Genomic DNA, 144179 nt, shown 5'->3' with positions numbered 1-144179 from the left:
GAGCTCCACAAACTTGAGATTGCGCGGATTTACTCTACTTTCATCTACTGGAAAAAAATGAAAAACAGTAAGTAGTGGAGCAAAATGTAGAAGGGGAGGAGAATGCTGAAGCTCGAGGCAGGCTGATAACATTGCACCTTCAGTGAAGAGAAGCCAGGGACAAATCTCAGAAAATAAAACACTCTGTGCTTGCATGTAGCAAGACCTGGACAACATTCAAACACAGGTTGCTATGTGGCAAAAAAAACCTTGCCCCACACAAGTGCCATACAATGAGTGTCTCTCCTTGATATTCAATAGCACTGCCATCAGGTTATTCAGCCTGAGGTTAACTGGATGTCCCTATCACAGCACACTCTTTGCAGGCTTATCCAACTTAAGCCCTTTGGATAAGTCATGTTAAATTTTACATTTTATAAGAATGTATTTTTGAATTCCAGGTATTCGAAATTTGCTATTTTACAGGTTTTAGAAAAATAAGTTTGCTTTCTTTGGAAATACAAGTAAATACTTTTGTACAATGCTAAAGAATTTGTAAGGCTGCATATCAATGGTTAGATCAAACTTGGCAGTACAACCCTGAAAGAATCTTTTTCTATAATCTTACCCTGGAATAATCAGCATTCATATGTTTATGAAATCACACTTTATCACAATCATATTTAAGAAAATCTGCTTTTGTATCTTATGCCAGTGACCTCACATTCTCGACCTCTCCACTAATGAGAACACCTTTATCCACTCTGTCCAGACCCCTCATCATTTTATATCCTTCCATCAAATCTCCTCTCAACCTTTTCTTCCCCAAAGAAAACAGTCCCACCCTCTCTAATCTATCCTTACAACTGCAGTCCTTCATACCAGGAACCATTCTTGTAAATTTTTTTCTGGACCATGTCCAACACCCTGACATACTTCCAATAATGCAGCAAATAGAATTGAACATGGTCCTCCATTTGAGGCCAGGTCAGTGTTTTATAAAGGTTCAGCATGATTTCCCTCTTTTGTACTCCAAATGCTCTATAAGCCCAAAAATGTGCATGCTGTATTAACTGCTTTTGTGATGTGCCCTGCCACTTTCAATGATTTTGCACATTTACCCCCAAGTCCCTCTGCTCCTGCACCCCTTTTAGAACAGTATCTTTTATTTTCTATCGCCTTTCTTCATTCTTCCTACCAAAATGTATCATCTTACCTCTTCATTAATCTTCATCTGCTACATGACTGTCCATTCCACTACCCCACTGGGTAGGCACAGTAGAAGGGCAGGCATGGTAATGTAGCAGTTAGTGTAACGCTTTACAGCGCCAGCGACCCGGGTTCAATTCCTGTCACTGTCTGGAAGGAGTTTGTACATTCTCCCCGTGACTGCGTGGGTTTCCTCCGGGTGCTCCGGTTTCCTCCCATATTCCAAAAGACGTACAGGTTAGGAAGTTGTGGGCATGCTGTGTTAGCACCAGAAGCGTGGCGACACTTGCAGGCTGCCCCCAGAACACTACGCAAAAGATGCATTTCACTGTGTGCTTCGATGTACATATGACTAATAAAGATACCTTACCTTACCTTACACTGCAATCTATCATTAAAATGAATCAAAGCCTATGTACTAAACAAGTACTTGAATTTACATAATTGTATTTCCTCATGTTCCTTATTTCACGGGGCAGTCTGTAGCTCTACCTGTTGTAGCCCTCATTTGGTTTGTGCAAGCTGTTGTATGACTGGTAGACCATGGAATAACAGTCAATGCTTCTGAGGGTTGGGATTGTTGCACAATAGCATAAGGACCTTACAGATCCCCTGAGCTGAATGCAGTTCCTGGGCTGTGCACCCTTCAGTGAAACCGCACAGTCAGAGTGACGTCTTAGAAAATGACTCAAAAAACAAGCAGGTCTTATGTAACATGCTGCCTGACCCCCTGAGAGTTTGCAGCATTTTCTATTTTAATTTCAAGTCTAATGTAAGACAATGACCAGCGAATAAAAAGGAATTTATTTTTGTTTGTCAAAGTTATCCTTGCTTGGACCTGTTCGACGGTAGGAATCAACAACTGAAGGTACAGTGCATTGCTAGTTGCAAACTATTCTTTGTCTAAAATAAAGATGAAAATAAAGAACAAATTGGTCGATTTCCAAGAAATTGGAATCTTCTGTTAAGATTCAGCTGAACCAATGGACTTGACTCTGAGGGCATCCTCCATTTGTTAAATTTCCTGAATGAAAACGTTTGTCTGCAGACAGTATACTGTACTCAAAATGCAGACACACAGCAGGCATTAAGGCAAGAGGTCTCCTTTGGAGGGAATGTGGTACAGAATAACCTCAGTATAGACCCCTAACGAGTTGCCAGTGCCCAGAACTAAATGGTCATTACAAGTCATTTGTTTGTACAGAATGTTTCACATTTAAAGGCGAAATAATGAATGCTGCATGTGAGACTTGTAGAGCCCTCTGATGTGGTACGGAGTGATTCAGCTTGCTTGCTTTTTATCACCATTTGCAACAATATATCCAGGGCCACCCAGACTGAGCAGACATGGAACTAGGGAAGGCCCAGGATAGGTTGAACCCCTCACACCCACTCACCTTGCCTTTTGTGCTCACACTATTCAGCCAAAAACCAGAGGAAGGAAATAGATGGTGATTGGAAGCACTGTACCTCGCTGTTCCTTACACCAGAGGCACTGGGAAAACTGTTGCATCCTTTCTACAAATGATGCAGAGGGCAAATGACAGGCTCAGGATTTAGAGGCAAAGAAATGAAACTTTATGCAAATCACACGAGAAAAGGTCTGGTGGGGGCTTTGCAATGTCACTATTAACTCACTTCTACCATTTCAGAAGAACCTAGGGCTCCAATTTTACATGAGCAAGGCCATTATTAGGCACAATTAATGCTGATAATCATGGAAAATAGCATGGACACCATTCATTTCTGGCCAGGCACTTTCATGGCAGTGAAATAAAGTCATAGAAATCATGGAAAATCACAGCACAGAAACAGGCCATTGGCCACTGTGTCTGTGCCAATCAACAAAGACCAAATTAATTCCACTTCCTTGCTCTTGGTTATGGCTCTTCCAAGGGCTCATCCGGGTCCCTGCCAAATACCAAGAGGGTTTCTGCCACCACAAAAAATTCACACTATGATTCCTGACCACTTGTGAAGTGAAATATAATTTTTCAACACCCCACTAATCTTTCACCAATTAACTTAAATCTATGCCCACTAGAAATTAACATCTCTGCTGAGGGATTTATGTAATCCCAGTTAACCTTGTCCAGGCTTCTAGCAATTTTGTATGTCATTATTGAATCTTCCTTCAGTCTCCTTTCTTACAAAGAAAGCAACTCCAGTCTCAACAGTCTCACCTCATAACTATAATTCTTCAGCCTTAGACACCTGTTCATAAATCTTCTGTGCATCCTCTCAAGTATTTTCACTTCCCTCCTGTAGTGTTACATAATGCATCTTTAAGCATATTATAAGATAAGATTTCTTTATTAGTCACATTTACATCGAAACACACAGTGAAATGCATCTTTTGCGTAGAGTGTTCTGGGGGCAAGAATGAACTTGAAAGATTGTGTACAGTTTTGGTCGCCCTATTATAGGAAAGACATCATTAAACTGGAAAGAGTGCAGGGAAGATTTGCGAGGATGCTGTAAGGGCTTGAGTTATAGGGAGAGGTTGGGTGGGCTAGGGCTCTATTCCTTGGAATATAGGAGATTGAGGGATGACCTTATAGAGGTGTATAAAATCATGAGGGGTATAGACAGGGTGAATGCACATAAACCTATGCCCTCCAGTTTTTAGATCCCCAGGGAAGGGTGGTGCGTATATGCAATGAACTGCCAGAGGAAGTGGTTGAGGCAGGTACAATAATAACATTTAAAAGAAATTTGGATTAGTACATGGGTAAGGAGGGGTTTAGAGGGATATGGGCCAAATGCAAGAAAATGGGACTAGCTTGGTGGGCACCATGGTCGGCATGGACGAGTTGGGCCGAAGGGCCTGTTTCCATGTTGTATTACTCTATGACTCTATCTCTCCATTCCTAAGTCTCCCTTTTTTCCTCACCTCCCTGATTTGCCCCTTAAAACCTTTAAAATATTTTTAAACAAATTATTGGCTGCCTTTCCCAACATCCTCTTCTTTGTCCTTTTTCTATAAATGATGCCTCTGTGGTGCACCTGGGAGCATTTCTCTACAGTAAAAGCACTACTTAAATGCAAGTCAGTGCTTTCATGAGTGCCTCTATAAAGGGGGCCGGGTGTCAGAATACTGCTGGCTCATAACGCACTTATGAGCTGATCAATAAGTGTCCCTATAGTTAGTTCTACACTATTGGCTGGATTTACCCACTAAGGCATTTAGGGAGCAGGTACTGACTTTTAAAGTCAACTATGTTTCCTGCTCAGCATTAAGCAATGTTGATTGATATTAGCGCCACACAAGCTGCTTACTCATGGGCCCTGGTGCTCCCTGCTGAGTGGTTCTTTTCCAAACTCCATATTCAAGACAAAAAAAGATTAAAGATCATTTTCAACAAGGGGGAGAGATAACTTCAAGTAAAAATCTTCTTTCAACAAGGAAATTCTTAACGTTACTGAATAAATAAATGCAAAGGCTTCGCTGGGATATGAATTGGATCCTTTGCTCTCCGTATGTAGAAATTACACTGGCTTGGGGATAGAGGTAGTTTTACCAAAATGTCTTGATGATTTTGAATTAGAGAGAATGGGAAATAGTGAAGAAACATACAGAAGACTATTGGAAGACGCAGGCAGGGGTTAAAGGAACAGGCAGTTAAGGTACAAATATGGTGTGATGTTTAATTTTTGGCAAATGGAAAAAAATGAAAGTATATCCAATAACCTTTCTGATATGGAAGAAGTGTATGACTGCAGATTCTTTAGATCTTTAGAAATAAGGTTTCATATGGAAAACACAATTTTTAAGGTGTAAAAATTTTACAGACGGCCAATGATAATAAAACTAAGGAGATTTGGATGAATTGCACATTAGTTCGACCACAGTTAGAGTACTGTGCGTAAGTCTGAATATCTCAATATAGTGAAGACATACACCAGAACGACAGGGGAAAGGAAAAGTAATGAGTTCATCAAAGACTATTGTGTCCCTTTACATAACACCTTCACAACAAGACAATGTGCTCATGCTCTAGAGTGTGGTTTGATCAAGAGGCAGGGAAGATATGAAAGGGTAAACATTGCATTAGCACATAAAGGAGAGATAGAATTTACCTGAAGGGGTTTGAAATGCATTATGCAAGTCAGCACCAGTCTTGGAGAGATGGAATAATTGGTTCTGGAAGATGGTGGCCCATTTTAAAGGACTAACTTTTTTTTTGCATTTGCTATAGTGATTCTCTTTGGCTGGGAATGTGCCTCAGTAATAAAGAAAAGTGCAAACCATGTTTCTTCTGTCCATTTCAGAATGCACCACTGTTTTGGACTTTTACATTTACATCTTCCACAGATCACATATTGCAACTTTATCCAATTTTACCCGTGCTTGTCCCGGTAAGTAGAAAGTGCTTCTGTAGCAGTAATGATGAGACTGCCAGCTCATTATAAAAACTCATCTGGTTCACGACTATCATCCAAGGAGGAAATTTGACATCCTTACCAGGTGTAGCCTGCTAGTGTCTCCAAACCCAGAATAATGCAGTGGACACTAATGCCTCATGAAAGGGGCTAGAATGTCACTTCATTTACTACCTCCTCAAACCCATCCAGGAAGGGACAATAAATACTGGCACCTCATGAATAACTAAAGTCCACAGTCTCATCCAATCCCTTTATTCTCAGGATTCCTCATTATTTAAAAGTCAAAAGATCTTAGCCTTGAATATACTCAATGACCGAACACCCACAGCTTCTGCAGTAGAGAAATCTAACGATTCATGTTTCTCTAAATGAAGATATTTCTCATCTCCTCCATCTTAAATGGTCAATGCTTTATTCTGAGTCTCCACCCTTACTTCTAAACCTTCCAGGAAACAGCTGCCAGCTGCCTCTACTCTGCCCAACCCTCAAATAATCCTACTTACAATGAAGAAAGATTCATTGTTTAAAAGGGGGAAAAACATGTGACTGGCCTTGATAATATAACACAGTCTGAGCAGGGAAGATTTGTCGACTTTCCGTCAGGTGAAGGGCTGTTAGCGCACCATCTGCTACACAAGAAGCTTTTCAAGGTAAAATTTTTACTTTCCTTTGTGGGACCGAAAGAATGGCAGTGCTTCTCCAAAACCAACAGGGAAGGTTTGGTGCTCCTGTTCTCCAGACTCCACATGAAGGGTCTGGTACCATCTTCCTCACAGCTGCTCTCATAGCAACAAGCACCCTGGTGCTATTCAATTCCTCACAGTCCGACAGTAACTTCCTGTCCACTGGTCAGCTAGCACTATTTAATGAGGTTTGCTGATTAAAACTATCAATTCTCCATCATTGGACTCCCACGATTTCCTATCATAAACCTCCTGCAGATTAAAATGGATCCTTTTACCTTGTGTTTGTAAGCAATGAAATAACCCATTCCCTCTGCTTCGTACAATGGAAAAGTTAAATAGCATTGTAGCCTGCTTTGCCCTGTGATCTTGCAGTTCCTTAATAGTTGCTTAATCATAAGTAGTTTAACTATTCTGTGTAGAACAGCTCTGTGGAGCCACTTAGGGGCCAGTTAATAACTCCAAGGACAGTGGAAATTCTGGTTCACTTTTTCATCTTGCTGGTGAAAGCAGGTAAAATTATTTGGGAGCTTCTACCCAATATGCGACACGTAACTGAAATTGTAATGAACTACTTTGCTCTATGCTGCATGAATCATTAATCTGGGATTTAACGTTGAGGCTGGAAGTTAACCTGCAGTATTAACAGGGCACCAATAGACCACAGCGCTGGACACCAATATCCCTTGTTTGCAAGTGTACTGCTGCAAAATTCAATAGCGTCCAAGACCTTGAACACATTCTGTCATGTGTCACAGAGTGCGCAAAGAAGAAATAGGACACGTCCAGATCCAGGGCCAGATCTGGGAGGGTTCGGATGTAGAGAGGGCTGATTGTAGGGGGCTCAATCAGGGCTAAGGAGGAGTTGAAGAGACGCCGATGGAGCAAAACTTGGGGAGGGCTGCCTGGCGCCAGGTGAAGTCTGAAGGGGGCGAGTGAGGTCTGTATGGGGGTGGAGCAGGTTAGCCAGAGAATGGGGTTAAGACTGGAAGCAAGATTCATGCCTGGCTTTGGAGATCATGGCCGGGGAAGTGGGGATTGTCACTGGGTAGTGGGAAAGGAAGAGTCTGGCATAGTGAAGAGAGTGGACCTAGAAAAGGAAGTGGGTTAAAAAACTTAAAGGGAACTTACCTGCTGCACTTTTCAGAAATAATATGACCTAATTTCCCAGGCATCACACCAAAGGAGCTTTGGACGGTGGGGGGGGGGGGGGTGGCGGTGGGTGGTGACCACATCCCAAGCATGACTGTTGCAGAATCGTGTCATTGGCACAAGGGCAAGGGAGAATTGCAACCAAAAGTGACTGGTCGAATTTCCAAAGTAGCATTTGACAAGGAAAAGGTTTCAGACAAGTTCTATTCAGAGACAAGTGCTATTTATCTGAATTTCCACGTTTTTATTCCAATCTAATCAACTTCCATTTATATACTGCCCTTAATGTGACAAAATGCCCAAAGCAATTTACGAGAATATTATCTGACAGAAAAAGATATCCAGCCACTTATAACGTGGGCAAAAGCTTGGTCTAAGATCAAAAAGACTTGAGGAGAAGGCAAGAGAGCTAATAAGATAGAGGTGACATGATAGGTGAAGGTATCACCACTAATTGTGCAGCAAGTATAAAGGCCAGGACTGGAGGACTACAAATACCTCAGAGAGTTATAGGGTTGGAGAGATTTGTAAACAAAGAGAATTGTGAAATCAAGGCAGTGCTGAAACCAATATTAATACCACTAAACTCACAAAATGATGAGATACTGTTTACAGCAAATCAACTTTGAAAGATAATTTGTTCCAAGTCATTCAGCAAGTGAAATTTTGGACTTTTTCCCCCAAATACTGTATTTACTTTGCATATAAAGAAGCTACCACTGTTTAACTAAAAATCTGTGAATAAGCCTCTTCTCGACAGCCGTGCACAAACACACAGATAGTTATTTGACAAGCAGGAAATAGGAGTGAGAGAAATAAAACTTATTTTCTGAGCTTGATATATGGCTCTTTTAATTCAGTCTTGATACATGAGGGAGTAAAAATCAGTTTTACTTTCAGAAATCATATCTTGATGTCGAATCAGTTTTGTTCAGGGAATTTACTGGAGAGCAGGGCCTCGACACTCAGTTCCAGCACAAACATGCAACTTAGATAAGTCTGATTAGTAGCTGCTTTGGCAATTAACAAAAAAGAGTGAACATTCACGAAGTCCTATTAAGGTTATGGGGTAATAGCTTGCAATATATTCATCAATTAGTTTTACCTGGAACCTTCAGCAAGAGGTTATCTGACACAGTCCAGTATTGGTCATTTCTGTAGTTAAGAAACTCAAATTATCCATGGCAAGAAAAGACTGAGTAGACTAGAATTATAAATGTTTGACCCCGAAAAAAATATGTGATATTGCTTTGAATTATTTGGTTATTAATTTATTGTTCAATTAATCCTAAAACCCACACTGAATGTTACTTTGCTGCTATTTGGAGGATCCTGTGGAGATTTGAAAAGGAATCAGTCACTGAAACAATCTAAAGCAGAGCCCTGCTTGTTATCTTGGGCACTCTATCAAATTCACTTGCATATCAGAGCAAGTGTAAATATTCTCGAGGATATGAGGAATGACAGCAGAGCTATAAGAATAGCTTGCAACACAGACGCCAAAAATATCCGGTGTAAAATCAGTAAACAGATTCAAATATGCAAGAGGCGGCCTCTATTCAAGTCTTTGCAGCACGGTTCAAGATGGTAAACTCACTGGTAACGTCAATGGTAGTTTTGCTGCTGTTACACTGTTCACTAAATGGAAGTAAAATCACTTGTGCTTTTAAAAAACAATATTTCAGAAAGAACATCCATTGTTACGGTACACTTCATTCATTTTCCTGAGCACATTTACAACTCACCTTTTGAGAAGGAACTAGCAGTGTTTTGCCGATATCTTATTTGCAACCCATTCTTTCAAATTCCTATCTGTTTAACCTCTTACACTCCGTATGCAACAATACGCTTTAACTGCCAAACAGTCTTGTCTTTTCTCGGCATTTATGCTGAATCTGGACTTAGTTATATTATCTGCGCCACCATCTACACTGCACATCTGTGATTACTAAAGAGCTGTTCAAGCTTGTTTCCTCATGCTGGAGATTTTAGAGTTAGGGAGCATAGTCACAGGATAAGAGTCTGCCTTTTGAGACTGAGATAAGGAGAAAATTCTTTCCTTGGATGGTTGTAAATCTTTGGAATTCTCTTTCCCAGTGGTCTGTGGATGGTTAGTTGTTGGGTATATTCAGGGCTATGGTGGATTGAATCAAAGGATTTGGGAATCAAGCTTCACCTACATGAGGTAATGGATTAGCCATGATCTTATCAAATGGCAGAGTAGGCTATACTTCAGTGTAGACTATGCAGCCAAGTTGAAGGGTCTCGACCTGAAACATTGTCTGTCCGTGTCCCTCCACAGATGCTACCTGACACATTGAGTACCTCTAGCATTTTGGTTGTTGCTCCAGATTCCAGCATCTGCAGTCTCCTGTGTCTCTATACTTTCTTTGATCTCATTTGCTCCAGGGAAATGATCCTGTACCCCACAGGATGGTATGTATGTCCACTCAACTTCTTGCAGGGCTTACAACCACTTCTTAAAAACAATAAAACTTCATCCTCTTCTAAAGAGCATAATCCAGATAAAAAGAGACCTCAGCAGACATAGGATATATTGCCTTATTCTGCAAAATTACTGTAATTGCAAGCGTCAACAGCAAGTGAGGTGACAACTGATCAGTCAATAACTAATGTCTTTACAGAGATCGTGTTTAATGAGGATAAAAAGCTGTTTCACCAGCTGTTTCTTCAGCCTAGGATTTAGGGAGATTGGTCCCTGGATAAATGGTTAGTCATTTAGGACTGAGAGGAAGAGAAACTTATTTTCAGAGTATTGTCGATCTTTATCTGCTGTGGAAGCCTGTGATTGCACAGTTGTTGAGTCTCTTTAACAGTGAGATCAACAAACATGAAGAGAATAAGGGAATGTGGGGATCAGGTGACAAAGTGGATAAGATACAGGGTCAGGTTTGATCACATTGAATGGAGAAGAAGACATGAGAAGCCATGTAATCTACTGCATTTATTTCATATGTTCTCATACCTAACTAGCCAACTCAGCTAAGGCTGCTCTACATTCAAGCAGGAAGAGTAGTGTATGTGAAAGAGATATCTTGGACTAGCTCAGAAGAAAGCTACATGGCAGACAATTATATCCAAAAGAAGAAAAGTACTGTGGATTCTGAGGCACCCACAACAATATAACTGCATAACATTGCAAGCCTCTACTTACAGTGAGTGGTTGGACTGAGGACAGTGAGAACAAACCTCTTCAGAACTTCCCTTCCTGTAACTTTGGTAGATGTGCAGCAGTAGTTCCACAGAAGTTACAACAGAAATGGCACATTGATTGCTTCAGCACTGTATTTGGTCTGTGAAGGGATAAGAAACAGATTTCCTGCCACTGCAGACTTGAAACATACATAACCACCAAACCAGCTTCTATGCATCTCTTGAAACTGCACCCCATAAAAACCTTCTATAGGAATCACACTTGTGCACAGCATTAGAGGGGAGATTAGTGGCAGTGAAAACCACTTCACATATAATTTTATTCTCAAATGAAATTTACATTTAACAACCTAATGATTTATATTCCCTCTATCAGATCAGATCAATGCAGCTTTATTTCTTTGGTAATTTTATTAATACTTAACATCAATAAAACAACTTGAGTAGACATGCTAATGTTTTCTGCCATTACCAACTAATCCTGCAGTTTACAGGTGATTTTTTACAATTTGGATCTTGCATATTTTACATATAAATCTGGTTCCTTTAGGCTTTTAGACATGAAATTGTTACGGTGACAAAAATTTGAGCCCCAGCAGAATACATATAAAAGAATAAAATGGCCATCTGAAAAAGACCAGTCAATGGGTCTATACAAATTGTATTTACATAGCTCCTTTAATATCATAATGCTTCACTGGAAGGATTATCAAACAAAATTAAACAGAAGCAACTTAAGGACAAAGCAGGACATCAAGTCATCAGGCAAGAGATCGCGACACTGCAGGCCTCCATCAGGTCTCTGCAGATTCTATGACCTGCTTCCATATTTATTTTGCCTCCAGCTGAGAGTTACCATCGTCTTCTGTTTTGCATCCCAAACACTAGCCATTCCAGAGGGTAATTTCACTCCCCGAGGGACTGTTTAACTTTTACTATTAAAATTAATGGGTTTGAGATTATGGGGCAGTGAAATGCAGAGTGGATAGTAATCTCCCATGGTTGGTTCCAGTAAACAAACTGCAATGCCAGGAGTACCAAAGATCCTTAATTGTTTGGAAAATGAACAAGCATGTTGTTGTTGCAATTTAACTTGAAGTAGTCATCTAGATTTGTCATCTCTATTTCATCTACTGCTTTATTCACCACCACATGATCATCTCCCATCAGGACAGGAATGTTCTCCATTCTCTCTGCAGAGTTCACCCTTCAGATGCTGCAAACTGCCTCTTACGCTTTACAGTGTCAACTCCAAATTTTCCATGTTTTTGTATTTCCTTGTGACTAAAACTACACTCAATATTCAGAGTGCTGTTATATTTATTTTATTCATTCACAGGTTGTGGGCATTTCAGGGAAGGCTAGCATTTATTGCCCAATTCAAATGATATGGACGTGTACAGGCAGAAGAGATTAGTTGTCATCAGTTCAGCAGAACATTGTGAGCTGAAGGACCTGTTCCTGTGCTATATTGTTCTATGTTCTAATGTAGTGGTGATCAACCTTGGAACTGTGTTGTACTATTTGGTACTAAGGGAGGCTTGTCAAACCATTTCAGGCTGCAGGTAAGAGGCAAACAAATAGCTGTGGGTTAACAGTCACTTAAAAACCAGACTTGGTAAGGATGACGTATTTCCTTTTCTAAAGGACCTTGATCAAAAGAGAAGAATGTAAGAAACAGTTGGCTCCTCACGCCTGCTCTGCCACTCAGTAAGATCATGGCTGACACATATTTGACCCAAACATCATTTTCCTGCTCTCTCCACACCCCTTGGCTCCTTTGCAGTTCAAATATCTGTCAGTCTCCATCCTGAATATATTCAGTGGATCCACCTCCAGAGCTCAGCCAAGTTGAAAATTCCAAAGATTCCTCAAAACTTCATAACATATCTTTGTATCGTCAGCAAATCTGGCTAGAGTACATTTGGTCCCTTCATCCAAGTCATTCAAAAAATTTATAAATACTTTATATAATTTATAACTAATAATGGAGGCCCCAGCACTGATCCCTGTGGCATCCCATTAGTCACTGATTCCCAATTTTATTATCCCGACTCTCTGTGCTCTGTTGGTTAGGTCGGGCCTGTACAAGAGGGAGAGGTTGCACCAATATCCAAGCAGGGAGGTTTGCTTGTCCTACTCGGGAAGGTTTAAACTAACATGGTGGGGGTGGAAACCAGAGCAATAGGTCAGCGATTGAGGGGAAGGTAGCGGTTCGGTTAAGTAAGTCTGAAAGCAAGTTCAGGCAGGGCCAGGTTAATGAACACAGTGGGACTGATGAGCTGAAGTGTATATATTTCAATGCAAGGAGTATTAAGGACAAGACTGATGAACAGAGTCTAGATTAGTACATGCATCTATGATGTTATGGCCATTACAGAGACTTGGTTGAGAGAAGGGAAGAACTGGCAGCTTAGCATTCTGAGGCTTGTTTCTGGTGTGATAGAGGGATATGTAAAAGAGGTGGGGGAGTTGCATTATTGATCAGGGAGAACGTTACAGCTGCACTTAGAGAGGACGTCCTGGAAGACTCATCCAGTGAGGCAGAATGGGTAAAGCTCAGGAACAAGAAATGTGCAATCATTATGATGGGGTTATGTTCCATGCCTTCCAATAGCCAATGGGAGATAGAGGGACTGATATGTCATTACATTATGGAAAGAGGTTGTAGTAGTGGGTGAATTTAATCTCCCCAATATCGACTGGGACTTCCTTAGTGCCAGAGGCTCAGGTGGGGCAGAATTTGATAGGTGCATCCAGGAGGGTTTCTTGAAACAATATGTAGATAGATGAACCAGGAAAGGAGCCATACTAGACTTTGTATCGGGAAGTGAGCCTGGCCAGGTGATCAGAGTTTCAGTGGGAGAGTGCTCATAACTCTATAAGTTTTAAGATAGTTATGGATACTTGTAAGACTGGACGTTGGAGAAAGTGCTAAATTGGGGAAAGGCTAATTACAAATGTATTAGGCAGGAGCTGAGGAGAGTAGATTGGGAGCAGCTGTTATTGGCTAAGTCCATATCTGACACGTGGAAGTCATTTAAAGGCCAGCTGGTCAGAATTCAGGACCAAAGTGTCTCTGTGAGGAAGACAAGGATGACAAAGTTCAGGAAACTTAGTCAAAAGGAGAAAGGACACATACGTAAGGTTTAGGAAACTGAAGTCAGATAGGGCCCTTGAGGAATATAAAGGAAGCAGGAAAGAACTTAAACAGGGAATCAGGAGAACTAAAAGAGGCTATACAATGTCCTTGGCATGTAGGATTAAAGAAAATCCTAAAGCATTTTGTACAGACATTAAAAACAAGAGGGTAACAAGGGAGTGGGTGAGACTGCTCAAGGACAAGGGAGGAAAAATTTTCCTGGAGCTAGAGGAAGTGAGTGAGATACTAAATGGGTACTTTGTATCGGCTTTCACCAAGGAGAAGGACATGGGAGATAATGAGATCAGGCAGGGTATGCTGATATTCTAAGGCATGTTGATATCATAAAAAGGTATTAGGTCTTTTGAAGAACACTAAGCTGGATAAGTCCCCAGGGCCTGATAGGATCTATCCCAGGTTGTTGAAAGAGGCAAGAGAGGAGATTGCTGGGGCCTTGACAGAGACCTTTGTATCCTCTTTAGCCACAGGAGAAGTCCCAGAGGCTTGGAGAATAGCCAATCTTTTCCTTATTTAATAAGGGCAATAGGGACCAAACCAGGAAACTATAGGCTGGTGAGTCTTACATCAGCAGCAGGGAAATTATTGGAGAAGACTTTTACAGATAGGATTTAGTCACATCTGGGAAAGAATGGACTTATTAGGGACAGTTAGCATGGTTTTATGCAGGGAGTTCATGTCTTACAAACTTGATTGAGTTTTTTCAGGAGGTAATGAAGATGATTGATGATTGGTAACGGATGTTGACTACATGGACTTCAGTAAAGCTTTCGACAAGATCCCTCATGGAAGGCTGGCCCAGAAGATTAAGGCACATGGGAACCACTGGGACGTAGCAGATTGGATTCAGAATTGGGTTGGCCATAGAAGGCAGAGATTGTGGTGGAGGGGTACTACTCTGACTGGAGGTTTGTGAACAGTGCTGTTTCAAAGAAATCAGTGCTGGGATCCCTGTTGTTTGTGACATATATAAATGATTTGGATGAAACTGTAAGTCGGCTTATTAGTAGGTTTGCAGATGACACAAAAAATGGTGGAGCTGTTGCTAGTGAGAAAGGTTGTACATAGATCCATTAGAAATATGGGCAGAGAAATGGCAGATGGTGTTTAATCCAGCTAAGTGTGAGGTGTTGCACTTCGGGAGGTCAAATGTAAGAGGAGAATATACGTTAAATGGCAGCACCTTTAGGAGTATTGATGCACAGAAGGATCTTAGGGTGCAAGTCCATAGCTCCCTGAAAGTGACAACACAAGTAAATAAGGTGGTAAAGAAGGCATATTTCATACTTACCTTCATCAGCTGGGGTGTTGAGTATAAAAGTTGGCAAGTCATGTTGCAGCTGTGTAAAACTTTGGTTTGGTCGCATTTTGAGTATTGTGTGCATTTCTGCTTGCCACATTACAGGAAGAATGTGGAGGCTTTGGAGAGGATGCAAAAAGAGGTTCGCTAGGATGTTGCCTGGATTAGAAAGTAACAGCTATAAGGAGAGGTTGGACAAGCTTAGATTATTTTCTCTGGAGCATCAGAGGCGGAGGGGCAACCTGATAGAAGTATATAAAATTATAACAGGCATGGATAGGGTAGATACTCAGAGTCTTTTTCTCAGGGTGGAAATGTCAAATATTAAAGGGTATAGATTGAAAGGGAGAGGGGGAAAGTTTAAAGGAGATATATGAGGCAAATTTTTTTTTACGAAGAGAGTTGTAGGTGACTGGAATGCTCTGCCAGTGGAGGTGGTGGAAGCAGACACAATAGCAAAATTTAAGAGACATTTAGACAGGCACATCAACAGGAAGGGGATCGAGGGATATAGACCATGTGCAGGCAGATGAAATTAGTTTAAACTGACATCATGGTTGACACAGACATTGCGGGCCGATGGGCATGTTCCTGTGCTATACTGTTCTATGTTCATGTTCTTACCGAATACCTTCTGGAAGTCCAAATACACTTACACCAAATACACCAATACATCATCTACTTTAGAACATAGAACAGTACTGCACAGGAACAGGCCCTTTAGCCCATGATGTTGTGCCGAACTAATTAAACTAGTAATTAAACATCTAACTAAACAAATCCCTTCTGCCTACACAATGTCCGTAATCAGTAATTTCATGGTTACTATTTGTAACACTAGCCCTTTATTCCAGACTTATTTATTTAACTAAATTTAAAATCTCTAAGCAGCTACAATGTGGCTTGAATTTATGTTACTGTATCATTCGTCTGGTTTACCAATCCAGTATATAACCCTCTGCAGCTGTTGAATAAGTGTGTGGTTCACTATTCAATTTCTTTGTTGATTGCTGCTTTCTAATAACTAGAGGTACCGAGCATACAGGTACTTGTATACCATTTAACAGATACCATAGTAACCTTTTATTTTCCTTATTGGCAAGTCTTCCACAGTAATAAACTGCCAGTGACTGCATTTACTTACAGAACTAAATCTTTTTTTTGACAGTGGCTGCTTCTTCAAATCCAATTACCCCTCCATAGTTTAACATCACTCAGATCACCCATTTCTATTTGATTCTGCCTTTGATTGGATTACAGAGAAATAACTAAACTTCTATAAACAGAACCTTTGTGACCGATTGAAGCATGAAACTACCATCCTGGTCACTGAGTCATAATTTCCATACTTGCAGCTTGGCCAACATCTGTTTTCCATTGACCACTCTGCAAAACTGTACAGACTTTCAGCTCTTTGTACGGTAGACAACGTGACGCAGAAGCAACAATATCTTTTTTTTTAAGAACTGAAAACATTCTTGTTTAAACGTATGAAGTCAGCTGCACCACTGTCATTTGTGACTTGCCATTGCGTGTATTAATTGTAGCTTGTGGGATTCATTAAGGTTTTGTAAACTGAAAATTAAATGAGTGCAGCTGCACAAATATAACAGACTCATTAGTGTATGACAAAAAAACAAAGTAATGTTGGCCAGTGTAAACCTGATCCAGGTCCCTATACCATGAGGATTGATGTTTTCTGGGGAGATATTTCGTAACGCTGTATTCTTTTATCTAAGATATTGTCACAGCAAGACTTGAAGCTGATAGCTTGGCTTGGTTTAAGGTATCTATTAAATGCATTGTTATTAATGGGTGAAAAGCATTGGGATGGATCACCCTGGACCCAGTCTGCTGCTAGTTCTGGCTACCTGTGGTCCCCACCCACCCACACTTACTTTCCCTATTCCAGAGAGCTGAGTGAGCAGGCTGTGCACATTGTATTCGGTATAATGAAGTTTCTGAGAACCTGCTGCTCCAAACACCTTGACAGCTCACTGGTTGTCAAAGGATTTTTAAAGTTTTTACACGTCTGATTGGTCAGTGCTATTAAATACCACGCACATAGATTTAAACAGTTTTAAAAATAAAAATGTCAAGATTAATTTCTTTCAATAAATAATTGAAACCATATTAAAATACTAACAATTAATCAAAAACATTGAAATAAAGTACAGTAAAAGAAAAGCATTTATCCGCATTCCAATGGATTAAAACCCAACCAATCCAATCACGGCCACTCTGAACTCAACCCAAACCATTGTTACCATTTATTCCAAAGACAATCTGACCCAAACCCAACACAGATGGTCAGGTTCCTCAGCCTCAGGTCAGGTTGTCAGGCACTAATTCCAGGTTGCTCAGAGTAATGTGGAACATTATTCAACTTGTGAAATTCCAACTCCAATCACTAGCTCGAACTAGGACTTTATATTCAACTATCTGGTCTTCCTGAAGAAAAAGATGCTTTGTTAAGATATTGTTAGTACAACATATATTGACTCATTTTATCCTATTTGGATCAACTATTTCAGGTGTGAATTAACCTTGGTGACAGAAATTAACAAAATACTATGCATTCTGGAGGTAACTTCACAATGCACACAGCCAACAATAAATTTCAAATTGTGTATCTCATTTAGAATCATTTGATAACTTGACTATATTGGAGGTTGGTAATTGGAGCATTTAAAGTAAGGTTGTACTGCCATCTGTAAGATTTGTTAGTGTTTGAGGATCTGTGACATGTTCTGTGAGAATGAACGTTGTTCATAACTATGTAAAGTAGCTAAAAGAATGAATAGAAAATTTGCTTTACACATCCTCAGTATCTCCCAAAGTGAGTTGCAGCCAAATCAATAGCCTTACAGTACAGCCACTGTTGCAATGTGGGAAAGTTTTTGGCTAATTAACACATCAGAAATGCTGCTCCTGCTCTCTGTATAGCAGCATAGTATCTGACAGATGAAGGTTTAGTTTAACATTTCATCCAAAAGATGACAAATTTGTCAGTGCAGTACTTCTCCATGACTGCAACAAGTGTCCAACTGAATTCTGTCCTTGAGTCTCTGGAGTGAGATTTAAAGCCAGAGCTTTGAGACTCAGAGGCAAAGGAGGTTACTCCTGAAGAGGCAAGGAACAATTAAAATCCATCCACCATCAGAAGAAACCATATCACAAATGCTCAATAACAACCATCGATTCAAGATTTCACCCATACAGCTTCAGATTATTAACAAACCAGTAGATTAGTTTTGCAGTAAGTGAACCTCCTGTTTGTGATCAATTGTCTTTCATTAACTACCCACACCATTTTACCTTTTCCTTTTTAATTACTTTTCATTTTTTGAGCAGTGGCAGCCTTTAAATTCCTTGGTCAAATGGTCATCTGACTGAGCTGGACAGTATATTCAACTTTTCAAGCTTCCTGCAGTTCTTACTTGGCATTTACCATTATCCGGCAGGATTTCATGAACAGTGCAATGGAGAGATGGAAAGGAAACATTGCCAAACCTGGAAAGATTTAGTTCTAAGGAAAGCTAGTTGTTTTTTCCCCCTTGGAACAGAAAGACTTGAGGTGTATAAAATTATCAACGGCCTCAATAGATCAAATGGGAAGGATCTGATTCCCTTGGCAAAAATCAAGTGGAATAGGTTTAAAGTAATTGGTTGAAGGATTAGAGAGAAGATGAGGAAACATGAGGATGGTAAGGATCTGGAATGCACCACTTGAACAGATGGTAGAGGCAGAAAAACTCATCACACTTAAAGAAGTTGGATGAAGCATGACAGGGCTATTGAAGGGCTGGTGTTGGAAGGTGGGATTAGACTGGGAAGCCATGTCTCAACTGGCACAGACACAATGGGCCAAATAGCCTCCTTCTGTACTGTAAACTTTCCATGATTCTACGAATGAAAACTCTGCCCAGTCAACCAAGACTCACTGAGGCCATTTGCCACACCCATGCTGCAGACCAAATCCAAGGAAAGATTTCCCACTGTGCATGACTCCACCGTTTACTGTCTTAACCAGCTGAGCACTGAAGAGTTGTCCTGGAGGATTCTCTGTCAATAATTATAAATGACTTTCAACCACATTATTTGGGAAAATTAAGTAATAATACTTCCTTTTTGTCTCATGTACATCAAATATATAAACCAGTTTATTTATCACTTGGTTTATACATCGTGCACAGAAGTGCTCTGGTCTATTCTTCTCAAAGAGGATATTCCAGATCACAGGCGGGCCTGGAGTGAGAGAGGAATAGAAGGAAAGAAAATCACAGGCTCGTAGGTTCTGAGGCTGAAACTGCAGATTCCAGTACGATGGCAGTGCAGGACAGAAAATACAGGGGATCCTTTTTGTTTATTTGTGAGCCTGGTCAGGAGGGTTCTTTTCCTATTTATTACATTTTTGGGACACATGCATGACTGGTGAGGCCATTGTCCATCCTTAACTACCCTTGAAGAGATGGTGCACCACCTTCATGAACCAGTCGTGAAAGACACACCAATCATGCTTAATGCTCCTCATATTTCATATTTTATATTTTCTCACAACATAGGCACCATTTGGCCCATTGACTTCATGCCAGCTCTCAGAGCAATCCCATCGATCCCATTCCCCTACTTATTTCCATAGAATCTATTCTCTCTCAGAAGCCGGTAAACCTCTCTTAACACCTGCCTACCAGAATCATAGAGTTATAGAGCACAGAAGCAGGCTCTTTGGCCCAACTCATCCATGCCGAACAAGGTGTATACCTGAGGTAGTCCGATTTGCTTGCCTTTGGCCTGTATCCCTCTAACCATTCCTATCCATGTACCGGCCCAAATGTCTGTTAAACATTGCAATTGTACCCAACTCTACCACTCCCTCAGGCAGCTCGTTACATATACCCATGACACTCTGTGTGAAAAACTTGTCCCTCAGGTCCACCTCAAATCTTGCCCCTCTCACCTCAAACCTATGCCCTCTAGTTTTAGACTCCTCTACCCGAGGAAAAAGACTGTGAGCATCCACTTTATCTATAACCCTCATGACTTTATAAACCTCTACAAGGTCACCCCTCAGCTTCCTTCACTCCAGGGAAAACAGTCCCAGCCTATCCAGTTTCTTCTCATAACTCAAGCCCTCCAGTCCTGGCAATATCCTTGTAAACCTTTTCTACACCCTCTCTAGCTTAAGCACTTCCTTTCTATGGTATGGCAACCAGAACTGCACACAATACTCCAAGTGTGGTCTCACCAATGTCCTATATAGCTGCAACATGAAGTCCCAACTCTTGTACTCAGTGCCCAGACTAATGAAGGCAAGCGTGCCAAATGGGTTCTTCACCACTTTGTCTTCCTGTGTCACCATTTTCAGAGAACTATGTACTTGTACCCTGAGGTGTCTCTGTACTACAACAGTCCCCTGAACCCTGTGTATGTCCTGTCCTGGTCTAACTTCCCAAAATCCATCACTTTGCACTTGCCTTCTGACATACCCACTTTGTCAGATGATCTCGATCCTGTTGTAACCTTCGACAACTTTCTTCACTGTCTGCTACACCACCAATTTTGATGTCATCCACAAACTTACTAATCATGCCGCCGACATCCTCATCCAAATCGTTAACATCTACTCTACGGTGAATTCACAATAGCCAATTAACATTCCAACCAGCCCACCTTCAGGACATGGGAGGGAACCAGAATGCCTGGGGGGATCTCACGCAGGCATGGGAGAACACTCAAACTCCACACAGAGGTCAGGATTGAAGCTGGGTCACAGAAACGGTAAGTCACCTCTCTGTGGACAACTGTGTCCCCCTCTTCACATATACATAGACAATGTGGCGCTGTCAGTAAGGAGTTTGTACGTTCTCCCCGTGTCTATGTCAGTTTCCTCCAGGTGCTCTGGTTTCCTCCCACATTCCAAAGACGTACAGGTTAGGAAGTTGTGGGCATGCTATGTTGGCGCCAGAAGCATGGCGACACATGCGGGCTGCCCCCCAGAACACTCTACGCAAAATTGCATTTCACTGTGTGTTTCGATGTACATGTGACTAATGAAGATATCTTACAAGTGTATTACAGGAGCACTGGTTGGTATCCCCCTCCTTGACCTATGGCATTGCGGCCGACAGTAGTAACCTCCACAGGTCCCAGAACCAACCCAGGACCTTGCTGAATTGTGTGACTCAGAGCTGTTACATCTGAGCAGAGGTGATGGATTCTCTTATGAAAACAACAGGTTATCAAATGGCCGGCAAATTACACTCAGTTTCTTTTCAAAATATTTGTTTTATGTCCTCATGTTAATATTAAATTCAGCTTCAGGTCAATTTCCGTTACTTACCGTAAAAAATTGAAAGTGGGTGGTGAAATCATCTAACACCTCCACATTTGAACACAGCCAAGAAATTCAATCACAAAGTGCTGGGTTTTTAGACTACATTTACCCAGGAGTGACCATCATTCAGCACTCCCTGAATAATCAAGTTTTAATGCTACACTGCTGGGCTAAAATGCTGGAAGGTGAATGATATATTCACCTTTGGTCCTCTGGGCCTCTCCCTGCCTATTTGGCACTTAGGTTTCCACAGTCTCACCCCAGGACCTTGTCACCTAAAGGTCTTGACCTCCAAAGTCCCACTAATGTTCTGATTTTTCCAGTACTCCAGACCATCCAATCAGCCCAGTCCCCAGACTATCCAATCTACTCTGATCCCCAGACTGTCCGATCAGCCTGGTCCCCAGCCTAATCCACTCCAGCAACCACATCATCCAATCCACTCAGGTCCTTGGACTATCCAATCAGCTCAGGCCCCTAAAACTTCCAATCCATTTGGGATCTCAGCCAATGCAATCCCTCAGTCTCCCAGGCCATCCAATCACCCTCACACAATGATTTCCCTCATGGTCACCATGGTGGCAGCAATCTCCTCCATTCACTCTTCTCTGATCGCTGCCCTTGATCTGTCCTCGTACTTACCCCTGCCTCCATCCAACCAGCCACAAACCTTCTTGAAGGTACCAACACCCCTCCATTGCAGTTCCATCTTCCTTGGCAACAACAACCCAGATCCCAATCCTTGACCTCCAGATCCTTGTCTGCTATCTTCAATGCTCCAAACTCCAGGGCTTGGCCTCAGTCCAGCCACAACATTTTCCCTTCAAGAAAAATGAAATGCTTATGCCGTATCACCTGAAGCCCGTGCCTCAGCCACCACTGAGACTTGCAGTAGCAATGTGGTGGGGTACATTCACAACCAAAGCAGTTGTTAACAGTCTGTTGCAATCTTGAGCTAGCGTACACCAGGATTTCTAGCTTTATACCCATGAGTACATTTTTGATGATATGAATGTGCCTAGTGGCTGTGCTTAACTTCCAAATATATTGAGGGTAGAAAGTGACAAATCAGATGGTACGTCAACAGTATTCAATTTGTTAGATGAGAATGCATTGAAGTTAAATAACAGGTAATAAGTCCTCTCTACATGGCCCAACAACACAGTTTAAAAATTTACATGTAGAATGGTACCTGAAGTTAAGTTGCCATTTGGTGAAAGTACTGCTAAACCTCTCTGACCCGGGATTCTCACTGAAACCTGACTTCAGCAACGTGCTGCATGACCTTTCACGAGTCACTGCACATCCTGAGACTAAACATATTGATGTCTGAATGGAGCTTCCCTGTTCTTTTAAATAACTAAGTGCTGTGCATATTTATTGAAAAGTCAGAGATAGCTTGTGCAATATAAACTTCAAAACAGCCACTATAGAGGAACAATTGCTTTAAATAATAAAAGGAACACAAAGTGTAGACGTAAGAAGTTGTCTATTACAAAGTCAGGATAAATGACCATGACCATGAAAGCTTGGATGGTATAGTGGTACAATAGGTAGTGCTTCTGCCACACAGCTCCAGCACCACAAGTTCAATCCTGACCATAAGTCTTGTGTATGTGGAGTTTACACGTTCTCTCTGTGACTACATGGGTTTCCCCAAGGAGCTCTGATTTCCTCCCATGTCCCAAAAATGTGCTGGCATGTTAATGGGTTACTGTAATTTACCCCTAGTGTAAGGAGTTGGTAGAAGAATCAGGGAGAGTTGATGGTCATGTGAAAAAGAATAGGTTAAAGGGAAATAAGTGGATTGATGGGATTTCTCTGATAGCCAGCATGGAGTGAATGGGCTGACCAGCCACCTATGTTGTAAGAAGATATGGACATAAATGAAATCTCAGCTTTATTTAAACAGGTCTTCAAGCTTAATCCCAGATTTTTGAATTGGCGACATATTAATGCCAACAGCAATTATATTTTGATCACTAGTAATGATGACCTCGACTGGTTTGGTATGAAACTTCTTTTGCTTCACATATCTCCTTCAGAGCAGAGATCTGTCTGGTTCTTCCACAGCCTGGCCTTTATGTGACTCCAGCCCCACCACACTAATGTTCTGCCCTGTAAAATGGTCAAGCAAGTCACAGTTGCCAAGGATATTTAGGAACAGGCAATAAATTCTGACATTTCCATTCAAGCCCAGATCCTGAATAAATTAAAAAGAGGTATCTTGGAAAGAATGTTCAATTTTCACCTAAAGTAGATATAAAGTTTAAGATAGCTGTAGGAATATGAACCATTTCCAAGTCCAAGCTTCATGGACCCACAACTGTTGAACCACCCAAAGGAAGTAAATAGCCCAAAACAGAGCCTGGATAATCTTGGTTTGTTGTTGTTGAGCAGAGTGGGATCTGACTGAGGAATACAAAATCATGAGTGGCATAGGCCCATAGGGTGTTATAGCAAGGACACAGCCTTTTGGCCCACTGAGTAAGTGTTGACCATCAACCACCCCATTGTTATTCTCTCCACATTCGCATCAACTCCCCTCAGATTCTACAACTCACTTATGCAACGGTGGCAATTTCTAGTGACCAATTAACCTTCCAATCCACATATCTTTAGGATGTGGGAGGAAACCAGAGCACCCAGAGGGAACCCACCCACCCAGAGGGAAAGAGGGCAAATCTGCACAAACAGCATCAGGCGTCAGGATTAAACCTGGGTCTTCAGCTGCTGTGAGGCAGCAGCTCTACAAACTGCGCCACTGGGCCACTCTGTTATTATGTTATGATTTTGTGATCTCTCATTTTTCCCTTTATTATTGTTAGTGTGCTTTCAGCGAGATATTGGTGGGGGAGGGAGGGGTTGAATTGAAAAGAAACGTGGGTTGAATAAAAAATTAGATGAATGTAGTGTCAATGGGAGGTTGATGGTCAGTGTGGACTTGATGGGCTGGCAGGCCTGTTCCATGCTGCACCTCTCTATGACTCTATAATAACAGATAATATGGAAGATCGGGGGTGAGTGGACAATAAACCTGTATTGACTTTAACAGAACTTCAAGAAAATGGGCAGCAAAGCTGTGAAATATGAGAAAAAAAATGATTCCCAAATCTGGCATGGCATGCAATCAATTTTTCACTGTATCTCTATACACATGACAATAATAAACCAATATTAAACAAATAATAAACAAACTGTAGAAGAAAGCCATTTCAGCCCATAAAATCTTTGCTGGCTCACAGTGCAACTCTCCATTAATTCCCCCCCCCCGTAATATTCTCCCATCAGTCCCCCAGATTCTACCACTTATCGACACACTGGAGGTGATTTACAGTGGTCAATCAACCTACCAACCCGCACATCTTTGGGAAGGAAACCCATACAGTCACAGAGAGAGCATGGAGTGAAATGAGGCCACTGGAGCTATGAGGCAGCAGTTCTACTCGTTGTGCCACACCAGATATTTAGCATAAAAAATATTGCTACAGACCAACTGCTTCAGCCTTTCAGGAGGTAAGAAAAAAATAGTTGAATTTATAGCCTTTCATGACATTATAATGTAATGAAGTGCTTAGCAGCCAATTAAGTAGCTGTGAAATTGAGTCACTACTGTAACATAAGAAGCATGGCAGCTAATTTGCACATAGCAAGCTCCTACAAGTAGCAATGTGACAAAAGCCAGATAATCATTACCTTAGTGACACTGATTGTGTGATAAATATTGGTCAGACCAAGATAACTCTCTCGATCTTTAAAATAGTGCCATGATAGTTTTGACAGAGCAGACTGCATCAATTTAACATCTCATCAGAAAGACACCACATCCAACAATGCAGCACTCCCTCAGCAGAATATGCGATTACAGACCTGGATTTTTGCTGTCATGTCTCTTCAGTGGGGATTGACCCAAACCTTTTGAATTGGAGAATGCACAATAAACATGTGATCTGAAGATCAAACAACTTTTAACTGCAAAGATCAAAGATCAATGTGGATGACTCACAAGAGCACAGTTATACATAAAAAATAGACTTGCTGAGATCATAGGGCTTGGGATCTGACTAAAGATATGACCGGTGGATGGGAACTGACTGTGGAGGAAGCAGAAACTGGCGTCAGCCTGAGAGTGATAGCACAGGAGTCAACTGGCTGGGAGTCTACAGTAACATCTAATTGCTGTTGCGTGCCCTGAATTAGCAAGCAGACCCTGCTACTTTGTAGTTTCATATTGACCAGTGCAGCGGTTATGCATATCAGTACATTAAAACTTCAAACTTATAAACAAGTGTTTAATATTTTACAGTTTGTATGTTACTGCTCAGTGTCGTTACTGAGTGCTGCTGCTTAATGAGGTCACAGTCCTGCAGTGAAAGTGCAGCAAGAAAAATATTCATTTATTCCTTTACCCAAACATCTGTGAAATCACAAAATAATTGTTTCCTGTTTTCTTTTATTTGAAAGAAGGGGTTATTTCTGGCACACTCCTCCTCCCAACTTCCACCAATCAATTATCCTTTACCCCACTTCAGAAGTGGTCATGAGGATTAAGTGCAGCCTCCGGTGACATCCACTCCTTCAGATTTATAATCCTTGGTGCACAGTAGCTCCTGAATGCCTCACTTTCATAATCTTTGGAAGCAAAGCCTTGACAAACAGGGCATTACCTTGTCATTTAGGTCTCTGTGTACTCATCAAGTGACACAGAGCAGGGGGCATGCAGGGAGGCCAGAGTCTGGAGGTTTGGGTCAACATACACCACAACAATTAAACCACTTGACATGTCAAACTTAATGAGAGAGCCAAGGGATACAGGTCTGTTTCACATGTACATTATGAGCAACATAAAATGCAAACAAAACATGTTTAAAAATAAAATAAGTGGATAAATTTCCAACTCCAGGAAGCGTGGCGACACTTGCCGGCTGCCCCCAGAACACTCTACGCAAAAGATGCATTTCACTGTGTGTTTCGATATACATGTGACTAATAAATAAATATCTTGTATCTTGTAGAAGTTTGGAAAGCTAGTGCGGGAAAGCTAGTACAGGGACTACATTATTTTGATTCGAACTCTTGTTCATACCACAGGATGCAGTACATTTCATGTTTAATATCCTAGCATTGCTTGTTTCAAACTCATTGTTTTTCCAAGAGTGAGGCTGTCGGTGCACTAATAAAGGGATTTGACTTGCCTTTGTCAAAAAGGCATTCAGAAATTTATAAGGGATGTGACAATTCTAGTGCTGTCAAAGAGCTGATTTCACAACCCCACACTGCCCTCAAAATCTGCTCCTTTCACAGAAGTCACTTTCTATTGCTCAAAGATGTTGCAACTTCTTGGAAGATTCAATCCTGCTACATTAAAATGTTTTAAGCAAAGCTTGTCAAGTTATAATGAAATTGGTTCCTTTTGCTGTGGAAAGTTATTAAGGAGTTTCTAAAAGCAATACGTAACAGTTGGTAATAAAAACTCAAGGAAAAGTACTCCCCTCTGAAAACAGACAGAGCTGGCAGTGAAATAACTTACACACCACCCCCAAGCTTACCCCAATCCCTCCAACTTCCAGCCAATCCATTCCCACCAAGCCCTGATGATTGCCAAAATTTTTTTTTAAAGACTTGTACTTCTTTAACATTTCATGACCACAGGGCATCCCAAAGCATTCCAAGGAGGTATGCTTTTTAGCATTTTCACTGTTGTAACGTAGGCAAGGAACAGCCAATATGTGCACAGCAAGGTCCCACAAATAGCAATCTGACAATGACCAAATAATGTGCTTTTGTGATGTTGGTTAAGGGCCCACAACTCTTTAGGAGGCATTGCCAAATATCCATAGAGGATCTATGAGGTTTTAGTTATATTGAGATAATTTAATTGAAAAATTCATAAAGTGAATTGTTTACCCAGCAAGTGTGGGCACACCTTTTACTGAGAATGGGGTTTTCATTTAAAGCAATTAGAAACCACTGGTTAGGGGATAAATATTGGTCCCAGGACACATGGAATAATTGATTGCCCTTCTTCAATATAGCATCACTGGATCTGTTATTCCTAATTGCGGGCTGCCCCCAGAACATTCTATGCAAAAGATGCATTTCTCTGTGTTTTTCGATGTACATGTGACTAATAAAGATATCTCTTAACTGAAAGGTTAGATGGGGTCTCGATGAAATATGTTGGCAGCTGCAACAGAGCAACTCTCCCGCTGTACCTCACTGAAGCATCAGGAGCGATGGAACATTTATTGAACTGCTGTTCAGAAAAAAATACTGTATCTGCAAAACATCAAAATCATAATTTCAACTATTGCAGCTGACTTGCATTTTTGCTGCTGCCATCTACAGTTTTTGCCATTCAGCATATTATTTGAAAATGTGCTGTGACATTTAACCATCAATCATTCTGTCTAGAGCTTTCCTAATTTTACTGAACAATGTGATGATGGATGGTAATTTATTGGCTGCTGAGTATTCAGATTTGTTTAACTGAGAAATTGGTTGATATTTCCTGAGAAGTTCAGAAGGTAAATACTTAAATACTTTCAAAGAGGAAAGGCAACATATGGCAGATACTGGAAATCCAAAATATAAATAAAAATGCTGCAAATGCTCATCAGATCAGGCAGCATCTGTAGAGGGAAATACAGAGTTAATGCTTTGAGCTTTTGATCTTTCATCAGGATTGGAAAATTTTACAGATGGATCAAAGGCTATGAGAGGTGGAAGGGAGGAACGAGCAAAACGGGAACATCTGTGATAGGAAGGAGCAGTTTAAATGCCAAAAGAGATGATTGTACAAGGGACACAAAGAGGCTAATAGGACATTCAAAAGAGAACTGTAATTGAAAGGAAAGATTTTCCGGGCTATGGGGAAGGAGTCAGGGAGATGGGGTTGGAAGTGGTTTGGAGGAAGTGTGAAACTAATTGGATAACTCTCTCACAATTTTAGCATAGATTAAATGGCCACTCTTTATTCTCCAAACATTTGTTACTGGTTGCAAGTGTGAAACAATCTATAAAGCAGTGAAACAACACTCAAAGCGCTGGAGGAACTCAGTGAGTCAGGCAGCATCTATGGAAGGAAATGGACAGTCAGCGTTTAGGGTCAGGATCCTTCCTCTGGACTGGCTTCCCAAAATGTCGACTGCCCATTTTCCTCCATAGATGCTGTCCAACCCGCCGAGTTCCTCCAGTGCTTTGTGCGTTGCTCCAAATTCCCAGCATCTGCAGTCTCTTGTGTCCCTATAAAGCAGTAAATGTGTACTTTACTCCACTTCTGATATTCAGTTCTTTTGATACCAAATTTTGGAAGTTAACTGTAAACCCGAACTATTACTAAATTGCACAATTACCACAAGTGGTTGAAGATTAAATTTTACTCTAGTGATTTGCAACTCTCAAATAATGAAATAAAAACAAAAAGCGAGCGCTGTTGAAGAGTCTTCAACCTGAAATGTCAATTTTGTTTTTCCTTCTTTGGATGCCACCTGAACTGCTGTTTCCAGCATTTTTTATTTTTATTTCAGATTTGTATCATCTGCAATTTTTTGATTTTCATCAACAAATAATAAAAACTGTCCAACTAGATGATTGAACAATTTCTTCACCAGAGCAGGACTAGACGGGTTTCACAGCATGCAGAGCATTCCTGTATTTTTAATATTATTTTTCAAATGTTCTATATTAAAAGCAATACAGCAGAAAGAAGCAGTGGAAAAAGGCAGATTCAGTGGCTGGAAGGAAAAAAAATCTCAAGCAACAAGTTAGAGTCTAAAAACCTCGGATCACACAGATGGATCCTAAAGGTATATCATGAGGGAGATTTAACCACTCTGGAGAGGAAACTAGGAACTATATTGATGAGGACACAAGGGTTCAGCTTTCTTGTAAAAGAACAGACTCAGAATGGGGATATGTCAAGCTGTATTTCATTCCTGTGCCCTTGCTTAATGTTGGTTTTGTTTAGTTTGGATACCGGGAGATCAGAGTATGTGAGTTGGCTCCCAACAGTTGAAATTCCATGAATGGACGTCTTATGATGGCAATATAAAATGGGTTTTCTTGTATCAATGATTTCACCACCAGGATAAGATTTAAGGCCAGAAGTTATTCCACAGATGTTGTACTCCTGAACCCTTACCTAAATAAGTAGAACCATAAAAATAATATTACATTTGTCATCTGTCACCTCGTCTTGAGCATTCGCAATAGAACCAGTGCCCATCAGTCTACACTGTTTCCCCTCCCCATTTGCATGCATTGTATAGACTCTCCTTCATGATCTTTTCTTAACAATACACATAGCTAACGGATATAATTCATCCAGTGAGTAACAGTGCTTGATACTGTCCAATTTTGGGTGCTATGATTGAGTTGAGGCGTCCAGTAAGGGTGCTCACACACATGCTCATTTGTGGAGTCCTTTGCACTATGCACAATAGTGATGAGGTTATTAGCACGAGTGAGCAGTGCATAGGCACCAGAAGGACAGTACAGTGACACAACAAATAAAGGTTTTGCCTCACAGCTCCTGCGATCTGGGTTCTATCCTGATCTCCAATGTTGTGTGATGTTTGCGTGTTTTCCTGGTGGCTGTGTGGGTTTCCTCCGGGAGTTCCAATTTTCTCCCACACACTCCAAATGCATGTTGGTTGGTGGATTAAATGGCTATTGTAAGTTACCCCAAATGTAGTTGGGCAGTAGAAGACTCAGGTGGCAGGTGTTGGTGGGTATGTGAGAGAGAATAAATTACAGGATAACAAGTGGGGGAATGGGATTGTTCTGAAAACTGGCACAGATTTGATGGACCAAATGGCCTCATACTATATAATAAGGAAACAAGAAATATGGACAATTATAAACACAGAGAACGGGCATACCTGGTTGTCAGTCAATATGTACTGTTGGTTTGATTAAATCAAAATGCTTCCTTTGTTTTCCTTTAATGTCTACCTGAACAGGGAACTACATTTCAATATTTTGTCTGAAGAATTTCTAAGGATGCAGTGTTCCATTTGTACCACACTGAAGCATTGTTGTCGCTGATATATTAAAATGAATGTCGTATTATTACCATTTCTCATCCTTAACCTCTCCACAACATAAGCTGACCATGCCATCTTCTTCCCACACCACTCCTCCAACACCTACCTTCACAGACTTTGCACAGTTCCATTTTCTCCACATGATCAATGGATCCCAGGAGTGGATTCTCTTTCCTTCTCCATTCTGGCACATCACAGTGCCCAAAGAGCTCATCCTTAACCCCTTCTTTAATCATGTACATGTTACTATTTGGTAACACCATCAATAGGCAAAGCTTTCTATATATATATATATATATATATAGATAGATAGATAGATAGATAGATAGATAGATAGATAGATAGATAGATAGATAGATAGATAGATAGATAGATAGATAGATATAGATATAAAATATATACAGTATATGTTGATGAAACACATCTCTGTCTTTCCACCACCTTCTCAATCCCTCAACACAGTTGTGCTGTTAAACCATTCACTAGGTGTCCAGACTTAGCTCAGTCAAAGCTTCCTCCAGTGCAACATGGAAAAGACAAAGGATAATTTTCAGGAAACATCGGCTCTTTGGCATAATTCCAATTCTTTCCTTGGCTGATGTTTTAGGTTCAGTTAAACTAAATGTGGTCTTGGGGTCCAATTTCACCAGAAGTTCAGCCTAACCTTGACCCATTTGAAGCCCCTCATCCTGTCCTCACTAACATGACATGAATGACATGAATCTCTAACTACTAAAGTTAGAATACTAATCCCCATTTTATATAGAACATTGAACATAGAACATTACAGCACAGTTTAAAGACTTGTCTCATTGGTTCTCTGAATCAGAATCAGAATCAGGTTTATTATCACTGACATATGTCATGAAATTTATTGTTTTGCGGCAGCAGTACAGTGCAAGACATAAAAATTACTGTTAGTTACAAAAATAAATAAATAGTGCAAAAGAGGAATATTGAGGTGTGTTCATGGCTTCATGGACTGTTCAGAAATCTGATGGCGGAGGGGAAAAAGATGTTCTTGTAACATTGAGCGTGGGTCTTCAGTCTCCTGAAACTCCTCCCTGATGGTAGTAATGTGAAGAGGGCATGTCCCGGATGGTGAGGGTCCTCAATGATGGATGCTGCCTTCTTGAGGCACCACTTCTTGAAGATATCCTTGATGCTTGGGAGCGTTGTGCCCGTGATGGAGCTGGCTGAGTCTACAACCCTCTGAAGCCTCTTTTGATCCTGCACATTGGAGCCTCCATACCAGGCAGTGATGCAACCAGTCAGAGTGCTGTCACCATACATCTGTAGAAATTTGCAAGAATCTTTGATGACATACCAAATCTCCTCAAACTCCTAACGAAGTAGAGCCACTGGTGTGCCTGCTTCATGATTGCATCAATATGTTGGGCCCAAAATGGATCCTCTGAGATGTTGACACCCAGGAACTTGAAGCTGCTCACCCTTTCCAGCACTGACCCCTCAATGAAGACTGGTGTGTGTTCTCCTGACTTCCACTTCCTTAAGTCCACAATCAATTCCTTGGTCTTGCTGACATTGAGTCCGAGGTTATTGTTGCGACACCACTCAACCAGCTGATCTATCTCACACCTCCTCATTGACATCTGAGATTCTGCCAACAACAGTGGTGTCATCGGCGAATTTATAAACGTGTTTGAGCTGCGCTTAGCCAGACAGTCATGAGTGTAGAGAGAGTAGAGCAGTGGGCTAAGCACGCATCCTTGAGGTGCGCCTGTGTTGATTGTCAGCGAGGAGGAGATGTTACTAGTGATCCGCACTGATCCGCATTGGGTGACTGTGGTCTCCCAATAAGGAAGTCAAGGATCCAGTTGCAGAAGAAGGTACAGACGCCCAAGTTTTGAAGCTTGTTGATTAGTACTGAGGGGATGATGGTGTTGAATGCCGAGCTGTAATCGGTAAACAACAGCCTGATGTTGTCTAGGAGCTCCAAAGCCGAGTGGAAAGCCAATGGAAAGCAGTAGGCAACTTTCAGCGGGTCCAGGTCCTTGCTCAGGCAGGGGTTAATTCTAGCCATCAGCAACCTCTCAAAGCACTTCATCACAGTAGATGTGAGTGCTACCGGGTGATAGTCGATGAGGCAGCTCACCCTGCTCTTCTTGGGCAACCTCCTCTAGTCTTGTACTCTCCTCCATTCCTTAATCTGACCATTTTTATCTTTCTCCACCTACTCCTTCATACCTACCCTCTCTCTCTTTCTATTAACAACCAAAATTTGACACCAGAGAGATATTAAGGTAAATGACCAAGACTAATAAGTTTTCAAGAGCTTCCTAGAGGAAAAAGAAGAGGTGGGCAGATGAAAAGGCTTAGGATAAGAATTCCAAACTTAGGGTCTTGGCGATTGAAGGCAAGGCCACCAGTGAATGGGCAATTTAAATTGTGGATAATCTAATTACGACAAATAGAAGGAAGCAGATGTCTCTAATTGGTGTTGGCCTAGAAAAGATTACAGAGATTGGAAGAAACAAGGCTGTAGAGAGACTTGGAGACAAAGATGAACCTTTTTTTAATATAATAGGAAGTCTCTGTTAATCTGGGAGCCACATTAGCTAGTGAGTGCAGGGGTGATGAGTAAAAGGGACTGGAAACAATTTGAAACATGGACAGCAAAATTTTGGCTGATGTGTGTTTACAAAAGGTGGAAACTGGAAGGCCAGGCAAGAATTTTTTGGAATAATCTGGTGAAGCGGAAGCAATGGAATGGGTGAATGAATCAGCAGCAAGTATGCAGAGGCAGGAATAGAAATGCATGTTGTAACAACCATGCAAATATGTGGCCTTGATGATGGCCCAAATGTGTCTCTGGGAGCTGATGTTTGAGTCAAGTATGTCACCAAATTTGCAATCAGTCTGGTTCAGGGAGCAGAATGTGATCTGTGGTTACAGAATAGGGCCTCAGCCATGAGCTGGGTATCTACTGGGGCGGTACATTGGGTGGTGAGTGGTCAGCAGTGTTTCAGATGGGGAAAATGGAAGCCTAGTTTCTGCAGCAAGCAAGGAATTTTAGCCCTGTACTGTGCAGCAATTTTTAAACAACCTATCTGCCTGGATAATAGGTTTGCTTTCCAGAACACAGTGGGCCACTGGACCAGGCTGATTTGATGCCTATTTCCAAAATGGACTATGGATAAAATCCTTGACCAAAGAAGGAAGAGAGCCCTTTAAGGGTGGGAATGATGGGTCTTATGGGGGACAGGGGACTTACCAGTGGGAGATCTTGAGGACTGGGGAGAGCACTTTGACTTTCCCCTCTCATAGGATGTGTAGGTATTTGTATTCTCACTCAGACTGCCCTTCCTTTACTACAGTTGGCATGTTTCCTGAGGCAATGAAAATCTGAATGCCCACAGTAAACCTGGCAAAGCAAGTTAAGTCAGACCACACCAGCTTATTAACATGTTTACAATGCCCCTGTCTGATTGGAAGATGTTGACAGAAAATCAGAGAAGCAGTGGATAGTGGATTAGAGATGACTTTCAATGCACTCAGTTTGTTATCCCCCATTTAACCCTCCCTACCTCAACATATTCTGAATGATGACCCATGTCCGATTCCCCTGCACACTCTGCAAAGGCTTGGCACATTAATTAGATGAAGGAAATTTCCACTTATCTAGTGCTGTGAGTCAGCCAAGCCTTCTAAAATTTTTAGTTGGTCTTGGAGGCAAAGAGTCATACAGCGTAGAAATAGTACTGACCGTCAAACAGCCATTTACGCTAATCCTACATAAATCCCATTTTATTCTCCCCACATCCACTGAACCTCCTCCAGATTTTACCACTCACTTAAGCACTTTGCAGCGACCAATTAACCTACCAACTAAATTGGATTATTATTGTCGCATGTATTGAGGTACAGTGAAAAATGTTGTTTTGCATGCCAGCCATACAGATCATTTCATTACATCAGTACATCGAGCAATGTGGAAGGAAACTGGAGCACCAGAGGAAACCCATCCAGCCATAGGGAGTACACAGGTAGCTCCGAAGGTCAGGATTGAACCTGCATCACTGGATCTGTGAGGCAGTGACTCTACTGGCTCCGCCACATTGCTGCCTGATTATGCAGCAGATTAAGAGAGTTGGAGGTTTGGCAGTGATGGATATCATCAGCATACATGTGGAAATGGATGTTGTATTTTTGGATAATGCAGGCGAGGAATTGGACAGGGCATGGCAGCACTGCAGTTAGTACTGCTGCCTCCTTGTTCTGGGGACTTGGGTTGAATCCTGACCTCAGTCTGTGCGGAGTTTGCATGATCTCCTAAGGAGCATGTGATCTTCTGCTGGGTACCTCTGTATCCTTAGCCTCCCACATCCCAAAGACAGGCTGGTAGGTTAATTAGTGTAGGTAAAAGGCAAAAGAATCAAAATGAGAGTTGATGGGAGAGTTGAGGGGGAAAGGGGCTGATTGGATAGCTCTTCAGAGAGCCAGCGTGTATTGAATAAGTTAGATGTTTGGGGGCACCAGCAGTAACAATGGGAGAGAAACAAGAAATTACATTCCAGATGATTGTCTCATATGACTGCGTAGATTGGAATGGAGCCAGGCAAGTGCAGCCCCAGTCTGCTTAATGACAATCCAAAGGTGACGGTGAGGTTGTGATCAGGAATGTCAAAGGCGCACGGGTCAAGAAGAATGCAGAAGGTAATCGACCTTGTCTTGTTGGATGCTATCTGCATTTCATAAATGAAATTTGTTGCAGCTTGCACTTAAAGAGTTAATGCTTGTACTGAGTGCAGCTCTAATCCCTAAACCCAATAAATATTTCCTCTGAAGTTCCTTGTTCGCCACATTCAAACCAATTCCCTTAAGCCTATTGCTTCAAAACCTAAATACCAAAAATATCTCAGATCTCTCTGATGAGCATGTTACATATCTAATGTCTGTTAAACCAGATTCCAGGTACCCTCATGGTACAATACAAATCAGTTGTGTTAATATATTCCACCTCTTGAAAGAATTGTGCTTCATTGTTACCACAAAAGCACACATTGCACAGATGTGTTTATGTAGGATTTAAAGAGTTAATAGTTCCACTGCTTTTGAATCAAGTGGAGTCAGTGGAAAATGAGGAGGAGATCTGTTTGTATGATGCAACTCTGGTGCATGCTTGATACGTATGCATCACACCCTGTGTAATTTAAGGAAAGATATAATCCAAATTAACTCCAGATTTTCTCTGCAAACAATACTCCAGTGTGTATGCATGTTGAAGATAAGTCTGATGCAGATATCTTGGAATACCTGTTCACGGATTGCTTGTTTATTAAATAAACTTAAGCAATTTAGGATTGAGATTCTATTTGCAAAATGCCATTCAAAAAACGCAGTTAAGCCTTTCTTTAAAAAAAAATAGACGGTTAAATACATTTTGCCTGAATAAATACTCACCTCTACTGCTTCCAGATTTTATGAATGACCCCTTGAAGGTTTTTTTTGTGAATGAGAGGCCATGGCAGAGGATCAGAACTATGAATGGAACAGAGCGCCTAGAACCTGATTGGTTCCTGAGCTGGGGGCGGGGGTGGTGTCCCTCCTCCAGGTAATTTAACTCCTCGGTTCTCACCTCTCATAGGCTAGAACCTCTATTTGTATCATATCATTGACTGAGTCAGGTCATTCATTAAAAAAAAGAGAGGAGAGAAAGAGAGAAATCTGAGCCCGTGAAAGAGGAAATGAACCAATCGCAGAATCCCTTGGGCAAACAACTGACTGAAGCAAGAAAAACAAGTCTTTTGAAACCATCACTGAAGTCGGCTGCACAGAATTATTAAAGGAAAACTTTACATATGCAGCTTGCCGATTCCGGGGATTTATGTTGTATTACCCAAAGCATTTCCATAAATCAGGTGAGATCATAGTTTTTGATGAAGTTTAATTTCTTGTTGCAACAGTTAAGCACCCTCCTCCCCTTCACTGTTTGGTGCTTATCACGCGATGATCTGCTTTGTTTTATTAGTCTGATCCGACCAAACATGAACTGTTCAGCAGAAAGGACACTGGAAGTGCTTGAAGCTGCACTGTCCCAGAACCAAACTTAGGGAAAACCGCGCATTAAAATAAAGACGCGTTCCGGGCATTTTTTTGTTAAATAGCAGTAACTTTTAACCTTTGGTCCTCTGAATTTTACCATTTTTTCTATATTTTTAAAAGGTCACCCACGTTTAGCCAATGGTTAACAACAGTTAAAAAAAGTTTTAAAATAGTAATATCTGATTTGCAATACTGACTTATCGCCTAATCCGCCTTCCGCTTTCAAAAACATCTCATTTGCAGTAAGTGTGAGTAGATTTCAGGTCTTTTATGGAAGTTCTCTGAATAAAGCCTTATTTTACTTAGTTTATCGATATCACAAAGCAACCTTCAAGTACATTTTTCAATGAAGGAACTATATGGCTGTTGTTTTCTTATTAGATAACATAAGCTCATTCATATGTTCAAGGGAATTTGATTAATAACTTGCCGGGTTTTAGTCTTTCATTTGTAAACTCGCGCAGATGGAAAATATCGACAGTAGATTGTACTTAATAACTTTTATAATGTAAACTTTATAACTTTTAATATTATACAGCTGTGTTCTGAGCCGAGAAACTGGTAACAATTGTGCTTCCAATCGTTAAACAAACTTGTTTATTACTTTTCTTTCACTGTCACTGGGCCTGAAGATATCTTTTAATCCTTAACCCTTTGTAGATATGCCATTAAAGTTTAACAGCTGCTTTTGTGCAGTCAGAGTACACAGTGCGCCACTCTCTCCCTCTTACTGTTTGACGTTCGGCTGTCTCTCCTGAGGTACTTAAAAAACTGTTTTGTTTAGTTGGGACCTGGATGTGTTGGAATCCAGAAAGAGGACTGAAAGGAGAACGGGAAATTTTAAGATTTAGGGCTTCAGTGAAAAACTCTCAACGGCTGTTTAAAAACACAGGCTTTAACTATAATTATTCTTTTCATAGACAAGTGTTCTGTTTAGAATAGGAAACACGGGGTAGTAAATCCAACTGATGGAAAATGCACTATCATGATGTGAAACAGACTGATTCTGGTCCTGGTCCCAAGGGAATCTTAAACATCCATGCCTTTAGTAACATAAGCAGTTTTCTTAAAAGAATCCTGAAAGTGCAGTTTAAGTCCCGTAAAAGCTTTGCTCATGTCTTTGTTGATGTTATTATAAGTGCTGATGTTAGAACGAAGTGGGAGCATTGTTTCAATCTTGTCTTAAAGACCTACCTCTTTCATTCTAGAAGGTGGTTGGGTGCCAATTAGTGCTTGATAATTACTTTGGATGACGAGGCCGCATGATTTAGCAGCCGGGCTCAAACTGCTAAACTATTCGGTAGTAGAAATGGAAATTTGTTACTTTTTTTTGTCTTGCGAGGTTTTATTTTTACGTTCTTCCCTTGCTCTCTCTTTCTCTCTGTCTTAGCTGGGGCCAGTAAAACTCTGGTGTTTCGCCTCTTCACATGCTACTTGACAACTCTGTACATCGACACCTACCCTTGTCTCACCCAGAATCAATACATCTTCTTGCAGCAGGTTATGGTGTACAGCGAGGAACAGTGGTAACGCCGCTGACTTTCACTCTGACTTCAACAATAACGTTTTTCTGGGAGTGTTTTGAACAGTGCAATCTTTCTAATCCCTTTCCTACCCTTCGATGTATGGTCCACCCTATGATCCTAGCTGGTTGTCTCGACTCTATACAAGAATTACTCTCTCTCTCTCTCTCTCTCTCTCTCTCTCTGTAGAATGCTAATTGCTGATAACGTCCCGTGTTATTCCCAGATGTCACTGGAACATTGTTCTCCTACCAGGCTTGCAATACAAAGTCCACTACAGCCTTATTGTGTACAAAACTTGGGGGAGGGAGAGGAAAGTGCACGGATGTTAATAAATTTAGATATGGCGAAGTTGATCATGCACAACACCAGTGTATTGTTACGTTGACTGTATTCTACCTGAATAATGTTGATGAAGTGCCGAAGAATGCTTCCTCGGTTAAATATGATTGCCAAATGCAGGTTCTTGTTCTTAAGCAAGATATTTTTTTTAAAAACTCTTCTTCTGAGGCTGCTGCTGTGGTCAGAGGGAGCAGCAGTTCTCTGGCACCGTTCACCAGTGACCATTCATCTACCGGTCTTAAACAATGAGTACCTATTGACCCAACTGGTTGTGCAGTGTTCCAGCTGAGCCTGATCCCATCAGCGACGGGAAGCACTCACTGGTGAGGAACAGTTTAGAGGTGTATTTCTGTCTTCACTAGTTCATGAGCACTGAAGTTGGCTTAACGCTTTCACTGGCGCGGATCAACCCACTCAGTGTAAGCAATAATTATATTTTGGTTCCTTCTTAATCTTCGTAGCTCAAGGCCTCTCTCTATACTCAATTTGCCCATTGTGATTTACTTTTAAATCTGGAGGGTTATCAGTAATTTCAACTGCTGACAATCTATAAAACTTTTAGTGTAAATGTAAGCTCCACGAAAATCTAAAACTCCAAACTGAGTCCAAAATTAAAAAAATCAAGAATTCAAACTCTATAAATAAATAAATAAATGACATGTTGTCCAGTGAGATGAAATAGATGTTATATCTTAGTGAAATCAGCAAGTAGCATATGCAATCCTCCATTCTACGGTACCATTGAACTCTTGGACCCTTTACGAAACTCTCGAGTATAAATGTAAAACAATGAAACAAAAATTCCCCAACTTCCTTCCTATTTGGATCTGGGTGAGGTCTGTACACATAAATATCTCGCCATTTCTCCTTTCTAAATTAGGACTACATTAGGAAATGTTTTTAACAGCTAATGAACATTTCTAATGTGATTACAATGTCCTTATCGGTCCATGTTAAACTTCCGAACTTGACTTTTTAATTTGTCACATGCGGACTTTCGTAGCTCCTTCATCCATCTGTTAAATCTCAGGAACGTTCTGGGCACGCTGTTAGGTTTTGAGCAAAAAAAGGGAATGTAAATCTTCACCACGTACGCCTGTCTCTCAGAGTTTCTGTTAAAGTCTATAGGAAACAATATCTGTTCTGTTTGTACAACCTTGGAGAAATCACACTCATGTGAAATTGTATTGATCGCATAAAGTAGGAGGACAGTACACCTGAATGGAAAACTCTCGTGAAATTTACAATGGAGAGGTTTTATATATGTATACCAATGGGTGTAAAGAGTCCAAGAGTTCAGTGGCACTGCACAGTGGAAGATTTCATATGGCGCTTGATGTTTTCACTCAGATACCCACCTACTTCATCTTACTTGACAACGTATTATTTATTAATAGGGCTTGAATTCTTCATTTTTTTAATTTTGGGTTCAGTTTGGATTTTTTTATCAATGCTTGGCTAAATTGGATATTTTCTGTTATTGAAAAATCTAGTCAATTTTTCGTCTCTATAAGTCTAAATTGGTAACAATAAACATTACAGTGTAGTTCATGCTTCACCCTAAACAAACATTTCAACAAAGTTCCTTTCATACAACGGCCAGCACCTTTGCTTTTTTATAGGATTTCTCTCCCACTTTTCCTCAATGTATCCCACAAAGAGGATCAGTCTGTGGTCTGCCTGAGCAGTTTGAAAGCCAGCTGCACCATTCTTAAAGCAAAATGAATGAAGTCAAGTTGCCATTTATTGCTGGCATGGAATTTTATTTAAAATATACCGTACCGTTTCTCATTAGGCCTTCAGTTTTTTTTCTCCCCTATGTTTTTATCAGTGAAACCCAAAAATGTCAATCTGCCTTGTCTTTAAGATTCTGTTCCTGGAAGTTAAATATTTTTAGACTTCATCAATGAATGTATTAAGTGTAATTTTTTTCAGATTAATATGGGAAAGAATAGAAAGACAGTGATAAATATGTATTGTATAATAATAAGTATTTTTTTTGAGGAACAGTTTGAAAATCTTGCTAAAAGTGACCTGAAAAAGTCACATGCAATTGTTTCATTTGAATTAAGTTATTTAAATCAATTTATATTTGAAGATATTTTTGAAATGCTTGCTATTCTGTCAGTGCAAGCATTTGAATAAAATGGTGAAGAATTTACAAAGGATCTTTACAATAAAAGTCACTTCTCCAAATATTGTTGATATTGTATTAACTAAATTTAATTAACTAGAAAGTACAACAATTCGGCCTTCTCATTCTTGTAACTCAGTGCCCCAGTTGTGCACTGTCTATTGCCCATATTCTAATGCAAGGAATCACATGCTCTGTTTTCATTACTGCTGACGAAAGATTTATTTTTTGCCAATGTCTCTGATATTTTTCGTGGAAAGATAGACACTCTTGAAATCTGATTCCAATGCCTATCTAAAATAAAATCCCGGAAACCTGAGTAACATAAATAGATTCAATTTGACGATTTAAAGAAGGGGGAAGTTGTGATTAAAAATACCAACAATGTCCATATTTTCATAAGTTGCTGATCATTTTAGGAGATTTAAAAATATTAACACAAGAACGTAATGCATAAAAGTCCACTACCTACAATGGGTGGGTGTGAGGGTAAAGTGTTTTATGTCTTCAAATCAAGATTTCATGAGATGAATCACACTATTGCACAGGCAACCACATTGTTTTCAGTTATATCATGGACACCATGTTTTCATCAAAGCATTAATGAATAGTAAAGTGATTTTAAGGTACATATTTTGTTTAGTCTTTTAATCTATATCACCTGTGATTGAGCTGTAGTGCATGAAAATTAAAGAGAAAATAGTTCTTGAGGTGTAAGGATGAGATATGAAGTGCATTTGAGAACCTGGTTTCTGAATACACTTGATTCAGATATGGTGGTCTGGAAATCAGATCACTTGCTGCTGTTTATTTCAGTGTTAAATAATTGAAAGCGTACTCAAACAGTGCAATTTCAAGGTTGGTTTATACAATTCACAACATTTTGTATCAGTTGTGATTTGCACAAAAAATGAGCATTAATTTTCATCATTCTCTGTGCAATGCTCCTTTTGGAAGATTTCAGGGAAAATTAGATGAAGTTATCACAGGTGTGATCAGCATTGTCCACTCCTGGGGCTTTAGACCTTCACAGAGCAGGGCCGGACTGGGACGCCAAACAGGTAAATCCTGTACATGTGTTCCTGTCCTTCAGGCCACCTCACTCACCAATTTCACCCCAACCTTCTTTCTGATTAGCCCAGGCCTCCTGTTCAGCCAATCGCCTGGGGCTCCCCAGTGAAGGTCCAATCTCCAATCCACGATCTCCTCCCAGGCTACAATCCAGTCCCAAATCTCAATCCGGCCTACAATTGCTAGCTCTCCAACCCCCCCCCCCCCCCCCCACCCCCCCCCCCATCTTTCTCTTCAACCCCCAGATCCAGCTTCTGTCCCAGGCAGTACACGTCTTTTAAACAAATGCTCAACACCTGCTCAGGAGCACCCAATGCCAATGCTGCCAGTTGGCTAATCCCGTGCACTATCATCCCACACTAGAACTTTTAGCTAGACTTGTGACCCTGAAGGGGTTAACCACCTCAGATACATTAACATTATTTTGGAAGAAGAGACATTGATGCTCTGCTGTTAACTTCATAGGATGAAAATGAGTTGGCTGTAATAAAGGCTATTGTGTATTTTGTGTTGCAGAGATTTTTTGGTTTAATACTTCGCATTTGAAAGAATCTTGGAAGCACAATGGCACATAGGGCCTTTAGGAACTTCTGAGGTATTGAGATATCAGTATGGGAGATTTTCTCAAACAACAACCCAGCACCTTCAACCCACACCTGATGTTAACACAGACGAATGCCTAGATCAGCTGCTTAGTCCATATACAATCTTTCATTATTTTTATCTGTTATAACAGACAGTATGTAATGGAATGCTGCATTGTGACTTCACAAAATGTTGCTATTGAACTTATTTTATTTTAATATCCTTATGAATATGCAAACATGTTGAATTTGTTCTCTACTAATAGGCAGCTGAGACATAGTTGCAGAACTAGTAGAGCTGCTTCCTCATAGCTCCAATGACCCAAGTCCAGTCCTAAATTCCACTGTAGTCTGTGTGGAGATTGCAGTTCTCCCTGTGACTGTGTGGATTTCCTCCCACGTCCCAAAGATGTGTGGGTTGGGAGGTTAATGGCGCTCTGTAAAATGTTCCCAATGTGCAGGTGAGTAGTAGAAACTGAGGTTGTTGATGGAATAAAACGAAATTGGATTAATGTAGGATTAGTGTAAATGGGTGATCATTGGTTGACACAGACTCAGTGGGCCGAAGGGCCAGTTTCTGTTCTGTATCTCTCCATGACCTTAATGCCTCACCCAAGTGTGAGTCTTGGGTAGAGGAAGTTAGAAAACTATTCATTCACAAAAGCCAAGTTCTAGCTTGACCCTGTTCTCTCTCAATATTGCGAACAGATGTGTGTGTATAGTGGCAGCCCTGGTGAATTATTTTCATTTCCCTAGCTGGGTGACCAGAAAGCCAGTTGTAAAGCCCCTGTTGCTGCTGTGCTGAGATAATCACTGCAGCATAGACCTGAGACCGAATTGGAACCTTCCTGGTCTTTGGGGTTCAGCTACTCACTGTACCAAACAGCTGACTCATTGAGTTTTGCTTATTGTTTGCTGAGCGGTGCAGGAAGTGTTTTTCATTCATAATATGTTGGAGAAAGAAAATGTGCACTGACTACCCAGACAGGTCTTTTTTTGTCAGAACTGAAATCAAGGCAACAGTTTGGCAAATGTTTGGTTTTAATGCAAGAAGTAAACTTAAAGATAATATAAAAAGAAAGAATTGTATTTATATTGCACCTTTCAGGATATCTTAAAGGGCTTTATAGTGAAGAAGTGTAGTTACTTTTAAAGTGTAGGAAATGTAGTGGCCAATTTGTGCACAGCAAGCTCCCACAACAGCAACATGACAATGATGAGATGGACTTTTTGTTTTGTGTTGTTGAGTAGCTTAGGCACCAGAATAATTTCTTTCACACTAAATACTGGAGGAACTCAGCAGATCAGGCAGCATCTAAAGAGGGAAATGAACAGTTGACGTTTTGGGTCGAGACCCTTTATCAGGAACAGAAGCCAGAATAAAAAGGTAGCTTCTGCCCTCTTCCTCTCCAGTCCTGATGAAGGGTCTCAACCTGAAACATTGACTATTTATTTCCCTCCATAGGTGCTGCCTAACCTGCTGTGTTCCTCTGGCACTTTGTGTGTTGCTCCGGATTCCAGCATCTGCAGAATCTCTTGTGTCTCAGAATAATTCCTGTGTTCACTTTTGAAAGAATGACACTAGTTTTTAAACAGTGACAGGACTAAACAAATTACAACAAAAAAACAGCAGTGTCTCTTGCTATAATAGATTATCAGCCTGCTTCTTATTTCGTACGCCAGCCTCCGATGTTGGATTCAACCCCACAATCTTTCAGACTGAAGGCCAGAGGGCTGCTAACTGAGCCATGGCTAACATTGAAGTAAGAAAGCCAGCTGATAGTAATTGGTACCAAACCAATGCAACATCCTTGCACCACAATCCATCCCTGTTCAGCAACACATAATGCAACTCTCAGGAGCTTATTGTAGCTTTCCATTACATAGAGAATGTATACCAGGGAGAGTCATTACTGTCACTGTGGGGTTGGGGGGGGGGTCACAGATTATAGCTCACTTGCTGTACATCTATAATGTAAATGTCTTTCTGAAATTACTGCTTAGGAATTCCTCCAGATATATCTGTTATAGTTGATAAATGCACTACAGAGGGGATTGGGGTCAGTTTGTTTTATTTGTGTTCTGTTCTGTTTTGTTGTTATTGGTGTCATTGTTAATGTTGATGCCCTAATACTCCATTCTGTAGAGATATGCCAATATACTTACTGCAGAGGTAATGAGGGTAACCAGGTTTAGTAAGTTATAACTGCAATCCATTACCAAGACATACTGCCCTGGTGCATTCTAATTGTAGTGCTCCATAATAGGCATGCTGAAATATTGGTGCAGGGCGCAACAGCAGCCATTTTATCTCTGAACCTGTGGTTGCAAACTTAGTAGCATGTGAGGCTGGAGAGGAAAATGTATCATCTGGCTTCCAGGCCCAGGCAGGGTGGCCTGGGTTTGGGGAGGGATGGAGGAATGTGCTTGGAGACCTGATAGGGCTTGGGAGAGGCGTGGGGAAAGAAAGGGTTGGCAGTTGAAGTATCCAAGGCATCATTGGATCAGCCATCAATTAGCTGGGCAATTGTTAGGTTGAAGTTAGGAGTGGTCAGAGTGTGAGATTAGTAGGATGTGGCTGGAGGCAAAGGAAAGAGGGTAAATATGGGACTTACCCTAGAGAGAGCTACAGACCGGAGATACACTTAGAAAGCAGCATTGTCCTGGGAGTGACCAACAATGGTAGTTCCTGCATGAACATTGACCAATTGCCCTTGTAAAGCTCCAAAGAAGGATTGTACAGGAAATGACATGTCGGCTTAAATCGCATCAGACCCGCAAGCGAGACCACAGCAGGAAGGGCCCAGTCAAATCTCTAGAGAGAGGCAAAATCGTCCAAAGTAGCCATTATCACACTTAGCAAGCATATTTTAGACAACTGTAATTTAAAATCTTTGTAAAAAGAGAGGTAATATTATAGGTCTATGAATAACATAATCTACATCCCGAATAATATTTTTACATGTTGCATGGCAGGAGGTTATAAATATGAGGTTGTGACCAGCAGATTTAAGATAACCAGTCAAGAAATATTCTTTACATAGAAGGTATTAACAGCTAGAATGAGTTACTTGGAAGAGTGACTACAATCAGAAACAGCTCGATAATGTAGTGGGTCAATGGTGAAAATGAGATCATGTAGTTCAGGGCTTTACTTCATCCGAACCCATTGATGATCATACAATCATCTTTTTTAAAAATAGATCTCTTGAACATTTTTGTTTATATACTAGCCTGATAACATTTAAACTTAGCAAGGGAAGTCTTTAAAAAATAAAAATTGAATACTAAGTTACAAGATTTCCAATACTCCCTGGGAATTGAGCAGTATCCTGGGACATCAATTATGTTAGGTTTGCTATATAAATGTATTTATCATAATAAATGAGACTCCTCCCTCCAATAATGGAAGCTGATGAATCACAGAGAAGCCGGCGATTTTGACCATACTGAAGACAAGTACGATACAAACTACATAAACTGAATTTAGTCATTCTGAGACTGAAGTTGACTGCTCTCAGGCAGGGAGGTGTGAGTATTAGTCAGTTGTGCAAGAATGTAAAATTTCGAAGAAGGCTCTATCATGCAAATGACTGGGCAGATACTTGGGAAAACAGATAATTGGAGAACAGACAATGGAAGATTCAGGGTATTTCAACAGTGTATTTTTTTGAGCAATGTGCATGGGAATTAGCATTTACCTGATTATTTTTTATTCTGGTAACTTGGTGTCCATTGTCAAGTAAAACCCAAAAGTTGCACCTACCATAAAAGAACTGGATGGAACTGACCAGGGGAAATTTTTCACATTTTTCTCTGTACACAGCAATCCCAGGGGCATTTGAGAGCTTGCTTCCTTTATTTTTTTAATAAACATTGAGTGGTTTTAACCAGTCTCTCTTTGTTAGGGCTCACTCCAGCATACAGGTTATAATTGCAGAAATCTGACCTCAGAATGCAGTTACATAACTGCCCAGAAACCATTGCAATGAGGAAAAAGGTCACATCTCTATTCTGTTGATTCCTGTTTCCGGGTGATGACATTATCAAAGACAAACACTGGCATCAGCCCAAAGCCATTCCTACACTGTGGCACCACTACCATTTGACCAGATTGGAATCAGTGGTAAAAGATTTCCTTTGGGAGGAGAACAATTATTCCAGGAGAGATTTTAAAAACTATATTTTTACACTTCCAGAGCAACACTGTATTGACAATGGGATTATTTTTTACTATTTGCATGTTCAGCAGCCCCACTGCACATTCAATTGCTGCATACCAAAATCGCAAGAAATGTGAAGGATGAAAGTCGCTCAACCAAACTTGATTGACATTTCCAGAAAGACCACCTTCACTAGAGCATTTAAAATTTTTCTTGAATAACTGAACAGTTTTCACCTCCATTACTTGTCTAAAGCCTCAACTCGATTTTGAAGAGAACATCCTCATTTTCACTATTACAGTAGCTTGTCCTCTCAAAGTGTTTTTTATTATCAAGCCTCTTCTATCTTTCTTACTTCTCAAGGCAGAAACACCTCAATCTGATAGTCTTTCTACTTACCTCCTTCCTTGGAGGCCAGGCAACAGATTCATGGTTCCTCTCTGAACTGCTTCCAGGACCTGAGTGGATCCCTTGAATACTGGGGATATTTTGAACATAACTTGATGTGAAATGCTACATAAATATAACTATCTGGTTTAAAAGCCTATTTACTTTGTTGATGACTGTTACACAGTAGCTGAAAATGTTGAGCATTGAATTTGCTTAGATCCTTTTTGATACTGTTCATGGAGAACTATGGTATAAGTTCTTTCCTTGTATGTGCATTATTTACACTTAACTGTACTAAATGTTCACTTGTCATTGTTCCATCCATTTGCAAATTTTCCTCAATTCATTTTGTAGTTTCAGAGCCATTTCATAAGGAAGAGCTGCCCACTGTGCCTGGTGTGGTGTTATCTTCAAAGATTAACTATTTTGCTTTTAAATTTCTGTGCTCAAGCTTTTATTTTGATAAGATAAAGATATCTTTATTAGTCACATGTACATCGAAACACACAGTGAAATACATCCTTTGCGTAGGGTGTTCTCCAATGCACATTAGATCCTGATCTTAAAGGCACCTTGCATTCCCTGCAAAATATCTTCCAATAAATACCTTCAGCATTCTGTTTTGCAGCCAATTTCGTAGCCATTTTCAAGTTGTACCCTGAATCTCACAATACTTTGTAAGATAATTACATTGGAGATCTGTACATATTTCCCTTGGGATAGCAACACGCAGATGGAGTTCAATCCAGAAAAGTGTGAAGTAATACACTTTGGAAGAAAGAACTTGAAGGTGGAATACAAGACTAATGGCTGGATTCTTAGCAGTGTGGAGGGATCTTGGCGTCCAAGTCTGTAGATCCCTCAAAGTTGCCGCGCAAGTTGACAGGGTGGTTAAGAGAGCATATGGTGTGTTGGCCTTCATTAGTTGGGGGATTGAGTTCAAGAGCCACGAGGTAATGTTGCAGCTCTATAAAACTCTGGTTAGACCACACTTGGAGTATTGTGTTTATTTCTGGTCACCTCACTATAAGAAGGATGTAGAAGCTTTAGAGTCAGTGCAGAGGAGATTTACAAGGATGCAGCCTGGATTAGAGAACATGACCTATGACGAAAGGTTGAGCGAGCTAGGGCTTTTCTCTTTGGAGCGATGCAGGATGAGAGGTGATTTAATAGAGGTGTATAAGATTATGAGGGACATAGACAGAGTGGACAGCTAGTACCTTTTCCTCAGGGTGGCAATGGCCAATACCAGAGGACATCAGTTTAAGGTCAGAGGAGGAAAGTTTAGGGGTCAGAGGTAGGTTTTTTTTACACAGAGAGTGGTGGGTGCCTGGAATGCACTGCCGGGGTGGTGGTAGAGGCTGATACAATCAGAACATTTAAAAGACTCTTAGGCACATGGAAGAAAGTAAAATAGAGTGTTATGGGCTGTGTAGAAGGGTTAGATTGATCAGGGAGAAGGTGTTTATATAGGTCGGCACAACATTGTGGGTCAAAGGGCCCATATTGTGCTGTACTGTTCTATGTTGTATTATGCAAGATCTTTCCTTACTTATTCTAATGTTCCAATGTTAAGTATTGTTCACTACATTATCATCTCAAACTGATCCTCATGTATACTCATAATAGCAATGCTTATTATCTTAAAGAGAGTGAAACAAGACCAATGATTCAGTAATTGCCAGTATCTGCTTTGTTACCTTTTATGAAAATTGGCAAAAAGTATATCTACTTAAAATTCACTTGGGCCACTTACTTAGTGCCTTGTAAATCAACACCCTTATCTCTCTGAGATAAGTATCTTTCATCCATGGCCGTTTATTTGTCTTTGGCTTTCCAAATATTGGGGCATCCATCACAATTTTTTACCCTAAAGTCATTAATTCAATATTAGATAAAATAACTGTCATCAGACATTTCATTCACGTTTATCTGAGTAAATAATCGGTGGAGTGTAATCATTTATTAGCTAATTTGTGCCCACTTTAGTTTCAGACGTTTGTATTTTAAGAAAGAAACCTCTTAATTGATACAGATTTGGTACTGAAATAATTTCTTGCTATATTGTTTAGCCGTAGCAATGATGTTCATAACCTTTGTACAGGCCGCATCTTTAAACTGTTTCTGCATGTTCATTTATTCATTCTCTTGACTAATTTGCTCATCATTTAAGGTTGCATTGCTTAGTTTACACGCAGGTCATAGGCACATATTTACCCTGCAGCTTTAAGGTGTTCCAGTTGTCCTTTACTGAAGCATTCAGCCACTGCACCAGTGATTGTTCAACACTATCAAAGGACAGGAGGAACACCTTTAAAACTTAATACTGAGTATAGACCTTGAAAAAGTGTAACATCACCACTGACTCATAGGAAGCCCCAACCCATGACTGCTCAAAATAGAGAAGTATCTCTCAGGATGACAATGAGAACTTTGAGTCCATATTTGGGAACACACAGAAGACTGAAAGACTAACAGAGCACACCACCTCCCAATGTCCCCACTGATAGCAGTTTATGTGAATTTGTGGATCCCATATTGGCCTCAACAGCCACATCGCAACACACACAACTGCAGCGAAGCAAGTCATCCTTAATCCTGAGGGACTGTCCAGGAAGATGAAGGTTATCTCAGACTAATTCAGTTATTCTATTACGAAAATAAGATTTGCCCCACCTTTTCTGGTTTCCCCAATGTTCTAATTCACAATGCTTTACTTTAGCAGCTCTGTCACTTAATGACTTGGACATTTGAATGCGTGCTTGGCTGAATAAATTCCTCCATCAAAATAACTTTCAATCTTCACATGCTTAATTATTTCTTTGTCATAAACATATCAGAGATAATTTTTAATTTAACATTGGAGGACAAAATTGGCATTGTCAATCAGATATGCATTACAGGAACTTCAAGATTTTTTTGGTTACTTCTATAACTGGTGTCTGATCTGCGATTCTAGTGATATACCATCTTCAGTGTCAGATGTCTTGTCTTCTGAAGAATTATTTGGCTCAGGGGCATCAAACTTGAGTGCAATCTTCCCCTTACGCAACCATGTGATTGACTCTTAATTGCATCCACAGTTCAGGGGGGCAATTAGGGATGGACAATAAATGCTGGTACACCCAACAATATCTACTTCCCATGCATGTATAAGTAATAAGAAAAACATTTCTATTTACAGACTGGAGTATTCAGCACATTCCCAAAATGAAAATAATGTCTTTCAAATGCATCCCTAGAAAAGAATGCCTGTGTTTTTAGTATGTAAAAATTCATATAGTCATGTGCTAGTCCTTTGGGTATAATTTTAATGACAGGATTAATTTGTTTAATTTGAATGAATTAAAGAAAAATGGAACATCTTAAAATGTATTAAATCTTCATCAGTAAATATCTGTTGTACATTTCCCATAAATCCCATTACTTCTTTCTTTCTTTATTCTTTATTTTCCCTGAATTTCTTGCTACTTCAAAGTTGTCTGGATGACTGAAATTTAAATGGGTATTTCATAATCAGATATCACTTGGCTTTGATTTATGATTTTGGAACTGTTTCGAATTTCATCCTCAACATTTCAAAAAAGGTAGTCAGCTACAGCATTTTTTATATATCTTATTTCTATCCTCCTTCTCGTAATAGATCACTCATTTTTTTTTACAGAAGCAAGTCACAAAATGAATGTGTATCAGCTAGTCAAAGATTTGAAGATCTATAATGGTCACACAACTCACACACAATATTTAATGGCACTTAGACCATAAGACGTAGGAGCAGAATTAGGCCATTCGGCCCATCGTGTCTGCTCCACCATTTGATCATGGCTGATTTATTTTTTCCTCTCAACACCATTCTCCTGCCTTCTCCCTGTAACCTTTCATGCACTTACTAATGAAGAAACTATCAACATCCGCTTTAAATGCTTGATGGCATTTTGAAGTCACATATGAATGATGCCAACTCTGAGGCACTCAAACAAAAACTCTAATATTCTCCATGTTCATCTCTCCTCAATGGTCAGATTTACTTATCCTAAAATGTGCCATCAAAAGCATTTCATTGAAGTGAAGGCATTTGGAGACAGTAATGTATTTAATGCTATCATAACAGAATTTTCATAAAAGCTGCATATAATCCAAGGATATGGTCGAGAAACAGTTCATGAGGTAGATTAAAATTACTTCACATTGATAATAGCACTTTTCAAATTAATTAAATCCTTACAAATATTAATACTTCAGTCTTGCTTTAAAACATGGCCTACTTCCGCAGTTACATTACCTCTTACTGCTGTTGATACCTTCACCCGTATCTGCCATTCAGTCACAGAGATTTGTGGATTGCATTACTCCTATTCATTAATACTTCCATTTTGATTAAACACATGATATCTGTTGAATATTCTTTTGATACCACATGGTGATAATCTTAAAAGTTTGGTATTTAAGAACATAATCACTGTGAATGCTGCTGCATACACCATGAAACTGTTCGGTGGGTTAAATATGGATACTTTGAACGTTGTATGTGATGGGGTGTGAGCAAATAATAGTCAAAGTCTATCATCAGGAAATGGACATTGTCGTAAAGATTATATAATTAACACTGAGACATATAATTGTATTGCTGCAAGAAGAGAGAAGTTTCAAAAGCTGTGGTCACTTAGTATTGTGCAACTAAGTCACGGGAAGTCCCTATTTCAGATATAACCATCAGAATGAAACAACTGCTAGTCAATCTATACGTCTGGTATAAAATGGTCAATCATTTAAAGAAAGTGCCATAAAATCTTGTCCTGAGGGCTAAATCAAGAGGTAAAAAAGCCCGTTATCTGTATATTTCATTTCATTCTTATTAAAGATACTTACATGTTGGTGCATTTGTTTCATTTCCACCTGAATCCTTTGTATTGATATTTTTTGTTCGAATCTTCTGTCATTTGCCTGACCCGCTGACAGAAACTTAATTGAGCTCAAGCTTTTTCATACACAGGCTTTTGTAGAAGCTTTTCTGAAATGTAGAATTATCCTTATAAACAAAGCACTTCCTTAACTCTGAAATGAATCATAGACATTTTGGTAAGTCCCCAAATTTAATTGCTGGTAAAATGAGATTAGCGGGGCCTTATTTTAGGCTCCAAAATAAAGACACAAAATGCTGCCGACATTTAGATTGTCAGCCTGCCTCTGTATAAAGAGTTAATATTTCAAATGCGGCTGTGCATGCCAGAGGTGTTAACACAAGTAAATTAATTTACATTTAGATAGCAGTTTTCACATCCTTGGGGAATCCTAAAATATGTCACCACTTTTGAAGTATATATATTCGTGTTATTTTGTAGTGATATATAATTTAATAGGGGAAGAATGGGCAAAGGAAACAGATTTATTTCCCTAAAAGAACGTTAGAGGGATTTTTACAATAATTCAATAGTTTTATTGTCAACAAATATTATTTCAAATATGTTTAAATTTTTAATTTCTCACCTGGTGATGTTCAGAGTTCTGTCTTAGAGATTTTGACAAGGACCTCTAGTTTACTGGTCCACATTCATATCATATTTAATATTTCTTTATGGCATAGAAGGAGGCCAGTGAGCACAAGGAGTCTCAGAACCACTATGCAAGTGTTTCTGCCGGTCTTCGTCCTTGTACATTTACTACAGGATGTGCCATCTTGGATTACATTCTGCAGTACTTGGACTGGGGTTTGAACCCACGATCTTCTCCCTGATTTGGATCAAGACTGCTTCCAATGGAGCAAACTGCCACATGTTCTTACACTATGAATTCACTCTAATGCATTTTACGGATATACTAAGGTACTGACGTTACAGAGTTTCTATTGAATACACTTTCAAACAGTGTCTAAAATGGTAGATTTTTCACCTCGTAGGCTGACCACCTTCTTCAAACGCACCACTTCAACCAGAATCAGCGGCTGTGCTAATTCACTACATCTTCAAATTCAAACGGAAAGGAAAACGGCCGAGTATTAGTGGTACAACTCCGCCTTTACGTGGGGACATCCTTGCTTTAAGAGTCTGCTTTTCTGGGCGAGCAGCCGTTCATTGCCTGTGGGCTGTCTCTCCGACTTTTTTTGTGAATGAAGCTTATTATTTATGCATGCCTCGGTCTTTCATTCATGATCTCTCTCCCCTCCAATCCCCCCAACCCCCACCCGGTCTCCGCAGGCTGATCGAAGCTTGTTGTTGTTAAATCCCGTCTAAATGCTCATAAACGGTTAACAATGGAAAACAGGATGGATGGTTATTTGGATCAGCAAGTGCCTTACACGTTTCCAAATGTGAGTACCGCAATTCCGCGAAATTTAGAGCTTCTGTCAGGCTTTGAAAAACAATGAGGCCAAAAAATCCGAATAGGTTTAAAAGAAAGTTTGCTTTGAGTTGCATGCTCTTGCTGAATGTGTGTCTGCAAATGATTGAGTTTATTAATAAAACAAACTTTCTTTTTGTAATGAAGTTATTAAACAATGACAACTAAGGTCGTGAAATTAGCAAGAATCAACAAGAAATGGGCGGGAGGTGGGAGGTGGGGGGTGGGGGGTGGATATCAACTGTTTGAATCCGCGAGTTGCATCATTGAATCAGACTGACAGGTAAAGTTGACTGCAGCCGGTAAAATGCTCCTTGAAAATTCTCACTGCAGAAAGCGCACGATCCCGGGACATTGGAGCGGGCTGTGATTGTCAGGAAGAGAAGGTACATCGCCAAAGAATTAACACCGGACACAGAAGGTAACCATATCAAGCTTTGCATGAATCTTAAATAAAACATTGAACCTGCATTGCGAAAGCTTTTAATCATATCCGAACTTTTCTTTACATTTGGAAATTTCCTTCCTTTTCAGATCTCTTCCAGGATTTAAGTCAACTTCAAGAAGCTTGGCTTGCAGAAGGTGAGTTCAAAATATCTTTGGAATCCTTCAATTCGTGATGTAGGGATCTGTTCGTTGTAATTATGTTTTTCTTTGTTTCATTACTCATTTTTGTTCCCTTCCCCCGTCAATTAATTGCCAAAGGTTAATAGTTCAGTTAATGACACCTCTTAATCTCTCCAAACATCGGCGGGGCTTGATTCTTCGGCCGTTGTGCTCGGTACAACCCGCCGGCATATTTTGATAGTTACAATTGAATTTTTATATCCGTGGTTAGTTCAATCTCTTTGCCGACCAGAGGCTTGAATCAAGAAAGTGAAACTGGCAACTCACGACGTTTTAATTTTTATCCTCTTCTGAAATTGACCTTCGCGGTGCCAAGATTTTCTAGCCAAGAATTTCAAAATACAAACACTGTTTATGGGTAATAGGAAACATATGTGGGGAGGTTTTTTTTTAGAATGGGTGTTGAACGAACGAACGAGGGCAAAAGACGAGTTAAATTGACTCCATCTCCTGACAGCACGCAAAAGGACGTTGATGTCCCCTGCCCCTATGATTTGATTTATGTGGAAAGAAACAGCAGAGAATTTTTGAAATCGTTGGAACCGTCTGTCTATGTATTAACGTGTACCGTTGTGCAGGGGATCCAATGATCCTGTTTGCCAGAACGCTATTTTCAGTTTGGCTTTGAACAGTTTTGGAAGGTTGAGTGCCCAAAGGACAAGTGTCCCCTCTTATTGATCCTGGATTGTAATCTGATAGCAACATGACAATCAAGAGCTACATAAAATACATGTTCAGACAACCCATGAAGCTAACCTTCCTGGTTTAACTCGCATCCTTTTCAAAACAAGTTGTCCCTCTCCGTCTAACTTTAATCTGAATGAAGGGTTTGAATCAGGATCTGAAAGGGAAGAAATAAATAGCTCACCTCATTTGCAACTCCTTTACTGTAAGCTTGGAATGAATTCTACAGACAGATTTGTTTTGGTTTGAATGAATTGTTAATACATACTTGTGTGCCCTTTGTCATTGTTTGAAAATAAGGTGTTGTGATTCTTTAGTAGTGTTGCCATGTTGATTGATTTTCTTTGCCAAAGGAAAAGTTGTTCTTAAAAGGAGAAAAAAAATTGTGGGCGTGGATTAAATTGTCCAAATGTGTGCTGAATTGTAACCTTGCAATAAAAAAGAAACGCCAATGAGGGAAGGTCTGGGGACTGGGACCTGTGGGTAGGACTTCCAAACAGCTAGCATGGGCCCAATGATCCAAATGATCTCCTCCTCCCTGGCCTGTCCTGTGAATTTCGAGGACCGATGGCCTCATTGTCCAGGTAGGGAGAAAGTCGGCCTGTCCTCGCAACTCCCTGCTGGAACGTGTGCCTATTCATGACAGGTGAAGACTGGGTTCAGGTTTACTCTCCGTGGTCAAACAGCTCATGGATGCTTATTGCCTTGGCTCTCAGACAGAGAATGGGTGAGGCACCAGCGATCTACCCGCTCTCAAGGAGATATATTCCGGCAAGACCCAGTGCTTTCGGCTCTGGATGGGTGAACGTATATCATTTAATCTAGAATTAGAACCTGATTTTTCTCTTGTGATGCTCCTTCTGATTAGCGTTGTACCTCTCAGTATCTCATTTCATTATGTTGTATGTAATGACCGAGAATACTCCTTAATTCTCATAAAAACAGAAAATACTGGAAAAGCATAAAGGATATTTTGGGTTCTGAGATCATTGTTGGAGTCTGTCTGACCCTTGATCTGTCTTTTAAATATTGCTGATAGATTTATTCTGCATCTTGCCATTATCAGTCTTTAGTTCAGAATTTTAGCATGATGTCTTAATTTCTATTCTGCCTTTTCACAGTCTCTTTTCAACTTTTTATTTGCACAAGCTGGTATGATTTAGTTGTCAAATTGGGTTTCTTTGCTTCTTTTTCTATTTTTCCTCATTTGTTTGTTGTGTGTATTATTTCAATTTTCATATCAGTTTATATTTCACCATGGAATAATTCAGATATTTTAAAATCATGCATTTAATAGATGATTATTTGGTAAAAGTGAGAAGGCTATTAATGATTGTTCAAGTATTTCCCATGTGGATATTGAAATTTTAAATACTTATTTATACTATTAGTATACTCTGTCAGGAAAAAATGCAATTATATATCATTAAAAGGGGCCAGATTATGTTATTTCATTTAATAAAGCTCGAAGATCAGCAATTAGAAATAAATTACTACTTGGAGAGAAAATAAACACAGCTAATTTTAAAATTGTGTAATCTTCATTGAATATTAAATAAAATATGTTGCCAATGCTTTGAGCACCAAATTTTCTCAGACAGTTGACAAAGCATTTCAGAAATTATGGAAAGCACAGAGCTCTTTTCCATAGATGGAAAATTGCAGGCAGTGCACTGATGTGCTATCTATTGCGTGCAAGACCCCACCAGGATTGTGAGCTTTGTAAAGTTTCACCATTATTTTTACTGCCATTAATGAATATTAAGATATTTCAAAATCTGATGGGAAACATAATTAAAATGCAAAGTATGTTAGGTGGACACCCTTGCCATGTGCAATCATGCTTTTTCAATGTACCTCTGGACAGCACTCAAACTTTAAGCCATACACAAGAAAGATCTGGTGTCTTCATAGAATATTAAAAGTTTGGTTTGACATTATTTGGGTTACATGTGGCTAGCAAATCCAACAATCTGGCCAACTATTAACACTGATTGCTCAGTTAAATATTTCATCTATTAAAAAACAATTTCTTATGCTGTCATCTCAAACAATAATTTTGCTGTATGTATTTATAAACGTTGAACACTGTTCCATTGTAACAGTGTGTGATGGGGTAAAAAAAATTATCTACAAGTTAATTATTAATTCCACTTCTCCATTTAAGTATGTCCACTGGCTCACTACAACAGCAGGGAAATGAGTTTCGAATTCTGGATAGTTTCAGCTCCATTTGGTTAAAAAGAGTATCACTTTAGTTCCATACAGAATTGAATGGTCAGTATCGATGTTATTAGTATGGTGCAAGTTAATATTTGTTGGATGAGCTCTCATTCCTAACTTTTTGGCTATGTACATTGGCCTGGTGATGAATGGTTTCTCTGTAGCTGCTGGTTGACTGTCACCTTGTCTGAGAGATTGTACAAGGCTTATACTGCTGCCAGGTCCAGCCAGGCAACAACCCTACAAGCACCCCTGGAGTCCTGTACCCATTCACTTTGTTTTAAAAGGTCAATCACAAGATGTAGCTTATCTTGTAAAAGTAATAACAATTCCGATTTATTATATTGATGCTCAGTCAAGTCGGAAAGGTAAAGTGGGTTCTTTTAAACAGCTTAAGAAATTGATTTCTCAGTTACTCAGTGAATGAATGCACTAACTTTTATCTTGCTGTTACTTATAGACCTGAGGTGAGGGAGCATCATGGGTTAAGTAACTGGACTATATTCCAGAGACCCACACCAATGAAATGAGTTTGAATTCCACCATGGCAGCTGGGGTATTTAAATTCAAGTAATTTAATAAATGTAGATTTTCTTTTATTTTATGATGATACTAATTGTCATGGTGACTGCGAAACTACAGAAAGCCATTTAAGACCCCATCTGGCTCACTAATATAATTTGAGAAGGACATTGGCCAATCTGGCCAACATGTGACTCCAGACCCATTAACATGGTTGATGTGTAACTGTCTCCTTAGTTTGGGAGCAGTCAGAGGTGAACAATAATGGCAGATCCACATTCTATGAATGAATAAATTAAAATAAAAAAGCAAAGATATTCCAGTACAATCCTTGCTCTATATCATCAGGGTGCTGTGATCAACTTGGGTTGAAGGTTGTGGGAGTCAAATTCCCTCCTGATCACTGGTGGCCCTTGTTGAAAAGATCAAAGGATAAGATCTGGCTCGGTGGTGGTCATCTCCACTCCCAAATATCCCGACAGCAAGACCCATCCAGAACTGACACCTGTGTACAATCAAAGCCCAGCACTGTAGTGATAGTTGTACCAAAGATCTTGTAACTTCTTGTTTCCTGAATAATACCTTAGAGTGGAAAACAGTTGTAATGTATTCAAAATTCTAAAATGTTCCTCCCTCCATATTCCAGCTCAGGTGCCAGACAGCGATGAGCAGTTTGTGCCGGATTATCACTGTGAAAGCCGTGAGTACATTTCTTCTCACACTTCATCACTGACCATGTGCTGACTTGGAAACCTCTCTTCAGGAAATGCCTGTTAGAGAATTGGGCTCCACAGAGCAAATACTTCCCTGTAGCCACGATGCTAAAGTTCCTTCCTTATGGGCTATCTCCACAACCATGTGACTTGGCAGATGCGGGCTTGGGCAGAGGAAGAAATCAAGAGAATTTGGAAATGATGAATGAAAGCATAATTCATGTCATAAAGGGTTGCAGAAAGGCAGCATGCCCTCCTTCCACATATGTTTTCACTATTGTCACTCCTATATCGTAAAACCTATATTTTATTGGGTCTAGATTGTTTGGGGATAAGAAACTTGGCAAGCAAACACAATGGGAGCTGCACCTAAGTTGTAAAGAGACACCTATAAATGAGAGAGTTTCTGTCAGGACTGTGAGCTGCAACTGGTATTGCGTATTTGAAGCCTGAAGCCACTCGGCAGTGTAAATACATCACAAAGGGCCTCTAATCCAACCTGTCTGTTTCTGTTCAATTGGTTTCTCCCATCAGGAGGCATTTTTTTTGTCATGTGAGATGGTGCCCCTCCCCCAGCGCTGGCCCATGAAGTGAAAACAGGCAGCCCTTTACATTTTATGAATGGGTTGGTTGTAATCTATAACAGTAAGAGCTGGCTGCAACAGGTCGTTACAGGCAGGAAGTGCTTCCATATATGGTCATTAGTTTGTTTTACTGGTGATGTAGGGTTGACAGATCTACAAGTGCCCCTTGCTAGAGAAATGACTTGTTGCATAATGTGTATTGTCTGTAGAAACTAGAGAGGCCAGCCAGATGGATTTTATTTTACCCTCATAGCTTACCCACTCCCAAGCAAGAGGATTTCTATATTGACAGATTCATTTTCTAGTAACATTTTCTATTGATTTTTTCCCCAGTGTCTTAGAGCACCAGCATAGCTAGAGAGCTGCCATAGATTTGCATGCTAACATAATTGCAGTTCCATATCCAATCAGTACGGGAAAGCCTTTAGTTAATTTAAAGCTATTTTGGTTCAAATGCCTTGCCTTTTTGTTGACGGAGTTTGACCTAGAAAAGTTAGTGCATGCAAATGGGGCTGAGTGGGATGGCAATGATTCTTCCAGCCTTAGGTTGCCCAGGAGTTAAGTCGGAGACCAAGTTCTGTGGTTCTGCGGGGGCGGGGGGGGGGGGTGGATGAGGAACAGCTGTATGCAAGCTTTAGTTGTGGGAGGGGGCATGTAATTGGTGCCTATGCTTTGGCACGGAGGTAGGAGTGAACAATGGTGATCTGTGCTTTGGTGGGGGAGGAAGGATGATTGATTGGGGCCGCTCCTTTGGTTAGATTTGGGCAGAAACGATTGGGGCCTGCACTTTGCTAGGTGGGGGTGGGGGGGAGAGGGTGGGCATGAGCAATTGAGGCCTGTGCTTTAGTTGTGGGGAGGGAATGAATGATCAGACCTATGTTTTGGTGGGCACTGTGGATGAACGACTGTGGTCTGAGCTGTGGTTGGGGAAGGCAGAGATGAACAAACAGGGCCTGTGCTTTGGTGGGGATGCAGGAGAATGAAAGGCGTCAGAGGCTGGTGTTGCAGGGGATGGGGAGAACAGATGGATGATAAGGTAAATAAAGGACTTGTGGTAGTGAAGCGCAATTGAGTACTGCAGTGTGAAGACCAAGATGTCCTGTTTGTGACCAACATCAGTGTCCATTGCTCCATGATGCACCAGAAGGAGCATCAGACAAAAGATGGCATTAGTCCCCCAGCCCAATGTGGAAACTCATCAGCGTGCTATGGCAATTCACTCAAGGATCTTCTCTGTCAATTTTCCAGACTGATGCAAGTCACTCAGCAATGCTCTTTTTCACATTTCATTCAGGAAAAAGAAAATTGATTTTCAGTTGTAGAACATTAAGTGACTGAATGTCTGTTTACCTTGTTTCTCTCTTTATCTCTTTCTCTCTCTCCCCCTTTCTTTCTGTGTGTCTCTCTCTCTCTCTCTCTCTCTCTCGCCCTCTCTCGCCCTCTCTCGCCCCGTCCCCCAGTTATCTTGCAGATTCAACATTATTGTGTTCTGTTTTCCTCCTCTTACCTTCACGGCATCAGTACCTGTACTTCATTGGTTGTGAGGAGCTTTGGAATATGAAAGACACAAATGCAATGTGTGTTTTCCACTGAGTGTTACCCTGTGGCTTCACTCCATGGTCCACACAGCATGTTCCTGCTCCTTTGGGACAGGTCTGAAATGGCTGAGCTGCATAAATGTTCAGAACAGGAGGGACATCTCAGAGGGCAGATTTTGAAGTACCACTCCACAATTCTTGCTGTAGAAATGATTGCAATAGTCAGATGAAGAGCTGTTGTAATAGTACATTAACTCCACATTATTGCTACCTTTTTGTAACATTCTGTATTGATTACAGGAACCCTGATCTTATAACATTAGTTCATTTTCCTTTCTATTTCCCTCTCCTCCTCTCCTGAACGTTTCTCGCTGGCACAGTTCTACAAGCAGAACCTTGCCCAGGTGATTATTGTGTGTGTGAGACTTCACAGCTTATTTGGCTCTGGGGAATATTACACTTGACACTGTTTCTATCCTAACCCAGGTCTCACATGTAGGGATTTTTGGCTGGTGTTTAGGGCTAATTTTTATGATTCAGAAACACTAATTCTAGTAGTTGTACTGCCACTCTGGGGGAGCTGGACTAACTTAGTACATTCCAGGAATTAAACCTGAGGTTTTCCTTGCCTTCAGAAACCAAATGCTGCAGATACTGGGAAGTTGAATTAAAGATTGCAAATGCTGAAAATACTTAGCAGGTCAGGCAGCATCTATGGAGAGAGAAACAGGTTTAACATTTCAGGTTGATCACTTTGTTTCCATCTCCACAGATGCTACCTGACCTGCTGAGTATCTTCCTTACCTCTGTGACTCAGCTATTTACTTGAGAAGCTCACAAAGCAATCACTAGTTCTTAATTCAAATTTGCACAGGTAAATTCATCATACCCATGTGAAACCACAGAGAATGTTCACCCTCTGTACTTGTATTGTGATAGAGAAAGTCAGGATTGGGAATTTTGGTTCTGTCTCTTTTTCAGTAATTTTATCTTCCCAACTAGCTTATTTTATGAAACATTGAATAACAATGAAAGTGCAATATTAGTTTCAATATTCGGTGCATAAAAATGAACAGGATTCAGCTTTGTGAGTCTGCCGGCAAGCTTTTCCTATCAATAATCCAAATCCATAGCAGTTGAGGTGGGTATCACTGATTACAGTTCAAATTCAGAATTATTAGATCAGTGACTTAATAAGAAAGGAAACCTGACCAGTGTGTGCATTGCATTTGGAAAATAATAACATAAGAATTAGATGCAGGAGTAGGTCTTTTGGGCCTGATCTGCCATTCATCAAGATGATGACTGATCTTCTACCTCAGTGCTATTTTCCTGCACTATCCTCATATTCCTTGATTTCCTTAATATCCAGAAATCCATCAACCTCTGTTTGGAATAAATTCAGTGACCGTGTCCTCACAACCTTCTGGGATGGAGAATTCCAAAGATTCACCACCCTCTGAGTAGAGACATTTCTCCCCATCTATGTTTAGATGGCTTACCCCTTATTCTGAAACTGTGACCCCCCCCCCCCCCCCCCGATCTAGAATCTCCTGCTGATGGAACAATCCTCCACGCTTCCACCCTTGAGCCGTGAAAGGATTTTGTAAGTTTCAATGAGATCACCTCTCTGTCATCCTTCTAAATTCTAGAGAACGCAGGCCTAATCTACTCAATCTCTCCACATACAACAAACCAGTCTAGCAAATGTTCACTGCACTAACTCTATGGCAAGTAAATCCCTTTTTTTAGGGAAGGAGATCAAAACTGTACTTTGTAGTCTAGAGGATGTTACACTTACAACTTTAGTCAGACCTCTTTACTCCCTTGCTAACATTCCCTTGCAGTAACAGCCAACACACCACTTGCTGTTCTCCTTTATCTATTCCACGTCCTCAAAGAACTTCAGTAGATTAATCAAGCAAGGAATTGGCTTTTAGATTTGATCTGAACTTTTTCTTTCTGCTGTGATTTGAATGTGAAGCCAGGTCTACATAAAGTAGAATTAAATCTGAGGCTCTCATCTTTCTGGTTGATTTGTAGTCTTTCTCCATTAGATACAACTTAATGTGTCATAAAATTATTGCAATCTGTGCTCAAAAAGTGATTTTACTGCTGTTGTAATGTCCAAAGTAATAACTCTGTTCAGTTATTTAGTCTGCGCATAGCTGTGTTTGCTGGCTCAAACTGACCATTTCTTGTTCAAGATAAGTGTCCTTTTATACTCTCAGTATATACATATACAGTTGCACAAACATTACTGCAATTGAAAAGAAAATTTAATTTTAACTTCATTTGCTGACTATACAAAGTTGTGAAGTAACTACAGAAACCTGTAGAGGAATATGGGCAGGTTAAGTAAGTGGGTAAAAAGTTGGTAGATGGAATATAATGTGGGGGAAATGTAAGGTTATCTGCTTTACAAGAAATAATCAAAAAGAAGAGTATTGTTTAAAGGATGTGACGTAAATGAAAGCTGGTGATTGGAGAGATCTGTTGTCCTTGTATAAGAATTTTAGAAAATTAGCATGCAGATAATTAGGAAGATTAATGGAACAGCAGCCTTTATTGCAAGAGGAATGAAGTAAAAGTAGAGAAGTCTTGCTGCAACTGTACACGACTTTGGTAAGAAGTGTTGTACACAGTTTCGGTCTCCTTATTTAAAGAAGGGTGTCATTTGCTTGGAGGTGCCCCAAGGAGGTTTACTAGATTGATTCCTGGGATGAAAGGGCTTTCTATGAGAAAGGATTGAGTGGGCGCAGCCAACGCAAAGGCTCGGTGGGGAAGGATTACAGTTTAGGGTTCTTCTGCCACTGGAGAGGGAGGGGCGGGGTCAGGGAGAAAGCCCCTAAATATTGTAAATACGGGACTGGGTAGTTTCCAGGGAGCCACACGTGTGGCATCGGTGCTGTTTTTCTATATAAAAAGGTAACACTAATGAATGATCTGTTCAAGAATGTAAAGGCTTGCACTGTTTTGTAATTGTATATTGTTTGTCTTTTATTATGAATAAAGTTTATTTTGTAAAAAAAAGAATTCTCCCGCAGTATACTGCTAATAAACGGGCTTTATCGAATCACAAAAAAAAAATTGAGTAGATTGTCTCATCGCCAGAACTCACCAACAAGCACCAAGACCTCGCATGGCTGGTGGTGAGAGGGGCCCTCCCAGTCAGATCCTTCCTGTATGGTTGGAACCTCACTCCCAGCGTGCGCTGCCCGCAGGAGGACTGCGCTGGGGACGAGACAGTCACCCACCTCTTTGCGGGCTGTAGGATTGCGAGGAGGGTGTGGCGGAAGATGCAAGGGTCCTTGTCACGGTTCATCCCCAGCAGCTGCGTAACAGAGGATTCTCTGACCTACCGGCTGTTCCCGGGGACACACACAGAGACGGACATCAACTGCTGCTGGAAGGTCATCAACTCGGTGAAAGATGCTCTTTGGTCTGCCCGAAACTTGTTGGTCTTCCAGCACTGCGAGATGTCCGTAGGGGAATGCTGCCGGCTGGCACATTCCAGGCTGCAGGAGTACGTGCTGAGGGACGCACTGAAGCTGGGCGCAGCCAACGCAAGGCTCAGTGGGGAAGGACTACAGTTTAGGGTTCTTCTGCCACTGGAGAGGGAGGGGCGGGGACAGGGAGAAAGCCCCTAAATATTGTAAATACGGGACCGGGTAGCTTCCAGGGAGCCACACGTGTGGCATCGGTGCTGTTTTTCTATATAAAAAGGTAACACTAATGAATGATTTGTACAAGAATGTAAAGGTTTGCACTGTTTCGTAATTGTATATTGTTTGTCTTTTATTATGAATAAAGTTTATTTTGTAAAAATTGAGTAGATTGGATCTGCATTCTCTGGAGTCTGAAGATGAGATTTGATCTTGTATGATTCTCTTCAGGCTTGAGAGGATGGTTGACGTTTAGGGTGTTTCCCCTTGTTGATGAATTCAGAACAAGGAGGTGTGCTTTCAGGGTAAAACAGTGATTCAAATAGCAGAATCAGAGAGGCAAAGAGGCCACTCGCTCCCCACACAACAGTTCTAAAATTAAGCCTCTACCATTGGTTGCTCGTTTAAGAAAGAGATGGAGTGATTTATTTTCTCAGAGGGCTGGAGATTTTTAGAATTCTCTGCCTTAGTGAGAGAGACTGAGTCATGAAATGTATTCCAGGCTGACAGGTTATGGCCAATGAAGGAATTAAGAATTACAGGAATCATACAAGAAAATGAAGCCAAGACCAAAATCAGATTAGTACTGATCTTATTAAATGACTGAATATGGTTGAGAGGATGTATGAGTACTCCTGCTCCTATTTCTTATGTTCTTGTGCTTAAAGTCTGGTTAATCTGTTTAACCATGTACTTGTCAACTGCCCAAACTCCAGCTGTGTATAGTCAATCTGACCCAACAAAGTAGTAAGCTACTCGTTAAACCAACAGATATCCAGATATAGTTTTATTTTTTTGACCTCCCAACAGAAGGACAACAGAATAGTTCGATTCACTTCTCAAATCTACTTGTAGACTAAGCATATTTTCCTGTCAGATTATGAATGGTGCTTTTGATTGTGGCATGAGGCGGAATGGTGTTTAAATGCAGTGGTAATAGAAGCAACTCTAATGCTGCATTAAATCCTCACAGTCAATAATATTTTTAACTCAACATCCTAATTCATTCAAAGTTCCAGTGCTGTGTTCCAGATGCATCACTCTGCCAAATACTGCAAAGGGAAAACAAAATTAGGAAAGGCGCCCATTTATTTGTGGCCTAGCTTTCAGCCTTGTGTCAACATCCTAATGTGTAGGGTTGAGGTGTGAGGATGGAAGACCCCAATGATTCAGATAAAAGGCGGACAACCCCAGTGTTTGCTTCAGGTTACATTGATGCGTTGTTTAGTCATGAAATGAAGGGGAGACTTTGCATGTGGAGGGATGAGCTATTTGAGGAATGTTACAGGTCTTATATTCATATCTGTGTCAATTAAGCACATTGTGAACAATTAATTCCCCACTTCCTGGGGCTGTGTATTCCATAATGCCTCCAGCTGTCCCTGTAATATTGGCAGTTTTTATTATATAAAGCCGTCTGCTTCAATCCAGTTATCAGGACAGGTCCTCCTGAGCTGCTTTTTATTCAGTCTGCCAATAATTTCTTTGTCAGCAACAGGAAAGCTGGTGAATTAATTGCGGCAATAAATCTGAGCATCTTTTCCAATTAAAAGTGAACCAAATAAAACCTGGAAAAATCTCATAGTTGGTTTACTTATCTTGGGAACTAATTTTATGTTTGCAGAAGTCAAAGGTTTATCCATAACCCAAATCAGTACTCTATTTAAACAGTCATTGGTAAATGAGTCAATGTGGCTACAGTTTCTGCAGAAGTGTTGTTTCAGGAACTAACTGGGCCTGTTCAGCTGATCACTGAGGATCACCATTTTGATTTTGGTTGCTCTGTCCCCAGCTTCATCCCCTCCGTCCCAATGATGCACAAGTGAACATGGTCCCACCAGCTCTGACAAACCTCTCCTACCTTGCCCAACAAATCACTCTTAGTTTTAATCTATGTTCCAGCAGCGGATTTTGAGAACGAGTGTCTCATGGTAGAACTCAAATCATTTTTTTACTTAACCTTCCACACACATCAAAAAGTAGCTAGACCAGGGAGCCGGAAACTGGTTGGTTTTCTTTCCCTAGGTGAATGACAATCATAGTAATATTCTACTCTCACCTTTTCCTAACTCAGCCCACATCAAGAATTGAATTAGAAGAACTTTCTGATGTGCACGGAATTGTAACACATCTGGGGATTCACCCCTTAAGATGGGAGCTCCCAGCATGCAATGTGTGGTCTAAATATAGCCTGCAATTATCAATTATGTGAAGCTAAGTTCCTAATTTATATTTGCCAGCCTTGGTTAAGCGGTAACACTCAAGCTGGTGAGTCAGAAGGTTGTGGATTCAAGAACCACTAGACTTGTGCACACAACATTTCAGTACAGTCCAGAAGGAGTGCTGTACTGTAGGAGATCCTGCCTTTTTGGTGATATTCTTCTTGGATGTTGTGGTTGTAATGAAGGTAAAGTTGTCATCATTACCTCATGACACAAACAGCAACTTCTAGTGTTAGCATGTGAACAATTAAACTGGAATTCCAGTAGATGCTATCAGTGACTCCGAAACGTTCAAGTGGCACTTTACAGCAGTGTGTTCATAAGAAAGTAGTAAACTAACAGGAACTTCATGTTATTCTCACTATTAACCAGAAAACATCACACTTTGTTACTGAGCTTTTAATGGTCTATTCAGCTTTATTTATTGCCTGGCAGCTTCTCAGGCATTTCAAAGAAATTGTTTGTGGATTGTAATCACTTAACGAAATACTTCAAAATGTGATGGAATTTCTAAAATTTTAAAATATTTTTACCTTGCACCTTAACGTGTGTGGCCCAATCTTTATTCCAGGCTCTGTAAAATATTAAAAGTGGTGTCTGTTCCTTCCCTGTTTCCTGACTGTGAGAATTGATTAGTGTAATTAACTGCTCAGCGAGCTTGATGATATTACTACTGCCGGATACCAGCGAACTCCCAGAACCAATGCCTGGCAGCAAACAATGTGGAGAAAGGGAAAGTTCAAACTACAGCAATCCTTGTGGGAAGTTTTTTTTTGAGGTCAGCACTAAATGCCATTGGTTCACTGCCTAATGTAAAATGTAAGCCAAAGAACCAAACCCCCTTCTGCTCGCTTGACTGGATGTAAAACACTCCACAACTCTATTTGAGGATGCTTCCTTGCCTGTTGATTGTTTTCAGCATTTTCATTATATCTCAGCCCACATTTATCCCTAAACTACTATCAGAAAATGATGATAAAAGGTCATTGGGCTGAACATTGACTCTGTTTCTTTCTCCACAGCTGCAGACTGACCTGCTAAGAATTTCTAGACATATTTTATTTCAAATCTCCACCATCTGCAGTGTTTTGCATGTGAAATCATCCCTTGATATCACAACCAGATTGGATATTTACTTCATTGTGCACTAATGTGGCTGCTGTACTTTGCTACAGCAAGACAATTAACACTCCTGCAATGTACTTCATTGGGTCTGAAATATTTTGTGATAGCCTACGTTGAGAACGACACTAAATAAATACAATTTTGTTCTTAATAAAGCCAAATTAATTATAGTAATTTATTTTCTTTAAATTTCCTTTTCTGTTAAACTTTAAACTTCTTGAGCATTCAGAACCAGGAAAGGCAGCCCTTGATTTATTCAGGCCTTCAATACTCTAGACCATGGTCTAAAGAGCTAAACTAAAACAATGCTGTTCCTAAGCTTCATTCTCCCTGTTGATGAGTTTCTCCCAGATTCTGAGAGTACCTCAGCCCTGCTATTGTGTATTTTTTTTGCTTTCTCTTTTTTCAAAAGTCTTTGTAAGATTCTTCAACGCCACATTTGCATCCATCTCCTCTGAAAGGACATTAAACTGATTGGTCTGTAGTTTTGGGGAGAAAAAAACTGCAGATAGTGGAAATCTGAAATAAAAATGGAAAATGCTGGAGATACTCAGCAGGTCAGGAGAGAGAAACAGAGTTTCAAGCTGATGATCTTTCATCAGAACGTGGTCTGCAGTTATTTAGTTTCTACCTCCCTTCTTTCTGAAACAACATAGTCACATTCACAGGTTCCAATTCAGAGTCATTATTCCTGAATCTAGAGAGTGAAGGAAAATTGTGACAAATGCATCTGCACATCATCGTCTCTTATCATTAGGTCCTGGAAACTGGCTTATTATGAGTGCTGTTATTCTTCTCCACTTTAATTTATTTTTCCATGTTAAATCTACCCTCCATCCCCATGACTCACTGAATTTTACTTTGTTCCCTTCATTCCTTTCATTAGAGATGCACAAAAAAAAAACGCTTTGCTTGTCAAATTTTACTGGTGTTTGTTATCATGTTGTTTCTGGAGGTACACCTCACAAACAGCATCCACTTTGTGAGGTGTACCTCCTGTATTGATGTAATATCTAAGGGAGCAGAAGGGACCAAATTACACTAATGATTTCTCACAGACGGGAAACAGAGTAGTATTGGATGCAATCTTTAACATACTTTGCAATAACTTCAATTACAACATGCTGTAATAAGGGCACTGATTCATTTGTAGAAAAACTTCAATATTTTATTTTCTCGAAGAGCACAGTTCCTTTATAAAACATTTTATTGAATGTGAAGCAACAACATATGGACCCTCTTGGCCAGTGTAGCACTGTAACGAGATTTGCAAAGTGTTTGTAGAAGTAGGTTCACAGAGGCTTTCATATCTAAGCATTTATGCTCCTTCTGGGTTTAATATTTAGAAGCACAGGTGAGTTTTTTTATCTGTCTGTGAGACAAGATGTTCCCAAAAGTCATGTGAATATTTTGGTATGGCTGTAGAAAATAATAATTCCTTTAGACTATCTCAAAGTCAAAGTGGAGTTTATTGTCATATGCACAAGTACATGTGTGCACAGGTGCAATGAAAAACTTACTTGCAGCAGCATCACAGGCACATAGCATCATATAAGCAGCATTCACAAGAAAAACATAAACATAAATTATACACAAATTTTACAAGAAAGAACATAATTAGAACAAAAGTCCATTTTAGTTCAAATGATCAAAGTGGTCAGAGTATTGCTGAATTGTACTGATTAGGGTTGTGCGATTGGCTCAAGAAGCAAATGGTTGAAGGGAAGTAGCTGTTCTTGAACCTGGTGGTGTGGGACATCAGGCTTCTGTATCTCCTGCCTGATGGTAGCTGTGAGAAGATGGCATGGCCCGGATGGTAGGGATCTTGATAATGGATGTTGCCTTCTTGAGACAGCATCTCCTGTAGATACTATCACTGCTGGGGGGGATGTATCCATAATATATTGGTCTGAGTCCACGACTCTCTGCAGCTTCTTACATTCCTGTGCATTCAAATTGCCGTATCAGACCATGTTGCAACCAGTCAGGATACATTCAACAGTACATCTGTAGAAGTTCGTTAGAGTGTTCGGTGACAAGCCGAACTTCCTTAACTTCCTAAAAAAGTAAAGATGCTGGCTTACCTTCCTTGTGATTGCATCCATATGCTGGGCCCAGGGCAGGTCATCTGATATGCTAACACCCAGCAATTTAAAGCTGCTGACTTTCTCCACTGCCAATTTCCCCCCAATGTAGACTGGTGTATCTTCGCACTCCTTCCCCTTCCTGAAGTCTTTAGATTTGCTGACATTGAGTGAGAGGTTGTTGTTGCAGCACCACTCAACCAGGTGTCCTATCCCACTCCAGTGGGCTGACTCATTGCCATGTGATTCAACCAACAACAGTGGTGTCATCAGCAAATTTGTACGTGGGCTTCTAACAATGTATCTATATATTTGCCCTGCACTGTCTGTGGTTTATTGGATTTTGCCAAATGACTATATTTAGTGTACAAGGACTGTTGTTCTGCATAGTATTGCATTTTTTTATTATTGTAATAACTGAATGCCAATTTAGATAACAAACATGAGCCCAATCATAGCATTAACTAATTCAGAAAAAGCCTGTCTGTGTCTGTAAATTCAAAGACAACCAGGTATTTTTGGATTGATTAGTACCTTTTATGTGAAAATCCTGCAAAAAAATCAATTTAACCCAGAGTACGATGAAACCACAAGCCCTTCTGTGGGCTTTTCACTTCAATGCACCCGACATTTCTCTGATATCAGACACACCCACCTGATGATATTACTATTGGAGTAACACACACTTCTGCCTTAAAATTAATTGGAGGTCAAAGGCGCAAGCTACAAGTATTGTAGAACAGTCTCAGTACAACTAGGGACATATCACTCTTTGCTTTTATCATTATTTAAAGAAACATATTTCTGCACCTGGGAGATCTGACAGATCAGAATTCATTACAGGATACTCAACCGATTTCCAAAGTCCACAGAACCTGATAAAACACCAAGAAGGATTTGTTCCCCCAGCATTCGGCTGCTGGGACGCCTGTGCAATGGATGCTACAGTGGTGACACCAGTGGCGGCTCTCCAGTACTGAGGGCATTGTCATGGCCTTGATTTTCCACTCAGGATGGGTTAGGAATCTTCATGCAGGAAGCAAGGACATGCCCATTAATGCAGCATCTACTCTAACAGGATTTTCAAACAGCACGTCCTACCTTAACTACCCTGATGAGCAACATGTCAGTAGGCTGAGGTTTTACAAGGCTTTTATCACTGAGGTTTGAGCCACTCAATGGGAGGACCATCGCTGTGCTCTTGTGCAGAAACACCTGTCTCCAGGGGGCACCAAGGTCAACTTCTTCACCACAGAATCTTTCCAATAGACTTTCTCTGCCACGTCTCATGATTTTCTTCACACCACTATATCAACCAGGCCAGCCAGACTTTCTGCTCTGGAAGGACTGAATTTCAACTGCTTTGATTTTAGGGAGGAACAGATAGAATCCCCACCACTGGAATTTTCCAGCATTGTTGACTTTCCATGAGTGTAGTTAGCCACCTAAAGCCTCCACTCCTTCCATGTGTAGTGGTTGTGAATCACGAGAAGAATTTCCTCGTGGTGAATGCTGCATTTCCAGGAAGCACACGTGACTCCCTCATCCTGATGGAATTGGCACTGCTGAAGGAATAAATCTTGGAGACATGGCTACCCTTTACTTCACCAGGGTGCTGTCCAACCACAGCAGCTGTACACAGAAGGAACGAGAGGCATTCAAATACTAAGAATGCAGCAACAAAATAATGACACAACAGATTCTGCAGATCCTGGAATCTGGAGCAACACACTTAAAAAGTGCTGGAGGAACTCAGCAGGTCAGGCAGCATGTATGGAGGGAAATAACAGTCGACGTTTTGGGTCAAGACCCTTCATCAGGACTCAGATATCTGCAAAATCTGTTGTGAGATTCCAGCATCTGCAGAATTTCTTGTGTCCCTCCATAGATGCTGCCTGACCTTCTAAGTTCCGCCAGCACTTTTTGTGTGTGTCGTTCCAGATTCCAGCATCTGCAGAATCTCTTGTGTCTCCATTAGTCCTGATGAAGGGTCTCGACCCAAAACGTTGACAGTTTATTTCCTTCCATAGATGCTGCCTGACCTGCTGAGTTCCTCCAGCACTTTTTCTGTGTGCAGCAACAAAACTATGTTTCCTGAAGATAAGATTTTATTGGGGTGCCTTAAACCATGTCCCAGAGCTGCAGAGACTTCATTGTCAACTACTGCTTACTGCATAATTTTGTTAAAACAGAAGCTGCTGCCAGAGGAAGAATAGCTGGGAGCCCCCGAGCTTGGACAATGTAGAGCCTGGAATCTTGCAGGAGTAGAAAGCTAGCAGTGGGATGTCATTTCCCACCTCAATGGAGGAGGAAGGCATTGTCTGCATGGGAATATAAGGAACTCCCTGAAAAAGAGAGAGACCAATTTAATAAGGAATCAGTAAAATAAGATTCTTCAACAGAGATCAAGTCATCTTCTGCACACTATAATCAATAATACCAACCAATGAGCATCCTGGAGGGCCCAGATTATGCATAAAATCCCCTCACATTCTGTTGTACACTTGTATAACATCTCAGTGAATGATTCCCCAACCCTATAAAAATTAAGAGGCTTGTATATTCCACAAGTACTTGGGGCTGGCTGAAAACAACATAATCTCTTCATAAAATGCACCTTCCTTGGATCAACTCCAACCTGCAGCTCTGAATATTGGTCAGAATTTCGACCCATTTGGGTTGCTGCTCAGCATCAAAGACAACTTGTCAGCATTGTGGCCACAGCAGCTGAGAGTAATGTGCATAACGTATCGATCTGATTGGCATTCAATGGGTAGGGAGATACATGAGGAGATAACATTTCAAGTCATTGAAGTCCACAGTCATTCAGCAATGAGAAATCTATTTGGAGCCTCCAAATCGGGTTCATTTTAAACCATTGCAACAATTAACCATTTCAAGGCACACAGTGGAGCACAACTAATGAAGGAGCAGTAGTGTAAACAGTACTTGCTGAAGCTTTATAAGGCATTGGTCAGACCACATTTGGAAAATTGTGAGCAATTTTGGGCCCCATATCTAAGGAAGGATGTGCTGGCTCTGGAGAGGGTTCAGAGGAGGTTCACAAGAATGATCCCGGGAATGAAAGGCTTAACACATGAGGAGCGTTTGATATCTGTGGGTCTGTACTCCACGGAGTTCAGAAGGATGAGAGGGGATCTCATTGAAATCTACCAGATACTGAAAGGCCTGGATAGAGTGGATGTAAAGAGGATTTTCCATTAGTAGAAGAGTCTAGGATCCAAGGGCACAGCCTCAGAATAAAGGGACGCCCCTTTAAAACTGAGATGAGGAGGAATTTCTTCAGCCAGACACTGGTGAACCTGTGGAATTCGTTGCCATGGAGGGCTGTGGAGGCCAAGTCATTGGGTGTATTTAAGGCAGAGATTGATGGGTTTTTGACTGGTAAGGGGATTAAGGATTACAGGGAGAAGGTGGGACAATGGAGTTGAAAAAATCAGCCATGATTGACTGGCAGAGCAGATTTGATGGGCTGAATGGCCTAATTCTGCTCCTGTATCTTATCATCTTATGGTCTTAATTGGATTTGATTGTCAGATTTGCTGCACAAGCCATCATTTCCCAATAAGTCTTTCACCTAATCCTGTGCACTCCAATCCCCACATAATGGGAGGCTTCTAGAGAAGGGACAATGTAGACTAAATATTTTATCTCGCCATGCAACCTCCCTCATATTTCTCTACCTCTCACAGAAGTCCTTCCCTCAGAGATAGTGATGAAACTATTGTCACTATCCAAAAAAAGACTCAGATGAATAGAATAGCAATATTGTAATCAACTTCACTTTGGCAATCAAATGCATTTGTCAGCTATGTCATAAATTTAAACATTTCAGAATTATATGGACTGCTACACTTAGACTTTTTTTAAAATGAGAGCATTGCCCAGTGTCTTGTTACGTGCATAGCTTAGCTCAAACATGATCACATGATGTACAGAATATTAGCAAACTCTCTAGGTGAGTTATGCCAGGGTAAACAGTGATAACAGCAGCTGCCACACCAATGTGATTCATCTCTGCTTGAGATGCACTAAATGTATATGCACTTCAACAATACTATTGTCTTTATAACAATGCCAAATCAAATGACGCATTAGTGGAAAAATCATAACATTTTTCAGTAAAGTAACACGCCTCGGTGCCTTTTCTGTTTCACAGCCTTGTATTTGGGTTTCAAGGTCCCAGCACTATGTCACAGAGGCTGCAGTCTGGCAGTTGAAAGGCCGCTGCCTTTCTCTTTGACTCCTGGATGACCTAGGAGAAACTCTTTACCTAGGTGGGCTGGCTTCACGCTGCTGAACCATAGAACCATAGAAAACAACAGCACAGAAAACAGGCCATTTGGCCATTCTAGTCTGTGCCGAAACATTATTCTGCTAGTCCCATTTACCTAACCCCAGCCCATACCCCTCCAGACCTCTCTCGTCCATGTATCTATCCAATTTACTCTTAAAAGTTAAGAGCGAGCCCGCATTTACCGCATCAGATGGCAGCCCATTCCACACTCCCACCACTCTTTGCGTGAAGAAGTTCCCTCTAATGTTCCCCCTAAACCTTTCCCCTTTCACCCTAAAACCTTGGCAAATGAAAGTGCAGTCTGGGATAGCTGGCATTTGGGCAGGGTGAGCATGCTGTCTGAGAGGCATGGATAGAAGGTAATTTGATGCCCTTGTGAGGGGAACATTAGAGTTTTGAACCTGCACATCAGGGACTTCAAAGGGAGCTGGATAGACTGTGCAAGGATCTGCTGGCACTCAAAGTGTGCATTCCATTGTTTCAACCATCACACTCAGAGTTACCCAGCTGACAGACCTCAAGGTGTCTGTACCCTGTTGCCTTCATTCTTTTCTTTGGAGTGGACGTCTGCTCGTGACGGAGAGGTGTGTGAGTGAGAGTCATGTATCAGTGTTCCCGCAGAAGAGATGTCCTCCGTGGGAGAGTGAATTGCTTGTGAGGCATCTCCCTGTTCATGCAGGAGAGCCACATGCTGATGTGCAGGATCTCTTGGTTGATGCAATGCGCTTACCTGTTGACATACAGCTTCCATTTATCCCTGGAGAACTGTGAACTGCCCATTGGCCATGAGTGGAATCTCCCTCCTCAGCAAAGGTGTCAACCATCTCCTTGTTGGAATATTGCCCTCCACTTACAATTTTTCTCATATGGCAGAGATCAGACCTCCAGCTGGATCTGGGTCAGACTGTATAGAGACATTATGTGGCCTCCATTTGTGCCTCCACAGAAGCTGTCACCTGCATCAGAAGACACCATGTGACAAAATTTCCAGTGAGACCTTGTTAAGAATTGTGCATGACTTCCAGAGAGGTCCTCATCTCCCAGCTCCTCCTGCTAAAGCACTGGGGTGAACACTTCCTGACTGCCTGTCATTTGGCCTGGCAGACCTCACAGTGTGTTTCCATTTCATGATGGACCTACATCAGCATTGCCATCCTCAATCGAGGATCTAATCCATATCTTCTGGGGCAGTTCAGTTGCGCAGACCTCCGATGAACCCCCACATCAGATCCCCTAAGCTTAGTGCCATACTACAACTTGTTAGTCTTCATTTTCAACTCTGTGACACAGTGTCTCTGACCAAATCTCTTCATCCCTACATTGAGGGGCAATGTACCGTGACGGCCAACTAACCCACCAGCATGTTCTAAGGTTGTGGGAGAAAATCAGAGCACCCAATGGAAACAGTACCAATCTCAGACTTGGTCCTGTGGGATGTCAGACACAATAATGCACTTTGCCCATCTTCATCATCATCATTTAAGGGGCGGCATGGTAGCGTAGCGGTTAGCGCGACGCTATTACAGCACCAGTGATTGGGGTTCGATTCCCGTCGCTGTCTGTAAGGAGTTTGTATGTTCTCCCATGTCTGCGTGGGTTTCTGCCGGGTGCTCCGGTTTCCTCCCACATTCTAAAGACGTACGGGTAGGTAATTTGGGGTTTAAAAATGGGCGGTGTGGACTCGTTGGGCTGGAAGGGCCTGTTACCATGCTGTAAATAAAATTTAAATTTAAATTTAAAATTAATCATCACGATTATCAATCTCCCTTCCTCCTCAATGTTTTCCTTCAGTGGGAAAAGAGGTGGGGTGAATGTAAGGAAAAGGGGAGAAGTCTCTTGTTGTTGACTTGTATTTTGTCTTTCAGTGTTTTTAAACATCAGAATCAGAATCAGGTTTATTATCACTGACATATATCGTGAAATTTGTTGTTTTGAGACTGCAGTACAGAGCAAGACATAAAGACATAAAAATTACTGTAATTTACAAAACTAAATAGTGCAAAAGAGGAATAACGAGGTAATGTTCATGGGTTCATGGACCGTTAAGAAATCAGAATTTATTGTACATTTGCAACATTCTTTGTATTTATTTCCCTCTGCCTACTTTTGCAACGTTCACCCCTCTTAATACCAATAAAATTGCCAAACTATTAATTACATCCTCCATTTCAACCATAAGAATCTGGCCCCTTCTACTTAACTGTTTAATTTTCACCAATTTTTTTCTTAATGAGCCTTTTTTTAAATTAAAGTTTGCACTTTTGCTGCCTATGTACTTTTGGTCATGAGATGACTATGTCCTTTTTAAGCAAGGCCATTAATTGCTACTCTAAAATGGAGAATTTAACACCACATTAAATATTAACCAACAGAATTTTAAGTGCATCAATTTAAACTGTCCTTTTGAGATGTGAGTGATGGCTAACTGCCTAATTAGTGCAATTATAAATCAGTATTTTTTTTAATGATTTAATTATGGGTTACAGCCAACATTACTGATGTGTATTTTGAATCTACAAAGAAAGTGGAAAATCAATGATGCACAAAACACAGCTCAAACTACCCTGGTATCTGAGAGACCATTTGGGAAATCACATAATCCTTTGAAAATTCAGCATATCTTCTAGCTTATGTCAAAATTGAAATTGAATTTTTATGGAAGCAGAGCTAACTCATCTCAAATCACACCAGATCAAAGCCTTTCTCCATTTGTATCAATGAGTACTGTAAATTAAATTCTCTATTATCAATTCCCATTTGTTGCTGTAATAATAGCTTTATTTTCTAGTAAATAGAAAACAGAAGAGAAATAAGATGCAAAATATTAGTAAAGAAGGAATGGGATTGAGGTGTGAGACCAAAATTAGAATTCCTTGTTCAAAAAATTACATTGAAAGAGTTGAGGGTGGAAAGAATGACAAGTTAGCTGTCAATGAGATGTGAAAGAAAAACTATTAAAGCTAGCTATTGAATATGCAGAGTTATGAAGTTTACAGGAAAGAAGGGGGAAATGTACAGTATAGTGGGAGCAGTAGCTTTAGTCACTGAAGGATGAAATTACTTCAGTGATGAAGGAGATAATGAGGGATAAATGGAGACTATATGATTAGAATGATGACAGGAAAGGATATAAGGCAGTGGATGTCTTAGTAACAGTCTGGTAACAGCCATAATGTAGAATGTATAAATGTGGAGATTAGACAAGCATATAGCAAAGATAGTGAGGTTATAGAGAGGGATTATAAGTTTCTGACAAATTGCACTAAGTGGAGTAGCTGAATGCAGACAGGCATCAGAACAGGGGAACAGGAGTAGACCATTTAGCCCCTGAGTCTGTTCCAGCAGTAAATGAGATTATAGTTGACCTGTGACTGAGGTTCACCGGGAGAACACGGTGCATCCCCAGCTACTGCTGCGGCTTCACAGTTCCAGGGTCATTTGTTCGAGCCTGACCTCGGGTGCTATCTATGTGGCATTTGCATGTTAGCCCTGTGATACAAGAATTTCCATTGGATGCTCTGGTTTCCTCCCTGATCCTAAGAATACTCTGGTGGGTTGGTTGGCCACTGTACATTGCCCCTTAATCTACGTAATCAACAAAAAGGCACGTGTGAGAAAATAGACTTACGTGGAAATAAGGAGAGGGGAATGGACAGTTGAGTTGCTTTGCTGATAGCTGATGGGCCACGTGGCCTTCTTCAGAGTTGCAATAAGTAATTAATCAACCAGCATTTGTTCTGTATCCTTTAATACCTTTGATTAACCAACATCTATCTATCACAGATATGAATCAATTTCACATTAGTTGTCAGTTGCAGAATAAGTTCCAAACTTTCACCACTGTTTGTGTGTAGAAGAGTTTCCTAACTTTGTTCTAAAAAGGCCTGTCCCTAATTTTTGGATTAGTCCCTTAGTTCTAACAAAAATAGTTTCTGTCTACTCCATCACTTTCCCTTAAAATCTTGAAAACTTTACTCAAACCAATCTTCTAAATTCTACAGCATACTGCCCTGGTAACCTCCCTTTGTAAATTAATCCTTAGAGTCCAGGTATCAGTCTGGCAAATAAGCATTATACTTTTTCCTTGACTAATATATCTTCCCTCAGGTGCAGTGTTCCAGGGGTGATTGAACCAGGACCTTCTGGTGAATTTCTCTTGATTCCCTTGGATTACAAAATCATGCATGTTATTACACTACTTAACAAAGATGAGGAAGAGTATCCAGGGAAATTTAGACCAGTCAACCTGACATCTGTTATCAAGACATTAGATCCATAATTAAAGGCAGGTTGCCTGAAAAACTTGAAATATTTTAGCCAATTGGAGAGAAAAAATGTGAACTTAAAAATGGGAACATAAGAACAAAGGAGCAGGATGAGACCACTCAGCCCTTCCAGCCTACCCCACTATTCAATGGCATCATGGCTGATCTGCCCCTTCACCTCTTCTGTGCCAGTTCTCCATAGCCCCCAAGTCCCTTGTCCTCTCTGATGAACCTGATTGGATATTTTGGTGACTCAGGTAATGTATAGGTAAAAGCCTATGGATGCTACTCATAAGGATCTAAGGAAGGCATTTGATAAAGTCTTTGGAAAGTGTTCGCTAAAGGTGAAACTCTTGCAATTGAAAGCAAATTATTGACCTGGCCAAGAAACTGGCTGCACAGCAAGAGACAAGAGCATTGGGATGATGGCTAAGCACTCAGATTATTTGGATGTGACTCATGATGTCCAGGAAGGATCTGTATTGGGGCCTCAACTATTCACTGTATTTATAAAATAATTAGTAATGGGCTGGAAAGTCACATATGCAAATTTGTTAATGACACAAAGGGAGACAACCTTGGAAGCAATGTGGGTGGAAGAATGAGACTACAAATGTAGGTTTAGCAAATGGAGAAAACTATGGTAAATGGATTTCAATGAAGCAAATGTGAGGTCATCCACTTTGAACCTGGATAGAAGAGAGTGACTTCTAAATAGTGTAAAGGTAGAAGTAGAGGTCCAATAAACTCAAAGATCCATGTGCATAGATCTCTAAAAGGAAATGATCGGGGAGGAAATAATCAAAAGGGATGAAGAAATTCTGGTCTTTACATTTAAAGGCCTAGATTACCTGGAGATAGAAGTTATTCTGCGACACTAGTGAACAACAATTGTGGGGAGTGGCTGACTGACAATCCAGAACATTTCAAGGATCACTTCTGTGAAACATAACAGAACAAAACAGCATTTTTTCTTCCAAGCTACTTGGAACTTTCAATGCTAGCTTTCAATCTTTCACTTTTTCCTCTGACATACATTTTCAGTTCTATTCAGACCATTGTGGAAGTGAATGCAGGAACTAAGTACAGGATGTCAATTGGGACAGAAGATAAATCAGGAAGTGATGAAGTCATGCCAAATTGGGTTTTTTTAAACTGTTTTCTCTGGAAAGGTTTTATCGAGGGTTTCCCTAGGTTTTGAGATCCAGGGGTGCAAATGAAAGGACTGCATTTAGGGGGCATCAAACTTTACAGGAGAAGGAACAGCAGGAAGGACATCATATCAAGGTCTTATTAGCATGAATTTAAAGAAAATTTGCAGAACCAACATGCACTGTCCATTAGTTTGAGGATAAGATTGACATCTAGAGCTCAGGAGGTTGGAATGTGTTGAAAACCAGCTTTTCAGCAGCAAGTGGCAAGATAGGAAAACTGGTATCTACAATAAAGCATGGAACCAGTTGAAGAGTGGGAGAGGTATGTGGTGCGACAGAGTCGACAGTTAGTTTACAATATGGGCTTCTTCCCTTATTTTGCTAGTGGCAAATTACTTCTGACAGCATCCAGCTGCTAAGAGGAGGTCAAATATTCTCAGATACTTTTATGAGTCATATAATTTCAGGCAGCTAACCCCTTATTACAGTAGCATTTCTGAACCTATTCACAAATAAGGCAAAGGTATAATTTAAGAATAAGGATGATGAAAGCATTATCTATATAAAATACACTGGTAAGTAATTTTAAATCCACTCTTTAATCAAAGGTCTTATTGCTTCTGGAGCTTTATGGCAAGTACAAAGCCAGATTACCATGAATATTATTAAATCTGGCCTCTGTAAGTTCTCAACTAATCTTGGAAGAATAGTTTTTCTTGTTTGAGAGTTTTTTTAATGCACTGGATGTCTTGGCAATGGGTATGATGCTCAACCAGATTCCTTTGTAAATGTTACTGTTTCTGATTAAAACCATGTACAGGATTTAATGAAGAACATAACTCACTAGCAGATACAAGACAACAGGAAGATGCTCTTTTTATTTCTTTCTCCTACCAAATGTTTTCCTTCATCTCTTAAAGATGCTAAATAATTGTAAATGGGCAACTTTCTTTTCCCAGGTGTCCATTCTTTATGTGTGAGTTTAGACTGTGTTGGGATGCCATTTCAAATTATGGACACAGTAGTCAAATCCACTGCCATCTTCAATGAACTCTTGCAAAGATATTTTCCTCTTTTTTTCTCTAGGGAGCACTATCAAATGCAATCCCCCTATTGATACCCCAGTCGAGAGTGACAGGTACCCTAGCATGTTGATCATATTACTTGGACTCTTATCTTGAGGGCTGGACTTTGTTCCTGAGATATAAGTTCTGAAATCGTTGAGACCATAATAGGTTGTTGGAAAAAATTGACAAAGTTTATCTAAATAGATATAAGTTAAAATCAACATCAGTCAAAATCAGAAACAAATCAGGTTTATTATCACTGTCTAGGTATGGTTGTAAATTTCATAATCATTTAACACACTAATTTTGATAGAGTAAATAAAATGAAACAGGAGTGACATGAGAAGAATTTATTTTATGCAGCAACCTGGAACATGTGACTGAAAGAGGGTGGAAGCAGATACAATGGCAACTTAGGGAGTTAAGAACATAGAAGAGTACAGCACAGGAACGGGAAAAGACAAGGGAATAGGATTCTTTATTCTGTGATTTCTGAGTATCCTGAGGACAATTGTTACCGTAATCTGGAAAATAAAACACCCAGGGTTTGGATATGTGGGAGGTGCTGCAAGGTGTTGCCTTGCTCATATCTTAGTTCATGCAATTAGCTGAAACCAGCGTTGTTTTAAGCAATAGCAGGGTGTGTAAGACTTGTGCTTCATTTGGAATCTCATATAAAGCTGATAACTTAACTCTTGGAGAACAGCTAAGCCCAATCTTATCTTCAATTTGCAACAAGCATATTCCAGAGAGTTTGATGCATAATCAGCAAGAGTTCAATCCAAGCAGATTTTTGTTCCTGTTCAGTGGGCAAGCTGAGGTCAACTGTGGGGATCACCTGAGATGGTGGGACCTGGTATTACCTCATCTGTATGGCTCAGTAGAACACATTCTGTACTTGCACACAGAGCCATCAGATAAACACATCTGTACAGTCATTCTCATGAATACAGCAATATACTGTATATACCAGCAAGGTGACACCACATTGCTGGAGAAGTGAATGGAAACACCACAGCATGGTAGTTCCAGCCACTGAGAGTTTCACTCTTACAAGTCATAGACTAGGTGCATTAGGTGCATTGTGTCCGACACCTACAGATAACATTCTGTCTTTTGTTGGGGCACTTGCCAAATTGGGCTCCCTCCTTATAGTTAATATTTTGGTGCTTTGGATCCATCTTGTTTCCTTAAATTGTTCCCCTTAATTTTTCTTTATTTTATGAGTTCATGAGACAGCAGGGATTGAGGAAGATTAATTAATACACCCACACATCCTAAACTTCATGTGCTCTGAAACCAGACTAATGTGGGCAGAGATATTTTTGGTGGAAGGAGCAGTATTGGTTGCAGGGTTCTTGTGGGAAAAGAGAGGGAGTGTCCATTCTACATCACCGTAAGGGTGGTCAAGAAAACACTTGAGAAATCTCTCAAGTATCCTGTGTAGCTAATATGCCCCAGCATGCTAGAATATGGCAATTGGCAGAGCCAACTCTCAGGGTGGATAGCAGATATGTTTGTGGCGTTCAAGAGGTGCAGATACGATAGTGGCATCCAAGAGTCTTTTAGGTAGGCACATGAATCTGCAGGGAATGGAGAGATATGGATCATGTGCAGACAGAAGGGATTAGTTTAATTTCGCATCATGCTTGGCACAGACTTTGTGGGCTGAAGGTCCTATTCCTGTGCTGTACTGTCCTATGTTCTGTGAGAGTAATGCAAGTCCAGAGGGTCTTCTTGCATGTGCACTCACTGTGTGTTTAATTCTGGAATATGTCCAACTTCAGGCGTTTTGCTGAAACAAAAACTGTACACTGGCTGTAAATGTTTTCCTTGTACTCTGAAGTATACGGTAGTAGGAATAGTGAGCATATTTTTCACTGGCTTATTGTCTGACCCCAACTGCAGAGCCCTGGGAGGAAGCAAGCCCATCTGTTTATCATTTGGTTTTAAGTCCTTTACTCTCCAATAATAAGCCAAATGATAAATCTAACCAGTCAATATCATATCTGCACTAAACTGAAATAGTTATCTCCATTTTTATTAACTCTCAAAGCATTAGTCATGGGATAGTTTAGGCAGCCATGCATGGTTCCTCTGTATTGAACGGTCTAAGAGGGAAAGGCAAATCAATCAGCCACAGATATATTAAACAAATTTGAAGTTAGTGAGGCAGCCCATTAAGTAGTGAGGTCATGAACATTACAATTCTTTGCCAGGTAGCCAACCAAAGTGTGATTTTCATGATTTGATGTCAGTGGTAAAAGCAGGAGTGTTTGTCAGTGACCTCAGATAGTTCCGCTCAAAGATTTAGTGGACACTTGAGTGCAGGTTTCCTTTTTTGCTGCTTTCTACAGTGAATCTATAACGTCTAGCAACAGTGCAGGCAGCTTGATTAAAATAGTCTTACAGACTGCAAAGTAGGGAGTATAAAAGAGGGAATATAAATCGCACTTAAAGCATCATATAGAAATTGAGTTAACATTTGGGACATACCCTTAAGTAAGAATCACAATATCAAAATCATTTTAAATATTTGCTGTATTAATCATGTCCAAATTTAAATGTTCTTATGGAAGGGAATGAGATTCCATTCATATTTTCAGGGCCAGAGAGGGTGTACAGCACTAATAATGACTCAATCATCTATTTAAAACTTAATTATATTTAATTCAATAAGGCTTAACATTATCATTTTGCTTTTATTGTCTGAATGGATTATATAGAAAAAAGTAGATATTCATAACACATCAGTAACTTCTACTGATATTATATGATCAGTATTACATAATGATACTGAGTACCATTTCAGCTTCTTTAGCTGTGGATGTAAAGATAATGGAAATTGTCAGTTTTGCAGAGTAATAACAGTGAAAACTAACAGCCACATTGTCATTGTTAAAGCAAAATCCAAGCCAATCTTTATTGATGATTGACACTATTATCAAAAGCTAATTGGGGAGCAATGTGAGACTACTGTGATTTTTTTTCCCCTGTTTATTTTCATTGTGTTGTGTTCAATTCCTGAAAGTAGTCCCATTTGGATATTTGTCGAAGTGGCAATTCTTAACCTCTGGACCCAAGCAATGGATACTAGAAGCCTTCTGAATCATGAAGGACACCTTAATCTTAAAAACAGACAGGTAAAAAGAGAGACAAGAGAGTGAAGATGCTGGAATCTCAAGCAGTAAACAAACTGCTGGAAGAACCCAGTGGGTCAGGCAGCATTTATGGAGGTAAAGGGATAGCTGATATTTCAGGTCGAGGCCCTTCATCAGAACTGAGGGTGCAGACCAAAGAGTCACATGGAAACAGGCCCTTCAGCCCTGCTGGTCCATACCGACAAGATGCCCATCTAAGTTAGTCCCAATTGCCTGCGTTTGGCCCAAATCCCTCTAAACCTTTCCTATCCAATGTACCTGTCCAAGTGACCAGATGTAAGGAGTCAGTAGGAAACCCCACATCCAACCCTCAACACCCATCTCTCCCCATTTTTAGTGCAAGAGTATGGAATCCAATTGCCCTGCCTCTGTCATATTCATGATGAACTCATCTAGCTCAACACAGGCTGGTTTCAAATCTGAAACCATCCTGGCATAAATGCCTCAATACTACACACCTTTTATTCTTTCATGGATTGTGGTTGCTGCTGTCAAACCTCGCATTTATTACCTATTCTTAAATGCATGCTAGGCCATTTCAGAGCATAGTTAGGAGTGAATTGCATCACTGTGGGTCAGGAGCTGAATGCAGGCCTGAGTAAGTAATGATGTTATATTTCTTTCTCAGAACCAGATAGGTTTTTAACAACAGTCTAGAAGTTTCTGTTTGCTTTTAATGGTGCCAGCTTTTTAATTCAAGATGTATTTAATTAGTTGAAACTAAATTCCCCAGATGCTGTAGTAATCCAGGCCCCTGGATTACTAGTCGAATAAAATAACCACTAGAGTCCCTTACCTTATCCTCATGAACCTATTGGGACAGCAGTTGTTATTACAATGGATTAAAATGGGAGCCAACAGCTACAACACAGTAACACTATATTTTCATCTGCTTTCCGTTATATATTCTTTACATTTATTCCCTCCTCCTGGTTTCTCCCAAGCCTCTTTGTCTGGGGAAGTAGTCCAGATCATTAAATTTTTACTGACACAAAAAGCAGAACGTTGGAAGAACTCAGCATCTTTGAAGGCAAAAGGCATAAGTCAGTGTTTCAGGTGACAACCCTGCATCAGGACTGAGAGGAAAGGGGAAAGATGGCCAGTGCATAGCAATACGACGGAGGGGTGGGATAGAGACTGGGTGATAGGTGGAACCAGATGAGGTAGGGAGGGTGGATGGACAGATGGAACCAGCTGGGAAGGGGGAGGGTATGAGAAAGGTGAACAAAGGGAGAAAAAACCTAGGACCTAAACAGCCCTTCCAGGTGAGGCAGAGATTCACCTGTACCTCAAAGCTCTCAATGTGGCTCCCTCTACATTGGTAAAACCAAGTGTAGGCTAGAGGACTGTTTTGTGGAGCATCTGCACTCTGTTCACAATGGCTGTCTCCAGCTTCCCATCGCATGTCATGTTAATGCTCCTTCTCACTCCCGTGCCAACCTGTTTGTCCTCGGCCTTCCTCCATTTCTATGGTGAGGCCAAATGCAAATTGGAAGAACAACACCTGATATTTCACTTGGGTAGTTTACAACCCAATGATATCAATACTGAATTTCCTAATTTCAGGTAACCCACACCCCTGGTGCTCTCCTCCCACACATACTCACCTGTCCAGCTCGGTTTCTTCTTCCTTTACTAACATTTACCGCTCCCTCACTCTCCCTCACCTGGTTCCAGCTGCCCATCATTCCTGCCTCTTCATCTGGTCCCACCTATCACCTACCAGCCTCTGTCCCACCCCTCTATCATACTGCTATACACTGGCAATCTTTCCTCTTCACTCTCAGCCCTGATGCAGGGTCTCAACATGAAATGTTGACTTGCATCTTTTGCCTCCACAAACGCTGCTTCACCTGCTGGGTTCTTCTAGCATTCTATTGTTTTTGTTCCAGATTCCAGCATCTGCAGACTCTTTTGTCTTCAAATGTGCAATGACCATTGGCTGTACTGCCCTGTAGTGTGGTGAAGATCTACATATACCAAAATGCTCTCTATTGTAATCCTGTGACCAAAGGCATTGATCTTGCAAGTCCCTTTCTTTTTCACCAGCACTTGCAAACAATGGGATAGAAGTCCACCCATAGTCACGTGCTAAATGTGCAATATAGAAGTAGCTGGGAATCCCAGCTCCAAAGTTCTCTGAAGTCAATAGAACCATTTTAGAAGCAAAAAACAACACGCAGTCACTAACATAATGAACATCTAGTGCAGTTGACCAAGGACATATTTTCTCCCTTTCGGGGAAGTAAAACACTTGTTTATATAATACTTCATAACATGTCTCAGTGTACCACAGACAATGAATTTCTTTGAAATAGTTACAGTTACCTAAGCAGACGAAGAAGCTGTTTGCACATTGGATCCCAGAACGGCTGTGCGATAAATGCTCCATTTTTCTACATCTCGTGTTTGAGGGTGGAATGTTGACCTGGACAGCACTGAGAGTTTAAATCTGAAGTCTCGTCTGAAGTAGCTGGCTAGAATTTGAGTTGTGGTGGAAAACAGAAGAATCAAAAAACTGTAAAGTGTTCTATTGCGATTAACGTAATGCAATTCCTTTTATGGCCACCAATGAAATTAGCAGTAAACTTTTATTCCTCTAGATACCAACATGTATAGGCTTTCTTCCTGGATCAGTTCAAATGATTGGTGGCTTATTGTGGAGAGCAGAATTCCTTGCACTTCATTAAAGAGTGTCATGGCATCTTTAACATTTACCAGAATCATTGGAATCTAAGTACATGGCCTTATCTGCACATTAGCTTCTCTGACAGAGCAGTATTCCCTCCAGACTGAAATAGCAGTTTATGATCATGAATTTAGATTCCTGGAATGGAAAGAGAAACCACAGACTTCTCACCCAGAGCAAGACTTCTGCCAAATAAATTAAGTGACATATAACTTTGAGATCATTGGTTTACCTGATGTCAGTTTCAAAACCCTGCAAACATTCACAGGTTCCTACCAGTCAGTGTTTAACACACACAGATTGCAGGCTTATTTAGAAACGTCATTGTGGAAATGAACTAATATGGGAGATGTGGGAATCAGGAAATCCAATCATAAATCAAAAACTTTAATGGGACTCTTGAGGCTGTTTAGGGCTGTCAGGACCATAGAATGCACCCTGTAAAATAAACAGGATGTATTGCAGCCATTCAACAGTTTTGGGTAGGACCAAACTGACTAGAAATTGATGCAGTTCCATAGTGTAAACAGAGGGGGTAGAGGAGGTGGGGTGGTTGTGGTTTAGCAGCATGGGCAGGATTAGCCAGGTGGATAGAAGATGGACACACAACAGAAGAGGGAGAATTGTGGACATTGGCATAACTTGCGATCATTACTGATGGCAAGTTGAAGCTAGCAACTATCTGTAGGAAGCTGAACAACTCAAACTCCAGTTAAGACCTGCTTCATTGCTCTTACAATCCCTGTGTACCAGGTTGAATTTTGAGCAATTAAGATCAAAGACCATTGTACATCATTTGATGTCACTGTTGATGGCCAGGAGCCCCTGCACTAACACTACACACATGCAAAGTGCCAGGAAAAGGCCCTTCTAACCCAAAGATTATGGCTCCCCTAATATAAACTCATCATAAAACTGTCCCCATTGCTTAGTGGTTCACTGCAGGTTGGAGTCATGTGGATTGGGTAAACTAAGTTCAAACAATCTACTTCTTCACCCCCCCCCCCATTGCTTAATTGAACTCCCAGCTACCTGATTACCTTTTCATATTTACATTACTCATTCCTGATTGTCAAAAATTACTGTAATCAGATAGATGTATTTCAAATTAGTACAGATTGGAAATGAGAAAATGAAGATTGGCTTAAGTCATTGATTGGGATTTCACAATGATCAGATTCTCAAATTGGCTTGAGACAGCTATTGACAGAAACAATGAGATCCTGTCTTTAATCATGGGAATCAAGGGATATGAGGTTTGTGTAAGAAAGTGGTGCTGAAGTAAAAGCCCAATAATAGTATTAATGAATGATGAAGAAGGCACAAGGGGCTGACTGGCCTACTCTCCTCCTATTTCACATGTTCTGATGCAATTGTAATCAATCCTTTCAAAACACCATTCAATGTCAACAGAATGGAACTGTAAACAGGACTTGAAGGAAAAAGGAAGACTTGCACTGATACTGCTACTATCACCACCTCAAGACGTCCTGAAGTGTTTTACAGCCAATTAAGTATATTGGAACTATAGCCCCTGTCATGTTACAAAAAACTCAGCAGCCGACACGTGCAGCTCCTACAAACAGCAATGTGACAATGACTGGATTATCTGTCTGTGTGATGTTGAATGAGAGATAAGTATTTGCCAAATCAACCGAGGTAGAACTTCACTGCTCTGCTTCAATATATTGCCAGGGTATTGTTTGCATTCATCTAATAAAGTAGCCAGGAACTTGGTTCAACCATTCATCCAAAAGAAGGCAACACCTACTCTGAAGTATCAACCTAGGCTTTTGTACTCAAGTGCCTGGTGTGCGTGTTAAATCCACAACCCTATGACTCTGTGGCAAGGATGCAACCACTGTATGACAGTTAGAACCTTATTAACTTAAATGGATGAGGTGTTTGGAATATTGTTTTGATTGTCCCAGGTCTGAAATCAAATATTATCTTCATATGTTGGCTCATTTTTTTTCTCATTCTTTTTTCATCCAGAACAGGTCTCAATGGTTTGATTAATAGGGTATATACACTTTGCAGTATATTGTGTTTAGTTGCAATGCTGTAGAAGAGACTCACAAAAAATATCTTACCTGTTCTCTGCTAGTATGAATCTGCAAAATATTCAGCTAATTATGCAAATGTCAATTCTAATTCTGAATCACATAATCTTTTTTGATTAACTGTAATAAATTAATTACCACCGCTCTGCATTTTCATCTCATACAAATATATTTTACTGTAGACTCACGTTTGGCTTCTTGAAAAGTGGGAAGACTTAAAGTTGATCTGAGATCAGGAGACAGTGACCTTAAGGGGATGTTTGTACATATTCACTCTTGGTACCTGAAGTCTTAAGCCTTCAAAGTAATAAACTGATTTGCTTATTGTTGCTGAAGGTAGTTTTCCGCTATTTCTTTCTGAGATATATCGCATCACCATCAAGGCTCCCATGGCTCTGGAAGTCATTCATTTAAGTTAATGCTGACACATATTGATCACAATTCTGCTGAACATATAGACCAGAAGAGAGTAGAATTGTAAAGACAATTTATCACAGCCATTTTTTTGTCCCAACAGTGGCTTTTCACAGTCCCACACTGAAGATTAAGAAGGAGCCACAGAGTCCCATCTCTAACCCAAGCTTGTCCTGCCGACATAAGCAACCATTCCAGTACAGCAATGGGGAGCAGTGCCTTTATGCCAGGTTGGTATTGTGCAGTACTTATCATAAGCTTCACAAAAATAATGTGGGGAAGGAATTAATGATCCATGTGCAGTGCACCATCCAAAAAAAATCAGTCTTTGGTTATAAAACCAGAGAGAACTGAGAAGAGAGACTGAGAAAGTAAGAAAGAGGCCATTTGGTGTCCAGGTGAAGTGATGACAGGGCATGGGTGCTGATAAATCAGAAAAATACTTAATGCAGTCGAACTAATGACAAATGAAGTGAACTAGGCCAAATCACTGCAAAATTAACCCCCAGTTATTTTACACAGAATGAAGTTGCCAATAGGTGAATAACAGAATTATACAAATGTTCCTTTTCCTTGGGAAAAAATTACTATAAATTAGTCCATGATTCATATGAAATCCTGCATTTTTATATAATATTTAGTTGTTAAAAGTTATTTTTCTGCTTGTTATTTTCTTATGGCAAGATCTAAGTAAAAGTTCAAAGTTTGGCAGAACACAGAGGAACAAAGAACCTTTGAATTTCAGTGCATAGAAGGGGGCTTTTCAGCCCATCAAATCTGTGCCAGTCCTTAGCAGAGCAATCCTATCAATCCCATTCCCCTCTCTTTCCCCACAGCCCTGCAAATAATTCTCTCTTAAATGCCAGTTTTCTTTTGAAAGCCCCGATTGACTCTGTTTCCACCCAACACTCAGTGATCATAACCCTTCTTTGTGTTTGAAGAAAGAAAGGAAGATAAGTAGAGTAGCCTACCTAGAATTAGGATACTTGACAACTGGAGAAGAAAAGAAAGTATGATGTTGTGGAAAGGATAAGATGGGGAACCTTTATCTGATCTGAATGTTCCAAATGAATACATCACTGTTTTTTGAACTTTATACCTAATAGTCATAATATTAAAGTTGGTGATGTATGACCTGATTTAAATCAATCAATGGACTATTTCTGTTTTTGCTTCATCCTCCTACGTTTTAGCTATATAAAAATACGTGATCAGACTGTGTGGAAAAGAATCCTTTATAAAGGAAATCATAGAACAATAGGTGGCCTTCACATTGGTTTGAAATGTAAATATCATTTACACATCCGCAAAAGAGTCCCCTTAATCATTTCCTTGGAATTCATTTCTTATGAAAATAATTTTAAAAATAATTGGAATGAGTTTTTTTCCCCAAGGAAATGGTACACTTGGATAATTCTGTTGTTCACCTGTCGGCAACTTCGTTCTGCTTAAAACAGCTGGGGGTTAATTTCACAGTAATTTTGCTTAGTTCACACTAATCTGTAAACTATTAGAGTAGGTGCCTCAGGATATGCCTGCGTAACAAAAATAAAGTTTTTGGCATTCAATCACATATGGTATTTATTTAATGTAAGAGCTAGTTTAAACAAGGCTTGTAAATGCTGTCTGGTAGCTACATGAATGGTGCTTCAGTCAGACTGAGAGATGCAAGTTTCAATGACTATCTCGACCAACTTTGGCCTTTCCAATAACTATAGTTTTTCTGATACCCCTCGAGATTTTGGGGGGGGGGGGGGGTGGAATTACTTCCAGTAGCATTCAGCAAACTTCCGAGCAGGTTGACCACACAGCAGCACTGATTGCGCTTGGGAGATGTCTGTGGTTTAAGTTATTACTTATTCCAGACCAATAGTGCTTGAATAGAAGCTTTGCCACAGGTCGAGGAATCGCAGTGGCAAGATAACAGAAAGTTACAAAAAAATGTCACCACATTCTATTTGTAGATAGGGTTCCTGATTCATGAGGCACATACTCAATGTGTTATCTTCCTCAGTGATCAGCAGTTTAAACATGAGATGATACTGTAACATGAGATGTGATGTGAGCAAGCACTCAACCTTCACTGAAATATTTGCTCTAACTGCATGAATAGTGGCACAGACTGAGAGGAAATGTATTGCTATTAAATTTACATGCTTTTTTAAACAACATTTAGTGAAATTTAATATCTGCAGTCTTGTAACCACTCCCAAAGCTGTTGATACTAGTTTTCACATGCTACCTATCATAAATACAGCAGAATGCTTATCAAGACCTGCGGTGTTTCCTCGATGGGATTCACTCATGAGTTTAACAAGAATAGAGAGGATGCTGTTGCACATGTTTAATTTCCTCCTTGCTGCTTCCAATATTTTTATTGAATGTTTGGCTTGGTCAGTATTTTGTATTTTCTATGTTTTCTTGTACTGTCAGCATTGGAATGCACCACCAATAGATCTTGTATTTGAATGTGTGTCAACCCACTGCAGAATATATTAGTAACGGATGAATGAGGAATTTTTCATGCATGTCATAACTCATTATTAAAGCAGGCCAAAAACTGAATTAAGATTAATAACTTCCCATCAGTGATGGCAATAATAATAGCATGGCAGCTTTTTGCATACAATCCCAAAGTGTTGGCTGAAATCCTACTGTTAACATGTTCCAGGAAAGTCCCATTATTAGTAAGTATTAACTATTGGTCTGATTACATTGAGTGGAAATTACACATGGAAGTCTTTCTTCTGCTGCTGGAAATATGACCAACTGCTTGGCAAGACTTACTAAGCTCTTCTATGCACACACAAATGGCACAGAAGAACTCTGGATAAAGATTATATTAATCATTTTATCATACACAGTAAAGTGAAGATTTCAGTGTGACACAATTATCTATGGTCTATCTTCCCCCAAATTTGTGTAAGCCAGAACTGTCTCAGCAATACATGCAGCTCTGCTCAGAACAGTAGGCCTGGAATATAATTTGACATGCTCTTTAATTCTGGTTTTGTGCTGCCAATAAGGCAGAACTTGCAGTGAATATAACTGTATTGGAATAAAACCTTTGTGTCCAGAGCTATTGCAAGATAAGCAACAATTCCAGAATTACTCTTCATATGTTGACACTTTTAGAGGGATGCAAAGAAAAAACATTTTGAGGAGAGTGGAAAATGAAATGTTAGAAGGCAGGGTTGAATGCATGAGCTAAATTAAGGGCATTAAGAAATCTTTTGGAAAGAAAGCAGAATATGTTGAGAATTTGGGTGAAAGGTTTCAGTTGATAAAGTTTTAGTTGCTAAAAGAATGGTCATCACAGAAAGAATACAGAACACAGGTGTAGCAAGGAGCAAAAGATAGGAATGAATACATTTGACTGGAGGAGATTGCCAAGGTAAGGTGGGTTAGGGCCACAGAAAGAATTGAAAACCACAAAGATTTTAAAATTGATTCACTAGGAGAGACATGGGCGCGAATGAGGGAAGACAAAGATGAGGATAATAGCTGAGGAAATGAATGAGCTGTAATTTTTCAATGGTAGAGACCGGCTGTGAAATTATTAGCGACAAGTCTTAAGGTGCTAAAGGCAAGGAGTTTAGCAGAGAAGTTAAGATGGAGTGGTGCAGCAGTTCTTGGTAACTGAAGAGAGCCAAGTGCCAGAATCAGCAAACCAACTCCAGATGTGCAAGAAGCACGAGCTGTAGCTGTGGAGAATTACATAATCCAGATCAGAAGCACATATCTGTTATTGAGGGCCATATATGTGCTGAAAGAAATTCAAGTTTCACTGGGATGTAGTATTGGGCATGGAGAAGAAAGAGACAAGGCTGGATCTAATTTGTGATAATGTGGATGGTGAACACATACTTCTGCAAAACTTAATTGAGAGGTAGCAAGAAACCAAGATAAAATCTTGCAGGTGACTTTGAGCATGGAAGATGCCAATGAAGGAGATGGAATATGTTATAGGAATTCCCCAAAACAAAAATGAACTATCGTTTTCCAAGTGATGAATATTTCAGGAAAAATGTAACAGACAAATATTTATGCATTGAAGATAACACTTATACTTTTCCTTATGCAGTGCCTATGAGAAAAAGCCACAGGTTGGTCTCAACTCTCCAAATCCTGGGAACGCTTCAAATAGTCCATTACAGCAAGTCTGCAATAAATCCACGGTGAACCCCAGACGGGACCACGGCTTTGTGAATCTCCATACACCCACCCAACCCATGTCCAATGGCAGATTCCCAATGGACCACAGGTACAGATTCAGAGATACCTAATCATTTTCATATTTTTAATTGAATGTGAACTAGTTTCAAAAATACTTTACTGCTTCTTTCTATGATGAGTTGTTTGCATTACATTACCATGGCAACATTTGCTTGCCTAAAATTCATCTCTGTTCAAAGGTGTAAAATGTGTTACGTAGGCATATATTAGACTTAGAGTGATACAGGAGGAGGCCATTCAACCATTGGATCCAAACTATTTCCCAGGGAAACAGTCTCATTCCTCTTCCTATTTATTCCTCTGTACCACTGCAACTTGTTCTCTCCCACACATTCCCCTCAACTCCCCTTTGCCTTTTTTGCCATTGATCTACACCAAGGGGTGGTTTACAGCAGTTCTTTAACCCACCAGCATGTCTTCGGGACGTGGAAGAAAGCTGGAGCACTTGGAGGAAAGCCAGAGCACTTGGAAGAAACCCATGTGGTCACAGAATATGCAAACTCCGCACAGACAGACCCAAAGTCAAGATAAAACCTGGGCGTTTGGAGCAATGAGACACCAGCACTGTCTATTTTGTCTTGACAGGCAATGAATTTTGAGGCAGTTGTATTTTAATTAGTATATCCTAATTTTCACATAACATATTTAATCCTGTGTGTTATAGAACAAATTCAGTAATAGCCACAAGCAATCAATCTACTGTGGTTGAGTTAAGTTAGGGACATTCAGTCTAAAAATTTTAATTTGCAGTAAGCAGCTCCTATGATTTCATTTGGAAGTGGAAAAGACTTGCATAACTCAGTTTATACAAAGGCCATTGGAGAACTCTTCTACAGATCTCAGAATTATTTAGTTATGTATCAACCTCACTTAGTGCCTGTTTGTTTACCACATGGAACACTTTGTTAGGAGTGGTAGGGAAGCTCCCATCACTGGAGTTACACTTGATGTCGCTCTTCAGGCTCTCAGCTGGGTCAGAGTATTACAACAATGTTGATAGGTTTTGCATGCTGGCTCCTCATGGCTTTGCTACCTTCAGTCTTAAACACATTGAATAAAATGGAGGAGGAGATTAACAAACAGAAGTAGGCCATTCCACCTCTTGTGCCTGTTCAATAAAATCATGGCTGATCTTTGACCTCAGCACCACTTTCCTGAATTAACCCGATATCCAATGATCCCCTGAGTGCGTGAAAATCTCTCCATCTCTGCCTTGAATATATTCAGTAAATGATCCTCTGCCCAAGTGGCAGAGAAAGTCAAAGCTTCAGTATCCTCTGGGTGAAATAGTTTCTTCTCATCTCATTCCAGATCGTAGCTTCAGAAATGATCATCTAGTGTAAATTCAGAGGCTGCCTACTTTAGTTCTTTAAGATCTCAATTAACTTAGGCACCATAACCCTCTAAAGAAGGTATGAAAATATTTTCCATTGATCGTATAAGAATATGAAAAAGAGAAGCAGGAGCAATGCAAGCCACTCCATCGCTTAGTAAGACCTTGGCGGACCATATACTCCACATTCATGTTGCCACCTGTTTCCTTTTCCTTTCACCTTTTTGGTGTCAAAGATTTATTGACCTCTAATAAACATTAATTCAATATGTAATCAACAACATTCATATGTGAAGGTGGGATACATATCAAAAAGAACAGTTTTCCTACTGTATGTAACCTTTTGACAAATATAATATATAACTGGTTTGGTATCTGGTCCTATGCCTGTGCCTGGTTGTTAGTGAGTGATTACGTTGGGATCACTCTCTCCACATCTCCCTTGTCCACTCATCCCTCCCCACCGTTCACCCTCCTCGCACTTATCCCTGCAACTGTGCAAAGTGTTACACCTGTCCCTACACCTCCTCCCTCGCCACTATTCAGGGCCCCAGACAGTCCTTCCAGGTGAGGCACTGCTTCACCTGTGAATCCGAGGGTATTATTTATTGCATCTGGTGCTCCCGGTGTGGCCTCCTCTACATCAGTGACACCCGATGCAGATTGGGTAACCGCTTCGACAAGCACCTTTGCTCCGTCCGCCGCAACAGCCAAGATCTCCCGGTGGTCAGCCTTTTCAATTCCACTTCCCATTCCCATACTGACATGTCTATCCACGGCCTCCTCTACTGCCACGTTGAAGCCAGATGCAGGTTGGCAGAGCAACACCTCATATTCCGCCTTGGGAGTCTCCAACCTGACAACATCAACCCCTCCCCTCTGTTTTCCCCTTTCTTCCCCTCATTCCTGTGGCCTTCTCGCCCCTTCTCTTTTCCCTCTCCCACCCTCATGACCCACCCATCACCTCCCTCCTATCCCTCACCTCCTTCCCTTTATTCCATGGTTTACTGCCCTCTCCTATCGGATTCATTCTTCTTCAGCCCTTTGCCTCTTCCACCTATCACCTCCCAAATTCTCTCATCATTCCCTTTCACCCCCCCCCTTCCCCACCCACCCACCTCCCCCTCTCACCTGGAGTCACCTATCATCTGCCAACCTGTGCTCCTCCCCCTCCCCCTACCTTTTTATTCTGGCATCTGCCCTCTTCCTTTCCAGTCCTGATGAAGAGGCTCGACCCGAAACGTCGACTGTTTATTTCCCTCACTAGATGCTGGCTGACCTGCTGAGTTCCTCCAGCACTTTGTGTGTTGCTCCAGATTCCAGCATCTGCAAAATCCCTTGTGATATGTTGGTAAAAAAATCCCTTGCCAAATTTTATTTCAGTATAACTAACATTTTTGAGACAAGTAGGAAAAAGAATACAGAAACAGGAGTAGACCGTTCAGCCCCTCAAACTGATTCTACCATTCAGTTCAATCTTGCTGATAAGCTTTCTTAATGCTATAGAACAATACAGTGCCAGAACAGGCCTTTCAGTTCACCATGTCTGCCCCGGCCATCTACCAACTTTGGTCCCATTAGTACCATTGAATAATCAAAATAGGAATACATATTTGGGTTAAAGAACATGACGGAAGGAGTGCTTCAACAAAGGAATAATAATATATAGACTTTGGATGGTGCTGATTTGATAAGCTACATGATTTTCACTTCCAGGTTCTTGCATTCATCTAGATAATGAGATTCATGTTCAGAACTACACTTCAAATCAGAAACTGTTATAACAGAGAATAGAGTGTTTAAGACATATGATCTGAGGAGAATCCTAAGGTCATTAGGATCAAGGCTGGAGAAGGACTATGAAAGCAGGATTCTGAAGTCAATTCTTGGGAGACAGGAAACTTGCGATGGATGAATCAGGATCCACAAAGAACTTTTCACTGTACTCCGGTACATGTAAAAATAATCAACCAATTACCAATTAATGGTCAACCTCTTATTTGTCCTCAGCTCACAGTTTCAACAACAGCCTTTGGAGCTTTGCCACCGTTTTCCCTCTTCCCAAAGCATGAACAGGGAAGCACCTCTGGGATATCAGCAGCAAATGTCTGAGCCCTGTGTCTCATACCCGCAGCAGGGTTACAAGCAGGAGTATCACGACCCGATGTATGAGCAGGGAAACCCAGGCAATGCTGGCGGCCAACGTTTCTCCCACTCCATGGTCATCAAACAAGAACCTCCAGATTATGCGTATGACCCAGGTAAGATAGTGACTTATATCAATCAGATGTTCTAGTTAGGCAGCAAAACATGGCTAGCAAATCTTCCTCTGAGGAAGGAAGCTGGAAAGAGGTAACAGTGAGCTCTGTAAACTGTACTCAGCAATAGTATTGAGTTATTGTGTCAATGGATAGCAGGAAGCATAGCCAGGAAGGTTCAAGCCTTCCCTGCATTAGAACATTGACCTCACTTCAAAAAGTATGGCTGCATGCTAAGATGGTGAAAGATTCTATATAAATGCAATTATTACTATATCTTCCAACCAATGAAGTGTGAGCACAGGGAGCTCTGAAAGAAAGAATGAGATTATTTCAAATGAGTTCATTATGTAAAAAAATTCAGGTATATTAAATTTGAAGAAGAATGAGTATAGAAGAGTGAGGCATATAGTTGGTATCATTTTACAGATATTTAGGATAGACCATTTCCACTTGCCACTTGCATTATCCTCATCCTCCCTCTAATTATCTCCACAATTACCTATGTCTATGTGCAATGGTTTTGACCCCTCTGCTAAGGAAAATAGGTCCTTCTCATACACTTTGTCTAGACCCTTGATAATTTTATAAACCTCAATTAAGTCTCCTTCTCAGCCTCATCTATTCCAAAGAAAACAACTCCAGCTTAACCTATCTTTCTTCATGGCTATAATTTTTCAACCCTGGCAATTTCATTGTAAATCTCCTCTGCACCATCTCCAGTGTCACCATGTGGTTGCTTAATGTTGGGTCCCTGTCCTCCTTTATACTTCAGAGAGTTGACCTACTTGCAGCATACACCTCAAAGCACTGTAAGCAGTCTTGGGCAGTCACGTGGGGATGAGCATGACTTGTTTCCATTCCAGTTCAGAGGTGACATGATGACACAGATTAATCCTGCAGATTTTGACACAAGTAGTGCTCCACCTGCCAATCTCTTCCCATGACAGAGCTCAGAATAAAGAATCTTTTCGTAAGTCTGCTGTCAGTCATGTGAGCAACATGGCCTGACCAACAGAACCAACTGAGTCTGATTAGGCCCTCAAGTGCAGGGGATGTTGACCTAGGGAAGGGTTCTAACATAGGTTTCTTCATCCCCCAGAGGAGGAATTTGCAGAACCAATGTTGATGGTATCTCTCCAGTGCTTTGAGGTGACTGCTGTGGGTAATTCAACTCTCAGACACACATATGAGAGCAGGGATCACTGCTGCCCAGTTGATTGTCAAGCATCCTTTTTGATCAGTCAAGCAAGGGCTGTACAGACACATTGAAGATAATGGAGAATTTTACCATCGACGTCTGGCTTCCAAGAAAAGAAAAGTGGTCCACATTTTCCGGTGTATTGGTGTAGACCTATATTGTTGAAAGAAGCTATTATACAACAAGGACAGATTGATAGAGGAACTTTATGTTGTAGATGTCGAGTGTAATGCCCATCCTCTCATTTGCGTCAGTGAACGAGTCAACGACTCAGAGATCAGCTTCTGAATATGAACATATGCAAATGCAGCTTGATCACTGTTGGGGTGACCTTGGAGTGTAGCCAACATAGGCTGAACCATTTCCTATTGTCCTACAGATTAGTTAAACTCCAGCTAAACGTGTTACAGGTAAGGTGCAGAAGGATTGGAAGAAGAGCCAGGAGCATGACAGGGCCTTGTTTACCATTTCTCTGCACTGAGATTGGTTTTTAAATTTTTTTAATTTTCATTTACAGTGTGGTAACAGACCCTTCCAGCCCAACGAGTCCGTGCCGCCCATTTTAAACCCAATTAACCTACCCGTACGTCTTTGCAATGTGGGAGGAAACCGGAGCACCCAGAGGAAACCCACACAGACACGGGAGAACGTACAAACTCCTTACAGACAGCGACGGGAATCGAACCCTGATCTCTGGCGTTGTAATAGTGTCGCGCTAACCGCTACGCTACCGACCTGTTGCTCTGGATATCATCAATAGAGTTGAAACTCTGTAGGTGGCCAAATTTGAGGACTGTGCTCCACATTCCCTCCCAAATGATGGTGTCAAAGACATTAGGTTGAAAAAGGTTACTATTATCCTCCCATTTATTTTGAATTCCCTTGATGCACTTCCTCAAATACATCGCCTTACGTTTAAATTCAATTTGCCTCTTCTGCTCAAATGACCAAGCCATCTATATCATCCTGCAGTGTAAAGTTTTCCTTCTTAATGTCAACCAGGCAGCCACTTTTTGTATCATCCACAAACCTCTTTATCATGCCCCATACACATTAGAAAAAGCGAGAGGACAAAAACAACCTCCCAGTCACAGAAGCATCCGTTAGCCTTTATTCTCTACCACTTGCCCGTGAGCCAATTTGGATCCAATTTGCCACTCTCCTTTCAATCCCAGGGCCAGTCACTTTTTTGACCAGCTCACCATGTGGGACCTTGTCAAATCCTTGCAAAAATCTACATGGACTACATCAAATTCACTGCCCTCACTTACCCTCCTTGTTATCTCCTCAAAAATATCATTAGTCTGACAACATTCATAAAACAAATCCATTCTGATTCTCCCTGATTAATCTATGCTTTTCTAAATGAAGGTTTATACTGTCTCTTAGAGTGGATTCCAATAATTTGCTCGTCTCCAAAATTTAACGGGCTTGAAATTATTTGGTTTCTCCCTTCTCGCTTTTTAAACAGCTGTAGAATGTTAGTAGTCCTCCAGTCCTCTGGCACCATTCCAGTAGCCAGAGCAGATTGAAATACTGTAGTCAGAGCTGAAGTCAGATTGTAGTCATTTCCACCACAATTGTTCAAAGAGCAAGTTAACCTCAGTGTTCCCCTACTGGTTGTCTCTTTTCCTCTCTGAAAGACATACCTCCCTTGTTACATAGCATCAGTGGCAAAGATGAATAGGAACCCTGGACAATTTTCCCTTGCCTGAGCTAGGGGCAGTCAGTTGCCATACTGAGATTTGGTTTCTCACCATATACTTCAGATCACATTTAGCCCATTTAATGCTGCACTACTCAAACATAGGATCATTATTTCAGATGCCAGAACACTCAACTACCTCATTCATAAAACATTTTTTTATCATTTAATGTAAACAGTAAAACAGCATCTACTAAACAATTTGGAGGAATCATAAGTGGCACGGTAGCGTAGCGGTTAGCCCATCGCTATTACAGCACCAACGATCAGGGTTCAATTCCCGCCGCTGTCTGTAAGGAGTTTGTATGTTCTCCCCGTGTCCTGCGTGGGTTTCCTCTGGGTGCTCCGGTTTCCTCCCACATTGCAAAAAACGTAGGGGTTGGTAGGTTAATATGGGTGTAATTGGGCGGTGCAGACTCGTTGGGCCGGAAGTATAAATAAAGTTTAAGAAAGCAGCCTGTTTTCAACTTGAGTGATAGCAATTAACTGTAAGTTGAGAGCTACAGAATATTTTTGATTTTCATTAATTAGAATTATGACACAGGATTTGACAAAGTGATTACATCAAAGTGAGCAGATCATTTTCCAACTTTCACAGATCATTTTCCAACTTCTTTCATGGAGATTAATAAAGAGCACTGGTTCAGACTTTTTCCCCTTAAGCTCCACCACAACAAATTGTAATAGAGAGAATATGCACCAAATTCTGGCTTCTCACGGTAGGATACAGTGGTTAAATGAATGCACTGATAAACCAGAGGCCTGGACTAACAACCCAGAGATTTGAGTTCTAATCCCACCACTGCAACTGTGGAATTTAAGCTCAGTTAATAATTTGGTAAAAAAAAATCCAACCAATCTTAGAAATGATGATCACAAAACAGTAATGGATTGTTGTAAAAATCCCTTCTGGTTCACTAACATCCTTCAGGAATATTATTTGGCTCCAAACCCACCTCATGTGGTTGACTCTTAAAAAAAAATGCCCTCTGAAATGATTGTTGCCACCACCTTCTCAAGGGGTAATTAGGGATGGGGAATAAATGCTGGGGATACCCAGGTCCTATACAATGAATAAATGAAAAAACAGGGCTGTTGAGACTTCAACAACATGAGAGATTTAAAAATGATAAATGAGTCTATGCTACCACTAAAACTTTGCAGAATGTTGTGCAGGTTGGTTCATGTTGTTTAAATTATTGCTTACTTTGTAAAATGCAAATGCAACTGTAAAGTATGGCTCAATAGCCTAGATATAGACTATCTTACCAATTAAGGTCAATAAGCATCAATGTTGATGTCGACCCTGTTGCTTCCGGCAGGTATTTTTGCAATTTGTGTCTTTTCTGTGAGATTCAGGATGTGGGAAACAGGAACAGGCAATGGCAAGAAGCAGAATTAATACAAAGGAAAGTAAATCTGAAATCTGAGAGGCAATCTAAAAATACAAATCAGCAAAATAATTATGCACAGAGGGAAGATTTTATTCCAGGCAACATGAAGAGACATGTCACATCTTCCCAGGCACTTCCAATTTGAGTTGTTTGCATAAGGTGACATGCAGGCTTGTTAGGTTGCAACTTGGTTGAAGAGAAACGATTGAGGTGGGTGGCGTGGGGTTTACTGCAATAGGCTGAATTTTAGCTCCTGGGCAGGTACACTGAAGCATGAATGCTGAACCCAACTGGGAGCAGTGGCAGGTGATCTCAAACAGTTTTATTGATGTCACAGCACTATCAACAACAACTGTTTATAGGAAATCATTCCCTCTGCCAATCTCTTCGCTATTTCTCTCCTTTGGCCATGATTAAGCCATGCTTTTACATTGCTTTTCTGTATTACATACAGCAGGAACCAGAGCCACACCTTCACAGCACTCATGACAACCTTGACAACCCAGTTTAAAAGTGTAATCTTCTGTTCGGGTAATCTGCTTACTCGCTTTACAGCGATGCCTCTTTAGAGTTCCAGGGCCACTCTCTTGTTCTGGTGCCTGATTTCTTGAATAGCCCCCTTGCTGCAGCCTGGGACTAGATTAGTGGTCATGTAGCAAGAGAATGACCTCAGCCTGTGACTGCTGAGATGTGGCATGAACTTGTGACCTCCCGAAGCAGGGATAAAGGGTATGATTACTGTGTTAAGAGGTATGACAGGAAGCCTCCAAGTTCTAGATTTTCCTCTCAAAGTGTAACAGAGGCTTACAGTACATCTGCTCCAACGTGCCCCATTGATGATCCTGACTCAGGCTGAAGGAACAGAGCTTTTAAACAGGTGGGTCACATATACTTTTATCAAGCATCTTCCTGTATATGATGCCAAGAAGCAAAGTGTGCTTTAGTCAATCAAAATAGTTGCACAATGGTGGGTTTATAGGGCTGGTTATTTCTCCCAGTACTCAGTCATTGCTGATAATGCTATGTTGTGATATGTGACTTAAGTGTATCTGACTTCAAGTGACAAAGTACCATTGGTAGCTACATTGTGATCCCCTTTAACATTATTTTTAAATAGTGCCTTGTACAGTCTGATATGCTCAGTATTGTGTCGGCTTTGTCACAGAGTAATTTAAGGTGGTCCAATAGTTTATGCAAGGACTCAGTTGGGGGATTCGGTTGACATAAGCATTTAATCTTTTTCCTCTAGTAACCTATGAAGGAATGGCCTAATTCCACTGAATTTGCAGTTTGTAATAACTGCCAGCTGTTATATTGGATAGCCTAGAAATTGGATTGCATCCATTTTTAGTGTTCTACATTCAGTACTAATGCATATTCGGGTTTGCTGCAAAATCAAATCACAACGTTGACCAAAGTACTGTCTGAAATGGCAACAAGATGGTTTATACACAGAGACAAGAGCTAGATCCCCACCTCACAGCCCCAGTGACCTAGGTTCAATCCTGACCTTGGGTGGTGTTTGTGTGGATTTTGCGTGTCCTTCCTGCGACTGCCTGGGTTTCTTTCTGGTGTGCCAGTTTCTTCCCACAACCCAAAGACTTGCAGGCTGGTAGGTTAATTGACCACTGTAAATTACCCTGAGTGTGTAGGTGGTGGTCATATCCAGGGAGAGTTGATAAGAAAGTGGGGAGAATATAAAACATTGGGTTAATGTAGGATTCGCCTAAATGGGTAGTTGATGACTGGTGTGGACTCGGAGGGCCAAAGGGCTTGTTTCTGTGCTGTATCTGTCTGTGACGTTATCTATATAATTAGAAGGAGCTCTAATGGCTCACAAGTGTGGTTGATGGCTGCCTGCATTGCAAGCAATGCTGGCACATCTCAGAGGCTGAGATGATGCTTTTTCTTGTCATTGAAGTCAAACTCACTTTCCTTTAAAAATCCTGTACTTATGTGACCTCTGTGATGCTGTGGTAGGCAGCAAATCGGGAGACACAGCAGAGATCTGCTGCGGCTGTCTGGAAACATCCTGTGGTGAGGAAGTGACCATAACCTCCACAGAGAGAGGAGTCCAGGCACCAGAGAGTGGCCAAGGGTCTTCCCGCAGAATGTCTCAGAGATGACAGCCTTGGAAACCCCGAGCCTGTGAATACACTGATCGCTGGAGAGATCCAGGTGGGATGTGGGAGCAGAATCTTGGTATATCTTTGCTATCTGCCCAGAGGTCTCCAATCCACACTGAGAAGCCAACCATGGTCATAAAGAAGCCTCCAGTAATGGAATACTGCCAGTGGAGTTCTGCTGAGGCATCTATTGAATGAGTATTTCAGCAGCGAACTGCTGTAGAAAGAACTTCCTGTTTGTTGTTGTGGACCTTGGGAGGTGTTTAAATGGCCTGCAGTCACTTCTGAAGGCTCTCATCAGATCTTCCGGTGTCAGCAGAGTGTCCCTTTAAACAGTGATACAAGCAACAAATTTGTTTAATGCACTTCTAATTCTATTGAGACTGTTCCAACGTGATCAAATGTTCCAGCTTCCTCTCCAATTCATGTCTGTATGAACTGATATGAACCTTATGCAAATAATATTGTCATTAAGTGTGAACCATCTGATGCAGGGAGAACATCAGGTGTGCTAATGTGAATTGAACACAGAAGTCCCCAGTCTAATTTTGCATCTGTCACAGTTTCACTCAGAAATATCTGCCAGCTCAACCTGTTCCAGGCAAAGTTGAAATTGGGTAAATACCAAATAAAAAAACAATGCTGTACAATCCAACTTCTAATACTTCCCAGAATCTTTTCATAAGTTTTCTTGATAACAACAGGATTTGAATTTTGTCCAGAATACTCAGTGGTAGCTTTCAAACCCATTATTTTGTCAATTCACATAAAAGCCTCCAGGTTTATGGTTTAACTAAATTTTATTTATTCTTGCTGACATACTGTGGTTTTGTCTCTGGTTTTCTTTGTATTCCTCCACTTTTAAGGAGGTCCCATTGTTCCCTGTCAAAGTTGCAAGGCCAATTTAATTATAAAAAGCTCGTTAACAGACAGCCTATCTGTCTGCTGCTGATACCCTTCAGGTAATGGAAGCTTGCAGCACTTATCCACTCGATTGAGTTTTTGTTCCATTACCGTCAGTGACTGCCTCACCTCTGGGAACAGCCAGTGGGGGCTTGTTTTTCTGTGAATGGAGGCTGCAACATTTCATTCATAAAATGGAGGTTGGAAAGGCTAGAATTCCAGCTGGAATTTCTGTGGTGTAGTATTTCACCAGATATTTCCTCTATAAGGGCACATGATTTCAGAATTAATTGAGCATGCTCAGTAAAATTGGAGGTGGTGCTAAACAGCCCAGCTACTAAGGTTTTGACCAGATGTTAGTTCAGCTGCAGCCCTTAGCTTGGATTTACCTCAACCTTGCTTAATAAATAACACAATTTTTTGTCTTTAATTTGTTCTTATTCTTGTTGACAATTTACTCGTGGATAGAGACACACTCTGGCACTACGTCATGTTGTTCATTTGTCCCATGTGTTCATTTGACACTGTGTGGCTGCAGCTATTTGTGCTCAGGAGGCATCACAGCAGAGCCCCAGTTAGCTCTTGCCGACTACCCCACACCCTGATTCCAGGAAGTGTGTTGGGGTTTATTGGGTAGAAAGGCAGACCTGTATTTCTATAGAAATGTTCACTGCCTCAGAACATCCCAAATCACTTTACAGCCATTGAAATACTTCTTGAACTGTACTCAGTGTTGCTACTTAAGAAACACAGGAGGCAATCTGTGCCTGGTTAGCTCCCATATTCTCATAACTCTCATTTTTACAATATAGGAAGCCATTTGGCCCATTAAGTCTCTGCTGGCTGTCAGAGAAATCCCATCAATTCCTTTCTGCCACCTATTTCCCTATAACCTGTTCTGTGTCACATGCACATCAACTCCACCTTGATTCTCCTACTACCCAGTTACAGTGGAGATCATTTACAATTTACCTGCCAACCAGGATAAAACCAGAGCACTGGGGGAAACACATGCAATCACAGGGAAATATGTAGATTCCACACTGAGAGCTCCAATGGTCAGATTCAAATCCGCGAGCTGTGAGGCATCAGCACTAGCACAAAGCAAAGTGATAAATAACCAGATATTCTGTATGAGTGATGAACATTGTCCAGGGTGCCGGGGAAATTCCTAACTCTTTTCCTGGAGATTTATCAGGATGTTGCCTGGATTGGAGAGCATGTCTTTTGAGGATAGGTTGAGTGAGCTAGGGCTTTTCTCTTTGGAGAGAAGGAGGATGAGAGGTGACTCGATAGAGGTGTACAAGATCATAAGAGGCATAGATCAAGTGGACAGTCAGAGACTTTTTCCCAAGGTGACAATGGCTAACACGAGGGGACATAATTTTAAGGTGATTGGAAGAAGGTATAAGGGGAATGTCAGGGGTGAGTTTTTTACACAGAGAGTGGTGGGTGAATGGAACACGCTGCCTGCAGAGGTTGTGGGGGCAGATACATTAGGGACATTTAAGAGACTCTTAGATAGGCAAATGAATAATAGAGAAATGGGGAGCTATGTGGGAGGGAAGGGTTAGATAGATCTTAGAGCAAGATAAAATATCAGCACAACATTGTGGGCCGAAGGGCCTGTACTGTGCTGTAGTGTTCTATGTTCTATGTTCTCCTTTGAACCAGTGTTATGGGATCTCTAACATCCACCTGACGGCAACATGATCCAGGTACCCATGTTGAGTTTCCTTCCTTGGCTGATGCAGTTATACTACTACTATGCTGAAGCACAGTGGTGCATGAAGAGTCTGGCTGGGTCATAAGGATATTACAGCATCTTCTGTAATGGAAGAACGGAAGATGACCCAACCCAAAAGAATAAGTCCTGTTCCTTTGCTGGGCCATTTTGAAGCAGCTGGTCTCAGCTAGATGACCAGTTGGATTCTGCAACCACTTCTGACACAGGCTAGAAAGAGAAAGGAGAAGGCAGGATTATGCTCCTGATTATTTTTCAGTGGTTTATGCTGGGCATGTTTGGATGTATTGCTGCAGCAGGTTCTGCAAGAGATGGTGGTTTTCTCTACAGTGGAATGGCTCTGACACTGCAACAATGGAGATGCAGCAGCTTTTTTTTGTGCCTTACTAGGTCATGCAATCACAGACTCTGAGTATGAATTATGCCTGAGTCCAATAAACCCCAAAAGATTAAGTGTACTCATGGAATCTTTGGGGTGTGCAAGGAGTTAAAGACGCATAAGGAAGACAAGAGGATAAATTTATTACAGTGCAGTGGCCCAATTGAAAAGAGTGGTAGATATAACAACATTGACATCTGGCCATTGAAACAGTAAAACATCCCAAGGTATTTCATAGGAGTGTTATCGCTGAGGGTTTGATACTATACAGAGCTCTGTGGGTAGATGTCTGGTCAAAAGGTAGGTTATGAGGAATGTCTTAAAGGAAGAAAACAAATAAAAGAAAAGGTCAGAAGTTAATTTCAGAGCTTCGGACTTCAGAGCTGAAGGCCTGACAGCCAGCAGTGGACCACTTAAAATCAGGGATACACAAGAGTCCAGAAATGGATGACCACAGTTATCCCAAAGGGTTGGAGGACCAGAGGAGGTAATGGAAGCAGAGAGGGATGAAACCGTGGAGGGATTGAAACTGAGTGTAGAATTTCTAAAACTGGGCTATTGCTTAATCAAGAGCCTGTGTGTGTCACCAAGCACTGGGTTCTTAGGTGAAAGGAACAATGCAAGTCAGGGCACAGGCAGCAGTGTTTTGGCTGGGTTTAAATTAATTAAGACATTACATTAACACTGAGTACTGCGCTACTATTTTGAAACTTCCCACCAAAAATCTCCCCAGGGGCATCTGGCAGATAAATTTAGGCCACTGCCGGGCTGGGCACTCACCACACCCCAGAATCTGCAGCCTCCCCAACTATTGATGAATATATTGAAGTTGAACATTAGTGACAAGAACTTATCAAAATTTTCCCCTCCTGCTCTGCCAACACGCTGAATGATTGGGAAGTCCATTGGAGCAGGAAATCCAACTCTGTGCATCAAGATCCTATATTATCACCACCCCATTAGATGGGCAAAAAAAAACTAACATCCAAATAGGGAATACTTGAACATGTATTTCCTGCTTAAATGCTCCTTAAATATTTAATTTGCAAAGATATTTTTTGAGCCTCTTTCCTCTCTCTCCTGTTGTTCTCCAAAATAGAAATATTAACAGCTTTTTCCTTTCCTAAGTCAGGAATGGTGAAGCTAACCCTTCCTGCACTCCCAAGTAAAATGAGGGAAGCGAATCCCACATCTGGAAATCTTCCAGACTCACATTTGAAAGAGACGGATGGTAAAGCTGGGTGATGACTAATCCACTGTGCTCTATAATTATACTTCTGTACAACTTCTGTACACATCATTAATACAAATTCTCCATGAAATCAAGCACATGAATTCTTTTTGATTTGTGGCTCATGTTATGTCTTTGTGGAAAAAAAATCATTATGAATGGAGAGCTACTAGGAGGGGATTTCCTATTGTGCGACCTTTGCATTGAATAGATTCCCTTTTATGGTCTGAATTTATGAATACATAAATTGTTTATACACCAGTTTTAATCCAGGCGTACACTTCAGTTTTCATAGCTTATTAACTCTGTGATGATCACAGGGATGGAGAGCTTAATTTGCTAATAGATGTGTATTCAGGTCTCCCCAATGACTCAGTTAGAAAGTGTACAGTCCCATATGGAAAAAATAAAGACCTGCATTTATTAGAATAATTTATTGCAGAAATCACACAACATTGCTTTCAGGGTTGCAGTGCACCCTCAGTGGCTGTGGATTGAAGCTTTCTCAGTGCAATCAAGCCGAAACTACTTGAAACATTGTGAATTTCAGGTTCTCACAAAATTGGTATTGATATTGGTGTTGGTTTATTATTGTCACTTGTACCGAGGTACAGTGAAAAACTTGTCTTGCGTACCGATCGTACAGGTCAATTCATTACACAGTGCAGTTACATTGAGTTAGTACAGAGTGCATTGAGGTAGTACAGGTAAAAACAATAACGGTACAGAGTAAAGTGTCACAGCTACAGAGAAAGTGCAGTGCCATAAGGTGCAAGGTCACAACAAGGTAGATCATGAGGTCAGAGTCCATCTCATCATATAAGGGAACCGTTCAATAGTCTTATCACAGTGAGATAGAAGCTATCCTTAAGCCTGGTGGTACATGCCCTCAGGCTCCTGTATCTTCTACCCGATGGAAGAGGAGAGAAGAGAGAATGACCCGGGTGCGTGGGGTCTTTGATTATGCTGGCTGCTTCACCAAGGCAGTGAGAGGTAAAGACAGAGTGCAAGGAGGGAAGGCTGGTTTCTGTGACACGCTGGGCTGTGTCCACAACTCTGCAGTTTCCTGCGGTCCTGGGCAGAGCAGTTGCTGTACCAAGCCGTGATGCATCCAGATAGGATGCTTTCTATGTAAAATATCCCAAAAGCTTTACACTTAATTATGGGATCTAATTGTGATCTTAATGGTGTTGTTTATTATTTATTGCCCATCTATAGTTGTCCCTGAGAAGGTGTTGGTGAGCCAACATCTTAAACCTCTGTAATCCTTCTAGTGAAGGTGCTCCCCCCAAATGTGGAAGGGCAGGGAATTGCAGGATTAGACCCAAAGAAAATGAAAGAAAGGTCCTAAACCAGGATGGTGTGGCTTGGAGTGGAACCTGTTGGTGATGATGTTCCCATGCAACTGCTGCCCTTGTCCTTCTTGGTGGTAGAGGTGTAGGTTCAGGCATTGCTGCAGGAGTAGCAATTAAGTCACAGATAAGTCATCAGCAAATGTCCCCACTTCCAACGTCATGATGGAAGGAGTGTCATTGAAGACGGATGGGTTCAGGAGACTACCTTCACAAACACTTTCAATAATGTCCCAGAGCTGTAATTATTGAACTCCAACTAAGTTGTAATTATTGCATAGCAAGTTATCTAACAACAAAGCTAATATCCTAACAAGGAAATTTCAAAATGAGATTTTGAAATCAGACTTTATTTTTAACTTGTTTATAATATTTCAGCTTTTACTTTAATCAAAATGTGTATGTTGCTGTCTTTATTTAGCACTCTGTATAATGTTTGAAAAGTTAATTAATATTACGTTCTGGCTGACTATGTGAGACTTCTTTAATTTGATTGGCTGCTCAGCCTAAGTTGGTGGTATCACATCTGCTGGATGCCAGGGATCACTTTGATAGCAGCAGGCATCAGACAAGGGGAAGTTCTTGCCATAGAGCTCTGTACATCTCTGTGAGCAGCTTTTATTAAGGTAATGGGAAGCACTATTTCCCCTCAATGCAAATTCCAGGCCAATTTGAAATCCATTTGAAATAAAACTGAATTCATTGAATAATGGAGTTGTTAAATAAGGGTGGACTTAAGTTTAATATATAATGCACTTACAGCTCATTTCATGTATTATTTCTGAAAGTTTTGTGTTGAGGATAGATTGCCATTTACTGATATTTGGCTGTACTCTTATACTTTTTAACACTGATACTCTTACTTGAGGCATGCCTCAATCAGTCAATTAAAGTGGGCAGGTTTATTGTTACCCATGCTGCTGATTTACTGATGAAACTGCAGTGCCTCATTATAACCAACAATGATTTGTCTTTCCTCTAGATATTCCTGGCTGTCCTTCCATGTACGTGCCTAATGAAGGTTATCTTACTCAGTCCAGCAATCCCGAAGGTAAAATCAGAGTCAGTAGATTGACTGTTCTGTAAGAATATTAACTTCTAAAATCAGAATGGCTGTTTCACTGATGTGCAGTGTATGCAATGTAAATTGAATTGGTTGTCCTCAGGATTTGAGTCTAATCCGGAGTCTGCATTGTCTGCACAAGTGTATTTATTTTGGGAGCAGTCACATAGATCACAGTGGGTTTTCAAGTTTCCTTTTGACGTAGAAGAAGCCGATTCAGTCCATTGAGTCCATGCCATTTCTCAGAGCTGTCTTATCAACCTCATTCACCCATATTTCCCTGTACCTTATTCTCTCACACATGCCCATTACCATCCCCTGATTCTGCTATGACCCCCTTCATCTGGGGTAATTTATAGCAGCCAATTAACCTGATACCAGCACGTCTTTGGGATGTGGAATGAAACTGTAGCAGCCAGGGGAAACCCACGTGGTCACAGGATGCATAAACTCCACACAATTAGCACCAGAGTTCAGAATCAAACCTGGGTCGCTTGTGCTCTGAGACAGCAGCGTTACCTGTAGAACCACTGCATCACCCAAACTCTGCACAATAACATTGTAAGGTGCATTGTTTTTAATTTATTCAACAGTATTTGCCCTGTTTTCTCTCTTAAAAAATGTCTAACACTTCATAAAATTTAACATGAATATGTTATTGAAGGAGATACTGGTTTAAGCACTGGAATAAATAAGGTTATATTTGTTGCAGTGCTTTGGCATAGATGAAGAAATGGAATGAAAATAACTTAAGAAATTATAGACATGGGGTGATGAATCTTCTGACTGAATGTCGTTCATGAATTTGCTTTTTGAATTTGGCACACCAATGTGAGTTTTTGATTAGTTGTCAACCAGTTGTTTTGTTTTGAAGATATGCAGTTGTCGAAAATTTTTCCAAACTTGTCCCTTCCCCAAGGATTAGCCTCACATGCCCAAAGATCATGTGGTTACTTTTTGAGTATCATCTTAAAGAGTGAGAGTTGGCAAACAGTTTGATGATGAGAGCCCATCACAGCTGGGGCTGATTCCTTTTACATTTGCAAAAGACCAGGAAGAGACTAAGAGCAGGAACTCTGACCTTACTTGTTCCCCTCCTTGGCTCAGTCTCAATGAGACCATTGTACTATCTTCACCACTGACAGAGCAGAGATCAGCCAGCTCAGCACAGACCTTGTCCAGTTCATTTCTGTATGAACAAGACATTTACCAATGGAGCTTCAGAGGAATTTTTAAACATATAAAAGAGAACATTAAATGTTGAGCAGCAGCTTCAGTACACCTCCTCATGCTGCTCGGCTTTCTTCAGTCTCCAAAAAGATAATTCAGTGGATTCAGAATGAGTCTTGGATATTAACAGAAATAGTGACATTTGATAAAATCATATACAAGTGTCCTTGGAGAGCTGGTATGCATTTTGGTCAGAGATGCAGTTTGCTCCTTTATCAGTACCACACACACAAATCTCTATAAAGGTGCCACCATGTGAAGTTTCACCTGATGGGATATAATGTTCTATTGTCCAATACTCTTTAAGGAGATCAGTGTGTATTTGCTTGATGAATCGACCCTGGAATAGGCCGGACATGGAGGGATATAGACCATGTGCAGGCAAATGTGCAGTTTAAATTGGCATCATGGTCAACACAGACATAGTGGGCTGAAGGGCCTGTTCCTGTGCTGTACTGTTCTATGTTCTAACATAGGCTATAGCTGGAGTAGTGTGTATAGTTCAGGTCACCAAACTATAGGAAGGATATGATTGTATTGGAGAGGGTGCAGAGGAAACTCACGAGAATGTTACTGGGATGGAGCATTTCAGTAATGAGGAGAGACTGGATAGACCTTGTTTTTCTTGGAGAGGAGGAGACTCAGAAGTGAGCTGATAGAGTCAAGCAAAATTATGAGGAGCAGAGATAGGGGAGATAGTGAGAAACTTTTCCCCATGGCTGTGGTATCTAAAACTCGAGGACATAGGCTTAAAGGAAAGAGAAAGAGATTTTGAGGGGATCTGAGGAGAACTTTTTCAACCAGAGGGTGCTTGGAATCTGGAATGCACTGCCTGAGTGGATGGTGATGGGGGCAGGTACTCTCATAACATTAAAGAAATATCTAGACAAGCAATTGAATCACCAAGGTATAGAAAGGTACAGACCAAGTGCTGGTAAACAGGATTAGTATAGATAGATACCTGATGGTTGCCATGGACATGATGTGTCAAAGGGCCTTTTCTGTGTCATATGACTCAAAAGCTCTAAGATCTTCATCCTATCTGGATTCTGACTATGAGCCAAAAAGGTTTCACACTGATTCCATTCTGATGTTGGCAGGAGTTTTGCTTTAAGCCCAGCTACCTGGCACTAATGTGGATGAAAAGCTGGCAGAGATGCTCCACTCATCAGCTTGGCATCCTACAGCTGATGTCCGAAATGCCTGCAGTTTTGTTCCTATAATCATTCTGCAGAGTAACCACCCACAAGGAACAGTGCTAAATACAGCTTAAATCCTAATGTGACGTTCCACGATCAACGATGATTTTAGACTGGTTATCTGTTTAAAATTGTTACAGCAGAACCTCTCATTATCTACTCCAGTGGAGTTGGCCCCCAGTGTATAATATAAATTGATAAATGGTCAGGAGAAAAACACATTTTGGACTTCTATGAATGGAGTGGCAATAATCTAGACATAGAAATAAACCCACATAATACAAATAACAAATTGAGTTGGACCTAAATTGAGTTGTGGGGTTCGTTTGTGTCTGCATACGATGTCCCTTAGAAAGCTTAGTCTGCAAAAGTCCTGATGGATAAGGTAAACTTAACGGATAAGTGAGCTTCCACTGTACATAGATCTTTTTTTAAACATTACTGCTGACAAAAAATTCCTTTGGTTTACTCAAGGGTATTTGCTTACAGAAAAAAATCAACGATAATCTATACATCAGTTAATATTTATAACTGGCTTAGTTCAGTGGTTACAATTTAGTTAATATCTAAAAAATTGTAAGAAAGTACGAACATTTAATACAGAGTTGAAAGGCAAGGATTTAAAAAAAGTCCTACACTAAATTCCAACAAACTGGGTAGGCAGAATTTATGTGTGTCTTGAAAGGAAGAGTATTATCGATAAGTTTCTCACCCTCTTTAAGACTGTTTTCATCTAATTCCAATTTTGTCCGCTAAGGTATCTGGAAGTGATTAATTTCATAAGAAACAAAAATTATACAGTGGTTGTAACCCTGCGGAGGAAGGATAGGAAAGTTCTGTATCACATTGAATAACCCCTTTTAGATTTTATTATATTTCTGTTAATGGCCGCACTGGGACAAATTACTACAATGGAATTGCTGAGTCTGACTGCATGAAAGATAATGATAAAAATGACTGTCATAACTTCAATCATCAACCCATTGAATTCATTGACAAATTTGTGCCAACATTAGATTTTAGGTAAAACCTTTAAAGAAATAAAATACAGTGAACAAAGAATGACAGTTGCTTTCAGATGAAGGTGCTTCTCTGTCTTAAAGGCCATGGGAGAAATAGCTGACAGTAGTAGTAAAAGTGAAGCATTTTACAAACCATTTCACTCCACTGAATCTTGTACCTATGACCCTGAGTGACCTCATAGAGGCTCTGCTAATATGTCAAGGGAGCAGCTAATTTCCTGCCTCAAGTCTTGACTACCTATTCCACATATTGCAGTTACAAGGCTCACTGAACCTATTTCACCAAAGCTGTTTCCCTTCCAACCCTGGAGTTAACCTTTCTGGACTCACAGTAACTTGTCTCCCCTGCCCCAAGGCACCTGGCCCGTGAGCCTATGCTTCCTGTCAATTAATCAAGATCCTGCAGGAATTTTAGTCTGGGTATCTGAAATTTCCTTCTTTGGTCTAAACGCAGATCTTCCCTAATTGCGCAGACACCAGATGGTGAGTTGTTATTCTTCAGCAGACAAGAGATGGGGAATAATGTTATAGAAACAACTGAAGTTTCAAGTTGATCTGATGGTTTAATAGGGCATAAGAAAAAGAAACAGGAATAGGCCAATCTGACCCTCGTGGCTGATCTTTTACCTCAGCTCCACTTTCCTGCACTATCCTTGTATCCTTTGACTTCTTTGATCCTTAATTTATTAATCAATTAATCACCATCCATTAATTGCCAGGATGGGACACACTCAATTTATTGAACTTTAATCAGAATACAACAATTCATTTCCATCATTTTCATCAGATTTGTCATTTTGTTGTTAGTTGGCCATGTGCAATTGAATGCAGATCAGCTATTGATTTATATAACTGCAGGTTGCTGCGTTTTGGAAAGTACTGTCAACAACCACTTCAATCTTCCTTTGTGTGATAAGTGAGTCCAACCACTGGTGTGTTTTCCCTTTGATGCCCTTTGACTTCAGTTTCCACCAGAGTGCCTTGATGCCACATTGGGTCAAATGCTGCCTTTTTGTCCGGGGCAGTCTCTCCCATCTCACGTCCAGAATTCACCTCTTCTTGGTCCATGTTTGAACAAAGGCTGCAATGAGGCTGGAGCTGAGTGTTCCTGGAAAACCCAAACTAGGCATCAATGAGTAGGTGATTGGTGAGTAAGTGCAGCTTGGAAGCATTGTCATTGATGGCCTCCATAACCTTGCTGATGATTGACAGTAGGCCTATTGGGCAGTTGGATTAGTTGGATTGGAATTGTCTTACTTATTGTGAGCAAAGCATATGAGAGCAATTTTCCACATTGCTGGACAGGTGCCAGCCCAGTGGAATGGCTTGAATAGAGTCATATAGTCATACATATGGAAACAGGCTATTTAGCCCACCATGTCCAAGCCAACCAGTAAGCCCCGATTCGTACTAATCCCATCTTTCGAATCTTGGCCCATAGCCTTTTATGTCCAGACAATTCAAGTGCTTGTTAAGACATTTCTTAAATGTTATCAGGGACTCTGCTTCTACCACTTTCTCAGGCAGGTATTCCAGGTATTCACCACTCTTTGGGTGAAAAAGGTCTCCTTCAAGTACCCAGAGACACAGCTGGTTTTCAAATGTAAGTCTTCAGTACTACAGCTAGGGTGCTGCATCTAGTGCTCTCAGCCATTTATTGAGGTTACATGGAGTGAATTGATTTGGTTGGAGACTGAGAATCTCCAGAGGAAGCTGAGATGGATCATCTCTTTGACATTGTTGGCTGTGACTGTTTCAGCCTTCAAGTGTTCACATGCTGGACCCCAGCATCATTGAGGATGAGTTTATTCTTGGAGCCTCTTCCTCTCATTAGTTGCTTAATTGCCCACTGCCATACTTGGTGTAGTAGGGCTGCAGACCTTGCATTTGATTCTGAGAATGCTTGGTGCTGTTAAGCATGCAAGTAGTCCTATATTGCAGACTCACTAGGTTGGGATCTCAATGTAATGATGGTAAATGCTGTTAGTTCCCCTCATTAGTTCAAACAAGTTGAATACAGAAAATACTATCATCCAGATAATGGTAAAAATGGTAGAGCATAAGCAGAGAGAGTACATCCTCTGGCCAAAGAATTCAGAACAAAGCAGCGTAATCTTAAAATTAGAGTTATAAGCACTTTAGAAATTGGAAACCATTTTTGCATGCATAAAGTAGTGGAAACTTGGAACTCTCCCCAGAGCCAATGGATGTTGGTTCTATTGAACTTTTAAGAATGAGATCAATATAATTTTATTGGGTAGGACCATCAAGGGACTTGGAAGAAAAGCAGGTAAATGGATTCAAGGTACAGTTCAGCCCTGATCTAATTGAACTGAAGGATGATCTGCTCCTGTCCCTGAAGGAAATGTGCTTGATTTATCAATTAGCACAGATACCTGACAAAGCACTATGAGCAAAATTAGGTCTTCTATGATCAACTCATAAATTCAGATATTATGAGACTAGAGATCCTTATACAGCAAGGAAGGGAAATTTGTCCTTAGTTGCACATGCATGCACAGTACAGCTCTTATTATATACCTTTGAAGTCAACAGAAATGAATTTAAGAATTAGAGTATAATATGCAGCTGGTTTTATATCTGGAATTGAGGAAGAATTTCTAAATTTCATTTAAAATGGTAAAATTTTATAGCATACGGTGTCTCTATTTGTTGAGACTGGCCTGCTCCCAAGAATCATTTTGTCTCATTTTGTCCTTTTGCCATAACCCTTTAAAAATTCAATATCAAAATAGGTATTAAAATGGAACAAAATTCTTGGATATCACTGACTGTTGCAATTGTAAAACAAGTATGAAGGGTGTCGTTAGCAAAATCTGGGATGTAGAAATCTAAAGTTAAGCCAAAAAAGATGGGTGCAAATGAATAAGCAAGCCTCAGTAGAGGTATACTTTGAAGTGCTTATTACACAATTACAACACTGCAGATTCAACTTCCATTATTAGACTACAGATTCAGAAGACATCTTACGTTCTTCTGAGTTTAGTATTTCAGCTTCTCACATTTTTTTGAATTCATATGCACTTCGGTTAGATTGGATCCCTCCTTAAAAATGTAAGTGGGTAATTCATCTACAGTTGTAGACGCTGATAAGGTGCAGTAGTATCTGCCAGTAGTTGTACAAACCTTTTAATATTCCTTTTCATTTGTTTCATCTTAGCAATCAAGTAAAAATTTATCCCATTAATGTCCAATGAGGAACATTGTCAACAATCTTAAAGCATTCCTTTTTAATTCCATCTATCCACCTACCCAGGGAATGTTCTTCTCACTGACTTCTGAGCAGTGTAAGTGGTTGTACAAATTGCCAGCACTCAACTTTTCAAAGTTGAACAATCCATCTGCTTGAACACAACAAGTAGTAAATTGAGTTCTACCACATTACAGAATAAATTACTGACCCAAAAATCAATATAACAACACTGTACCATTGTGCTACCATGAATCTGATCTCAGTATATACCTCAGCCAAGATGGCTTTTTTTAACCATACAATTATCATTGTTCAAATGAGGTGCTCTGGACAAGCCATTGGATTGAGGCATGCAATAATATTATTATTAATTGTTGTTCTTTATATTCCAGGCTTTTCATATGAGAAACAGCTGAGATCCTATAGCGATGATGCATCTGTAGTTCCTGACAAACTTGAAGGTTAGGACGTTTCATTGTGTAACAGTGGATGAATAGTGCACAAATGTTTTAAAATAACTGGCAACCAAAAGTTCAGGTTTATGATGGACAGTGCTTACATTTTACAATAGGTGACGTTCATTAAACACATTAGTTTTTGATCATTAGGGCTAATTGCATGCATGAATATCGATCAGAAGTTGTGCTCTCCTCCACACCTGACCAGCAGTCAGAGGTCAGTTGTGCAGTTATCCTGCACATGAGATGCACAAGGCATGAACTTGTCTAGCACCAGACACCAAAGACAAATTTAAACCCTCAACTCCTCATTCCCAGATCCAGGGAAATTGAAAAGCATCTCCTGGTTGCTCAATTTCTACCAGGGGCTCTGATGTTGAATGCTGTACTTATACTGAGGTGCACATTTTTCATAGCACACAGACAAGGTTTACATGAACTCTTCATTCATTCAAGTCCTCGATGTTTATCAACTGTTGGTTCTAATCTTGTGGTGTATCTGCCACAGTATCTGATTTTACAGTGGTTCAATTTTTATTGCTTCATCGATTGCTCATTTGCTTTTACCTGCCCTGGCAATATACTCTGGTATTCCCTCCCTAAATCTCTTTTCCTCTGCACTTCTTTCACCTCCAATAAGATGTTCGATAAAAACCTACCTCTTCATATCCATACCTTTAGTCACCTCCCCTAATATTGCCTAATGTGGCTCGGTGTCAAATTCTGTTTGATAATCCTTCTTGTGGAGTACCTTGGGAAATTTTCCTGCATTTAGGGCACTATATTGATACTAGTTACCTTTACTGAATGATACTACCTTAACCTTTCACTGGCCACTCACACTACTCAGGAGAAAGCAACTAAAATTTCAATATGTGTACAGAGCTCCACTCACTGGTCTCAAATGGCCATGAAAAGTTCCATATTCTTAAAGATGACCCATAGGACCATCTGGATTCTGTTTAACTTTGCTTCGGAGTTGAATGTGAATCAAGCAGTCATAATACAAAGCCAAAGTTGTGACAGACTACATTTTGCAGGTGGTTTTTCACCTGATGTTGATTAATGCCATTAATTTTGATTAAATACATTGCAATTCTTGTGTTGTTGGAAAGATAAAACAAGAATGTACAGCAAAACCACAATATAAGCAGGGCTTGATTTTTATTTTTACTATTGGGTAATTTGAGATTTTTGCTCCATAACTTCTGCTGAAAATGATAAATCAATGTATTAACAGAACATAAATATGAATTTAAATTTAAGATATATTTTCATGCAATCGTATGGGGATATCTGGAACTAACTGGGATTGGAGGAGAAAAAAGAAAGCACCATATTGATGAAAAGAAAGACCCTTCAGTTACAGAAAAATTCCTGGCAGTTTAATCTGAATATCTCAGTGTAACTGTGCCTTGGTTTGATTAACAAGAGGCAGTAGACTGTGTTTCCTCAATTAAGAGAGACCTGTGCCTTCAACTAGCTGATGACTGATTATGGCTTGAGCATTCAAATGTGCTTTGCAAAGTGTTTTCTTACCAATCCAATTCAGAGAATCCATCAATTTTAAAAAAAATACATGTATATAGTCCAGCACTTTGCAAAAGTCCATTATTATTTGATAATAAACAATTAAACGAAGGTGTCGCTTTTCAATTGGTAAGTTGTATTATAATAGTTATAAAAGTGTGACCACATTTTTAACTAAAATATTTCAAAAGAAGGAAAATAATTATTCTTTCTGGAGCATTATCTAATCTTGGTATCACAGTACAGGCAACTCTTGCATTCTGGTGGGGTTTGTGTTCCCAGAAAATGGTCTGTTTCACGATTTTCTGTAATGCAAAGCCATGACATCTGCACAAGCATCAAGAAATGCGAGTTGAAAAAAAAATATTTTTTGTGTTTATTTATTTATTTATTTTTTTCATGTAAATTTTATAAGAGCATATTTTTATTCCGTATCCCATATTTTTGGGTGGTGATTTGTGAATTCTGTAAGGGTGAATTTCCATTACCCAAACTGCCATAACACAGGGGGTCGTCTGTATCATACAAGAAGAGCTGGTAGGAATTTAGAAGCATCTGCCAACTTAGGGAACCAACCCATGCAGCTACAATAACAACAACAACAGCTAGGCTTAAGCCAACCTCAGAATGTGCTTACTTGGACCATAACACATTAGTTAGTCATTTCTAAGCACATTGGGACCAATTTGTTGATTTAGCCAGTTATTTTTTCCCCTGCCTACTTAATGAGCATAGATAGATTTTCCTGCAGGGATCCTGCCAACTCATGTGGTCATTGGGTAGCACACAGAGTGGTGGCAGCCTGAGAGTTGTGGCTTGCCAGCACTCGCATTCTGTCTTCTGCAGAGACTCAGCTGATGGAGCCTCTTCTTATTGAAGGAAGCTGCACTCTTGCGTCTCTGTGATATCACCCAGGGGACAGGAAAGCTTGCCCAGCTGATTTGCTGGAGGTCACTTCAGTAACACCCCAATCAACACTCTACAGGTACTGTAAGTAGGCAACCTAGAGTGATCAAATGCTCCCTTACCCAGTTTTCTCATTGTTGTAAGACCTTGGTACACCTGCCTGAGGGATCTTCTTCTTGGAATCAGGGTCAGTGGATTGTCTCTGTCTCCAGATGTGCTGCAAGCCACCTCCAGAAGCATTGATGCATTAAGTTGGAACTTACAGGAAGAATAACAATCAACTCTGCTGTAATTTACAGCTCCAATTCCTTGCAGTTATATTACAATGCTGACCTCTAGGAGGGACACAAAAGGAACCCTCTAAACAAGCTCTACCTCAGCTTTAGCAACCACTGAACAAGGGTAGAGACACCAACATGTTCCAGGACTTGTCTGTGGAATTCTGTCTGTATTCAAAGTTCCTTCTCCCTTTCTTCAGTCAGTAACTTTCTTCCACAGCAACCTTTAGAGGTGTCCTGAGATGCAGTTTGAGTTGTAGCACAACCCTCTCCCCCCTTTGATGCTCTTTTTATAAATATATTTTATACAAAAATCTCATCTCTTATTTTGGGAGTGGGGGGGCGTCAGTTTTCACCATCACACTAATGTAGTGGAAGTAAAAATCATTGTGGTTCCATTAATGTCACCAATACATTCTGCTAATTCTTCAGCCAAGAACAGAGTTTTAGTTATAATAAAAGACTGGACAGACTGGCTTTGTTTTCCTCAGAGCAGAGAAGGTTGAGGGAGAACCTGATCAAGGCAGACAAAATTATATGGGGCATAAATAGGGTGAATGGTAGGAAACTTTTCCCACAGCAGAGATCTCTAAGAGTAGACGGCATAGATTTAGGGTGAAAGGTAGGAGGTTTAGAGGGGATGTGAGACAGTATTTTTTTCACCCAGAGGGTGGTTGGAATCTGGAATGCTCTGCCTGAGGGGAGGTGGAAGAAGACAGGTATTCTCACAATATTTAAGAAATATCAAGACAAGCACTTGAATGGCCATAGCTGCACACCAAGTGCTGGTAAATGGGATTAGTATAGATAGGTACTTGACGGTCGGCAAGGATGTGGCAGATCTAATGACATGAGGAGCAGAGGATTTGCAACTTGAGTCATGAATGATGAATTGGAATCAAAGAATTGTGGACTGCTTGTATCTATCTTGTGGGATTATCAGCTAGTTTTAAGTCAAAAAAAAGTTATGAGTGACCTGATACAGTGTTTAGCCATGTATGAAAGCAGCAGAGGAAAGATAACAGCAGAAATGTCAGTATTATTTCTCCTTTCCTGGAACGGGACATGCTCATATTGTCCAACGAGAGAATAATGACAGGTCTGAATGTGATGTTGTCCTGGAACTGTAATCTCGTGTGAATGATGCCTAGAAGTCTTGAACTGAACTCTGTAGGTACATTCTTGTATCACAACCACAAACAATACAAAGTACAAGAAATTTCCATTTTCTCTACAACGCATTGTGGTAATGCTGTGTTCCATGTATACCATGTGTTTTAAAACATCAAATATAATTTGTGGGAATGAGTGAATAAATGGCCTGGAGTGGTGATTTTGTCCAGTTCAAATAATACCAAGTAAACTAATGCAGTCCTTCCCTGAAGAAGCTCAAGTTAAGAATTGTCTTGCCCAGCCTAAACTTAATATCAACTTGTGATATTTTAATTCATGTCATTGTGGAAGTAATGGGAAGGCAAAGGCTATGACACAGATCGTAACTTATGTTTACTTATTCCATTTGCACTGTATGATCAGTCTTGATGAGGGAGGGGTAATGAAGGTTGTGGAATATAATTTTTACTCTGACAATCTTAATCCTAAAACTTGTGAAAGATCCAAGTAAAAGCTGTTAATGCAGCTCTTTCACAAACCAAGCCATTCCTGGCTGGGCACATTTCCTCTTAAGGACCCTAGTGACTTCTCCATTGGAAACAGTGGCTCAGCCTGACTCCAGTGGGAATGGACTTTATTACCATTTGCTGAACACCATCCAGCACAGGAGCCTCACAATGAAGTGTGAACATAGCTATTGTGTTGTGTAATAGTCAGCCTTTTCCCTCAGCTCTCTGGTTTGTATAAACTATGAGGGAAATATTTGTTTCAGACTTTCTCCTAGTCAGACTGGACCATCATTGCATGGTCTGTTTTGTTTTATTTGTTCCTTTACTTCTGAGGCATTAATATTAAAAGAAGTGTTTAAACACAAATAATTTTCTAATCCAACATCTATCACTTGAAGGTAGCAGGTTTCATGATGAAAAGATATTACATTCTTCCTAACTTCTCTCGCACATACTTTTTCCTGTACTTTCACTACATCGAAGGCAGGACTCATTTCCCATTCTTCTTTATTAATCACCTAAAATTTATGGAACCATTATATGCTTTCCTGTTGGTGTTCTTTGTTAATACTTAGCAAAGATTAAGGACAAAGACAAAAAAAACAAGCTTGACTGCACCTATACACTAGATTAATCAAATCTTGTACTCTGTATTTTTCTTGGAAAAACATCTTCATTGATCATGGCCATGCATATTGTTCCTATTGTTCTCAGCAGTGCTGCTTTTTCCCCAAATGGTTCACCATTCCCTCCTCCACTGCCTCTCTTACTGTCCGGTTTACTGGGACCGGCCTTGCTTTTCTCCATTGCACCTCTAGTGAATGTTTCTCTCCCCACTGCTCCCGTCAGTTCCAGAGGTCCCACATTAATGGCATCCGACACTAATGGCCGTGTCTTGAGATATTGGCAATTTTCCGGCTGACCTCTTTGCTCTGGCGGTTGGTTCTGCCCTGAGCTGATCTTCACGATCCACATGCTCTCCATCACCAAGACTACAATCTGCACTCTTGGATCCCCAGAGTCCTAGACCTGCGGTAATTCTTAGGTTACTGCAAAATTGTGGAAATCGTAAAGTCCTTATCACATTCAAACCAGGTTATTCCAACTCTCTCCTTGTGCTTTCAACCTCAATGAACCCCAACTTGATAATTACCAAGAGCTCCATTATGCCTGTACTGTTTACCCTCATCCTTGTTGGCCAGCACTGACTCCCTGGATCCCACAAGCAGTTTAAATTCCAAGGAGGGAGGAATTCAGCTTCCCTCAGTAGTTTAATATGTGAGTAAGGATACTCAGCTTCACCAACTGAAAAGATATCAAATGTACGAAGATGAGCTGAGCCAGCAATAGAATACACGTACGTTCACTGTTAGCAACCAAGGACAAATTTCACCACCACTCCTGTGCCCCACCCCCACCATTTCTCTGCCTTGAAACCCCTCACAGCCTCTGAAACCCCTCATGCATACACCCACTTCTCACAAGCATACACCCAGTTCTTCACATATTGTCCCCTTCTCTTGTGCACTGTGTTATTGTTCAACCTTTTAGTTACCATGGAATCACTAAATGGAACTTCCTCCCTAAGTTACTCTGTCTTTTAATTTTGGACCTTCTCAGAGCTCACTTTGTTCAACCTAGCCTAAACATTTAACGTATACAAAATCAACTTCATTGTTATGACCTGCTCTTAATTATTCTTTCCTGGGGTATCAAATTGGTGGAACCAGTTATATCCATCAGTGATTCCATATTAAATGCTCCCACATTTAACAAGCAACCAAAATAAATGTTACCCAATTGCTGTTCTTAATGTATCTTGTCCTGCTATGTGTTCTTTTCAACCATGATTTGTCATGCCCTTGTGCCTTTGTCCTTAACCTAGGTGTCTCAATTTAAAAATTCCCATGATCTAGCTCTGTAGACAAAGCTAAAAGCAATTAGTGAGTTACTCGAGCAGTTATATGACAATGCAGGACATTGCTATGTTAATCTCCCTGGTGGTTTCAATGAGAAAGTTGTATTTGTTTGACAGGTGACATCAAGCAGGAGATCAATACATACCGCGAGGGTCCTTTATATCAACGCCGGGGTTCTCTGCAGCTGTGGCAGTTCCTTGTTGCCCTCCTGGATGATCCATCCAACTCCAACTTCATTGCTTGGACTGGCCGAGGCATGGAATTCAAACTTGTTGAACCAGAAGAGGTGAGAAGGCAGATTGAAAGGTTACTTATTGTTTGCTGTGAGGCAGTTGGTACATTTTCTAAGTCATTACCCAAAGGCTAAGGAATGGAAGTCTGGAAGTTATTTTGCATGAACAGCTAAAACAAATGGAATTGAACGGCAGCTTGAGATCATGGGATAGCTCCCGCTACAAAGGAAGGCATAGTGTGGAATAGGTAGCAGGAAGGAACTGAGTGGGAACTCTGGATAAAAAAGAAAACAAGGATGGAGGAGGGAGGTACAGGAGGAGTAGATTAAAACTCGGTTAGCGGTGACTGTTAAGGTTAGCTTCAGATGAGTTACAGCCTGTCTCTCTTCATATGTTTGATAGGCTATTCACGATAAATAAGGAACTTACACAGAAAGGGACAAGGACGGACACTGTCCCTCCACTCACCGACCTCAAATAATTATTGAAAATAACATCAGGCTATGGATGCACACACGTACAATTACCCCATAACATTAAAGACACACACACACACACACACACACACACACACACACACACACACACACACACACACACACACACACACACACACACACACACCTTTAAAAGACATCAAATCTACATGATGAAGAAGGCTTTTGCATGCTGGCCTTCATCGATCACGGCATTGAGTATAGGAGTCAGAGTGTTATGTTGCAGTTGTACCAGATGTTGGTGAGGCTGCATTTGGAATATTGTGTTCAGTTCTGGTTACCCTGCTATAGGAAAGGTGCCATTAAGCTGGAAAGAGCACAGAGGAGATTTACGAGGATGTTGCCGGGATTCAAGACACTGAGTTATGGAGAGAGGTTGAGCAGGTTGGGACTTTTATCATTGGAGTGTAGGAGAATGAGGGGTGATCTTATAGAGGTGTATAAAATCATGAGGGGCATAGATAGGGTGAATGCACACAGCTTTTTTCCCAGGGTTGGGGGATTAAGAACTAGAAGGCATAGGTTTAAAGTGGGAGGAGTGACATTTAATAGGAACCTGAGGGGCAAGTTTTTCACTCAGAGAGTGGTCTGTATATAGAATGAGCTGCCAGAGGAAGTGGTTGAGGCAGGCACATTAACAACATTTAAAAGGTACTTGGACAGGTACATGGATAGGAAATATTTAGAGGGATATGGGCCAAATGTGGGCAAATGGGAGGAGCTTAGATGGGAATCTTGGTCGGCATGGACCAATTGGGCCGAAGGGCCTGTTTCTGTGCTGTGAGACTCAATGACTCTACATTCTTATGTAGGACTCTGAATTTGGCTTTAAATATAGAAAAATGTCCAAAATTGCAAATTAAAATATAATTAACAATTAAATAGACATGGAAATAAAGGAGGAGATATTATGAGGATTGACCAAAGTTTGATCACAGAAGTGATTTCTATGGAGATTCAAAGAGGAAGAGGGTCCTGGACAGCCAGAGAGGTTTAGGAAGGGGTACACAGAATATAGAGAGTAGGGAATTAAAAACACAGCTACTAATGATGTTGGAGGTTGGGGTAGGGAAAGAGACTGAACAAGTCAGAGGCAGAAGACCAAGGACAAGAAAAAGAGGAAGGGCAAGGGTAAAAAGCTAGAATAGTGAGAGGCAAGATCATAAAGGGTCTTAAACACAAAGAAGAGTTCTTTAAATTTGAGGCATAGTGGTAAAGTGAACCATTGTTGGTCAGTGAGAATGAATGGAACTCAGGGTGGAACTACAGACAATCAGCACAATTGTGGATAAGCAGACATCTAAGGAGGTCAGGAAGCTGGCAAACAGAATGTTGAAATGGTTCAGTGGGGAAGTAGCCATGAGATGGATGGACTACTCTCTGAGTGGACGTAGCTGATGATGTGGTGGTTGCCTTTGTGTTACCTGTGCATCAGAAACACTGATTCAGCTGGAGACAGCAGCCATGAAGAGAGAAGCTGTTGATAAGTGTTCAAAATTTGTTGTGGGATCAAAAACAATGCCTTTACACTTAACAATATTCAGCTGATGGGAAGTGTCTCGAGGTGACTGTGTAAGTGCCATTGTGTTCTGATAATTCAGAGTATAACCATGTAACATCAATCTCACCACACCAAGCAAACAGTGGAGAGGTATTGAAGGAGGAGGAGGATGTGGCCATCATTATTTAGAGAGACACAAATGACTGCAGATGCTGGAATTTGGAGCACAAATGAGTCCAGATGAAGAGTCTCAACCTTAAACTTCAACTATTTCCCTCCACAGATGCGGCCTGACCTCCTGAGTTCCTCCAGCATCTTGTTTGTTGCTTAATATCTTAGAGAGATCAGGAGAGATGTATCATGGTTACAATGACCAAGACTACACTTTGTATCTTTGATTAAGACTTTGAAGCTGTGGAAAGGTGGAATTCTGTATGAAGAGAAATCAACAGAGTTGATAATGCATTCACAGACTTTTGAGAAAGTATATTAGTTGGACAGAAATCTGCATAGATCTAATTCTCATGAAAAAAACCTTTTTATAGGTTATTTTGTTCCACTATTTTGAATTAGTAGAAAAATATATCGTATAAACAATGAACTAATCGAAAAGATACAACATGAGCCTCCCTTGAACCAGAAATGCTCCTTTTTGAGAGATCAGATGGACAGGCACCATGGGCAATAAACATTCTGTGTCTATCACACTATTTACATTATGTGGGAGGGTTAATAATGACTTGATTTCTATCTTTACATTTATATTTCTGTGGAAACTTTAAATCATTGACAATCATTACCATGGACTATAGGAGATGGATATTACAGTTAAAGAAATAGATGGTTGTTGGGCTATAACACCAGGGAGTCTTTGAATGTAGTAGGTAGCACAGAGGCTAGTGGTGGATAGTAAATTTGGGATGTGTGACAGCAGAGGGGGGCTTACAGATTTCCTATGAAAAAATATAATGACTTCTTTTTGGGGGATGGGTCAGCATTGGGAAGAAAGGCAGCATGGAGTGGAAATTGTGAGAGGATGAAGCTTGAAGCTAAGAAAGATCTGATTGGTTGGGTTGAGGGGCACAGTATAGGTTGAGTTGGGGGAGAGTGGAATTCCTGAAATGTATTTTCTCAGCATAACCTGAATGAACCTGCATAATCCAAAACATCCTGAGGTGGACAAGTTCTCCATCAGCACTGCCTCCCCATGACCATACCTTTCCTTCATTTTGACTATAACCCACCCTGCATTCTGAACTGATCCATATCCTCAAACTTGACCTAAGCCAATCATCTGGATCACTGAAAAAGCTTTCCTGACTGTTGCAAGGAACCAGCATAAACTGGTCCAACTATGCTTTTAATGCCTTTTTAAAAGCGTTGAAACCACTCATGTGAAGACCTTTAAGGTGATCTTCAGCAATTACTGGGAACATCCCTTTTAAATTGTGGGTAAGGTCCTTGGAGCTTGAGGTTAGGGTTTGATCTTGGGCAGGAGGGAGTAGCAATTGGAAGTGAGTGCCAAGAGAGGCTTTAAGCAGGAGAGAAAGATGAGGTAAAACTGTTGGAAATGGATGCAGCAGTCCTGTTGCAGAAGGTAAAACATAGAAAATATGCACATTGGCAAAACAATTATATAAAACAGATGGAGTTTGAAAGGAAAATACACACTAGAATGGAATAATAAATAAAAGATTAAACCCCAAGGCCAGAAGGAGCTGGCTGTCAATGTATTAGTGTACATTAGGGACTTAGAACAGCCATAACGTACCATCTATGTTCATAACATCACAGTGATCAGCTAAACCATTTCAAATTAAGGTACAAAAAGGAGTGCTATAGTGAATAATGCTAGACTTTCCTGTAACTTCTAGTAGCTGATTATAACATGTTAGTTAAGGAGAAATGCCTGAATAAGGGAAATGTGGTCATAAGATAGATGAGGAGTCCCTTTTGGCCTCTCTTGGTTTATACAACTAGAAAGGGGCTGCATTGTTCTCTCCTACACACACAACTGCTCCTTGAGTGTTTTTTAATCTCTAACCTACCCACAATCTGTTTCAGGTACTGAACTCTAAATAAGAGACATCCTTCTATGTATCACTCTCTCAAAAAAAAACTTTGAATTTCAAACTGTTTCATTTTCCAGAATGATTTAAAGCAAGCATTGTTGAAAGTTTACCATTGAGTTTTGCTCCATTATGAGGTCACCCGTGCAAGAGCCAAAACAGATTCAAGGAGAGAGTCATTATAACCAGCTTAGCACTGGAAGCTGATTCAACTGTAACAAAGAAAACACATGATCGGCCAAAATAACATCAGATACCTTATATTTTTCATTAGCCTGTATCTCAAATAATTGAGCACTGTTCTGATTATATGGGAAGAATACTTAAAAAGATTTAAACAAAAGGTAAAAATTGTTGCACAAAATTCAGCTATTATGTAAATAGCTGTTCTTGGGGTTCATTTCTAATACTGATTTTGTCTTCATTGTCACCTTAGCACCTTACATTTGGAGGCAGTTCTGAAGACAGCTGAAATTTGATTCCAGCTCCTTCATGTAAAATAGTTGAAATCAAACTACAAGATATCATTTGCTGTGGATTCCTCTCAGGATTGTGGCCAAGCACCCACCAGATTTTCCATCTATCATGCCTGAATTCCCAGTTTGCTCTCCTGGTAGTCAAAGCTCTCCACCAGAAGTGTAGCTTTCTGAACTGAATGATTCCATGTCCATCATTAACTCAGAGAGAAATTGCTGAATTTTGGAAGTGCAGACAATAGAGTTAGATCCTTTCTAAGCAAGCAGAAATTTGAGTGAAGATCTCTGGTTGTCCACCTTGTTGATTTATGTGTGACACAGAACATTTAGTTATATGTGACCTATTTCTATTTGCTCTCAGGTTCAGGCTCACCTCTGTAGCTGGGATTCTCTAGTGTTGGTCAGGAGGTAGCTTTATTCATTGTTTCTGTGACGTACCCCACCTGCCTGAATTACAGTGAGCTACATTGGGGTAGATCCAGGAAGCCAACCAACTGATGCATCAACTATGGGAGCTCCATTTGACTTTGTAGGCAGGACCAAGAGATCTAAGTGCTGCCCATGGGGTACTGAATCGGATGGATATGAAGAGGCAGTGCATTCAGTCAAACCATAAGTACCTGTGCAATTTGGCCACTTGTTTATCTGCCAGATTCCATTAAGGACTGACGGTCCAGCTGATCTTACCATCTAGGGATTTGTGTGTAACAATACAATGTTTGCATGAGTGCTGCTCAATTCTTAGATGGTCAGATTAAGACAGGGCAATTGAACATTACATTTTGAAAAATTCCATTAGAGGTGGTAGACTTGCCAAGACCACAGCTTGTTTCTACCTGATTTATAATGCTGATTATACTGTTGTATTTCAAATAAATTCCTTCACAGCCAGGAGAGAGAATTGAAAGTTATGTAGCAGTTAAGTCAGGTAAATTTGAGTTATAAAGCAGGAACTTTCAGATTAAGAAATAAAATGCACAGTTAGATTCTGATAAATGATTCAGTTAAGCAGTTTGTTAAGAAATATTTTGTTAAGATTAGTATTGCCCATAGAAACTAAGTGTATACAGGTCCTTCCCAGGTTAAGGCAGGGTCCCATTCCTGAGGAGTGTTCAAATCTTAAGTAAGAACTGCAGCCATGAACTGAGTTCCCACCCAGCAGAAGATGCCTGCAGAGGTGGGTTGTCCCAAACGTATAGTCTGGAGAAGTATTTTAAATCTTGTTTTGCCATTCTTAATAATAAAGTTAATAGCGACAGATTTAGCCCGAGCCTATCTCAGGCTGATAATGATATTCTTTCAAAAGATTTTACTGCAGACGAGGTTTTAAATACTATTGATGGTTTTAAAACAGACACTGCTGCTGGCCCGGACAGGGTGTCTCTAGATAGGATTCGCAAAATGGACATCAAATTGTTAACTAAAACGTACTCTTCTTGGGTTCGATGCAGCAAAGTTCCAGCTAGTGTCAAGAACAGTCGCCTGCAGCCCCTCAGCAGCTGGCAAATCCATCTCACTGGTCTCCCAAACCCTTGACCATATGTACGGGCTGTACACAAGTTGGGCATTCATAACCTGGGGAGGACCTGTATCAATACTCCTGTTGAGTAATTAGTCACACACCACCTAACCCTGCATCTCCAACCTTCTGCCCTTCTCTCCTGTTCAGGGTGTAATTTTACAGAGGCCCACAGCACTTGCTACTATTCTCTATGTCTGCACTGTGAATGCCACACAACACCTTGTCCTGTTTATTTGTCCTCCCAGTAAAAACTACTCAGTGTCTTTGCTGTTGTAATTCACTGAACCATGTAACACTTGTAGGATAACAAGTGAAGGGGGGAGAAGAATGTGTTAAATTGCTTCTCAGTGCCAACATCCATCCAGTGATGACTGCTGGCAAACACAGATGTGTGGCTCTCAGCCAAGCACAAGTTTGGCTCACCTGTAATGTTTAAAGATTAAACAGCTGGGCCACTCAAAGACACCTCTTTAAAAAAAAATTACTCCCACTTTCACCAGCTCATTTCAGCCCTCTACATAAAGTTACAAACTTCTCCTGAGGTCTCTGTCTGCATTCTTCATTTACTATACTTTCTTGTGGGAAAGGTTTTGGACTTTGCTCTGCCACACCAACCTGTTGAGTACACTAACTCAGCCGAGGAGATGATTAACCAGTACCATGCTGATCTGCAACATGGTCATCATGGTACAGCCTGTCATCTGGCACACTCAATTACTCTTGATTTATGGACTTCTGTGATAAGATTGTTCTCTCTCCCAAATGTACTGTCTCAGACTTCTATCTCACTAAGGTGGCCATTGTGTGAAGCTAGACAGCGGGCACTGGCAAGGTATTCACCTGTGGGCGTACGTCACAGCCTTGCTTCACCCTGTCTACACACGTATACTTTTTGGCAGTACTTACTGAACAGCAATGAGAAGTGGAAATTTTCATGTAATTTCATCTCTCCCTGGTTCTGAATAACACCGTTATTGAGATAATGTATCTTAAAGAAATTAGTATTTGAAAATAAGTGGTGGAGGAATAAAATGGGAGTAAAAGCCAACAAATCCCGAGATGACAGCCTGCGTCTTATGGTTTTAAAAGAGATAATGATTTTCCAGAATGCCCTGGATTTTAAAGTGGTCCTCAAGGTAGGGTCATAACTCAGCTATTCAAGAGAAAGAGAGAGGGAAAGAAAATCAAACTAAAGACCATCTAACTTGACATTAGTAACAGGGAAAGCGTTGGAATCAATTATTAGGGACATCTTAACAGAACACTTAGAAAATTCAACAGAATTAAGTGGGCCGCCATGGATTTATGAAAGCAAAGTTGAATTTGACAAATCAGTAATCACTGGCTGGATATCGGGATTGAGATTTTTGGTGATTATAACCAACAGAATAGGTACAAGGGAATCAGTGGACGTAGTGTATTTGGATTTCCAAAAGCATCCAATAATGTACTGGACAAGAGTTTATTGCACATATTTAGGGTTCATGAGATTAGGGGGTAATATATTAGCATGGTTTAACAAACAAAAAACAGAGAAGGGATACACAACTTACAGGGTGTCAGTTCTGTGGTAATCAGTTCTTGGGCCTCAGCTTTTTATAAATTATCTCAATGCCTTTGACTAGGGGACCAAATATGAAGGATCCAAGTTTGCTGGCAGCAGAAAGCAAGGTGGAAAACTGATGTGTGAAGAGAATATAAAGAGGCTGCAAAGGGATAATGTGAATTAGACTCTGAATATAAAGGAAGTTAGTGCCGTTACATGAAGTCTGACTTCTTATTCTTCCTTGCATTCTTAAGGAACTGGACTTGGGTCATAGAGCCATAGATTCTTACAGCATGGAAACAGGCCCTTTGGCCCAACTTGTCCATGCTGACTGTTTTGCCCAGAGAGCTAATCCTATCTGCTTACGTTTGGCCATAGCCCTCTAAATCTGACCTATCCATGTACTTATCTAGATGGCTTTCAAACATTGTCAATGTGCCTGCTTCAAATCACTATTTCTGGCAGCTCATTCCAAACATGCACCATCCTTGCATGAAGAAGCTGCCCCCTGTTGTCCCTTTTAAATCTCTTCGCCTCTGATCTTAAACCTATGCCTTCTTGTTTTTAGCATCTCCTCCCTGGGATGAAGACTTTGTGCCTTCACCTAATCTATGCCCCTCATGACCTTATATACGACCTGAACTGCTTCCTGAACTGGGTTCTTCCTGAACTGCTTAGCTCAGAAGCACCAAGCCACAAGGAATACCACACAATGTTAATTACAATGTGGGACATCCACAAAGCCCAGGACAAGCAATTGCTTTCTTCCAAGCTGTGCATCATTTTTATTTGCTGACCTGGAAAAGGCATCATTCCCTACCCAGAGCCAGATGCTGACAGTTGAAAAATCATAACGTTCACATCAGAGCAGTAAGCTGATAAGCTCAGTGACATACCCATTAGCGTCAATGTCTAAATAATGTATCTGTTCAACAAACTTACCCTCCCTTGATGTTCAAAGCTGACAGAAAACATTACACATTCAGACATATTGTTAAATGAAGAGTTAGTAGCGTAGTTAATGCACTAAACCTTTGGGATATTTAAGTCTATACTGCCTTTTTAGGGGAAGTAGCTAGTTTAGCTCAATTTAATGGTGACACAAGAGACTACAGGTGTTGGAATCTGGACAACAAACCCTGATGCAGGGTTTCGACCTGAAACGCCAACAATTCCTTTCACCCCCACAGATTGCTTGACCTGTTAAGTTCCTCGAGCAGGTTGTTACCTCAGTTTAATGCTGTTCAGAGGTAGAGGTGAATGATAGTTCTGATCTTGGCTAGAGGCATAGAATCTTACAGCACAGAAACAGGCACTTTGGCTCACCACATCTAACTTTACTCACCAAAGATAGTTACAAATTGTACTTCTGGTGTATAACCAACAATATTTCAGTGTGTTCATTGCAGCTGCGGAAAATATTAATAAGACTGTGTTCAAATAGCCAACATCACTCAGTGTCCAGAAAATGGAGTAGGACTAAGTAGTTCATTTGGGGTTGGCAAGATATAACCAACGGGATTCCACAATGAAGAAAGTAACTTGGATGAGTTACCAATCCCTACCAAATCCCTATCAAACTGTATCCCAAGAGGCAACTTCAAGAGAGGAGGAAAACTTGGAATAAAATTTTAAGTAAGTCGATTTTAGTTAAAGAATGTAGCGCAGTTTTCTTTGCTTCTAGTGAACACACCTTCACCAACGTGAAGATTTTCAGATGCAGCTTTGAATTTCATTCTTAATTCTAACCACTGAGCAATCAGCCCATTTTTTCTTCAGTTATAAGCCATTTCTACCTCAATATTTGTGCTCTTCCATGCATTCAGCTCCACAATTCCACAGATGCTGATGCCTAGCTAGTACCTTACCTAAGTGACCACATGTATGCTATTCAGTGACAGCAGATGATTTTATTGCCAAATCCATACTTCCAGCGGGTGACTTCAGTTGGACTTATTTTTATTAACTAAGTTCAACACACTACCACTGTTATATATGTGGATTCAAACCAACCTACTGAAGATGATTTCAATATCCATTGTTTTAAATACGTACCTGCCGCAGTAGAGATGCCACAACAGTCAATATTACAAAGGAAATGTGACTTATTTTTAAAAGTGCCGATGTTGGAATTCCGATGAAAAACAAAAAAAAAGCTGGGGATACTCAACAGGGTAAAAAAGAGAAAGAAAGACCTTATTTAAATTAACCCCCTGGATGTTCCTAAACAATTTACTGTAAATAAAATACTTCTGATATGTAGTCTCTGTTGTACACTTTGGCAGTATATTTGCACGCAACCACCTTCTGTAAACAGCAATGTAGGAATGACCAGGTATTTCTGCTTTCACTGATGTAGCTTAAGGGCTGAATATTGTCTAAGACACCTAGAATAATTATCATGCTCTATATTAATGGTTCATCAATAACTAAGGAAAGCAGATTGGCCAGCATTTCAAATGGACTCTTCAGCTGTATGGAGACACCTGAGACCGCAGATGCTGGAATCTGATTGAGTCCTGATGCAGGGTATTGACCTGAAATGTCATCAATTCCTCCGTACCCCCCCACCCCCCCCCCCCCCCCCCCCCCCCCCCCCCCCCCCCACACACACACACACACACAGATGCTTCCCAAACTGCTGAGTTCCTCCAGTTTTGTGTTTTTATTTTCTTCAGCTGTATGATTGTTTCAAAGGTCTACATCCAAATGCTAACATACTATGTGAATTTAGGCAGATGCTTTAGCTCCTATAGTCACTGGCAGGCCCCAACTGGTCTGCTTTGTTATCTTGTTTCATGCCCCTGAATCTTTTCAGACTTCTGAGTTCATAAAACTTGACTGCAGAAAAGACCAAATAATAATAATACCTTCAGTTTACATAGCCTCTGAACAGTTGATAGTAAAGAGCAGAGTCATTTATTATTTGTGAACACATTGTAACCAGAATTTCCTCATTTTACAGGTGGCAAGACTTTGGGGAATGCAGAAGAACAGACCTGCCATGAACTACGATAAACTTAGCCGTTCCCTTCGCTACTATTACGAGAAGGGCATCATGCAAAAGGTTAGTTTAATTCACTCATTAAATTAAGAACCTTAATAGTGAAATATAAGATCTGTATCTCCATCAAGATTTTTGAGTATCAATTTTCTTCATTGTTGGTTATTTGTTTAAGATCTGCTGTCTAGCCCTAAAAACAGAATTTATATTTGGAAGCTCTGGGTGATTGCAAAATAAGATTTGCAAGATTGCTATCAAACTGCTGCGTTATAGCTATCAGGAAAGAAAGAACAGGCTGGGGTTCTCTGGTAAAGAGTGGGAGGCAGGGATGACCAAATGGTGGTCTTTAAGATTTTGCCAAAGTAGACAAAGACAGTTGCTCCATGTGGGAAAAACTGAAAAGTCAGATATGTCCTTACCCAGTGAGTGACCAGAAAATGGAACTCATACCCACAGGTTAAGATGAATTGTATTGCTGCATTTAAGGGTAAGCTAGGTAGATGAGAGTTGAAAGCTATACGGATAGTGTTCAATGAGGAGTGATGAGAGACAGAGAGAAGCATACTCATCAGCATAGAACTGGTTGAGCCAAATGAGCTTCTTCCCTGTTGTATATGTTCTGTAAAATATTTACAAAGATAGTTTATCTATAACTTTATTCCTCCCACCTCCCCTCCCATCCACAGCGAGCTCTAAGTCTTATGGTTTATCCCCAGCCAGCTAACACTCTGTCATTGGAGGTCTCCTGCCACCATTCTCCATCTGGCTGCAGTGCCTTCTGTTGCAGGTCACTGATCAAGACTCCAGTTCTCAGCAGCCCAATCATAGACAGGCTCCAATTCATTCATAAAGGAGAGCACTGTCTTTGTAGCCCAGCAAGCTAGCTTTAAGTTTAACCTCCCATAACGTTTGGCTGATCTGTCAGTGTATGCACGCTTGCAGAGTGATCAGTCTTGTTGGGCCAGAATGGTGAAGTCAGCATTAAAATCTCTATGCAGGCCTAGACTGGCCATCTGGTAGTTCTGACACATGCCAGAGGGGTTGATGCACTCAAGGGTTGGTCTGAGTGGAAAAAAAATAAAACAGCAAATGTAATCAATGTCAAAATAACACGTGCTCTAATGCTCCTTGTTTTTATTTTTTTCACCGTGATTTGTATGCATTATTTATGATGTCGCCATGTTAAGTCACATAAAGCCTCGTCTTTTCAACAAGCTGGTTTGCTATAAATGCCCTGGCTGATTTTCAGTTCCTCCCACTTCCCACACCCCTTGAAGTCCAAGAGTTGTAACACAAACGTCTGTGCGATCAGGAAGCTAAGAAACTTTACATGGCTAAACTGTGTGAGCCATTGTAGGTTACGATGTGTGCTTTCACATTTTAAGACTGATATACCCATCAATTGCCTGATTGAGCCCAAGGAGAGAAATTGGCAGGTTTTGGCAACGGTGAGAAGCCAGATAGGGTAAAGGATAACAGATGTGTTTTTTTTTAATTAAGGGAGCGATAACATTTGTTAACAGTTGGAACAAGGTTATTAATATGATGAAAACATATTTTGTTCTGCATTTACTGTGGACTCCAATCTATCTGCAACTGGATCGGGTGCATCCTGATTGTATTATTAATGATTTGTGATGGGGAAAAATGTCAGGGTAAAATGCTTTTCAACCAATTTGCTGGTTCAGGAACTGAGCTCAAGTTTCAAATATTTCAATCTATTGTTGAGGTCCTTTCTGCTCTAAACTTCAGGGAAATATGGGCATTTCCCGATGTGGAATCGAGCAAGATTAGACTTCTGTCTGATCTCATGTGTCAATACAAATGGCTAAGAATTTCCATGCTGGTGAGGGGTGATATTAGGTCTTCCTAGGAAGCTTCTGTGTGTGTGTGTGTGTGTGTGTGTGTGTGTGTGTGTGTGTGTGTGTGTGTGTGTGTGTGTGTGTGTGTGTGTGTGTGTGTGTGTGTGTGTGTGTGTGTGTAAAAATGTTGGCTGAGGACAGGAGCAGGTTCTGAGCCCTCTCCCATGATCAAGCTACCATTAAAATTCATATCTAAAATCAAAAATGAAAAATGGTTGCGGGGGTGATGGAAAAATCTTTTTGTCATGAACCATTAATGAAATTTGAAGGGAAAAAATTAGGTGATTAATTAGAACCACGAATCAAGCAGTGAAGTGAGACATTGCAAGTGTCCTTTTATAGACGAGATATTTGCTCCCACATACTCCAATGGCCTTTGGTGTTTTCAGGTGGCTGGTGAGCGGTATGTGTACAAGTTTGTCTGTGAACCGGAAGCACTCTTCTCCTTGGCATTCCCTGACAATCAGCGGCCACTGTTGAAGTCGGAATTTGATCGGCATGTGAACGAAGAGGACACTGTACCCCTGTCACATCTGGATGAGAATACCACCTACATGCCAGACGCTGGCTGCATCAATTCACAGCACTATAACAAAGGATACATGTATTGATCAGCAGCAAGGGGAATACTTGGTTTTTAACCTCTCTAATTGCACTGCGGTAACTATTAGAAACTGGTAGTAATTATACGTTAGAATCTTGTTGCTTCAGAAGTACATATAACAAATAACCTGGAATATAAAGTCATAGCCTATGTGGTTTAAGAACATTGGTTGGTTTGTCTGCTTCTTTCTTGTATAAATCTCACCCCACTACATACACATATTATGCAAGCGACTTCAGCAGGTTAAGACAGAGCTGGATTTCTCAGCTGCCTCATTCATCCCCACGAAAGCAGCGAGTTGACATGGCTCCACCTCATTACATATTCTTGCTTCTCTTCAATATGCTTCCTTTGAAAACTGTTACTCGGTGCTTTATTGTTGAGTCATTCTATGCAACTTGTAAAATCTGTCAGAATATTTTGGTAAATATATGATGGACATCCAAAGGCTTGTCACTGCCAAGTGCACAGATATTCCTTACTTTCTAATTTCAACATATTTTGTTGTGCAAACACCTGTATATTAATGTTGCATTGACTTGTAAGAATCTTGTTTATAATCGTTAATCTGTAAGATTGATTTTCAATTTGGGATCTCCTGTTATTTTCTCAGTGATGATTCACATGCTCTATACCATAAAACATGTACGTGACAAACAAAGGCAGCACTGGTTGGAAAATTGTTAGGTAAACATGCATAATCACCAAGAGTATAGAGTTGGCCATCGTACCCATAGATTTTAGAAAAGAATGTTTTATTCCCTCTGTTTTCAAAGAGGAGGGCCTATCTGCTTTGGACATCCAATCCAATTCTGATAGTGGAAAATATTTTTATGAGAAAGAAGTGAAAACAGAAAGTGCTGGAATCACTCAGCAGGTCAGGCAGCATCATTAGAAGGAGAAACAGAGTTGTGTTAAGAGAAGGATAGACAAGGGGTCTTGAACCCGAAACATTTCCACAAATGCTGCCTGAGCATTTTGAGCAATTTTTTTGTTTTTATTTCAGATTTCTAACACCTGAAGTTTTTCTGATTTTCATTTATGATGAATTATCTGATAATGTTAATGAGAATAACAGCAAACAATTTCAATGCTTGAAAGAAACTAGTGATCAGAAATTATTGAATCAAAGCTGCTCAACTCAAATTATCTAAACAATCATTTTGTTAAAATTCCAACAAGAGATGCCTGGAATTTAAAAAAGAATAAAGATGAGAAGCCAAACTTAGATTCTTCTTGTAAGTGGGGGTGTTGTTTTGTTCCATAGCACTAGTGAGCGGAAAAGCAATTCACAGTGACTAAGCGGAGATTTTCCATTGCAAGTACAGTGAAAATTCCATTCCAAGCATGATATTTCAATTCACCACATCACTTCCAATTGGATGGAATTCTAAATCTAGGCTTAATTTTGAAGTGGCCACCTAGTCCATGTTCACAATGACCAGCTTCACTTCACCTTAAGGTCTTTCACACCTCAATGCCTTTTTAACTGGGGCATTACAAAAGAGTATAAATTGGAGTATAAATATTAGGCATGTGAAATTCTTCTCTGAAATCCATGGAAAATCTGAGGAGTGTACTGGAGACATAAGATACTACAGATGCTGGAATCTGGAACAACAAACAATCTGCTGGAGGAACTCAGTGGGTCGAGCAGCCTCTGCAGGGGAGAAAGAATTGTCGACGTTTCTGGTATTCAGAACGCCCCACCCTCCCACCAGATGCTGCTGAGTTCCTCCAAGGAGTGTACTTTTGATTCAACTTAGAATGGGTTGAGGCATTGTTAACTATTATTAGTGCTTACTAAGTAGTGGCGCTTAGGTGATTTGCAACTGGAAGTATGGAAATAAATAATGAAGAGCGGCTGATTATTGGAAACTAGAATCACACCCAGTGTGTGAGGCAAACGTGGAGCCAAGGCTTTAAATATTGGATTTAATGGAATCCAACTGTAAGGCACAGTAGAGCAAAAGGGGTAGTGCCAGAACACTTAAAATACATGATGATTCCTCAGGATCCTACTATAGAATATGTTCCAATCAGTCTCAATGTTACGCATCAGGCACACCACATGAATTTTAGTCCAACAGGATCACACAGAATGTCCACACCCATAGATACAGAGTGCAGTTTATTGAAGCATATAGGTCCACCACCACATCACCTATGACATCTATATTCTGACCGGGGTCTATTTCCAAGACGGCTCAAACCCTCACCACACAAAACTGGCACTGAATTTGGCATCCATTAACAATGTCAAAGAGTCAGCAAGATGGCTGATGTGGGAAGTTACTGGTGTCATTTTCAGGGATTGATTTGGCATCCCATTGTTGGTCCAGAATGGAGAGAATTTTACTGAGTATGCAGGAACCTAGTAGATGATGCTGAAATAATTGCCTGACAGTATACTAATCCCTCTCACCACCATGACTTCATAACACATCTGTATAGAACAACAAGAAAAACAATCTCCTTGATCGTGATCAGCACAAAATACAGCAATTTCCTGGTTATTCATTGTTTAATTATCCCGTATGTTCCATTTTGTCCAAAGGCCAACCCAGGTTGATCTTTAGCTGAGCTAAACCCAAACCAGTATTTTTGCTGTTCTGCCACTCATGATGTTGTGGTAGGGTGGGGGAGGTGATATTCATGACATGGTGAGGCACTCACAGATTAGTTGTATCACAGTCCCCGTTCCATTGTTAAACAGTTCCAAGATAAGACTTCTAGTAGAAACTGACTACTTGTGAAATTGACATAAAACAGGAGGATATAGAGCAGAGAGTGATGAATCAGGGTGTAAATAATTTGAGGAGCAGAAACACAAGGTGGAAAGATGGAGGTTCTCTGAATATTATCACAAAAAACGTAAACAGTCTGCCAGGCAACTATTGTCTTAAACTTGTACTGGCAACTATAGAGTGAAGCTACCTATTGTGTTGAGCAATGGATGTAACAATATATAAATTATTCATGACTTACTTTAAATTGACTACTTCAAATGTAGCATTTATATTAATCATTTTTGGCTTGACGCACTTTGACCACATTAGTTCTATTTCCGTGAGACTCTCAGTTTGTTTGAAGGAAAAAAAAGACTAGTGTGGTCGCAGGCTATTAAAGCAAGTCATAGCTGTAACTTTTTGCTAGTACTTGTAGAGAGCTTTGTGCAGGGAGTGGGATGGTGCTTATAATGCATGATTAAAGAGTCCTGCTCCCCAAGGTACTTGGCCAATATAGGCACATTCTACGCATGTTGCACCTGAGTTATGCAAAGTCTGGGACAATCAGAAGTTTTAAGATCTCCATTTTAAAAATATATAAATGAGTGTTTGAATTGATTTTCCTTTATTTTGAAGTCCAGGTCAAGACTGCTAACTTTGATGGCATCCTGTACAGTAGGGTGAAAAAGTAGGTCGCATATTGCCACTATGAATGCAATGTGTTTTACTTTACATTAAATGTTACACTAAATGTTATACTGTTATCTTAGCTGAAGTACCCTTCTCTTGGAAGATGGTCCAAGCCAGTTCATCCTGGCTATGCCAGCTGAAAGTTGATGCCAAGGATTGGATGTACATAATGAAAGAAAGAAACATAGGGTGTATCAAGCTTAAAATATTGTCTTGCTTTTTGCGGCTCTTTTATTTTGTCTGCATTGATTGCTAGGGTATAATTCAGTGGATACTGGTCATCATCTGTGAGCCTAGATAGAGAGAGGGCTATTTAATAATAGGGGGTGCAGTAGAGCAGCCAAGAAAGCTCGGGTCCACATGGACACATTTACAGGAGCAGGAATTTTATCATCTATTAACTCAGCAGTAATTGATACGTGATCTGGCTCCTTGGTTCAGTTACATACTGTCTTTGCCAACTCAGGAATTGGAAGACCCATTTATTTTTTTTTGAAAGGACAGCTGGATAAATGACACTACAGTGTCTTAATGAAAAGGAAACCTCAGAGTAACCTTGGACTGTATTACCCACAGTGAGTGTGCAGGCTCACTTTGTGATGTGGTTTGTTTTCTCAATAACTTACTGCTCAAAGGGTCTTTATCCAGCATGCAGTAAATGCTTTATTTAGAATCAGAGAGTAACTCCAACAGGAGCTTGTGAGAGAAATAAACCAGGAGGAACTAGGCAGTGCTGGCATACAAAAATGAGTTATCAGCGCCTGTCAGACTGCTGAAAATTCAATCACTACTCAGGTCAGATTGTTTGGCTCTTGCCCAGGGAACACATTTGCCATTCGTGAACTTCACATCCAACGTAATGGTTAGATCACAGATGGCAAATAGCATTTCAGCCCCTGCACCCCAATGGCTCAGTGGATTTATTGTATGCATTTGCTCGTGACTATTGTATGGGTCAGGTGTTAAAATGGAAAAAGTTATATTTATGTAGATCCCATCAAGATTTCTTAATTAGCTTTATAGGCAACAAGGTAGTCACTGGTGTAATCGAATAAAACAACAATAGCATCCAATCTCCCTTTCCACCATACCCTCCCCTATAAACTGCAAGGTGCCATCAGGGGGCCTTGGTTTATGATCTCTGACAAAGTGGCATTCCCTCATTACTACGTGGGGGTGACATCCTAGATTTTTCCCCAGTCTCTGGAATGGGTTTTGACCCACAACCATCTAACTCAGAGGCAGTAGATACTACCAACTGAACACTATCCCCTCATTTCATTCCCCTAATTACTTCGACTTAGTTATTCTCAGTCTGGAGAGAGACAGATGATAAAGGAGTATCCTACAACCCTCTCCCCCATCGTTATAAGACCATAAGGTATAGGAGCAGAATTAGGCCATTTGGCCCATCGAGTCTGATCTGCCATTCAATCATGGCTGATTTATTTTTTCAACCCCATTCTCCCGCTTCTCCCCATAACCCTTAACCCTCTTACCAATTAAGAACCTATCAGTCTCTGCCTTAAATACACCCAATGACTTGGCCTCCACAGCCCTCTGTGGCAACGAATATCTGGAGACTCTTCAAGGAAGTGGCAGGTGCAAACAACGTATGAGGATGTTTATGCTCTGCTGTCCTCCCTACAGTTGTAGTTTCTTGAAATTCTTGATCAAAGTTCACATTTGATTAAGGGCAATCAACATCTGTGGAAAAATGCTTAGGCAAGGAAGAGATGAGATGTTGTTAAGAAAATATATATTATGTTTATTTTCTGGATATTAATTAAAGATAATAACAAGAATATCAGAGCAATCAGTCAGTACATAGTATCGTACATATTGCAGACATCAATCTTAATTGTCAGTTTGAGAAACAGGGCATTTTAACAAAATGTGCCTTTTAAAGGGATTGATTAACACTGAGGATTGGAGCTGTCCTCTAACCACACTGGCACTTAAATTCTGTCTCCTTACGAGTCCTGAAAACATCACTCAGAAGTGGGTTGAAAGCTTTGCTTCGCTTGTTTGAACACTAAACAAGCCTCAATCCTGGTTTTTGATTTTTCTCATAGAAGCCATTAATGGCAGCCATTGTGAGTAAGGTAACACAAATGGTATTGACGTTGTACAAGCTGTTCTGAAGTAAAGTGAAGACACATTATCTGGAACTCCAAGCCACATCCATGCTGTACCTTAACGTGGAGTTCTTTGTGCCAACATTGTGTGTGGAGAGGAAAGTGATTACTCCCCAGAACATTCATCCCCACTCACCCAAGGTAACCTGAAAGGTCTATCACACAGATTTAATTTGATGCGGTTTAATATTATTGTGAACCTGAGATATTCTGTATCTTTGTTATTTCTTTTACTGAATAGCTTGGCAAGATAACATGATCACACAACTGTAAATAATGTAATCTCATTTTTTTCCAAGGATTTTTGCATAAAATAGTTGAACAGTGAATTAAATGACTACGAAAGTTGTAGATGCCCTTTGTTTGTAAATGAATATTAATCAATAAATTGAAATCATTATACCTTCAGTCCCAGATTTTTTTGTTTTAGAGTTCTACATCTACCTCACATTTCCTCTGATTCAAAACACTGAGATTTATCCATCTGCTATTTTAGCAAAGTTAGTTGAGAACTGGAACTTCTATTGCACCTCAGAAATAGTTCACATTAAAACAGTTTGTGAATTTGCTTTATGTCGGCAAACAGGCAAGATAAAGCGAGAACCCTTAAAACAGCAGTGTAATGCTGTTCATAAACCTACATCTCTACAAGACCATAAGAAGCAGTAACAGGAGTAGATCAGTCAGCCCCAGAGCCATTCAATAGGATCATGGTGGATCCAACATTCCTCATGTGCACTTTCCTGCAATTTCTTCATAACTCATGATGCCCTTAGTCATTATAAATCTGTCTATCTCAGCCTTAAATTTATTGGTGTCCACTGTTCTTATTCTCAATCTCCCAAATTCAATGAGTAGATTCCCAATCCGTTCAGCCTTTCTTCATTGGACAATCAATCTCTACCCACAATCATTCTAGTGAACCTTCTCTGAACTGTCTCCAATGAGATAATACCTTTCTTTAAAAAGGGGGTTGCAAACTGTTTTCAGTACTCTAGACATGATGCCATTACTGCCTTGTACAGTTGCGTAAGATTTCCCCACTTTTATACTCCATCCCTGTTGAAGTAAGGCCAATGTTCTTTGAGCTCTACCCCACTACCTGCTGTACTTGTGTGCTAGCTATCTGTGTTTCATGAACTGGACCCCCTGATCATTTTGTGCTGCAGCTTTCTGCAGTTTTTCTCTACTTAGGTAATACTTTGGGTTTTTTTGTTCTTCCTTCTTAAATGAACATATTTTCCCATATTATAATCCATTTGTAAACTTTTTGCCCACTCATTTAACCTATCAATATTCCTGTAAACTATTTGTATCCTCTTCACAACTTGTCTTCTCAACTTTTGTTGTGTTGTCTGCAAATCTGACTACCACACATCCACTTCCTTCCTCTCAGTCAGCTAATATAGTAAACAGTTGTGATCCCAACACTGATCCTCACAGTACCCCACACACCATAGAGGCCAACCGGAAAATGACTCCTTTATCACTACTTGTTGCTTCCTCCCTGTTAACCAATCCTCTATTATTGCCAATACATTACATCCAACACTGGTGCCTTAACCTTTTATGAGACATCTCAAATACCTTCTGGAAGACCAAAAACAGTCCCCTCTCTCTGCTCTATTTTGAGATTTCCTCTCCATCGAAGCCCTTAGTCCAATGTCCTCAGTCTGCTTAAGTGGCATGTCAAATTTTGTTTGATCTGAAATGACTGTAGTGAGGCCCCTTGGGTTGGCTTAGTACATTAAAGACAACACATAGATGCAAGTTGTTGTCCTGGCTCAAATCCTATCATCACTACTTCCACCATCAGGAGATGTCCCTATTTTCACTTTTCCCATCCGCAAATCATGGATTGTGATGATTTCAGTAGATTCAGCATAAAGCACAGACCAAGCCTGCTCCGTATGGTTCAGTACTATACCATTTACCTTTGGAAGGACCAGAACTCCAGTGAACCAATGTTCAATAGGCTTTCTACTCTGAAAAGTCATTGGCCTACTCAATTGCTTAGGTGTGGTCCCAGGCTCCCGGTGGTGGCTGTGCCTGCAAGTAGTGAATGATTGTAAATTATGGGTGAAAATTATAACTATACATTTTTGATTTCCCATTATGCACATCCTGAACGGCTATGTGGAATTAGTTCCATAATCACCAAGATATAAAATTATCATTAAAGGTTTAGAAGAAGCAAGAACTACTTTTCTCTTTATTGTAACATATATATTTCTTCCTAAAAACTAATCTTCAACTTAAACCAAGAGGAAGTATATGGACACATTTAAATACCATATTATTTGCTATTGATGTTTTAACTGGACAGACAACTGTTCTCCATAAAGGAAACACTGTTCAACTCTGCATCCACATAACGATAGCTTTACAAAGTCAATTTTCAGTAATTTGTTACAGATTATATTACAGTTCTGCGTGAGCTGGAAAGTGTTCAGGCTCCAATTTAAAGGGTTACTGTTCCTGTCTGTGGCTCTCTATGTGTCTAACTTGGCCCAAGCAGCTTCACAACACGCATTTTTATGAACTAAATCAAACAGCTTTCATTGCATTCCACATGGCTGGCCTTCAGGATAAACTGCAGTAAATCGATTTCTCTTTGGAGACTGGAAGAAGCTCAGATATTTCTGCGCAGCAGCCAGAATTAACACAGTCTTTCCATTACAATTTTTAGTGCAATAACTTACAATTATTTTTTTTAAATCTTAAAGCCATAGGGAAAATATTGATAATTTTGTTTCATGGATATTTATCATCCAATTAGTTTACAGCTTTTTAACAAAATAGCTTGCAAGCTAGTAATTCCACTGAGGCCTTTGTAGTTATCCAATGTAGT

The 144179-nt window shown here is 40.5% G+C and overlaps 1 protein-coding gene across 1 annotated transcript; it reads left to right on the top strand.

Annotated features, from left to right (window-relative positions):
• The first annotated feature begins 36114 nt into the window (after positions 1–36114).
• On the top strand, positions 36115–135934 carry etv4 (ETS variant transcription factor 4). Its single transcript, XM_052038781.1, has 13 exons — positions 36115–36309; positions 52895–53007; positions 53370–53457; positions 53571–53618; positions 57739–57792; positions 88258–88384; positions 92239–92418; positions 95734–95984; positions 108999–109067; positions 116137–116205; positions 122574–122743; positions 133267–133368; positions 135557–135934. Exons 2-13 carry the CDS (start codon positions 52951–52953, stop codon positions 135776–135778), a joined length of 1437 nt encoding a protein of 478 aa, XP_051894741.1. The 5' UTR covers positions 36115–36309; positions 52895–52950; the 3' UTR covers positions 135779–135934.
• Positions 135935–144179: the final 8245 nt, after the last annotated feature.

The sequence above is a fragment of the Pristis pectinata genome, chromosome 25 (assembly GCF_009764475.1).
Source record: "Pristis pectinata isolate sPriPec2 chromosome 25, sPriPec2.1.pri, whole genome shotgun sequence".
In the NCBI taxonomy this organism is placed as follows: Eukaryota; Metazoa; Chordata; class Chondrichthyes; order Rhinopristiformes; family Pristidae; genus Pristis; species Pristis pectinata.
Note: the sequence above shows the minus strand (reverse complement) of the source record. Positions and strands in the feature narration are given on the sequence as shown.

Coding starts and splice junctions, on each gene's coding strand:
- etv4 (XM_052038781.1), top strand. CDS start 52,951: ATGGAAAACAGGATGGATGGTTATTTGGATCAGCAAGTGCCTTACACG. Junction 53,458..53,570: donor ATTAACACCGGACACAGAAG/GTAACCATATCA, acceptor CTTCCTTTTCAG/ATCTCTTCCAGGATTTAAGT. Junction 57,793..88,257: donor GGATTATCACTGTGAAAGCC/GTGAGTACATTT, acceptor TTGTCCCAACAG/TGGCTTTTCACAGTCCCACA.